This window comes from Falco rusticolus, chromosome 7 (genome assembly GCF_015220075.1).
Source record: "Falco rusticolus isolate bFalRus1 chromosome 7, bFalRus1.pri, whole genome shotgun sequence".
Taxonomy (NCBI): Eukaryota; Metazoa; Chordata; class Aves; order Falconiformes; family Falconidae; genus Falco; species Falco rusticolus.
Window position 1 is genome coordinate 7,223,507 of NC_051193.1, and position 113,412 is coordinate 7,336,918.

Sequence of the window (113,412 nt, forward strand, 5' to 3'; positions counted from 1 at the left end):
ATTATTCTAGACAGCATCAGTCCCACACGCTGCCTGAAGCCTGGGGTGATAGTTTGGTAGCAGCAGCCAAACTTTCACTGGCCCAAATCAAGCCAGTTTGTGGCTCAAGGGGGTCACGCAGCTCAATGGTTCTGGCCACCACTAACGCAGCTTCTTGGAAAGGTAGGGTTGGCTGTTTGCCGTCCTTTCACCAAGAGCCTTTTTGGCCCTGGCACCATTAACAGATGGGCCAAGGAGCAATGCCTCAGCTAAACATTGTCTACAGACTACCCTGGACACTGCCTAGAGCTCCCTGAGAACATCTGAAGGGAACAACATGCGCTGGCAGGGCTTATGTGCTCCAGCAATTGGGAATTGCAAACACATGCTTCAGCTATGCAAGAAATCTTTGACTTGTTCTGAATGTGATTCTGCCTGGGTTTCTTCCCAGGAACATTCCTGCTCTTCACAATTTACCAGTTGCGGGAAGGGAAAAGGGAGGGGGAGGGATTTTAAGAGTAAGGGAGGGGAAAGGGAACAAATCTTACAGTGCTTTCCCTAGCCAAATTCCTCCAGAAGGACAGGGTGTGGCGTATGGACTCCAGAATCTGGCACAATCCCAAGAAAATATGAACTGCAAAATTAAAACCACTTTTAATTAGTCATTTTTTTAAATATAAAAAATAATCCCGTGTTTTTCTGAAGTAATTCAGTGTCTGCTATCACACAAACCAGGCAGCCCCTGCCAAATGGTGCTGTGTGATAGAAGGCAAACACAGAACTAGGTCTCTGAGCAAAGACGCGTTATCTCCTCCAGGAGACGGCAGTGCTATTTAGATCTGCATTCTGGTTCCCAAGATAAAAGTCTCATTCCTAAGAGTCAAAGCATACATGAGAGAGTTGCAAATATGGTCCTCGTAGGTGGGAGTAATTTGATGTCTGAGCTGGAGCTGAATGATGAAGCTGGGTCTTTATTATAACACCTGCTACGTTCCAAACAGGAGAAAAAGCTTGTGAGGGTGGAGGCGAGAGCTGTGCTGCTGCCCTGGAAGAAGTCAGAGCTACAGGGTGCCCAGCACCTCACACCCTGACTCAGAGGGGTGACAAATCCCTCATCTCATTGCCAGCAACAGCAGGGTCCTACCTGGGGAGGGCCACAGGCCACTGTCCGCATGCTGCTGGGCTGGGTGTCACACTGCTACTGGGTGTACCCTTGCATAAGGAAGGTGTAGGCTGTATCCAGGCTGGGTCACCCCTGAGCCAGGGATGTCCCTGCAGTTAAGGTGTGAAGCTGGCTGGCAGCCAGGTCTCGGGGCTGCTCCTGCACAGCAGCACAGGCGCAGGCTTTGTGCTTCTTTCCAGATGCAGCCACCTAAACCATCAGCTTGTTCCTGAGAGTGAATTTCAGCCCAAGATGCTTCCAGGGCGGTCAACGACAGGAGTAGCGCTCCTATGTGGAGTTGCCCATGGCTAAGCTGGGAACCTGCTGAGCTAGACAAGCGCTTCCAACAGGAGAAACCATTAACAGAGGCAAGATGTAACCCAATGCTACCAAACATGCACTCAGAGTAACCTCCATAGCTCAATTAACTATATTATGTATATACCTATAATTAATTTAATTTAACTGAGGTTTTCTTCCCTGTGTTGTATGCCTACTGTATCAACCTCTCAAACTTATTGTTGTGTATATAATTAAATCAAATGTATGTACAGTACCCACATATACTTAGTCACTGCAGACACCAGGGAGAGTATTATTTTGTTGTATTTGGCTCATACTTCTGGCTTAACAGAGGGGGTAACTTCACTGAAATCAGTTATGCTACATTAGTCCAAAACCAGAGTAAAGCCCAGCATTTATAAATTATTTGCAATAGAAGCATGATAATTTCTGTAGTGCCACGTCCTGAAGATGGATGTGATTTGCTACAGCTGCCTTCCCAGTCTCCCACTAGTAAACAATGAAATAAAAATAGGAATACCCTCTTTTTTTTTGGGGGGGGGGGGGCAGGGGGTTGTTTTGTTTTTATAATTCAGCGATATCAGAAATTACAAAAGATTCTTTTGCCTCACAATGCTGTATAGGAGCCTTCCCCTGTATATGCTAAACAGGAATAATTGGTCGATGTTAAGATGCAAACGCTCAAGAGGTATGTCTTTAACTTGTGCTGTACTTAGTGTCAGGATGGTACTTCACTACTTGTGAGGGTCCCCGCCTTCATCTTTTATTGACTGTACATTCTACATTTTTATTGTTAATAGCCCATACGGTGAAAGAAACAGGTGAATGATTTCACTCTGACTTGCTTTTATTAATTCCAAATTATGGATCAAGTCACAATGATGGCCCTGGTGATTTATAAATTGCAATTTTTACTTCTGCTAGTTGGAAACCATCAGATGCCAGCCTGAGCAGCTGTGTAGCCTGAGCATCAGTTAGCACCGGTGAGCAACATGTGCATGGATGTGTGAAACGGCCCATCTCTGGGCAGGTGAGTTAATTGAATACCAGCGCAAGAGATACTGGAGCTGCTTTCTGCGAGTTGCACGTTAAGTTATTAGTTTCCCAGTGGTGGAAAACAGACTATCACTGAGAGATCTGAAATCCAAAGAATAGATTTTATTGCAGAGCTTAGAAGGCTGCTTAAAGAGAAGCAGAGACAGACACAAGGGATATGTGTCTGACAGTTCTGATGCTTCTGAAGTGAGCCTGAAAAAAGAGGAAGAAAACCAAAGTGATGAAGAGAACAGCAATTCAGGATCCAAGCAAGAGCTTACAGCAGTCACAGGGACAGAAGAGGAGAGCCCTCTTCTGGGTTATGCTCTCTTTGGAAAGCCCCAGCCAAGGCCTTCATTCAAGTTTTGATTCTCTATCGCAAACTGATTGCCTCTGACACCCCCCGGGAAGGAGCTTGCATTGATGTGAATGCGGGCTGTTGCCCAGCATCACGGATGCATTGCTACTTTGGATTAAGTGAAAGACTTTCTCGGTTCTGTTGCCCTCTGCATTGACGTGTCAGGGGTAGGAGGATTTCCTCCTGAAATTCAGGGGATGTATGACCCTTATGTTGGTTGTATGTGTATGACGACTGAACCATTCAGCTCTCAGACAGATGTCACTTGTTTGTGGCTTTGCAGCTCTCACAATCTATCTGCTAACAACAAAAATATTCCAATTATTTGGAATGGTGACATCATCCACACAGTTGGCCCAGAGCCAACATCAGCACTCCTACAAAAGAGACAGTTATTTCTTGTTAAGCATTAACATATTCTTCATACTGACCACAGTTTGCATCAGCTGAGCTGCAGCATGGCGAGGCCACTGGGAAGCAGTAACATTTGCAGTAACAAAGCTGCTCAGCAGGCGCATCCCTCAGTTCACTAGGCGGAGTCTGAAATGATGTATCTGCTCACCCTGAAAAAGCCTGGAAAAAGCAGATAGGTATCTAAAACATTCTGAAAAGCCTCCAGTCGTGGTGCGTTTTTCGGTGTAATAAAACCTTGTTGCATTAATTACCTAATAGTGAAATTATCCCACTCTGCTAGAGGCAGATTTCTTGCTGAAGTGAGAACAAGTATAGTATTTCAAGGTAAAATACGATAGTTGAGTGTCTCAGAGGGTAGAAGCGGCAGGGCTGCGCTCAAAACGGACACTAATTCTCTGCCATTTCCCTATTCAGGCCTGGTAAAACCCATCATATCTGTCATTTGAATTTTAGGCCACAATGAAAGGAATCTTGTAAAGCCCTCTAGCTCAAGAACGCTGCGCATTTAAAGCAGTAATTCACACAGGGGCCATGATCCTTTTGCAGCATCAGTTTATTGCAGACAGACTGCTGGGAGGGAAAGCAGTGTCATTACCTGGGACCACAGCAGCAGCAGGTACCTGGGGTCCTGCTCATGCCGGCAAACAGTGCTGCCACACTGCTGAGGTGGTTTATGTCTGTGGGATGCCTTAAGTCAAGAAACCACCAGAGAACGGACTGGGACCAAGTCCTGCTTAAAATGAATTTGTCAAGATCCATCCAAATCCTATGTAGATACCACTAGAGCTGTTTGTCAGGTTCCTTGAAGTAAGCAAGATGAAGGACCTTTCCATGAACTAGTGCGGAGTTGGTCCCTGCAGAATCTTCCATAGAGGGTTAGAAAAGAAATCCTGCACTGTTTTGATTTCCCATAAAAGACAGGAAGCAAACTGGCAATGTAAGTGCCTACGAAGGCAAACAAAGAACTGAAATAGGCCTTTCTTCTGTCCTTTCCACTTGATGATGAAGGCCTGAAAGACTCTAAATTGGTGTGGTTTGTTCTAAGGCTTTAATTCTTTCTCCATTAGGACTGCTGGAAGACTTTCTGGACAGACAGAAAAGGGGTCAGTATGTATCAGAGACAGTAGGAAACCTGCAGATTGGTCTGTGTGGGATGTTTAGATCTCGGTGATAGATAACCTGTTATGTTGTGCTCCGTAGTCTGGACACTGCACACATTTCTTCCAGGACAGGACCACAAGCAAATGTCCAGCTCAGCCTGTACCAATGCACGAATGAGCTTGAATTATTTGCAGTCAATTGACACCAGTTGAATACTTCTGTGTTTCCATGTTTATGACTTGTGTAGACAAATCCAAAAAGGGAAGTGATTTTGAGTCTGATTCTTAAAAGCTTTTTTGCTTGATTTTCTTAACAGCTGTTTCATCCCAACAGTTGGGAGAAACCCACTTTTTCATAGGGAATCTGTAAGGATCTTTCAGTTGGAGGATGAAGCAATTTCCCATCTACATTTCCTGCTGTTTTTCCACGAGATCAGTGAATAGTTCTTCCTGATATTTTAAAAGTTAGGAAAACAAGAAGCAGTAAATGGCAAGTTAAGGACAAGTAAGCCAACCTGGAGTTAGCTTTGTCAGCAAAGTCTGGTTTTTTCCCCCATGTTTCCAGATGAATGTAGCAGTTGGCTGCATTTTGGCACATCTCATCTAGTCCCCACACTTGCAGAGCCCTCTCCAGCACACAGAATCCATCATCCATTGGGTCAGAAAAGGATGTAAGCTGGCTGAGCTTCAAAATCATCTGCTCATGAGACAAGCTGGCCCAGGGATGGAGGGAAGGAAATTCCAATACCTGCTGGGAGATGGGGTGCTGGCTCGCTGCTCGGAGGAGCCGGGCTCAGCTGCAGTCCTGCCTGGCCACTCTCCCACCACCCTTCCAGCCCGGCCGAAACCACTCAGCCCCACAAAGATGTGTGGGCAAGTGAGCCGTGAGGAAGTAATGGCTGTTGCTGAAAAAATATAATGTCGATGCTTGGGGAGCCTTCCTTCCTCTTGACATGTGACGTGTCAACTGATGTTGCATCTAACCTAGCAGTGGCAAGAGCTGGAGGGAAATACTGTCTCCTCTTGCCTTCCCTGTCGGCAGCACCTGTGCTGCGCAAGGGAAGGCAAAGGCGTAGCTGGAAACGGCACTTGGCTTTAATTTAACTGAAAAGTAGGTTTGTCCATCTCCTTCAGAGCCAAGAGCCCTTCATGCCTCCGACCGAACCCAGGGCCGTCCCTCGCACGAGACCGTCACGCCAGCCCTTGGGCAGCGGTGTCTGGCTAACGCCTGCAGCCGGCGATGGGCGATCTCTCCCCTCCGCCCCCAGCCCGTGCAGCTTCGCATGCGGAACTCGTTAGACATCGCCCCGTGCTTGATCTTTAAACATAAGCCATGAGTCAGCATGGGCCATGGAAAACATACCGGTGGGGAGTGCCCTTCATGGGGAGCGGCCAGCGCGGGGCCTGCGCTGCCCAGGGGTGCAGGCCGGGGCCCACAGCGACCCCGCAGCCCCCCGGCAGCGCTCGCTCCTCCGGAACGGGGCCAGGGTTGCGGGAGAAGGGATCTACGTCTGTGTGTGATCGGTATATTGGCAATGCAGTAACTGAAGTTCTGTTGTAACTGTACCTATAGTCAGTACAATGTACGTTGTCACGGTGAGTACAACGAATGTTACCGGCGCACGGGTGCACGCCGCCAGCCCGCCCCTGCGCGTGCTCCGGGCACAGGCCTCGCCCGAGCCGGGGGCGCGGGCCCTTTAAGTGGGGCCCGCCCTCCCGCGACGCCTTCCAGCGCTGACCTCTCAACCAACCTCGCTCCACCGCTCTTGGCCGCCGCCCATTGGTCAGACGGCGCTGAGGATCCCGCCTTTCGCCACTTCTAGCCAATGGGAGGAGAGCTGGGGGAGAGTCGGGGTTAGGTTGGTGCGTGTGGCCGATGGCCGGCGAGCGGCGGGTCAGTGCAGGGGGGCTGGGGACGGGGCCCGCCACGGGGGACAGGCCTCGGCCGCTCCTGGGGGCGCGGGGTCTGAGGGGCGAGGGGCAGGGCCCACTCACCGTGGACCGGGTCCCGTGTTCCTGGGACGCTGAGGGGAGCGGGGTCCCCGGGTGCCTGAGGCGCTGAGGGGAGCGGGGTCCCCCCTGAGGCGCTGAGGGGAGCTGGACGCCGGGTGCCTGAGGCGCTGAGGGGGGCGGCGGGTGCGTGAGGCGCTGGGGGGAGCGGCGCCCTGGCACGGGGTTGATGCGAGCGACGGGCCGACCCCCGGAGGCCGAGTGAGGCTCCGGGCGGGCCGCGGCCTGAGGAGGCCCCCGAGCCCGCAGCCGGGGTGCCCCTCTGCCCTGCCGAAGCGGGGGGGGGGGGCGGGCCCGGGCCGCCCTGTGGTTGCTGGCACCCGGTTCGGTGCGGGGCAGGAGCCAGGCCCTCACCCCGCCTGGCTGACCCCAGGGTGCTAGGGTAGGGGTGGCCAGAGCCGGGCTGGAGAAAAGTGGCCCTCCCTGGGGAGAAGCAGGCAGTGTGTCAGGGGAGCACCTTCTGAGGAGGCCGCCTGGCTTACAGCTTCAAAGGCAGAGGTGTCCCACCGGACTGCCCAGGGAGAAACTAGTCTTAAATTTTAAGCTCTTCTAGCACAGCTGTGAGCCTGCGGTGTGGGGATGATGTGCTCAGTACTAATGAGATGCCATAAAATGGTAGTGGTTTCACCATGAGAATCCTGTATGGGTAAGTTGAGAATACTAGGGTCAATGGAGTTCCCTGACAACGTGGTGGTTTTTTACCTATACCTGACCCTGACAACAGATTGTGGAATTGAGGATTGAAGGGGCTGGGGGGAGGGGGGGGGGGGGGGAAGTAAATTCCAAATGAGTTGCAGCTGTAGGTCTAGCAGTAATTAGAACAAAGTGCTCGGGCAGGTTCTGGTCTCGTTTGTACAAGAGTCATTCAGGTGGACTAGTTGTTCAGGTGGAAGTTAAGTGTAGGTTCACCTGTCCTTTTCTTTTTTTTTTAAAAAAAACCACATTTCCCTGAAATTAAAATGTGGATTCAAAGTGTAGAAAATTAAGTACTTCTGGAAAGGATCATGATATAAAGGACAATTTTGGTCAGTTTTTAATGCATATTGGTAGGAGAGCTGATACGGTCCCATGGATTTTTTTTACCCTAATTAAAGATACTTTGCTCAAGTGACTCTGCTGCCTTTTTTTATGAAATTACAGAAAGTAACATTTAAGATATATAGCAAAGTAGTGTTATGTAGTGGTTTGTCCACAGGTAGACAAAAAAAGGTTTGAAAATAATATACCCATTGTTGAAGTTTGTGTACATAACCTTTTAATATTTCTGTCATTGCTGTTAGAATGGCATCTTTTGGATATGTCCCTGAGAAGGTCTGGGTAGAAGGAGAGTTTTGTGTGTGTGCGCACACATGCAACTACTGTGCTTTTGCCCATTCTCCCAAATCTTACATGCTAAGAAATAAACACTGGTATTAAGGAAATTCAAAATTTTTTGGGTTTTGTTTTCTGATTTTTTTCCAGGTGCTGGTATAAAAGATGAGGCTGAATGAGAGCCGGACAAGATCCTTCCAGGCTCCTGTCACCATCCATAATTACCCAGGCAGGCAGGTGTATGTGTTTCCCAATGGCCAGTCTGATTCGGAAGAGTCAGAGGAGGAACTCAATGTTATGGAATTGCGACCAAGAGGCAAGGAGCAGCAGCGATGCAGCACTTCTCAGGACAGAGCTGGAGATGTGGTACTTCTGGAACGAGAGATTACAGAGGATGATAATCTTAACAAGCTAGCCTTGCAGTATGGTTGTAAAGTAAGAGCTGTCTCTGGTTGGGTTTTATTACTTCAGAGGTGTTTTCTGTGTAGCTTAGCTTCCAGAAGGAAGGCACACTGTTTCCTAATACTTTTGGCACGGACAAGTGTTTGCTCTACGTATTTCGTGAATGGTCAATATCTGGGTAAAACTGAGCTGGAGAAAGGTATAAAAAAAAAAAAAACCCAAAAAGATTTCTTCAGCTGACAGCTTAGGAAGGTGTTGTCAACCTCACACCCTGTGTGACCTGCTTTCCTGCTTAATTTGAGTGACTAAGTGCAGCGTAGCAGTTGTGATTCCTACTTGGTTATTTAAGCGCGGGCAAAAACTAAGAAGCTGAGTACAGAAGTGAGGGTCAGAGCCCTGCTCTCAAGGAGCATGCAGTTTTTGAAACAAGCTGAACAATACAAAGAAGTGTCACTCTGGTGTGGTCTGGTTTGGTTTTGGTTTGTTTTCATTTATTTCTCAAAAGGTATGAGTTTACATATTGCAAGGAAGGCCCGAGTCTTAACGGGTGGACTTGGAGAAGAAGAGGTGCTGAAGTTCAGGTCCCAGACTCCAGGTGCTGTCCGTGCGTATGGGTTTTCATTGTTGCTGTCCTACCCAGAAGCATGTGTGGTTCAGCCGTCTGCAGGCAGAAGGGAGCGCATGTGCACGGTGAATTTTCTCTGGAGCTGGAACATAGTACAAAATATGTTCCCTTTGTTCCAAAGCAGAGTGCTTGATAGAAAAACTGTTGAAAAGTTTAATTACCTGATCTGAATATTAGAAGTACCCCGTCGTTTAGCAGTTAAAGCTGTATTTTTAGAGCCTCCTTTATCTGCAAGCTAGACTGTGATTAAAAAGTTCCGTGATGCAAACAATTGGACAGTGACCTGAATGGGGATAATGATACAGTACTGGCTCAACCGCTGCAATACTATTGCAGTCTGTCTTGCTTAACAACACAACAGCTGTGTGGTGCAGCTGAAGCAAGAGGGCTTAAAGGAATTGCGACAATTCCTCTCCTCCCCTCCCATTCCCTTAGAAACAAAAACAAAACAAAAAAGAAATCCTTCTAGGTTCTGCTGACAAGCCTGATGCGTGTGAAGAAGCAAGTCTGGTAGGTCTTGAATAGGCCTTGATTGGCACCAGCAAAGCCTGAGAACTCGGCTGCAGCGGTTGACTTCATAGTTGTGACTGTATGCACATCTCTAAGCTGCAGCAATTGTGTTGTTCTTGCCACTTATGCAGAATCCCAGCAGTTCAGTGAACTCCAAGGAGGAAGATTCTAAACAACTCCTTTGGTTTATGGCATGAAAAATCCTGCTGTTCCCCCTGTACAGTAACTCAGGAGGACTCGGGCCTGTCCCAGCCGTGGCTGTTCAGCTGCCTTCTCTGCTGCCTGGCTCCTGGAGCCTTTCAGCCCTCGCAGGTACAGGTGGATTTACTCTGCCTGGCCTGCCCAAGGCAGCTGGCCTGCCCAAGGCAGCTGGCCTTGTCTGGTGGGGAAAGCAAACTAATGGGGAAGGACTAGGTAGTCAGTGTTCTCCTCCCACAGGAAAAAAACTGTCCTGCTGCCTCCCTCTCTCCCAGAAGGGGTATTTCTGACCTGCTCTGGTTAAATTGAAGGGGTACAGAAGTCCTTATTGGAGATTCATGTATTTGTCTGTTTACAGACTGGCACTGATCAATTTTCATGTATTGTTATTTTGCTTGCATAAGATTCGTAGCCACAAATACATGCAACTGTGTTTAAAAAAAATCCAGGAAGAGCTTCTTGAAATCAGTAAGAACTTGCTGTTCGTTTTGGAATGGTCAGGGTTGACTTGAGGGTGGGAGTATTGAGACAGTGCAACAAACAGCTTTGTGTGCGCTACAGATAAATTGGCAGAGATGCAAAGCACTTCAAAATTATCATTTTTACTCTTGACCATTTATAGTCCTGGCCTGCTTTTGGCATTGTTCTTAGCTGGGACAAGAGGAGCTCACTGCAGCCAAAAAAATTAGTACAGAAAATAAGCCTAAATGGCTTGTGCAGCTTGCATGCTTCCCATCAGCTTTGTTTGTTGTTTCTGCGTGAGTGCTGCTCCACTTTCTGTTTCTAGAGCCTTAGCACAACATTACCATGTTTCATTGGAGACACTGCAGGGGATATTTACTATCCCGATAATTTGTTTCCATTGGAACAAAACCAAAAATTGAAGCACCACCTCAGTTAGGAGGCTTTGGGTGAGATTGTTATTTCATAACTAAATTATTTTGCAGGGTGTAAGTCCTGACGTTACACTGGGACAAGCTGTGAGGAGTCTGAACCGGCAACTGAGGATTCCTTTTGCCTCAGGGGCACCAGATTAGGAACTTGGTTAAAGGTCCCATTTTCAGATTTCTCAAGCTTTGCAGAGTAAGCGTGAGATTCAGGCATTCATCTCTACCTTTCAGCAGAGTCTGGCTTTCTGGCTGCCATGTGGCAGACTTGCCACCTTTCAGGGACTGCACGGTAGATGAGCTCGATGTGTGGTTCCCTGTCAGCGTGTATGGGCTGGAAGATCTGATGCCAGAGGCAGCTCCTCTCTCCCCTAGGAAGTCCCTGCAGGGCAGCAGGGATGGCTGTTCCCTTGACACCTCTGTGCTGCTGGGGGGTGGCACCCCGCCCTGCTCCTGGCAGCAGCGCAGCCTGCAAGTAGTCCTGAACACGTGTTGGCAATGGGGAGGGAGATGTTCAGGCTCCCTTCTGGTGTATTCATGTGTTGTCCTTTAAAAGGAGATCTTTGCCCTGAACTATCAGTGGTGTTAGCGCTGATGGCACTTACACGCTTGCTTAGGAAGTGCTTTCTTGGTTTCTTATTTTTAGTTCCCCTGTTTCATTGGTAGCCTGAGGCTTGTGAGTGTGCAGTGAATGCAGTTTGTACAGTAATTTACTAGATTTCTAAAAGAACAAATTAAAACTTTCTGCAAAAGTGCAGTCCTCGTTCTGTCTCTCTTGTGTATGATCTGTCAGAGGTGGTTAACCTGTTCATGTTGCCTTTCTCTTTGGTTTGGGGTCTTGCTGTTCTCTTTGGTTTGTGTCCTCCAGCCTTTCCTTCGAGGTTCTTCCATGTCTCTTTGGATGCTTTGGAGAGCTCCTTGCACATGCTGGCAGTCCATTTTATTTGACAGAGGATTCAGGGCAACTGAGAAGTTCATGTACTTACTTATTAGGTGGTTGTGAGTGGACACTGTATTAAGCTGTCTTCTCTTCATTTAACATTAAACAGAGAAACTCTGCCTTGTCTCTGTCTCTTCTTTAATACCAGCTGTCCTTGTGACTTATGCTGTACATATGGTGTGTTCTTTCTTGCTCTTACTGCTATTGGCATCCCCAAGCTGGGTGGGAATACCGGTCACAGATGGGAGCCCTCCACACGAACCACCAAAGATGATCACAGATGCACGGAGATTATTGCCTGAAGCTACCTTCAGCAGGAGCCTGTACCAACTGTGGAGAAATGAGCTGTGGGGAGCTGCTGTCATGCAGGAGAGGGGTGGTGCTTGGGAACAAGAGCGAGGGATGCTCATGCCTGTGTGGGAGAGATGCTCGCCTGCTCTCTTCCAGGCTGTGATCTTGCTTTGCAGGCTGCAGTGTGCTCTGAAGACAGAGCTCTGTTCATTCCAAAATCACTTTCTGAGCAGGGGGGAGGGTTTTGCTTGCTTGTACTGGTGTTGTCCTCTCACCTTAAACACTTGAGTGTTATTCAAGGTATGAAAACTGTTTTAAAAAGGAACATGTTCTGAAGGCTTTTCTTGCCTTAACTTGGATTAGAAAGTAGGTGAGCGAATGGTAAAGAAAGCAAAAGGGAAGAAAAACAGTGCTAAGCAAAATACAGCGTATGAGAGAGACGGGAGCGCTAGAGCAGGTTATAGACGGGTTTAATAGGGGACTGTCTCTATCCTGCAGGACCTGGAAGGTCCCCGCAACAGCCGGGACGTCTCTGCAAAACACTAAACCACTTGCAGCCAGGGCTTGCTTCTGTTTCCTGACGGCTGCTTGCAACACTAGTTCTGTAGCTCCTTCCTGCTTCGGTAGTGGGTTGCCCTACACTAATACTCGTGTCCTTTTTGGGTTCTGTAGGTTGCAGATATCAAACGCGTCAACAACTTCATCCGGGAGCAGGACTTGTATGCACTGAAGTCCATCAAGATCCCCGTGAAGCCCCACGGGCTGTTAACGGAGAACGGCAGAGAGCTAAAGCCGCTCCCAACTGCGCCCTCCCAGACCGGCCTGACGGTTTTGGACTTGCCAGAGCCTGATGACGGTGTGAGCAGCTCTGCTGACGGCAGGCACCTGAGCGACTACTTCAGGGGGATTGACAAGAACATTCAGGACGCAGTGCAGGCGGAGGTCCAGCTAAACACAGAGTACTGCATGGAAGCGCTGGAGAGGCCGCCGCCTGAGTTGGGGAAGCAGGAGACCAGTAATGGTGCGGACTGTGGAATCCAGTGGTGGAACGCAGTTTTTATTATGCTCCTGATAGGAATTGTCCTGCCAGTATTTTATATCATCTATTTTAAAACACAAGGCCTGGTGGCCCATACCTCCAACACTATGCTAACCTCAGATATTTCAACAGATGGATTGGAAGGGAAATTACCACAAAGCTCAGCTGTAGAAAAAAAATCCTAAAGGGGAGCAGCAGCCAAACAGCCTGTCCTCCCAGCACTGAAGCCCGTACGTCAGTGACTGACTCAAGTGCATTCAGGGGCATAACAATACAGAGTATTTTTATAAGTAGCTGATGTTGTAATCCCAAACTTGACTGAAAGTGAGGTGAGGTGATTTTTACAGAAAAATAAGGATGCTTTGTTGCTTGTAAATATCGTCAGGCAGGTGGCTTAACATTCATGAACTCTTGTTGAGGGAAAGTATTTTGTAGCAATTCACTCATCTTGATTGCTTCAGGTATTTATGCCTTGTCTGAAGCAGATCCTTTGCTGCTGAGATGAAGAGTGCAGTATTAATGTGATGGGAAAGCTGGGGGCTGGTGGTGGTTTGAGAAAAATGCTTCATGCTTAGAGTAGAAGCGGGGATTCTTCTTTTTCTCCAAACTGTCATTTTTATCTTTTTCAGACTGTGGCAGTTTTGGCATACTTAAGCCTAAGATGGCGGTGACTTCTAGTGTGTCACACTAAGTGTGCCACGGCAGGAGGATGCTGGCAGCACCTCACCTTTTCGTCCTTTTGGGCAGGTGTTTAAGCTGTGTTTATTAGGGTGCTTCAAGCCCACCACTGTGAAGGGTGAGCCCAGACCTCTTCCCCTCGATGCAGTCTTCAGAGACTTCTCTTGAAATCCAGTGTCTCTGCAGGCAGAGCTCAGTGCAGAATCGTGCTTTCGCCAGGGTGCTGCTTGTCCAGGGCCAATACGTCAGTGCGACCACGGGTGGCCAGAGAGCACTGGAGGAGGAGGTGAGAGTAGGGTTCGGCCTGTGGTATGCGCCTCTGAAAGGCTCGTTTGCTGGGGGGAGGTCTAGCTGGTGTTAAGGTTTTTTTAAAAGTAATAATAATCCATAATGGTGCATCTCAAACACTCGGTTCCAGTCATGGACTTGAGTTTCCTTGTTTGTTGTCTTCACCTGAGAGTGTTGCCAAATGGCGTTTAATTGCAAGGTCCAGGAAGGAATCCTTCAGAGGGTGGGGCTGGGAGGCTGCAGAGCGTTAAACGTTTTGGTGAACTGCTGACGTTTGCGTAGGGAAGTCCAGTGATGCGTCAGTGGCTCGAGGTGTCCTGGGATGTCGGTCAGCCTGAGGCCCGTGTGGTTTGGGCTGAGTCAATCAACGCTACGTGCTAGAAGTGAGCAGAAGCTGAGGCCTGGGGGAGGGAGCTTTGCTGCAGAGAAGAATTTGCCTCTGAAATTTAATTCAGGGACTGCGGGCAGAGGTAATGGCTGTCCTAGAGCCACCTGCCAAGGCGTTTGGGAGCGTGGTGGTGTGAAACTCGGCCAGGGACGGGGTGAGGCCCAATGGCGACAGCAGCCAGCTGAGAGCGGCGTGCCATTGTGGTGAGGGCCCCGGCCCGTTCCTGGGCGCCTGGGGCTCTGCTGCCGCTCAGCCGGCAGCTGCCATCCGCCCCAGGCTGAGGGTAGAGCGCGTGGGCAGGTGGCTGAAGCCATCGCTCGCTCGCACTGCAGTGGCCCTTCTGCCCCACACACTGGCGTCCCCGCTGCCTACAGAAAGCACAGGGCCCTGCCCCACGCAGCCGGCCTGCCCCACCAGCGGGGCCGCAGCCTGGCCAGAGCCGCCTTTTGCGAGGCCAGGGCAGTGCTGCCTCGGGATTTGGGAGGGGCTGGTTTGGTTTCTGGGGGGTCTTGTTGCTTGTGGCTTTGTGAGCGAAGGTGGCGCAGGGCGAGAGCTGTGGCACAAGCTCCTGTCGTACAGCTGCGCCCACCTCCTGGCCTGCGGACGAGCACCCGCATGGGACAGGGAAAAAGGGACTGAGGTGGCTCCAGGGCCGTGAGGCACAGCTGGCCAAGCAGGCGGAGCCAGAGCCAGGCGATGGTGTAATGACACCCTGTGTTTTCTGCACCCATCAAAAATAGTACTCAGGAAAGCCTGGGGGAACCTAATTTTGTAAACGAGGTCTCTAAAGTATCTTGTACTGAACAAAAATTTCTATTTTTCTTCTATGAAGGAAATGTATCTTTGTTTGGGGTGGGGGGGCATTATTACATTTTTAAATAAAGCAAAATTAAATAAAAGCACTAGGAGCACCACCTACCCCCGGCTTGTGCTTTTTTGTTACCACAGGGAGACTCCGCTGTCGCGCAGCTGAGCACTTCCCCTGGAAAGCCGAGCGCCTTGCCGCACGCCCACCCCACACCAGACGGAGCGGAAGCTGGGAACACCTTTCTCTGCAGGGACTTTTCTCAGGTGAAAGATGCTCCGGCGCCCCACAGTACGCGTGGGGGCAGCGCCGGTTCAGTGTGGCCGGTTTCAAAGTGCAGAGCTGTGGCCTCTGAGGCAGAGTGGCACTGGGAGCGGGGCCCTGCCGCTGGGCCCTCAGCCACCTCCCCGCGTCCCTGCACTCATCCCGCTGCCTGGCCTGCTGCAGCGCTTGCGGCAAGCACCAGAAGCCGCGGCAGCAAAGGCAGTGGAGCGGGGCAGGCAGAGAAGGTCTGGCCTTCAGCTGACCCGCTGGATTTACCCGGGGCGTTCTGCAGATGCCTGGAAGTGTTCTGTAGTAAGGTTCTTACAGAGCGTTGGTTCAGAACGGGAACGGAGCCAGTGTATGGAGCCCCCAAAATCCGTGTTGGTTAGAAGAACCGTAAAGCTGGTACTGCACAAGGGAACTCAACGAGTGTTTCAGGTACCTGGCGAGGGGGCAAAAGATGGGCGAACGCAACAGGAACACGGGCCGTGCAAATACGAGAGAGGCTGGAGTACACAGTAAAAGCCAGTATCTTTACTTTAGTGAATGCAGGATACAAATATTTTACAACAACCTCTAGCATTTTCTTAACCATTTGATAAAAAGTTCACTAGAATATTTATTGTATATTGAAGAAAAAACAACACATTCAGGGAAAAAAATTGAGATTAACTTATTTTTTTCTTAAAAGATTCGTCTCAAGGATGGCAACAAAGTCCAGCTTGTGCCGCCAAACGGCTTATCATCATTAAACCGTGAACAGCTTCTTTGTGAACTGTTGACTACAAACATTTACCAAATACATAAATCTCTTTTAAAAAAGCCATTTTAAATATAGCAAAGCAGTGTTCTCTTGCACAGCAAAGTGAAGAAAGTTTCTACTAAGATTTAAATGTTTACATTTGTTAAGTCTTTCTTTCACATTCTAATTTAACTTCTTCCCATGATCAATTGTTAGGAGTTATTTTGTTCCTTATTTACTATGTATTTCTTGTGCGCACAGTAATTCGCAAGTTTCTGATGCATTAGTGTCCTTTAAGTGAAAGGAAAGGCTAAAGCATTTGTCTCTGACGAATCCCTGATAACGTGTATTTTTAAATACTATAGTGAGAGCTCGAAGATGGAGAGGTGATTTGTCACAACAGAGATAAAAATCTTAAATCATTCAGACCTGAATGGGTTCAGACTAGGATTGGATCCACTTGCAACTTCATTCAGTATTGTTAATTTAAAAAAGTATTTTTTTACCTGTTGAAATACCTGTGCTATGTCATTATTTCATTTTTATAAAACATTTTTACAATTCCTAAAAAAGTATGTTCCAAAGTTAGGTGCTTGTTATTAAAAATCAGGATTCCCATTTATTCAACGGCATGAGTCTGGCCCCGATGCCGCAGGGCTGTGGAAAGGCTTGTTCTGCCGAGTCCGCTGGAGGGTCTGGGGCAACGTGAACAGTCCCGTGAGCAGTTCTTAAGAACCCATCATTTATTTGTTGGTCGGTTTTTTTTAGCTCATCGGTGCAATTTCAATACAAACTCTAACCCTTACGTAGCTTTTTTCTTTAAGAAAACAGTAATAGTACTGTTTAAAAACCTGCATAGAAATAAAGACTATTGAGATACAGTCAGCAAAGCCATCTTATAAGGCACACAAGAAAATAGACAGTAAATGTGAATGCAGAACTCCCACTCAGATGTACAGCAAAGTTCATATATGTGCATAAATAATGAAAAAATCACATAGCTTTTCAGAGCATGAACAGGTTCTCTGAGGTGGTAAGTGAATTCGGTCGCTGCGGGAATAGTTGCCATGAGGAGGAGTCGCCCTTCCCTCTGCGGCTGTGACCCAGGAACTGCCCCCAGGAGATGGAGGGCGAGGCTGGAACGGGACCTGCGTGTCTTGTAAAGGCGCCGTGACAGCAGGCGAGGGGGCTGGGCTGGCGGTACGGACTGCAGCAAGGGGCTGAGCAGAGGGCCGTCCCCCCTTGGCTTTCCAATTCTCACACTTCTTGGTTACAGTATCAAGTGATAGTTATTTTTAAATTAAAAAAAAAATTAAAGCCCAAGCAAAAATTTAATAAATACCAGGGATAACTTTAAAGGACTTTGGATAATACAAGAGCAGTGTAGTTTCTTCCCCCAGAACCAGAACCAGCAGTCAGCTGTAGTCATCTCTGTTAATTTAGTCCCCAGCACAAACGCCCGCCGCCGGTGTGTGGGGCGAGCAGAGGGCAGGGCAAGGGCCTGGAGTCTGATCAGGCCAGAGCGCTCCCTCCGCGCCCCCGGCCACCGCGCCGGGCTGGCCTGAGCCGGCTCCGCGTCTGGCTCTGACACCGCTGCTCACACCCGCCTTCTGCCCCAGCACGGGGCTGGCGTGGGCCAGGCCTAGGAGCGACGGTGCTGCCCCACTGCCTTCCTCCTCCTCCTCCTCCTCGCTGGGACACAGCCGGACTGCGCAAGGGACATCACCCACCCAACCGCGTCCACAACCAAACCGTCCCCCAGCCTGCTCGGGCAGCACAAGGGGCTCCGCGTTCCTCGCTGCCTGTGACGGAAGCGGCAAACGCAGGGCCGAGGCTCAGGCTTTTATCCCAAACCACTTACCAACTTAAAAAACCTCCCGTGCTCATCTGATATGTGTTGGTTCCCTATCATGAGAAATTAGGTCAAGTTTTTCCACTTTTTTTTTTTTTTTCCTCCTCAGAAGAGGCAGCTTTAAAATGATGCCTTAAAATGTGTTGTAACAGATTTTTTATATTTATGCAGGATGAACTTAACACCGGATTTTTTTTTTTTGCCACTTTGCTATTTATATACATATATATAAAATGTATAATGAAGCTTAACCATACAGCACAGAGATTACAATTTAACGGCACACATTCACCACCAGTGAGGGGGACGACCCCTTTATACACCCTCTGAAAAATCTGGATAATAATATTAATAATAATTAAAATCCAAAGAAAGTACAGTATATTTAACAAAATAGTAAATATTAAACAGTGAATACTCTACTTAATAAGGACCTCGCCTTTTTTCAAGTTGGCGTCAATCCACAAAAATATACTTTTTAATCTGGTGAACGTACAATACATAGGTACTTACACCAAAGGTGATAATATATTTAGGATGCTATATACACAAAGAGTTTGGCTCAAATTTAAATTTACATATAAGTGTTCATGGCTTATTTTTCCCCCAAGGTTCCGCCTGCAAGTTTTTCCTTTTCATCTTTGAAAGCAAAAACTAGAAAGTCAAAATAAGATAAAACTATACTCTACAAAAAAGCTACAACATACAGCTTTGGCTTATATAAATAATTCATAGCAGAATGTGTTCAAAAGTACTGTATATAACTTTATATATAGTCTTCAATTCATTAGGGTATTGTTTTCTTTAATATAAAATATACATGAGCTAAAATCCGTTTCTATATTTTTCAAAGGTATGAACGTAAAAACAAATTTGTCAAACATATTCCAATTATAACTTAATATATTAATTTTATTTTGTTAACGTTCTATTTTCTAGGCTAATATTTTCTGAATATTTCATGCGAGTTCTCTATGTCTCTCTTTCACTCGTTAAAAAAATCACTTCTTTGACCCAATACACTATTTTTTTTTGCACGTGCAAAACAGGGTTTTTGTTTTTGTGGTTTTTTATTTTATTTATTTCTTATAGCATCAGCCCTTCTCCATGCACCCTCTGCAATAGAGACCCATGCCAGGTTGGGTAATATAAAGGTCATTTTATGTACAGTATTGCTTTCTTCTTCCTGCTTTTCTACTGCTCTGCTGCTACAAAGCATTATTTCTTAACTACAAGTAACCATACAGCTTGAATAAAACACACAGGGACATTACTACAGGCGAGCCCTCTTGGTTTCTGCAATCTAGTGTGGTAGGATTATAATGCGGGTACAACGTTTCTTTGCAAAACAGGTTATATTATTAAAACAACAAGTCCAGGTAAGTGCCAGACTAGATCAATACCTATAGGATTGTTCTGTTACGTTTTACCATGGGACATCTGCAGCTATACAAGAAGTTTGTCATAAGTGCCTGATGATTTTGTGTATGCTACACACACTAGCACATATATATGCATGTGAAGATATATATATGCATGTATGTATATACATATAAATATACTTATGTCCTTATTTATAAATTTAGATATGTCAGGACAGTTCATTTTGAGAACACAAAACTGGAGAGGCAACACTGCGAGTTTATGTCACCCACGTGTCCATCCTCATTCGTTTTACCGACGGACTCTCTCTATCTTCTGCATTCGGCGGCCTTCCCAGCACGACAGGTGAATGGAAATCGCTCCGCGGGTCTTCCCGGTCGCTGCCATCATAGGAGCTGCTGGAGCTGCTGAGGCTGTCAACAGGAGAGCGACCCATCTCCTGCCGCGACTGCTGCTGCTGCTGCTGCTGCTGCTGCTGCGGTGGCTGTGGCTGCGGCTGTGGCTGCTGCTGCGGGAACCCAGAGGGAGTTACACGGTCCCGGGGAGGTGAAATTGGTTCAGATTTTATGTTGATGTTTTGGTTGGTATTAATGGATAAATTTGAACCCTGAGATAGCTGGCTGCCAGTACTGGGAAAAAGAAAACCAAAAGGCAGAAATAAGAAAACACACAAAAGGAAAAGCAAGTGACAATTCACATTTTTGTGGTCTCGTGGTTTGACACCCTCGAAATGAGTATGTAAATAAATGCAACTTACTGAGGTATAGAAACAAAGTTGAAAAAAGCATTAATTAAAAGGCCTGAACTGCATTTAGACGTTAAGAACAAACAGAAACATTTCCCATTCCCAAACATTTCAGGTGCTTCCTCTGTACGCAGCTGGGCGGGCAGGGACACCGCTTGAGCACTGAACCGACAGAAGGGACGCACAACACTAAACACAAACGCTTCCGCAACCGAGGAGCAAACCTGAAAGGCAACGCGCTGTCTCCAGCACACAGAAATTAAAATGGTCCCGTGCTACACGTTCCCTGGTGCCGACCGCGCAGCCTGAAGCGGCAGAAGCTCCCGCGCGGTGCAGCACTGCAGCGCTGCCGGCTGTACTTACACGAGAGAGCTGAGGGCTGCTGGGCCGAGATGGTGCTGTTGCCAGGCGGATACCTGCCCCAAGGACAGCATGCCGGGGGAGTTAAATCCCTGCAAGGCAGACAGGTCTGCACTAGTCAAGGAGTAATCTAAGAGGGAAAAACAAGTAAGCGAGAAAGCAGTTTATAGATTTGTATGTATGTATAAACACATGAAGATGTATGCGATACATGCGCACACACACGCAAATGTAAAGGCCTTCTGCCCAAAACCAGTAAGGGCAAGTGACCCAAAGGAGTCCAGATGTGTAAACTATGAAGCCTGGGTGCAGTCCTCCTAACTTCACAAGGAGCGTAACAGGACTTAAGCCCCCAAATGATTAACTTCCTTTCTCGTTTGGCACTTTCTGCTTTCAATTCCTACACGGTGCCATCTCGTATAGCTTCCCCGAAACCCATTTATGCATCGTGCAAACCCACTGATGCATTTGTGTGTGTATATAATTTTTATATATATATAAATAATACATGCATCTTACAGTAAGACAAGTATTTGCAAAGATTTTTGTCTGTATGGAAATTCCAAAACGAAAGAAAAAGGGAAGAATGCACGCAAGTCACTGAAGGGACTGGTGTTTCTCGCACAGAGTTTATGCCGCTGTCCCGGCTCTGGTTCAGTCCCCGCGTGGGAGCAGCGGCCGGTGGGACAAGGCGCAGGTACCACCTTGCTGGCTCACGGTACGAGGCAGCTCACAGCCCCACGGCCTCTGTGGGGAGCCAGCCCGTGGGGCAGGGGCTGCCTACGGCACCGTGCGAGCCAAGTCACTGCAGCTGGCAGCCCCAGCGACCCCTCTGTCCACTCGTTTGTGCAGTCCTACTGTCACGCTCCGCATTTTCCCTCTCCCCACAATAGTTTCACTCCTTATTTTGTATCTGATTAAAAAATGTCATCTCTGTATCAAATAAACAAAAGAAACCTCTTTGTTTAAGGCAAAAAGTATAATTATTTAGAAATACAACTTACATGGATAATGGAAGACACAATATATTCCTAATCAACAGTCAGCGACTGGCTGTTATTTGGCTCTGCTGTAAAGCTTAGGCAGTTCTCACATCATTCACAGAGGTGCAGTTATTTTCACTTTATCATTATCACTCATGCTTCTCTTTCACGTTTTAAAACAAAGCCACAGACACTTCTCTGCTTTTGATTATCCTGTAGTACAGCTTGCTTAAAATAATTTCTAGTCTCTTGAGAATGCAACATAATGCTAGCAGCCAAACTCATCTCATACTGCCAGCAGGTGAACCAAAAACTGCTTAAGAGGGTTTGTGTTTGGTTGGGGTTTGATCTTCTCCCTTTGGGGAGGGGTGGGTGTGTGGTGGGGGGGGGGTGTGTTCAGCAGGGTTTTTTTAGCATTGTCCTAAAATGACACCACCGTTATGATTTATCACTCTTGAGACCAAACTTTCTTGAACAATTTCCCCATTCCCATCCACCAGCTTGTTTGCTGTGGATCACTCCCAGGCTTCCCTTTCAACAGCCTGCAAGGTCAGGAGAGCCGGTGCCAGCAGCAGCCAGCCCCCCACCCGCACCGCTGCCAGAGCCTTCCCCCAGGCCTGGGGAACCCCAGCTCACCCAGCAGGTGAAGCTACTTCAGCTGCCCTTGGCGTGCTCTTTCATTCCTTCTCCGCTGACACCTACTGGAACTCTAGAATACCCTCACAAGTATTCCTGAACAGATTCCGAAAGATTTCTCCTAAGCTGATGGATCCAAAGCCCTTTTTACAAGACTAAAACAACCCCAAAAACATACAGCCCTCCCCTGACCCGGCCACCGCTCAGCCTTCAAAGCAGCCAGACGCAGGGCAGCCTGCAAGTGCGGTACATGCAAACGCACGCGATGGACGTGCTGTTGTGCCAAGCGGATCTCTGGAAGAGCTGACCTGAAGAAAACACTTACAGGAGTGCAGTTTCCATGTATTTTTTTCTTTGCAATTACAGCTTTTATGATAACAGACAATTAACTTCTTTAGACAGAACACGTCTGATGCCAGGGGGGTGAGGAGATACTTTTCCAAAGAACGCGCATGCCACCACACGATTAGCTGCATTATCGTCCCCCTAAATAATCCCATACCGCGGGCAGTAAAAGCAGGACACCGATTTCTGTACGTGAGTGACCGGATGCGAGATGGAAAAGCCGTACGGACGGAAGAGCAGCTTCCACACGATGGAAGCCGTTACTGCCGGGACCCTGGCAACGGGGTACCTTTGAAGTTTGCGCCTTTGCAAAATAACTGACCTAAAGCCAGCAATAAAATTTATGGCTACATACGCTCTGCTGAAATGCAAGTTAATATTTAACTGATCTCTTGTGGGGTTTTTTCAGTATTTTATAAAAATGCCTAGCCTGTTTTAGAACGAGTAACTGTTTGTTCTGGCCCTTCCTCCAGTAATCTGCAGAAAGAATACTTCTCCAGCAAAACAACCTAGATAATAACATAGTTCTGCAAAACCGGTAGCCAACATTTTAATTAAGGATCTAAGAGCTGAATCTATCCCCTCTAGCCCTGAAAAACAACCCTATCAATCCAGAAAAGCAATTTAGGTATCTAAATTTTATCTTAGTCCTTGAACTGCACAACTGAAATTGCTACGTAAGTGGTGACTACCCTGAGAACACCCAGATGACAATTGGCTTCAACGTCAAATTTCTTTTTGCAACCCCCCTGAAAGGCTCAATCTAATAGAAACGATTTTAAAGTGTCTGAAAAACATTAAAGGCTAAAAGCTTTTCACAAGTTACTGCATTATCACAAGGAAATAGGCTGGTTTTTAAAATAATATCGCAACGATAACAGCACTTGTCCATTGCATAGGACACCAGTTTCAACTGTCTTTGCTGCTTCCTGAGATCTGAGTTGCAGCCACTCATCTTTTTGATGTTTTAAGCTTGTTTTAGCCATCAGCTTGGAGGTTATTTTCTGGATGTGGGACACAGGCAACACTGCTTCCTGAAACGTCAGACTGCGTGAAAGGCTGAAGGGATTTGTTAGGTGACAGGCAAAACGCAACGTTGAGTCCTCTAAGCAGGGCCCAGAACTACCTGTAACAGCCATTACACGCAATATATAAACCATCTTTGTGCCAAGTATCAAACCAACATCCCTGTGCCCAGAAAATTCATATTTAAACTTACAATCCAAGTCACCAAGCTCAATTCTTCACTCCACTCGTGTTCCTGTTACTGCAACCCCATCTTCTCCCTCATTCATTTCTTTAGACTTTAACCCCCCTCAGGGCAGTGATTATTTGCAGAAGTGTTCAGCAATTCAGTTGGGCGCTACCACAGTATAAATATTTACTGTTGCTGATGACTAAATTGTCCCTCCCGAAGTGCGAACCCCACGCCTGCCGTACTGCCCGGGGCAGCGCCTCCCAGGCAAGCCAACCCAGAACGCGGCTGAGGGGCAGTAAAGGGCAGCTGAGCGGCACATTAATACAAAAAGATGCAAATACAAAAAGAGGTGAGTTTTCTGGCTAGAAGACGGCTACAAGTCTAAATTAAAAACTGTAGTGAAGACTTTCAAAGCTAAAAAAAGTGAAGAAATGTATAAAAGCCCATCTTTTTTTGGGGAGGAAATTATGACGGATGGATGGCTGCTCTATCTGTTCCATCTGCCAACATTACAGACACCTGATGGTGTCCTGCCCTGCAGAAAATGAAGATTACAAAACCTCTGTATCACTCGGTTTTGGCCATTTTCTACAAACCTTGAAGGTTTTTAATTTGTCCTGACCTTTGCACAACAGCAAGAACATTAGGTCACTGACAAGAGACCAGCGCAGCATTTTTGACCCTTTCTTTAACACGTTATCACAGAGATGCCACCAGCATCGCTGACGGGCTCAGCTTCGGGCAGCAGCAGCAGATGCAGCTTGAGGCTGGCTGAAACGCGCGCTGACACTGCTCCTGATCCCATCTTAGAGAAGCCACCCCTGCAGCACGCCTGTGTGTCCACCCCGCCACCAAAACCTTGCCACCTTACCCCAACGCAATGGCTCCTTAAGGAAAAGCATTTTATCCCCCCCCCAGTATGCCCTCCACTGCCTTGCAGGGTCTTGAGCACCTTGTGCCTGCCAGCGACCCGCGGAAGACTGTACAGGCTGAGGGAAGAGATGCTCCTGGGGAACCTCCTCTACTGGAAGGAGGCACGGGTCTTCCTAAGCGCCACAGAAAGGAGAGCACACTGCCCCAGGCCCTCCTGCCTGGCCAGGGCTGACCAGCTACACACAGAAGCTCGCTAGTGTAGCTCCGTTCCCGAGAGCGATCACTGCAGAAGGGAGCAACAAGATACATGGGTTTTTTAAAGGATCTGAAAGCCTAAGAATAAGACTTGAACATTGCCAGCAGTGGTCCCCAATTCAGAAATTCCTGTTTTAACAAATTACAGCACTTATATTTCAACGTTTTAACTGGACTTCATCTAAAAAGAACAGCAAACTGGGGAATTACTACCATTGTTTCCCTTTTCAGTTTTAACTAATCGCTATTTCATCTGACTTAGAAAATTTATTGACACTTATCTGCCATGTAGTTTCTCTGCAGGTGCATTTGAAAATTAAACTATGCATCACAGATCAATGGTAATCAAGCTGACGCCATCAAGGTGGCAGCCTTTCGATGAAATGATTACAAAAATTCCTTCACTGATTACATACGGGGTCTGCAACAAATGAAGAACCTTGAGATTGAAGTCAAAATTATCCTTATTGTTAGGGAGATAAAAGTAGGAGGCACCACATCATGAACTACTTTCCAAACCAGCAAATTAATTATCGCTTATATTACCAAATTCCTCGCATCATACCCATCTTGGATAAGATAACAGTCGTAAGGTCCTTCAGGTAACAGGCTCACAATGGCGGAACGCTGGCAGCGCCTTCCTTGGAGTCCCCACCTCGCTCTCGAGGCAGCTACTGACGGGAAGCCCTACCTGCGCTTTTCCGTACATCGGAAGTGCCAGCAGAATCCAATTCCCTCCTGCCGCCGGAGCTGAGCGGGGCGGATCGAAAGGGACAGCATGCTCTGGAGTACCAACTACGGCTTAAATGTGAGGCGTGCCAGTTCTCAGACGGAGAGCTTGAGCACTACTGCTGTAAGCGATGCCTTTCTCTGTGCCTCTGCATTCTGCTGCGTGCAACCTGACTGACTGAAAGCTTCTCCCTGATGTAAGTCTCAACATTTACACATTTTACAAGTCAAAGGCTCATTTTTGATGAATAAGAGCCTTCATTTGAACTGAATAGGAAAATAAAGTGAAGTGTCACAGAAATGCTAATTTTCTGGGCTTACGAATCACAAAAGCCTTGTACACCTGACAAATCAAGCCACTTATTAAAAACAACGCTTACCAGTGTTGTAGGCAGTAGGCATGGCCGAATACACCAGTCCCTGCGGAGGCAAGCTTGGAGTTGTCACAGACACCACAGGGGTAGCAAGAGGCTGTGTAGACTGAGAACTACTTATCCTTTGGGTATTCTAAAATGATTAAAAATAACATGTCTTGTTATATCAGTTAAAATAATGAAAAAAAAAATAATCAAGTGCTAATATTAAAATAGCATTCAATTAACATGTGTTTCTTTGCTTTAGTTACGAATACATTCTTTTTGTCAGGATAGATTTTCTAAACAAGCCAAAACATTTCAAGACAACCAAAATGATCCTGGCAAACTGAAACGAAAATTTAATTAAGACTCACTGATCCACTTCCTGTGCATGCAGATTTCAACGGGGTTAGAGTCGTAGGACATAAAAATAAATGCAGTTTCTTAGGGATATACACTACAATTCTCAGAAGTTCTTAAGTGATTTAAGAGTTTTTAGCCTTAATTTTTAAAGGGGTTTTAGTGCAGATGGTGAGGTGCAGTTCCACCAGAAAAGAGTCTCCCACTTCCCTGTTGTTCATCCAGTTTTCAAAATTTTAGCTGCCAGTTTTGACACTGTGCTGACTACACCTGTCCTGAAAGGAACACAGAGATCTTCTAAATTTGTGTTGATAAGACTTCAGTGATAAAATAATCTTGCTGTTCCCATGGTTCCTGAGAAACCGAGAGAGTACTTGTTATAATGCAGATACGTTTCAAAGCAAATGACATTTGAGCTCACACAGAGCAACTGTGCTTTTTTACAAGAAAAATTGCTAAACTAGATTGTCTCAGATTATCCGACTGTAGGCACAATGTGGCTTTTTAAGCAACAGTCTTTCTTTCCCATACACCAGGACGAACATCTGTAGCAAACCTATCACTCACATTAAGCACTTTACCCAAATTTGATGTTTGGAAAACCTTGTATTAAATGCCGTGGTGAGTACCACCAGACAGCAAAGCTGCTCTGTCACAGAATGTACTGCTCTTCATGAAGGCAACTGAAATCTCTCTTCAAAATATGTAGTTCAACGCCATTTAGCCATGCCAGATACTGTCAAGAACAGGAAACGCCACATTTTTCAGTTTTAAACAACAGATACTTAGTTTTACCTGTAGAAGTCTCAAAAATTCTAGAGGTGTAGAACACTCTACACCCTGCATTTCTACATTCCTACAGAACCATTCTGATTAAGGGAGCTGGATTTCAAACTGCTGAAAATAGGTTTTTAAAGCAAGCCTCTCTCTCTGAAAAAAAAAAAAATATTTGCTACAAAAGTAGCAGGTTTTCATCTCTTTGGTAGAGTTCCATTTCCTAGCTTTAAAAGACTGACGCTACTACCACTTTTTCCGTATTTTGGACAGGTATATAAGTATTTCAGTATCTGCAGCACTTAATTCTTTTTCTCCACTCTGATCTTGAGAGAGCGAGCACTATTAAAAATGCATGATTCCCTTTATAATAATGGGATGAGCAGGTACAGAAACAGGCCTGTAATCAATCTTAAGCTTAAACCTGTGAAGATGAATTGAAGGTTATCAATCTTTGGCTTCCATCTTTCCAATTTAAAGAAAAAAGTATACCACAGCTACCATAATAAAATTAACGACAACCTTCCACAGGCTACCAGCTTCTGATCCCTCTTTTGTCTGGCTGCTGTCGAAAGCCCACCTTTGAGCTTTGCAGGAATTTGGAGGCTCTTTGGCATTTGTTCAGCAGATCAAGTCACAGAGAAAGTCCCACCGATTTTCTGTGTAATTTATCCCTTTAAATCACTTACGTACCTCTGAAAATCTCTGCTAGACCAAGTTTATCTGGCATAAAGATATGTTATTAGAGCAGATTTTTGTGTCTGTCAGGAATTGACCTTTTTCCAAAGCTTTCTTGGATGGCAGCCTATAAAGTTGGGATTACGGTATAATGGAAAAGTTAAGAGGAGTATACTGGGAAACAATCCAGACCAAAGGATTTCCCCATGGGATTTTTATCCCCCCCCCCCCCCCTTTTTTTTTTTAAGTAACTAATAAAGGTGGTTTTCTGAGGTCATTTATTTGTGAATATAATTCCCAAACACTCGGCCACAGTGTCAGTAAGAAATATTTAGACGTGTCCAATATTCATTGTACGTGGAGATTCAGCCAAAGATTCATGACAAATTTCAGAACATTTTTTTTTTTAAAAAAACTGGTACTAATGATAGCAGTAACAGGAATTATTCAGCATCTGTATTTCATGCTATGCTACTTTTCGTATCTTTTTTCCCTATTCAGTCCTCAGCTCCAACCGTGCGGAATCAGCGTTCGCAGCCCTCGCCTGGAGCTGCTTGCTGCCGCTGGAATCAGCACAGCGAGCGACGGAACCCTGCAGGTGTACCTGCTTCGCCGCCTCCGAGGAAGCCACTGCTGCGCTTGTGCGCGCTCCCTGCCCTGCCAGGCCGGGCCCCGCCGCCACTAGATGTCCCACCTCCACACGGGACCCATCACCGCGGCGGCCAGCACTGCCATCTCTAGCAGGTACGGCCACCTTCATTCAAGGGCTTTAGCATTAATTCCGGTTGCAATGATACTTAAGTGTTTTTACGCTCAATTAGTGCTTTATTTCTTGCACTGGAAACCAGACACTTCTCTATTAAGGTGAGAAGAGCATGCATGACAGCTGTTCAGCTGCTCAACTAGCAAGTCATTCCAATAAACCTTCAAAACTTCACTACTGACTTCCAGAAATCACTTCCCCTTACTTCCGTAAATCTATTGCTCACGTTTAAAATAAAAAACAACCCACAGCATGCATTCAACAACAGATTTATCTACATCACTATATTTTCCATGCTTTCATGCAATTAGAGCCTCATATTAGCAACAGGTCCATGTTCAAAAGTGAATCAAGGTATGTAAATAAGCAGACTTCTTTGTGTATCTTTACGGTTGCGCTCTGATGCTGCATCTTCTGCATGGTTTGTGCTACAGCAGCTAAGCAATTTGCAAATTGCTCTAAAAATAAGTTACGAATTATTTTAGCCTTACGTTAATTTTCCAGACAGAATGCCAAACATTAAAACCTTTTGGAAAAAATAGAGAAGACACGAATCCCAAGAGCTTCCTTTCAAATGCAGAGTACCTTTCCACTGGAAAAAGGCAGAAATATTCATTTGCAATTCTCTATTCCTTTTGGTAAACAGGGAACACCCCTGTGGTTTGATAATCTCACACAGGATGAAATAATTCTAGACTCCAAAAAGGTGACCTCACCAGCAATGATGTAATCTCTTTGAAAATAAGAGAAGTAATACAGGGCTTGTATTACAATCTGAAGAACTTCATGAGTGAAGCCACTTTCTAAAAATATTCCAATAATTTAGAACATAAGTGGTTATTTCTATTTTACATAAAAGGCAGTAAATATCCTATACACATGGACAGTTACTCTGTAAGGCTCTTTTCCAATGTTCCCTCCAAGAAAAACAGAAATATTTTCAGGAAAAAAACCCAGAAGTTTACAAATGGAAAGCACTAGACTTTGGATGTGTTTTAAACTTGAATTGGTTGGGTTTTGAGTTTGATAAAAGAAATGTATTTTTGTCTGCTACCAAGGGAACACTGGAATTATTTAAAATATGTAATGAAACTACAGTTAAAAAGCTGTAGTAAAAGACATTTTCAGCATCTTGCACTCTCTCATCAAACAGTAGCCCAAACTCACCAACTCCAATTCATCCTCCTCCGACTGTACTCAGCAAACAAGAGGGATAACACAGTTACTAAAAATAGCATTGCTTTCAAAAATGAAAGAGAAAGTCATGTTTGTGATCAGGATTTCTATTTATTTTAATTAATAATGTGAATTTGCCACCTGATTCTGTAAATAATACTACTAGGAAGTAAAATACTTCATGTAATTCAGGTCAATTAAAAAATACCATACTGAAAGCACACACACTTTGGCAAAATTAGTGCAGGAAGAGGTCTGAAAAAACAAGGACACTGCTACACACTGATGACACACGTAGATATGGAGCACAGCAGTTTCTGGCTGGACCAATCCAGTAAACGTCCAGCTCTGTAAAAAACGTATTTTTTTTCACATACATTTTTCACATACAAAAATATATCATGAAAATGATACTTTTTCACATACAACCATCCTACCATACCAGCATTTCTATGCCAAAAATCTCTTTCCAATTTTCTCAAAAAGATAGACAAAACCTAAACTGAGTATTTAATTGGGTTTTTAACACCACAACAGTAAATAGCTACTGTACACTACTAACATTAGAACCACTGCGTTGAGATCCTCTTCTTGTATCTATTTCCAATTAATTTAAAAGTTTAACTTTCACTTTAACAATAAACCAGTGTATTTCCTAGGTCTTCTACACTTCAGTAGTCTTAGAAAAACCTGAAACTTCAAGAATCATCCCTCTAAGGATAATTACAGCTTTTGTTGCTCGGACTAATTTCGTATTATTCACCATGAATACCAGTAACGAATGTAAGCACTTGTGGCATCTTAAAAAGTAGTAAGAATTATACAGAGAGTACTTGTTATTGTTTATATCCTGCTCCTCTTGGTTACGGTTTGTTCTTCCATACACAGAAACCAGAAAATACACATTGATGTTTTAAAATTTCTACGTGACAGTGAAAGACCAAGACCAAAGGATCTGGCCAACCAAATTAAAGGAGGAACAGAGTAACTCTTCCTGTAAGACCTGTTCTGGTCTCAGTGTTGTGGGTTGCCTCATGCCTGACACGAAACTTGTGTGCTATTCCAAATTCAGGCTGAACAAACATCACTACCCACACGCCAAACTGCACAGTAGTACTGAAAAGTACACAAACAGGGACTGAGCCCAATCCTCATTACTCTTTTATGCCTTCATTGAAGACATGACATCTACCACAGGACACACAAGGTTGCACTCCAGCACACCACATCAAACAAGCGTTTCTCTCAGACCATCATTACCACTGAAGCTACATTTCACATCCCACAACCATTACGACCCAGGAAAAACAGGTACAAAGTGTGCTTTAGGGCACATTAATACAGTTCACATCACCAATAAGATCAGCCATTCCTCCACAGAATAATGCATAACCCTTTTTAAAAGCCACATCCTCCAAAGCAACAAAGTTCTCGGTAGTGAGTCAGTGAGATATCAAATCAAAACAACAAAATCCTACTCTATGCCTCTAGGATTGCACTCAAACAGCATTTGGGTCAGACTGCTATTTTACACTTTTTTTTAGAAAGAAAATTCCTTACAAATTTAACTTCTCCCCAGGCAACAACTTCTAAGTTAGATGTTTGTTAGTCATATTTCAGAATACAGACTTCTATTACTGTAACCTATGGTAAACAGACGAGATAGTTTCTCCTGTATGTGGACAGCACAGTTCATTTTTACAAAGCCAACCAGAGAACCAATGCTTTAACTTACCAATGGTGGCATCATACCCTTGCTGGAGGGTGGGATGACAACACGGAGGTCAGGTTTGCGATTGTTCATTCCAAGACTACCTCCTCCAGGTGGAGGTGGAGACTTTGTAGGCATGACTTTGCCTAAACCATTCCCACCACCAGTAGTTCCGAGCAGACTTGGTGAAGCTCGAGAATTCACAAACCCATTTCCTGAAAGAGGAAAACCAAACGTACCTTAAGACTAAAGAGAAGGAGCAATACAAAATTTTGGTGCACGTGTACAAATTACAGACTTTTTTTTTTTTTAAACTTCCAGTAACAAACTCCTCGCAAGACATGCACTATTGAATAATTGAACAAACAAAAGCCACTTTCACCAGAAGATCAATACGTAAAGGTAATATCACCTCAAGGGCACACTGTGGCAGCTTAAACGCTGAGAAGAGCGTATTGCCGAAGAACCACTTCTAATAACATCTGTTGTGTTTTTTTAATTTTGCCCTTCGAAGTTCCTCCAGGCTGAGCTTGCAAAAAAGTGTGCACTTTTGCACAACCTCACTTCATCCCCACCCCCACAGAACATCAATCATACTGTATTGTTGCCTGTGAAAATCAAAAAAATCAGCTCTTAAAGTCTCTGTTTCTAAAATGTATTCTTCAAATATCTCCAAGATCTGCAGGGCTCTTGTACCTAGCCTCTAATAAAATTAATTTCCATCTCAAAAATATATACTGTCCAATTATTATATTCAGCAACCAGGAGGAACAAATCCTTTCCCTTCAAATTCATTCCAAGCTCTGGACACAGATACACGTGCCATTTATGCCCATCGATTTATGTTACACAGGTCTTTCTCTACCTTACTCCCGATGCTCATTCTAAGTAGAACTAGAAAGCCAAAACCTACAGGCACTGGCTGCAGCACTGAAATCTCCAAAAAGCAGAACACGTTCCCGATACGGGCCTTAGTTTACACTCAACACAGACCGGAAAAAAGTAACAAGACAGTCAAACAGTTAAGCGCCTAGTATTCTGCCTTCCTGTACAGACAACAGCACCAATCATGTTACCCAAAATGTATTTCTCAGAAAAAAATTTAAAGCCACATTCCAACGATTTTAGCATATTTATAGCAACAATTCCCAAAATACAAACACCTTATTCAGCTGCAAATGAAGAAAGGTTGTTAAGCAAGGGGAATTTTGCAACAGGGAACCCTACAGTTCACACTACAGAACTTGTGTGTGTGGATAAATAAATACAATTCATAGCAAGATTATGTTTACACTAACATTGCAGTTCTGAAAGCAGCCTTTATAGTCACAATTCAGGGAAAAAGTCCATTACACAAAGTTCACTGTGTGGGAATATCTCTTCTAATAGCCTGTAGCGCCATGCCGGTATGAATTTGTATTATTATTCTGATTTGAATAGGCCCCTATGCCCAATCCAATTTTATTACATTAAGTACATATTAATCTAAAAGCAATTAAAATAAGAAAGTTGTCAGCGTCACATTCTAGCTTCTTTAGCAAGAATGTTAATGCCTTTTAAAATCTCAGGAAGAACGAAGAACAGTAACATGTATCGGTAACCGCACAACACTTCATGAAGGGGACTGGTACTGCTGGGTGTGAATTCACCGGAATGCCAGTGTGATGGGGTGGGGGAACTGCCAAATGCAATCCTCACCTTTTCCCCGTCCACCATAAACGGCACCCAGCATACCGTTTTATCAAGTTAGAAATGGAAAAAGCAAAGATTAATGTAAAAACTGTAACAAAGCTCTTGTGCTGATCTGAAGATATTCTAGCGAGTTTTATTAAGGTCTTTTGGAAAGAAAGTTACTGTTAAATATTTTAAAAGAAAATAATTTGAAGTAGGTAAAACTTACTGGACTTTGCAACCACAGTATTCTTGTTCTCATATGGATGAGTATGTTATTTCACATTACAGTAAATTCACAACTTTAAAGCCAGGATTTCAAATTCTGGATTTACTGTCTTTGTGGATTTCCTACTATGTCAAAAGCCTGACCATATACGAATGATCTGATATGTCCCTTGAGTTTTTCAAGGTTAACAGAGCGAGGAGGAGTTATTCTAATTTAGTACTTTCCTGAAGCATTTGTATGGGAGGTATGGGAATACGTTTTCTGAGAATTCTATCATTTAATTCAGAAGTTAGGGGGGGGAAAAAGGAACACAGACAGTAGAAAGAAGAAACAGCTTTTTATGTCAGCATTCTTCCTTCTGTATTAAAAACCACAGAAAAACCTCATTTCGCGATTAAAGCTTCTACATTCCTCAGCAGAAAACAGCAGAATTTATTGGATCCTTCTAGGTTGGTGATAAAATGTAAAGTGGCTGAAAAGTTGGGCTGGAGCTGAGAATATATACTAGAGCTAAATATACTCTTGACTGCTAAGGAAAAACTAGCCACAGCTAGGCGACACAGCAAAACTAACCAGCCTTTAACTCTTTAACTAAGAGAAATTAAGTTCTGTACTACCCCTACAGTTCATGAAACTGTGAGACAGTTTTCATAGAAACATGGTTTTGTTAAATACAGTTATAGGTCAATACCTATCCATTATAAATGACTGTAAACATTAGTTAAAGACGGCCTACATAGCACCAGATTGCACGAGAAATCTTGCACAATGGACAGGTGCAAACATTAAGTGGATTTGGAAAGAGATGTAAAGGAAAAAACCATTAGAAAATAGCACAATTTTCACCAAATTCTATCTTAAAATTGTTACGGTATCTTCCATTTTCAGCAAAAATGCCAGAACATTTCAAGAACTTACTGTTATAAAAAAAGTGAAGTCTGGGCTTTAATTTAATAACAAACAGCATTTTATTACTCACTAGGCTGTCAGCGTTACCTTTTATATGCCAAAGCTGCAGTGTTCTCAGTTGAATTTAAACTTCAGAACAATAACACCCTGTATAAACAATGGAGTTCTGTACAGCGTTTTAGTCTATCCTATGATACCATTTCCTGTCCTCTGTTTTCAAGTGTTTCAGTAGCTTATGTGTTAAATCTGGACAGTGTCTTTCTTCCACACCCAATACAGTCATTTCCTGCAGCCCTTATTACAAGGCTCTGCCAATCCTTCAGAAACATTTCATGCTTTCAGTGGTGCTGTCAAAAACAACAAAGTCCTTGCCACTGCCTTCTCTCTGCACAATATCATGTGGCATCAGGGCAGAGTCAAAGCATTTGCTCTGACAAAAGCCTGAGCACTTCTTAAAATGAGGGTTTAGAAAAAATACATTACGAATGGGAGAAACGAAAAATGTCACAAGTGTAATACCATGGGTATTAATCCAGTAGCAGCCCTTTGTTATAAACAGCAAGAACTGAACATTTAGCAAACACTGGAGTATCTATATCGATTATTTGAAGAATCATATGCTGGGGTTGCAATAAGACTGTAGAATATTCATTTTTAATATGAAACGTAAAGCCTTTTTTCCTGTTAATAATCTAATAAGAGAATCAAATTATAAGTTAGGAGTGAAAGGATAACTAAAAGCACAGTATTTCTTAGAGTAAGGTCAGGAGCCAGAAAAAGATAATGCTTACAGGATGATGCAACTATACAGCAGTTTGCCAAGCTGAGGCTTTAATAACCCCATAAATACTACTTACTATTTTGTGTAATACAGAAATTGTATCTACCCCACCCACTACAGATCTTCCCCAAAGACAATTGCTTTATGTTTAAAAATACCATCAAACTGAGAAATGGAAACAGAATACAAAATCTTATGCAAGTGTAAAATAAGACTACTGTTTTTACTTCCATCGGAAGAGTTTTATTTAACTCTAATTCTTTAAAGCAGACTATTAAAGCATGTTCGAAACACTTCTTTGGAAAACAGACACAAATGCAAAGATAACAGGCTCTCAATTATGAATCATAATTTCATTAGATTTTATGATAACAAACACTGCCAACGTACATTAGCCTACTTCTTTGTTAGTCAGAATATGTTTGCTTTTGAAGTAACTTCTTCTCTGAAGCTAAATGTTAAACCCCACCAATTCTAACAACTGTGTGTTCTGCCTTCAGAAACGTCATACAGCTTAATCTCATTTACTGTCCTGCAGCCCAAGACGTAGCATTAAATTACGTGAGCCAGACTCATATTTCACTATATAAATCACATCAGCTGAAACAATGAACACATGTGGCTGGAAAGTACTCCATGTACTTTTTACTACTCAGGGAATAAGTTATAGTCATTGATGCCATTAATCTTTTTTTGTGGTTCACCTTTCAAGAAACTGATCAGTCATACAGTTTTGGAAAAAAATTGTGGTCAAGCAGCTAAGCAATGTAAGATTAAGCAAAAATAAGAATGGCATTAAATAAATATTTATGCCTCAAATGACATCATACAACCCAAGAAGTTTCACTGAAAATTGTGTTTGCAATAAGCCATTGATTCACTATGCATCTAGACAACCAGACAAAATCTATTGAAGAAAAACATTTACATGCAGGACCCTGGGACAGACACACACTCTTATACACACACCATACTGCAAGTAAATACAACAATAGCACTTCTATGTGTATTAGTTGCTCTACTTATTTTTTTTATAGGACAGCTTTAAGTGGAGATTTAAAAAAAAGCAAAACACCACACACAAAACTGCATATGCCATTCATATAATTTTCAGCTTTGCACAGAAATCACTGCTGATATTGCCATCATTTCAAAAAGCCTAAATTCTCTGCTAGCTTTGGAAAGAATTTACTGTGACATCTTGTGGAAGCTAAAGTTAAGTGTATTTCCACTGATCTTTACAAATCAGTGCTTCAGATAGTACTATGATTAGACTTAAAATATACCTCTGACAGTAATATAAGATTTTGAACCATGTCTAATGTGTAAGATTTATACTTCTAAGCCAGTATTTTAGATATCAAAATGCAGCAAAAAGAAATACACATGACTAAGTGTCAAGGGAATGCTTACTCATGTTACAAAATATAAAAAAAAACCTCATTTCCCAGGTTGCTTGACTATTTTTAAATTTTTTTTGCCTAAAGCTACATAAAAGGAGAAACAATTTTCAAGGATATTTAGAATTTAAATGGGCTTTCTTAAAAACCAGGATTATTATTCAGAATGCAGCAACAAACCAAGACATAACCGCTATTGCATCTAAATGTTATTCAACTTCTTGTGAAACATTAGCAGTAGCACTTGGCTGCCTTTTAGGTCTTTTGTCAACTGAACAGTTTTACAGTTAATGAAATCGGAGTTCTGCTTTCTGAACTTGTTGATTTCTGTGTAACTATACAAAGCCAATGTAAAGAACGGTGAAGAACGGATGACAGCAGGGATATGTTTAGAATATCTGAGGATGTGCGATGGTATATCCTGCCAAGGTGACATTATATAAATGTTGAGACTTCACACAAACAGATATGCTGCAATACTTTAATCCAGCTAGGAGATGAATGGTTTGTTACAAAAGTGGCAAATTCTAACTGGAATTGCCTTCTACCTCTTAACAGATCAGGAACTATGGTGAGATAATGAACACACATAACGATATATCAAACTTCAACTAAAACCTATGGGTAGTTCAGGGGCTGAACTGAGTACATCTGAATGGGTGGTTTCCGATGAGAAATTGCTACAGTTTAAAACAAACAAAAAACCCCAAACACAAAAAAACAAACTCAAATGCTTTCCTCCACCACCGTATTTTTCATGCTGATTTCAGCCAGCCACTTCTTGTGAGCTGATCTAATCAGAATATGATTGATGGATCAAACTTTGTTATGTGCTGACAATGTCTGGCAAAGGAAAAGGATTCAGCTTGCACCCTGTGAAACTGCTGGTCTGCAGTGCGCTTTCAGTACTCCTTTCCTTGAGAAGAGCTTGGAAGTTGTAAGAGTAAATAGACTGCTCTCAGTGTTCTTCAAGGATCCTTCAACTTCTTCCCTGGAGAAGGGTGAAACACTGACTGTTGTATTTACCTGCATAATCTTAAAGGTCAAAACAAGGCAATACATTATGCCAACACTGCTGACATTACAGAGGAAGATCCTTTGTTCACTATATTTAGCATCAGTTGAACATACATTCTTTGAGCTGATGCTCAAAACTCACAGGCTGGGGAATCTGAGAGTGGGGGTGGAAGGAGAAGAAAGTCTGTCTTCTTAAGGAAGAGGCTGATAGCACCAACCCAGTTTCAAGAAAAATTCCTGCAAGAGGTATGTTTTTCCAGAGTGTAGTTGGATACTTCTCATTGGGTTGTCTCTCATTTAATAAAGAAAACAACATGAATAAAAAGGTATGCACAGAAAGCTGTTTTGTTATTGAAGCCTTCTGGTGTATTGCAGCGTACTAGCCACTTGACTCAAGACTTGTGAAAGACCAAGCTGAAAGGTTCTTTTATCCTTAGACATGCAGAAAAAGGCTCTCCCAACCAGCCAAGCCCTCAAGACAAAAAGGAACCATTTACAGGTGTGGCCTTTCACAGTTCTTTGTCTTGATCCCTTTCTGGAAACATACAAGCAGTTTACAGATGCATGCAAGCTGTCAGTTGTACCTCTGCATAATCCTTCCTGAGGCCAGGATAAAAGATCACACGTGATCTAGACTGGGTCTTAATAGAGATCCAATAGCTCACAAAACAGTTTTTCAAGCAGGTATATCCTTCAGCTCTATTCCAAAGAAATTCAGTATTCCTAAAGTTACTTTGCATTCTCAGAATCTGAAGATTAGCAAGAATATTAGAGAAAATACAGCTCTAGAACAAAGAGGAGTAATTCAGTACTCAAGAAGTCTAGATCTTTCTTATCCATTCTCTGGATGATAGAACTGTAAAAGTAAAGATAATTTCCCAGAAGATTAAATGTATCCATAATCTGCATTACTGACCAGAAGGGCTACTTCACTGACAAGGACATGCACAGACAGTAACATTGTGTCTTTCTGAGATCCTAAGAGCCTCCTCTTCCTTTTCCAACAACTTCAGAATCACCTAGGACTGGGGAGAACTTGGGGAACTCATCTAACACTAAAGGTCTCAGGGTTGATGGTTTTCATGCAGCCTTGGCAATGAAAGCCAGCTCAGGTCCTTTGCATGGTTTTAGCTCAAAGCCGTATGTGAAAGGTATGGAAGAAAAAGTACAGATTGGGTAACAGTGGTACTTCTTTTGAGCCCTTCTGATTCTCAGAAGTCCCCAAGGACGCGACAACTTCCTTCACGGGAAGTGCAACTTCATTGGCAGCCTCTGGATGATTCAAGGTGTAATGCTGAAATCGCCTGGAATGCAGTGAAGCAGCCCTCCTCGTGACAAATTCGGAAGTGATCCCTCCATCAAGTCCCTTCAGTTCAAAGAAGCTCTCCCCCACATTTGGGTACTCAGGAAGCGAGGCTATACTTTGCCTGATCAGAATGCACGGCCCTTTGAAAGGAGTAACGCAGACACGCAGCACGTGTTCAAGCCATGATGACGCTGACAACAGATAGCAAGTTGGATGCATCCTGGTGATACGAGATTCTTGAAGCATATTAGATACCCACCACAAACTGACCAAGGTTTAACACCGACCAGGGGCAACAGTATCATGACAATTCTAGCTCCAAAACATTTGCTCTAATTAACAGGGGGGTAAAAAAATTAGCTCAAAAGCAAACACTGTTGTAACACTGTACTTCTCCCTCCTCCACCCCAAAAAAAAAAAAACCCTGATATACTTGGCAAGTAAAGATTTTCAGTGATGTTTTTTCTATGGTGGGTATAATGTTAAAAATATTACAAAATAAAAATGCTTTTTCAGAGTTATGACAGCTGCATGTGAAGTAAGCTCTCAGTATTAGAACAGAAAATTTTGCGATCATTTTATAGACATAAAAAACCACCTACCAATCTTTGCTACAACACACAGATATTTTTACTCAAAGTTATTTTCCACAGAAAAACTGTTAAGCTGGCAGATTGACTGCTAAAGCAAATCATTACCTATTCCAATCAAGTTACACAGGACTTGAGAAAAAGACTCATGTGAACTAAATACGAGCCATTTTATGCAACATCTTGCTTTGAACTGGGTCCCAACTATGCAAGATAACCTTTACTTGCTTTTTACCTAGGAGATAAAGATGTACCTTTCAATGAAACGAGAACAAAATCTCCAATGCTCCAAACTCCATAATCTCTAGTAAGATTTGGGTTTTTCCTTTGTCTATGAGAAAATATCTGGGAATATGGGTATGACAGTACTCCACCTTTGACATCTCTCCTATAAATTGTGAGCTGGAAATTTGACACATGACCTTTCACAACTATAGCCAGAGCAGAATTCTCCATTTCTGAGAAGTTTAAAAGACTGAAAGCTAGAAGAAGAATTTTTTTTTAAAGTGAATTCTATAACACATGTAGCAAGAAACTAAAACCATTGCTGTCTGCAGACATAATTAACTTGATATACACACTTCAATGGCAGCTGTCAAGCTCAAATTGACAAGTTAGCAGATTTACTCAATCTGGTTATATATGGTTTTGTGATTCTGGCTGCAATTGAGAAGGTTACTGTGCACCTGACAGTATTCAGAAGCAGCCATACAATATCCTAGTAGAAAGAGGAGCTCTCACAACTTGGGGTGCTCTGTGGCTTAGCATTCTGGCATTAATTAGGTATCTGAGTTTTGCTAGAGGTACTTCTTATCCATGTTCCACTGTTCTTGTATAGCCACAACTCTTACTTGTCTGAAAAATCTTTCTAGAAATGAGTGGGTATAACATTTTGGGTGCGATGTTCTGGAAAGTGAAGAGATAAGTGATGGATTTTGACTTTTCACATAAACTATTAATAAATGCAAGAAGAAGAACATTTTACTGCATTAAATATGTTCACCAAGCTACTGTAACTGGGTATTTTGACAGTTTACTACTCTATAGCAAGTGCTGTAAACAACTGTTTTATTTGCCTATCGAAAGGAGGAGTCTTAAATCTGAGGCTGCTGTTACTAAAGCCTGATTTTGGAAGAGGCCTGAAACGGCGTGATAATAAACTTATTTAGTTTGACTTGAGAAATACTATGGAAATCAACATCTGACCTCCAGAGTTTCTAAAAATAGCCACCTTTTTTTCAGCTGAGGAAGTTTCCTCCATTTAGAATCTTGCTTACCTGATGGAAACCACACTTTAATATTTCATATCTTTGCTGCACATAGCCAAAGAATGGATAAAGAGCGGAAAGTCAATCCTGTGCTTTCAGCCTTGTAGTTGCAGCATTTTTTATTCATAAATTCAATTGCCTGACTATTTTAGAAGAACTTTTTCCCCAGTTGCCACAGTAAGTAGCCAGTGGGCAAATACTTAAAGGTCAACAGTTGCTTCTCTAATTCCTTGCTATGAACACATACCAATGAGAGTTATGTGTATGTGCAAACTTCAGTCACCCAGGCATGGACAGAACATGAAGGAAGTGTGTGAACTGTCATTTGTTTTGTCCTTCTGTGGTGTGATAAATTTCAATGGCTGCTTGCCTTCTATCATAGCACTAAATTTTTAGGGCAGACAAAAATACTATTTAAATGAAAAAGTGCTATCACATCTTTTTACCAAACACCAAAAGATACTGTGAATTTGATTTTTGGCAATATCTCTCTTTTGTTTTTGAAAGAAATTCTGATCATCCTCCAAAATTAAGACTATCAGCTTCCAAGATTTATTGCTTTCTTTGTATAACTGCTAGAAAACCATTAGCAAGATACACATGGCAATACAAACAATACAGTCTGTGTTTTCTTCATTTTGATTGGCACCACAACCAGTATCAAACATCCAGGTCTTGGAATACTAAGGTTGAGAACACAGCCGGGTTGTCTTTAGTGTAATAGTTTAGTTAGCACAGTGAATTTAATTCAAAAGTAAGAAATTTGGCGAACATAAGATCTCTTTAGAGCACTGTAATTATAGCTGTAGAGAAATACAAAAGCAAGAGCAGCAAGCTACTACTGAAAACCACTAAAATAAAAAAATGCAAATATAACTGAAGTCTAAAGGGCATGGCAGAAAAAAAGTTAAATGCCTGGTAAGAATTTACACGACTTGACAATTAGAAAGCAACTAAGAAAATTACAACCTTTGCTCTTCCAGAACCACTTTTGAAAAAGGAGTCAAAATACAAAATTGTTTTTGAATAACTGTGAAACTAAAACCAGAATACTATTTTTCAACAAAGGCATGATACTGCACTTACCAACTGGACTGGTACCAGCTCCATTTGGCACTGTGAGGTCAGTTGTCCCCAGCATTCCACCTAATAAAAGCAAGCCACAGCATTAAACTAACTTGCTCTCCCCCCTTACAGGATCATTATCATTTTGTACTTAAGCCATTAAAAAACAGAAAATGCACTGATACCATTAAGAACTTGTTACTTGGGGTTTTTTTGTTTGTGGGGTTTTTAATTAAAAAAAAAAAAAGAGAATATAAAAAGAAAGCATAACAGTACTGAAATCTTACCTGCATTGCCAGTACTTGGTGGTCTCTGAGGGGCCCCAGGTGATACGTTCCGATGCAGGGTGGTCTGAGGTGGGGAGAGCATGGTCGTGTCCGTTAATGATGAACTGGCTGCCAGTGATGGGGATACGAGGGAACTCCCTGGGTTACTGTAGGTTAGAGTGTTGGGATTGGACACCGGAACTGTAACCGACATCGAGAAGTTCTGAGCAGGCAAGCCAGGCTGGAGAAAAGAAGATGAGGAACACACACAAGACAACAACATTAGCATCAACTATGTTTGCAGTAGCAGCACATTATAAAAATACATATTAAAGTTTGCCAAGAATTACTCAGGTTAAAAAAAAAAAGTTAATTATGTTAGTTTTTAAACTCTATTAAGCATACAATTGTAAAACATGAATTTGTTGCAGAGTATCGTGTTTAACTCTTACACATCATATAAATACAGTTTCAATAGAATTAGTCATGAACTCCTAAAATACTGTAAGTTCAAATACAAAAATTTGAAGATATTCACATGAATTCACAAGCTCAGAAATACAGTTTTACCAGTTAATTTGGATTATTACAAAGCAATGACAAGCTAAACATGTCTACAAATCAATGAACTGTTGCACCCTCAAAATGTAAGCATGAACATGCACATATATAAAATAGTCAGTTATTACACAAAAAAGAAAGTTAGTATAACATTTTCTATTAACCTTGCCAAAATATTGCTGCTAATCTTTTTCAACAGACTAAAAAAGGTAAACAGATCTTTAGAAAATTAAGTTCAGTAATTGAATTTAAACATTTCAGTTGTCATTATTCTGAGCTATGTATAACCATCTTTCTTTTCTGCAAATTTCATTATTTTTTTTAAATTCTAATTTTTACAACATTATTTAAAAGGCAAGTATTTTTCTGAAGTATATACGTTTGTTATTGAACAGCTGTTTGAATCAAAAGCTCAGCTGCCTGCCCATCTATGGTACTCATTTGGTTATGACTAACTTCTTTGGCCTTTGTCTCATTCCTATCCTTTGACAGTGATGAATTTCTGAAACAAAAGGGACTATTTTGTTTCACAACTCTCGTAATTACTGAAAACAAAACAATGACAGGTACAATTTAAGGGTAAAAATTCAGTAGTATTTGTTGACAGAAGACAGAGATAATAGCTTTGATTTAGAGGTCAAATGCATATGACAAACATTCACGACCTTGCAAGTATACATAAAAAGAGGCACTTTTGTCACATGCAGCTTAATATTTACTTAGAATGATACTTGTGGACAACAATTTTGATTAATATTAGAAACATAACAATAACTGTGCTAATTAAAAGAGCAGAATACATTTTCTACAAGAAACAAAATCTCTTACTGGTGAGAGCCAACAACAGTGTCCCTACTGAAGCATTCTAAGAATAATTACCAATTTTTGGCACAGGCAGAAGGAAAAAGTAATGAAGCATAGCAACATAATGCTAGCAAATCATTCACAGTATCTATCTAATGACAAGTTGTACTGGTATTTGTTTTCACGGGAAACTACTTCAAGAAGCTATTAAATATCTACAAAAAAAAAAAAAGGTTTTTAAACAGCATGCTGTCAAGTAATTCAAACTAAACTGGAAATACCTGCAGTATGCTTTAAAACAATGCCAGAAGCTAACAGTTGGAACATTTTTTCTGTAGGTTTCTCAATATAGAACTAATAAATGACAGCTTCCCCCCACACCTTACAATAAATGCTGCCTCTGCCCATCTATGGTACTCATTTGGTTATGACTGAATTCCTCACGCTTTGCCTCATTCCTATCCTTTGACAGTAACGAGTGCACTAGCGCAAAAGAAACTATGTTCATATACAGACCCAGAAGTACTGGAAATATAACCATAACAGGTCCAATTTAAGCTATAATTACAGAACGAAAAAGCAAAAAAAATTATGTGTGGTCTCTCTTATTTACACTGATGTTGGCACAGACAATTTAGGCTGTTCATGAAGTCCACAGAAAATCAAGGCAGAGCAATTCAGCTGTAACTACTGAGAGATGAAGCCTGAAGATGTCTCAACACAGAAATGTTGGGTATCAAAAGCTTCAAAGCAAAGCAAGAACAAAAGATATTGGCTTCATTCAAGCATAAAGAACTTGCTAAAACAAGTGATGCTGGGTGTCATTCGCTGTTAAATCCCCGGAGATGGCCTTACTGCTCTGAACAATGACATAATTTCTAGCATAAGCAAGTCATTCGGGGACGCAGTACTCGATTGCCCCAGGGTCTGTGCCGATTAACCTAGCCAGTCCATTTACTTTAATTGCTACAAGATTTGCAGTGTTAAAAATTCAAAGGCTGTGGTAGAGACCTGTATTAGTTTTCTTTGAAAATACTTCCCCTGCAATACTCAACACTAATTGGGTTTTGTAGATGGGAATTAAATGTCATCATGTACACCTCTGTGAAAACCATGCAAAATCTGCTCTGCTGTTATCCCCAAACTTCTTGGGTTCTGGAGCCAAGTGACTTAATGGCTGCAAATGGGTTAGGCACTTGGGATCTTTTCAAAGATATTTCAGTGTCCAAGGAAGTATCTGTTAGAATTTCAACAGGAGTAAGACACCAATCTTTTCAGGCTCCCATTGTGCACCAGTCTTTATCTTTAAATATCTAAATAGCTTTCTAAATCCAGCCTTCAGCAAAATAAATTCCATTGATTTGTTGACAAAATTAATCCAATTCTATCTGCCTGCTTGTAATGTACTGTAAAACTTATGTTGATCACAGACAGATAAAGAGCTACAAGATTTAAATAAACTATCCTACATCCCACAACAAAAATCTGTCTTTATAAAAATATATCAGGTAGGATTAGGCAATGCAGTTAGGCTCCTGAAATTCAGAAACGTTACCTCATGTTCACAAGTTATGAACAACTGTGAGTGCAAACCAGAAGCTAGAGATAAATCTTCTTATTCTTTAAGATAAAATGTATTTTAACAAGATCAAGTATCAGCATCTCGTTTTCCCTCAAAACTCCATATTCCCTTCTCAAACCGTCACATCCTCTAGTTTTTTCAGTGGTTTTCAGTGGTAAGCAAACACCATGAAAATTCTCATGCATGTAATAGAAGCACAAACCATACTTTAGTACTCACTGCGATTTTATGATTCCGCATCATATTATCAAACTCTTCATTAATTTTTTTATATTTTTCTTCTGTATGTGGCGTGAGCACATATGAAGTGTCAGGGTCCGGGCTGTCGCACCCTCTGTGTTCCTTCTTGTTCAGAGCCTAAATAATGAAGTTAATAAAAAGGATCAACAAATAAAAAGTAGAGATAAAATAAAAGTACTTACAGGGCCTCGCTTGAAAATAAAATCACTATCTTCATTTAGTTTGCTGAATCTGTCCTCCGATAGTGGACTGTGCTCAAAGTAATCGTCAGCATCAGGGCTCTCACAACCATTAAGGCCTTTCTTTCTTAAGGTCTGAAATACAATTGGAAAATTCACATACAAATCATACTAACTTGCCAAGAAGTTCTGTATACTACTGAATCATTCAGAGCCACTGAAACTACATGAAACTTTCACAGACAAAACTCACTGTTCAACAGACAGGCTTAGTCTTTCAAAATAGTGGCATAGTACACAAAGAGAAACGGTTCATTCAGAGGCACAGACTCTCCCAGGTGCCATCTCATGGGTAACTTTAACCTACAACTACTTCATCTCTCCAGTGTCCCATGCAAAACCATTTTCAGACACTGGCTGATGGAGTAAAGTCACCTGATACACAAGGAACATTAAAGCCTATGGCAAAAGAGTTAATGTCATCACTGGTAATTAAAGGCCAATTTAAAAAATCAATTTATTAAAGATCCAATAATGTTCAGGTTTTAAAGAACACAGTTAAACTCTGAGAAACACAGTAGCTAAAATTTTAGATCAACTCCAATAACTGCAGTACATTAATATATGTAACACGGTCTCAGTAGTTTGTAAAGGCAGGATTTTCCTGCGCTTCTGTCATCCTGTATGATAACAAGAACTGCAAAAACGTATAAAAAGGAATTACATAATCCCTCTCTAAAATGCCTTAGTTTGCTAAATATAAGTTTTTTTCAGACTCCTTCAGACTAACTTGAGGCAACTGCTTTATTGGAGTTCCTGTTTTCTGATAGAGAACTCACATCAACATCCCCTGGAAAAAAAAACCTCAACCTTGTCTACAACCTAGGCATTACCCATAAGCTACTGAAAGACAGGATATGAAACTGCAGGTCTCGGGACCAGATTTAAAAGGATATTTGTATTCCTTGTTGGTTTCCCTTTTTCATCCTGTTACACAATCCAAAATCTTTCTTTGCAAGTTCTCATTTATAACAGAACAAGATTAAAAATATTACCCATGGAAAAATCTTCAGTGTTTCGAAAGTTTCAAAACGAAAGCAATATAAATTTTTAAACAGGTACACATTAGCAGTACATAAGGCAGCAGCAGGACTATACAGGCATGAGAGGGGTTGTGTGTTTTGGGTTTTTTTGTGAGGAATTATCTACATTCTGTAATTTTTACACTAAAACCCCTAGAGATTTGAAATCTGCAAGATGACTTTTCTGCACCATCAAGAAATTTCATTTGTTCTACAGAAACTACATTTCCATAACACACTGAATTTCTGATTAAAAAACCCAAACATTTTAGTTTATAGTATTCGGCATTTTTTCTTAAAGCGCTGTCTACTAATTTTCAGCACAATAAAAAGTACACAAGACTTTCCCACTATTCATATACATGAAAAATACTGCCTGCTTCTACTTCAGTTTTAAAGCAGTACTTTGCAAATTCAATTACGCCATCTGAAATTCTTCAATATCACAGATCACCATAAGCTATAATTCCTTCTCAAGTTTCTTGGCTTGCTCCGTGGATCCCACACAGTATCTGGAACTCCCACAAAAATGTAATCACTAAATCAGCATATGGGGAAAACAGGTGTAGCTCCCTCTAACACCTGTCACGGCACTGATCCTGCTCCTCGAACCAATCAGCTGGACACGTATATGGACTTGGCCATACAAGGGCCGGCTGCTCGGCCTCTCAAGGTCGGAGCCTGTTATCCCTCTCCCAGCCCTTCCCAACAAGTCAGCCTGCCAGTCTTCTACACTTTGATATCAGTAGGAAAAATGTTAACACTGTATAATCTGGATTACACTTAACCCCTGCAACCCACGGAATTCTGGAAATAGAATCCAAATATGTCTTTATATGGTGCCCAGTGTCAACAAGCACGCGCAGTGCCCAAGACGTAATTAGACACTGCATTTAGATACTATAAAGAAATATCTTGCAAGAAATACACATACTGCCTAGTTCACCTCCTTTGATAAACACATTAGAGCAATTTTTATTGCAGCGTGAGAGTTTCATTAGCGCTCCTCCTTTCAACATTCTAAAACGATCAAATGAAAGCTTTTAAGCATAATGCTGCCGATTCATCCTCCCGGATCTCTCTGAAAATTAGACTCCAAAGTTCTAATATAAAGGAAGAGATTTAGTTAAACAAAAATGCATCCTTCCTCTTGGCAACTGGTATTTTTTGTTTGGTTTTGCTAACAATGGGGTTAACTCTGCTTTGACTCATGAGGAAGGAAAATGCCTCAGTATCTCCTGTTTCAGATTCTGGAAACCTTCACTCCAGATGGGGTTCCTGTCATTGTGGAAGGATTTAAGCCACGGTTCACTGCTACAGATAATAAGTCTGGGTCTGATATCCAAAGCTCTGTCTCCTTATCACTAAAACATGAACTGTCACTTTGAGGACCTAACCATAAAAAGACTGCCAACTTTATCATTGCCCAGTAACATAATAGTAAAACATTTCTGCTCCATGGCTCGTACTAACAAGGGAATGCTGTAATCTGTTCACACAGCCAGGCGAAGCCTACGCGAAACAGCCCAGCCTCAGCTTTCTCACAGGCTACAGAGCAAGACATGATAACAGGCTCTTGCTCACGGGAAAACAAGGAAGGCCATGACTGCTGGGAATCACTCTGTGGGGATGCAGGAAAGCCAGACTCCATAAACAAGTGCTGACTCCGCCTTCGACATTCTCTATAACTAAAATTTGTTATTTCTCTGATTAACGTAAATAACTTGCCACTTTGAGCTATTTCCAAGATATCACGGAGACTGCAATTTTATTAACTCTGAAGACTGGAGTGGGGGTTGTGGGGGGAGCGTTAACAGAAAAAAAAAGCCAGATCATTTAAGGAAATGTGCAGCCTTTTGAGTTAAACTGTATTACTTTCCACTTCCTCTAAGACTTGGCCAAAATCACTGGAAATTGTTCCAATATGTTTGCCAACGCACTGTATTGTGCCTTCAGTAACTGAGATTGTGTCACTTTGATATTAAGACTGGATTAACTCACCGATGAGGGAAAAGTACTGATTTTTGTCAGAAAATAATGCAAAGGAAAAAAATGAGGAACCTAGATAGGTATGATTTTTTTTGGTTTTTTTTAAAGAATGAAGCAAACACAACAATATAGTTCTGTGATACACAGAGTTACTATTACAAGTGTTTCAGACAGCTGTGGTCATCTTGATATTGCAGAACGACCCAGAAGTTTTAAACTGCTTTTGTTCCATGGTATAAAACTGAAATATGCAAATATTAAAACTATTAGATAAATATTATTTTATTTTTAAAAAATTAAATGGCAGAGTTTAGAAAACAGCTGGACTAACTATGACAGGTTTAAGTATTAAATTCAAGCACATGGTGAAAGAGCCCCAATATTTTTCTGAACTCGCCCACACATCTGCAAACTACTTTTTGAATTGCACTGCATTTTGCTAATTTAAGAAAAGAATCATGCGTTGGCAGGAAGCATCTAAGAAACAGAAGAAGGGCTGCTTGGAAAATAACAAAAAAATTAGCTTCTCGCTACAGTTCAACATAAAATTTTACTGAAACCAATAATACAGATACCAAAGAGTATAAAAATACAATAAAGTTATTTATTGTATGATCCATAAGGAAACAAAGACGATATTCAACCACCACAGTGTAATTATCTTAGCATAAGCTTCCTTCCACAAAATCCAACGGAGAAACATGAAATGCAGGAGCTTTAAGCCTGCTGAGTCTCCACAGCATGAAATCAAGTCACCACCTTCTCCACGGCTCCTTCCAGCCCAGCTGCACACAGCTTCTCTCACACAAAAACTTAAACTGGCTCAATCGACCGGTCAGCAGCAGTTCTGGAAACCAGAAACTCTGAACTAATAAACACAGATTACTGCTACCAGAGATGAAGTTAAGTGACAACCCCCAACTGTCCTCCTCCCCATGAAAGACCCTGGGGTTTATATCCAACTCTGAAAGGACATGTTGCTAATGGTTAAAACAGCACAATCGGCATGTTTTGTGCTCCGATTGAGTGAGTGTGGTTAAAAAGCCAAGACTTCTGATATTAGTGATCTGAGCTCCTTGCCAGCTTTGGCAAAACCATAGAGACCTTGATTATATTCATCGCCACCTCAGGAAATAATATTTTTCTGCCTTAAAACAAAAAAGTAGGATGATCTCATACATGAAGTATTATGTAGTGCAAAAAAAGTGTCAGTTCATTTATAACATTTTCAGTGTTAGGTTTCTTGTAATATTACACAAAAAGGAAATGGTTGTTGCTATCAATGCTACTATGTATCATGTTAACAGCTCTATTTTTTGCACTTACTATTGGAGCCGGCCAAACAGGACTTTTGTTGTGTGTTTCACTCCAAATCACCAGGAAAAACATTTCCAAAATTTGACTAAGATTGAAATGAAAAGTGATTTCCCTTGGAAAAACAAACCTTTGACTTAAAGCCTGTGTCTAGTTCTGCTGTTTCTGCTGTTGCAGTCAGAGCACAGAAAAGCTGTGAAGCAGCCCAAATTTGGAGTAAATACTTTCTAAAAAATTGTGATTTCATTAAGTGTAAGTATTCCTCAGGCTTGAAGTAATGGAAAGGCTGCACCAGTACTGCCAAATATTACTGTTTCTCCAGTAGGCACGTACAGCATGGTTATCAAAAGGATAACCCATTAAACTGTTCCTGATGCTGGAGAGAGCTGCCATGCAATAGCGGACCCTGAGAGGACTCTAGTGCCACTTGCATCAAATTCCAAAGGCTCCTCACCCACAAACACAGCTGCCAAGCACTCACGCAGCTCTGTGCAGGACAGGACTAAACATCACATGGTCATCTGCGATGGGAACAGCGATAAGATCACTGAGGCAAAAGATTGTGAAGTTGCAGTCACACCAATAAAATGCAAAAGCCAGTAGCATTAGCCCAGGCTGCAACAGTGCCTTTCCTATCAGTGTTCAGGAACAAAGAAAACGAACTCCTAAAATAGAGATCCCAGGATAACCACGAGCTATTTAGTGGTACCCACAGCCTTCAGGATCAGTCTCACATTCCATCTCTGTAGATGATTAGAGAGATCTGTGCTTTAAGGTTATTTCTCCATGCTTTAAGGGAACGGCTGAAATCTCTGTGGGAGCAGTTTGACAAGCTGACTGACAGTAACAACTTACTGCCACAGAAAGTGCAGGATCCTAGAGACCATCCCTACGCCAACTCTGATGTTTGCTCCAGCCTGAAATAAGTAATTTTTCTTTTCACTAAAATGACAGAAAATTCTCCTTGACCATTCTTTATTTAACTTATTTTTGCTGGGTTTGTTTTCAGTTGTAGCAGGAATAACATGGTTTTCCAATCTATAGGCTGAGCACCATAGGCAGATACGAAGTAGGCAGAAGGAATGGTCTGGTCCTTTCTGACAGCAGCAAACCATTGCCTCAGCCACCACTGATAATCACATCCTACTTTAAAAGTCACACCTGTTTTCTGAGATAGTCACAAACCAAAGGACAAATACAGTAGTCACAGCACTGGACTCCCACCCAGTTTTTTCATTCTTATAACGTGAAACATCAGTGAGAGAAAACACGGCATATTCCTTTAATGCAGTTCAGCTCCCCTCCCACAGTGGAGAAAAGAGTTCAGCTGGCAAGAACTGCATGGATCACTACAGACTTTACATACAGCAAAAAGTCATGCTGAAAGCATGACAACTGCTTTATTATTTGCTTCCTGTTATACTATTGCCAAGAAGTTGAGCCCAAAATCAGACTGGATTTTTCTTCTTTTATAACACAATATACTTCACTTTGATCACCCTGAACAATACTATGGTGTACCATCCTTTACATACAGTAATTTCTCCGCTATTATATATAAAACATATTCAAGTATCCAAGGAGTATTCTTAGTCACTGAAAGTTGTGTATAGTTTCTGTGCTTCCTGCAGGTCAGTTTGGCTTCTGAAGCACGTAATTTCTTTTCTCTAAAGTAGCAACATAGTTCTGCAAAGTCAGACCTCGACTCTGCACTGCTCGATATACAAATTTTAGCACTGTCTAAAATACAAGCAGGACTGAATCCTACGTGCAGCATAGACATCAAAAGGGAACAGCCAAAGAAAAAACGTATAATTCAATTCAGTAACAGTGGTTTGTGTCTGAAGCTCATCAATATCATTTCTGTAGGCTTCAATTTCTTTTTCCATAGTTAGATGTACTGGATTAATCTATGTAATGTTTACAAATTTTCCTTAGGCTCTATTAATATTCTCAACTTCAACCACTGAAGCATCTGCAAATTTCATTATGAAGCTGTTTTCCTTTCCTTTAAGTTAGGAAGTTACTTAAGTTTAGCCCTAATACTAATCCTTTCAGTACCCCTGACACACTTTCAATTATATTTTGCTATGCTATCAGTTAGAATTTCACGTTCTAAATATAGCCACAAATACATACATCCCAAAACAGCCCAAAGCATAGTGGTGCCCAGCTTTCAAAACTTCAGTTGAAATGCACAGGAGGTCAAATTAGATTATGACAGACATTTCCACGAGCTAAGCAATTTGGAGAGCTAACCTCCTTACAAACAAGACTTCACCAATCTTTCTGATAGGCTCCCCAACCAAAATAATGTGTACTAAGTCAAATCTGAAAAATTCACATACTCTACTTTTAGCTTACTTCAATAGTATTTTCCATTCTTGTGCTCTATTAGTAGTGGCATTTCAAAAGTAAGCAACTGAAATTATGCAAAAATATCTAGACATCAAAAACCCTACAGTAAACCAAAGTACAGTAACAGAAGTTTGCTACAATGACAAGATTTTTTGGCCAAAGGGTTTTACAAACAAAAAAACTGTAGGCCTGCCTAGCATTAGCCCATAAAATAAAAGGAAGAGCCCTTCCAAGTAATGCTCTGCCATGTTCAGTTTTAGGCAAAAGTATTCATCATTTACAGATGAAAAATGTTCATGATCTGAAGTTTTATCAGTGTCCCTGTTATATACCACTCTAAGAAAAGACAGTCTTGTTGCAAATGTTGGAGCACTTCCAGTATCTGGCAAATTTTAACATGTATCCCTGGCTTGCATGAAAGCTAGCTGTCAAATTCCTCCAAGATATGATAAAGATGGCACTCAGGATTCAAACTCTCGTTTATATAAAATAACACATACAAAAGGTTTTTAGACATGATATGGTATGAAGCTTAAATCCTAGCTTGAACCATCTTTGCTGTGAAACATTATTTTAAATAGGTAAACCACAAGCAATTACTAAAGAATAACAGTTTTATGGGCTATAAAATCCACTCCTCTTTTTACCCCCTGAATATTACACAATGCACCGGACTAGAAGGTATAGGCAGGGAATTTACTTGTAATTTTAGAGAAACACTATCTGTAAACTGTAGACTTTACAATGCAGTTGCTGACCTACCAACAAGCTGGATTGCTCATTCCTAAATGAACTTCTTGAGACTTAAAATTATTACTAATCCATGAGCACTGATACTACTGTTTCTACAGTGAAAGCTAAGTCAAGCTCTCAAAATATGATATTTGATGCATTGATTTTTGTTTTACTTTCTATACAACTTACTAGATCATTAAATTTTCTATCGCTGAGCAGGTTTTCATTTTACATGTTTTACAGAAAAGTACCATCAACTAGATTTTTCCAGAGAGAGTACTGAATTGCTAGTCTAAGTTGATCTTAATCTTTTTATTAAAAACAAAAGACAAAGTAGATCAGTGTTCATCTTCAAGAAGAAGAAACTATTCCTTAACATCAAATACTATATATTTTATAGTCCTTTCAGGAAAAGCAGTCTGCAACAAACAAATTTAATGGTAAAACCAAGCAAAACAGTTCTATGTTAAAATGTTCAAAACCATATTTTATGGTACATAAATACTTTTTTCAATCCTTACTCAAGTGACAACACACATATGTACATACACATCCTCCCATATATATCTCTTCACATACTTGCAATAGTTAAAAATATAAATCAGCAACAGCAGTAGTCAACTGAATGCCTCCTTTCAGCAACAGTATACTGCAGATAAGCCATATGGAACATGAAAAGTTTCCAAGCATAGCAACCCATCTGCATAATATCCTTCATAATCGTTTAGAACTTCTGTAGTAAAAATATTATCTCCTACTCATAGTTTGGCAAGAAAAAAATTCTAAACTCCAATTACCATTCAATGATATAAAAAGAATGGGTTTCTTTTGGTCTACCTGCATATACAGTATCGCTATTTCAGACATTTCTCATCCTGAATTTCTCCTTACAGACTGAAAATTAGAAAGGATAACAGAAACTATTTCAAAAGTCTTGGTATTCAAGATAACTTGAAACACCAGCTGAGGTATGTACAACGGGAGGCAGTGAGCCCCTCCAGAAATAAAAAGTAGGGTACAAGCAGACACATCACTATTTTTACTGAACTAAAATAATTAGAATGTAGAACTTCAAGACACAAAGCAGTAATAAGTATGTCACAACCCATGTTTTGAATACTGAACTTCTCAGTTAGGTGTTGAAGGAATACACTTAATATGGTTTTCCTTGCATAACCCTCACTTAAGAGCAAGTCATTCTAAAGCCAAAGCACTTCTTTGAAGACTGTCCTTACCTAACCTGAAAAGGGGGTGGGAAATCAAAGGTGGGATCTAGAGAGTTAGAAAGACTATATGGGAATCAGGGACAGTGAAATATGAGTAAGCTTTAGTCTTATCATGTGTAATTCATGTCAACATTGGACAAAGGCTGGGTCTGGCATGCTTGATTTTTTTCTTTCTAACTAGTCACTACGCTCAGCAAGTACTGAACAGTAAGTTAATGCAAAAACGAGCAGGGCTTTAAATGGCATTAGTTTGTTACAGTTAGAAGAGCTTCCAGTAGGACAACGTGTAAGAGCTTTGATCTAGAAAAAAAATCTTTACAATATTCCCAATGAATCTGGGAGGTTTTAATTAAAAATATATTATTCACTTCCTACTGAAAGTAACAGATAAATAATTCCAGTAAAACAGCATTTAAATATTAATATTCACACTACTGTTAATTTAACTAAGTTAACTAGCATTCCATAGCTACACTACGAATTACAGAAGCTCCCACATGAAATATTACATCACTGATATGACATTAACAAGATCTAATAACTATCACTGGTAACTCACAAAAAGACATTAATGCTATATGGGTATTGATTTATAAATATTATGAAGAACAAGAATGATGTGATATTATAACGACTGTTAGGAGATTCATAGGTCTGTACCACAAGAACTATCACCATAAATGCTTTCTTCAGTCAGGTGATAAAACAGTTACTATGCCAAAACATACCAGGTGAAAGGATCAACATGAAGTCTTTTGTTCACGTGACTGTTGAGAATGTTACTGCCTAGATGGGCCACACTACTTGCAGTAGAACACTGGCAACGAACAAACCACAATCTCCATTTTATGATCAGAAGCATCTCATGTAACCAAGATGTGGGTGTGATGACTGGGAAGTATTATGAGGATCTAGACCATTTTTTCTTGGAGGCTAGAGACTCCCCCAGACCTTTTCTGCTGAAGCACCATCAGTTTAAGGCCCAAACAAGAAGATTATTCAAAAGCAAAGTATTTAAAACCTTCTCAACAGAGACACAGCATGTAAACACGCTGAGGTCCAAAAGGCAAGCAAGAGTGAAGCATCCTATAGATTACACTCTCCCTCCTTTTTAAGTTTATGCTAAAACACTGGCTGGTGAACAGCAATGATCAAGAAGCTAGCACTTCTGCAGTCCCTTCTGCAAGATTGGCAGGGCTGACAGTTGAACCTACCAAACCCATAAGCTTGAAAGTCAAGAGCTGGGTTACATTAACTCTTCACTGAAATCAAGAGTATCATCAGAAAGAACAGTTATTCATCTTACTGTAGTTCCAGGAGACACATTGTTCTGGGGTCTATTCCTCCATGCACAGCTTGGGTAAAGTCACTCACTCTTGGTTAACAGATGCCACGGTCCTCGCTTTGAAATTGTGAAGTAAAAATACACTCTTCTAACTGTCAGTGCAGAATTTCAAAAGCATCGAATTCTGCAGCAACACAAGGGCTTCAGAATATGTGAGACCAGCACAGCTTGAAGAACTTGTTAATACGAGTAAATAATTATGTCTTTGTGTGACTGCCTGCATGAACTCCAGCATTAACAAGCAGTGAGCTGTTACAGATTTTCTTGCAGTCGATTTTCAGTTCTACTTAACAGAACATCTCCACAACAGCTAAATCCAAAACTGGATCTTTGACATGCATTTCGCAAGCAGTGGGTGTGAGAACTGGACTTTGTATGTCTGCCCTATGTATTTCAAAAATAAAAAAAATTCTCCAACCACACTGCAGAATCAGTTGGAAAAACATCACTCGCACCGCTGAGAAACAAATACAGGGTTTTGTAACAGAGGAGAATCACTGGTTTTATGTAGTTGACTGACAGCACCTATCACTAAAAACAGACTCCAAAGAAAATGAGAAGTATGTGTTATTCACCAAGAATACAAGCTATATGCAATATTAGAAAAAAAGCTTCCTTCATTAAGTTTTGATTCTTTGGAATGTGTTACCCAAGTCTGTACTAAAGACAAATATATAAACATGGAGCCTTAATCGCCCTTTGCTTCTAAAGAGGTTGGCAAGTAAGAGGTATAGGATATAGGAATCACTCCAACAAACCCTCATGAGCCAGAGTGCAAGATGGATCCTTGAAGAACTTCTCAAAACACTCATAGTTCCTCCACTTTCAAGTGGATCTTTATTTTACAAATGTCTAGAACGTTTGACACATTCTAGCTTCTACAGTTCAAAATTTATATTTTAATAAAGATTTGTGAGGAAAAATGGAGTAAATATACTACTATTATCAGCTAATTTGCAATGTAAACCAAAGTCAAGGGTAGTTTTCATAGGAAACACATGAGAAATACTTACAATAGCCGTAACCTAAAAAAATGACACAGATTCCACATAACAGAAAGTTTTACATTGTAAGACCTCATTCAAAAGCACAACAGCCTAAGTTTCCTATAATGAAATGAGCAAAAGCGAAAGTTTTCTTTATTCAAACCTCATCCTAGTAACTTAAACAGGTGCAATGAAAACAAGTTTTGCTCATATTGCTTCAGGCTGCCAGATAATTTGATTTATTCTAATTACATCTAGATACTGCACACTGCAAAGGAAAGCACAAAAATCACACAAACTAAAAGCAGTTAAGTAACTTGAATCCAAAATATTCATTATATTCATTAGCACTGTTAGCTATGTCCATCTTTAATGGTTAATATGTCTGGAGTTCAACGAGACAGAAAATTTTACATCATCCAAACTGAAATACTGACAGCCCATGTTACCGCTAGAAACTGAGGAAAGCAGCTTTCAATAGTACTGCTTGCTGGCTAGATGTAGCCTACACTTCAGGGTTACAATGACAGGCTTATACCACGGACTGGCAGGGCAGGACACTAGTCATGTCTGTCACATTCAGAACTGTTCCAAGAACTAAAGCACATCCCTGGGAACTTTACTGGTTAGGAGTACTCTGTAGCTGCACACACAGGTAGCGACGGGAACTGTATCAAGCGATGCTTTAAACTGTTCTAAAGAAAATAGTTATCTGTGCTCAGAAATATTGCTTCCTAAATGCCCCAAAAAGCACCACTCCAGCTCTGCTTAGAACTTACTTCTTCCAGACTATGACTTGTAACAATTCACTTACTAATAGCTACACCTATTTATTGTTATGTTGAGTTTCATGTCAAATTCAGAAAAAAAAGTTAACAGCATTTGATGGAAGCAAGTAGGAGGAGAAGGGAGAAAGTTTAGTATATTAGTTACGTTTTCTCATCAGGTAACTCTAAGAAGCTGGCGGAAAAGAGGGGAAGAAATGATCTCCCGTCCATGAACAGAATTTAAAACACTGGCCAAATATCTAGCTCACAGGACAATTAACCATTTAATTAAGACAACCAGGTCAAACCACTGACAGCTTGTAATGAGGCCTAGAAAGATGCAGCTATTTTCTTTTTACTAATGATATTTGGACCTACATCATTCATTCCCCTCTGAAGAGAGATTAACATAAATGGGGGGGGGGGGGGAATTCTTGAAGAGAAAAGCGTGCTGTTACGACCACCTCCAACTCTTGCTGTCTCTTCTAGATGAAACACGTAGTTATCCTGGCTCCTAAAGTACATCCATGTCACCTATTGCAGGGTTGCTTCTGCAGAGTTTTTGGTAGACAAGTACTGTACAAAGGCCCTCTACAAGTTTTTGACACAGATTTAAGATTCTGGTCCTCTCAGCAGCACAGCCTCCTGGAGAGCCATCTGATGTGATTTGAGATTCTACTGATGTACAGCCAAGTAAGCTGTCATTCATCAGTTAAGTGATGAGCTTTTTCTGTTAGTTTATTAAAAAAATTAGAACATCACAGCAAATTTGATTTCACACCTTTAAGATAATCTCACTAATGTAACTGTCATAGGACACAGAGCAATCTGAACTGGAGCTACATAAAATTACCAGTAGTAATACAACAGCTAAGCACAACCATTATTAGCAAGAGACTTCTGAAACTTTGTATATAAAAGATGCATTCTAGACAAACTTCAAATGAAGCATATGCATGCATATATATATGCACTTTAATTTGCTACTAAAGCTGGAATTCAAAAATTCAGAATACCAGTATAGCACAGTAAATTTGAAACATCAGCATTGTTTTAAGAGGTAGAAGAAATCTAGCATTCTTAACCCTTGTCAAACACTAAATTTAATCACTGGTTTAGATGAGGAAAGTGTAGCTTTATATTATTTGCAGGCAAGGCAAAGCTGTTTAGGAAAAAAAAAAAGTCTATTCTACTTCTGGCAGTTCTTTACATGTATCAGAAATAAAGGAACACAAAATGACAGTAACTAGGAAGAAAAACTTTTTTCTAGCACTGTCAGCTTTCTTCAAGTCACCCAACAATCTGTCATTAAAAAAAAAAAAAAAGACATATCAACATTAGTCACCAGTTTGCCCAAAGCAACTGCAGCACAGCCAAATAATTACAAGAGTATGCTAAAGTAGAACAATATTACCAAATGCAAGATACGGAAAAATTAATGGTAACAGTGAACAGCTCAAATAAAACAACTTCGGGGATAAAGTGCTAGACTTCATCTGACAAATTTTTTAACAAAAAAGGCAGGGAGAAGGGGAAGAGGCAGAGCCAGACACCGTGACTGGTAACTGTTCTGCACAGCACAAAATACACAGGTGTCTTCTGTCACTATATTCTAAATAAATATCTGGTACCTTGACCACATTTTGAACTTTTCAAGGAAGCCATTTCTTCCTGAACCCTGAGTGGGAAAAAGCATAACCTGCTTAGAAGCCCTGTTTATAGTACATACTTTACTAGAAAAAAATAGATTAAAGCTACTGTGCATGTATATACACACACATACATTTTTAGATATCCAAGTTTCTGATTAAACATATTCCAGACCATTAGAGTTTTTATGCATTTTCTCTCTTTTTAAGGTAAGCTAAAAGTGAGGTTTTAGTCCTTAACCATACATAAATCCTCCTCAATCACCTCCTTAAAATATCTCAAAGGCATTTGTGTGCCGTCTCAAATTATTTGAAACGTTATATGCAGTATAATTACATTTACATAATCATTTAGCAAATCAAGTCCAATAATGCCTACATTTTCTCAGCATCATGAGCAGATTGCAGATTACAAAGTCATTTCCTTACTTCACTGAAACCATTTTTAAGCTTCTTCCTTCTTTTAAATGTATACCGCTGATTTCCAGTGTGGTCCATGCTATTTGGAGACCAGCGCAACTGGTCCAAACAACAAAACCACATGACAATGCTATTCATAGTACTCACACATATTCTTTTATCAGCTCAAAGCTTTTTGCTTTTTTTTCTCTCTCCCCCCACCCCCACCCCCCCTAGCCCACAACTGGCAATTCTCCACCTATCAAATACGAAGGCAACACAACAGTAACTAACTGGCATTGTCAACCTTCCTACAGTCTCTAGTGTGTGTCTAACCATCAATATGCATGGTACCGCCTCTCAGTACTAACTCAGTTCTATAAAGCTGTGTTGATATTTCATGTAAATTTGGAGATTTTAGTCACCTACATTAAGCATCGGTTTTCATTTTCAACTGAAGCTGGTTGTAGAGCATTCTCTTCCTTTTTAAAAATATGTTTAAAAACTTACCATATAACTTCTCTTACAGAACATTTCAAAGAAATGTATTTCTGAAGGATGTGATCCGGTTTCCACCATCTTACTTTTTAACTTTCAACAGTAACATATGGAAGCCCAAATTGCTTGCCAAATGCGTATCTAGATCGGCTACACCAGGTATCCACCAAGGAAGGGAACAGGATCAATCAACTGAATGTCTTCCTCATCTGTGTACATCCATGTACAGAGACACAATTCCCAGATCTCCAATTTCATATGAAGTTCACTCAAATTCAAAAAAAGAAACTATGAACCAATTCAAATGCTACCAAAATACCGTAACATCCATGGTTAACAAACTACTGTACTGTATGACATATAAATAACAGTTCAAAATACACGTTGGTAATCCATAGCCTGGAAAAGCAGGAATGCTGGGGAGGTGGACAAAACTGGATAAAAAACAAAACCCAAAAGCTTTTGGTTTATAAACATAGTGTTTCAACACCAACTTTTCTGTTTATGTTCCCCACACTGTTACACTTTTCTCTTGGCGTATGCTCCATCTGGCTGTGGAGATGCATCTGCTTCTTTATGCTACAGGCTCTACATGTGCTGATGAGCTCTACATGCTTACTCAAAGCTATGATCTGACAATCGCATCTCTGATGCTATATATATGTCTATGACTAAAGAACACATATTGCTCCTGTAACAGCTCTTCATTAAAATTTTGTGAAAAGGCAGAGAAATAGAGTGCCCATTTGGTATTTTAATGCCACATGATGCACTGAATACAGCTTCTCTAAGACTAAACTTACTTATTTACACTACTGTAAACAGTAGCAGGTACATTTACCTGCTTTCTGTCTTGTTTCTGTCAAAACTATGACATGACCACCATCACACCAAGCCATCACAAACGTTACTTCCTATCAGAGTCAGCACTTCCCATGTTAAAGAGATTTAACACAAACATCTAAATCACTTGCTGTAACTTACATGAAGAAACAATTACGGTTATTCCAATGCACCAGTCTTTTTACAAGAACGAGTACGTTTACAGTAATTACACGATACAGTTTAGGAGAAAATACTTATATATATATACTTTTTAGTTACGATTTTTATTACAGATTATAGCAAATTTCAAGGACAGCTGTCAATATCTGGGATATAACCTAAGCATTATATGGCACATTACACTACACTGAAAACAGCATTAAACTATACAGCACAAAGAGGCTCATTAACTGACACCTCTGAAATTCTCATGGGCACAGATGCCAACTGGCAAAGTAGGTCACATTTTAGACAGGCTCCTAAAAAAATGAAATCACTTCAGTTTGATGAGGTGATATAATGGAACATGCACAACCCGCCCACGGCCAAGTGTAGGTAAAATAAACCCTGTTTTGCTGTACTCACTCAAGGAACACCAAACCGCAAAAAAGAGATTAAAAAAAAAAACAACAACAATAAAAAAAAAAATATCTGAGCTACACAGGCAAGAAGAGCCTGTCTTCAGCTGTTGACTCCCAGAAAAGGCGAGGCTGGAAGAGAGGGAACAACTAAACAACTGCTGCTTTCTGAGGCCCTCTTGAGGGACAGAAGGACCCAACATTGAAGTGTGACCTTGCAGATAATCTGTAATAATCTTAACACACCCTACACTAAAGAAGATTGAGTGTGACTGCATGTTCATTTCCTTCTTTTCCTTTCAATCAAAAAAGAATGAACACTCAATGTCTCAAACTGCCTTCTACACATTAAAACATTTTGTTGACCATATGGATACAGAATCCTGCTAAAACCTGAAATTCTTCCCACTTTACTCTGCAGAAGTACTCTACTTCTTTCCTCAGGAAAAATAATTACTTGCCAAGAATAATGTGTTACAGAAAAAAGTCCATGAATATTAAAGCATAAAATTCTGTAACACCTACGGCAAGTCCTTCAAATCATAGACAGTGCTTCAGTGTAACAACCTTCAACTGTGCCATTATGGCTTTGTAGAACTGAATACATGATCCTAATATTTCAAGAATTCAAAGCACACACTGAATGAGAGTTACACTTTATTCAATATCCCTACATGGCCCATCTAACCTATGCAAGACCACTAGCTTTCAACTCAACTATAAAAAAAACAAGACGATTTAAACCTGACTCTGCAACAGAACAAAACCTCTCTCATCTGACGTGAAAAGGACCATATTATCCAAGAGGAAAAAACATAAAAGAATCGTTTTGAATTATAATTTATATTTCTGAAATTGTATTAAGAGGTTATTTTGGAATTCTTTTTCCCTTTCATGAGGCTTAAAGGAAATATTACATCTTGAGTAAATGTCTTTTACTAAAAGGTCAGGAGATCAGCCATCATAAGCAAAATTTCACTGTCCTCACCAACATCACCTGTTTTCACCTTTCATATTTCAAAGGGATGCCGAAATTAATCTAAAAAAAAAACCCCATTAGACCAGTTGTGCCTGGTCCTGATCAGCAAGGAAGTTTTTTCACAGACTTATGTATTTCTGAAGATTTTTAAGCATTTCACACAATCATGTTTTACCCTATTTACCTCTTCTTTCCCAATGCTGTAAAACATATTCAGACAGCAAAAAAAGTCACACATCACAGAGGTTAAGCACCAGTGCAAAAATGCCACACAAATTATCCTTTAAAACTGCTTGCAGGCCAGCTATTGCAAGATCTTCTCCCTTAAAAGTACCAAATTTCAGGGAATGGACTGTCTCCAAGTATACTACTGATAGTTAGAAAACTAAAAACTTACGTTAAAATGAAATTCTGTAACTTCCAATTCCAGCTATTCAAAAGTCTATGATTCTGCCAAGATGGCCGAAAAACCATATTCCTTACACCCCTATCAGTTACTAGTTACCAAACAGCTATGAAAGAAAAAAAAAATGTTATGAGAAATACCCATAGCAAGAAATAGGTACAGAAGCCAACGATTTGATAGGTAACCTGTTTAGAAACTGAATGGAGGGGGGGGAAAAAAAAAAGAAGTGGGGGTACAAGGAAATATTAACAGAAATTGAAAAGAAAAAGGGACCACCAAAAACACATAGAAGAGACAAAAGAAATTAGAAAATAATAGGTACAGGACAGCAACAGAGCATTCACATTACAATAACATGTACAGTGAAAGACATAAGGGTAAGTATCAAAAAAATTCCTAGTATTCATTTAAGATGTCAGTGCTCTCCCTCCTACTATGTTTTCACACAAACGTTCCAGCAGCAACAGAAGATACCAAGCTCTGGGCATATAAAAGCAATTCCTATGCCAAAATTGAACAGGAGGCAACTATGAGGGGAAGATGTCTCATCGATTTCACTTAATCAGTTACAACATTGCCATCTATCCAGTACTGAAAATGAGTATCAGTAGATTTGTTTCTTCTCTTATACAGCTTCTGAACTGTGTAGAATTAGCTTTCCTTCTAGTACAGAACAACGCACACAACAACAAAAAACCCCCACAACCCTGCTGTCGAACATATCAGGACTACAGTGGATCAAGACTAGTCTCATGGTGAGCCTACATCACAATACCATTTGTCATATTCAAGGAGGCAAGTGAATTATTAAGATATATACATCAGCTATAACTCCATAAAATACAATTACATATACTAAATCAATTTAGAATAAGTTTGACAGATTTTCAGGTGGTGGGTTTTTTTGTAATGTTTGTTAAAACCATATTTCTACATAGGCACAATAAAGAGAAGCCATTTCATGCTGTTCTTTCAGAACATTTCCAAAAGGCTGGTGCTGTAACCTTACCTCTGTCACACCACAAGCATCCATCAACGGTGACATTACATGAAACAGTGAGCTTTTGGCAGCTTGCTACTGCTTCAATACAGGAGCCTTGCTCTCCCCATCTCGTCTCCCATGTTCCTCCCTACCTACGCTGTACCTGCCACTGCAGCTGCTCCAAAGCACAGCATATTCTCCACTGAACCTATTCAGCTCTGTTGTAAAGCAAAGTAGTAGATAGTTTTCCACTGAGTATGTTTTTCTAAATTAAAGACATAGTTTACTTATAATGGAAAGCAAACCATCCAATCCCAACCACGAATGATACCTCTTAATCGCCTGAAGAACAATAGCTAATATACTACACAGTTACCACACAGGTGGAGCAAATCTGAAGTGCAATCAGTTGCAAAAAATGAAATTGCAGAGTATCTCTCTGAAATACTGCACACATCCTTTTTTTTCCTGCAATCCAACAGAGAGAAAGCATCACGCTACCTTACATATAATGAGCTTGTAAATATTTCATCCTACCAATTTAACTCTATTCACAACATAGCCGTAAGTTTAAAGACCGTATTTTCCTACAAAAAGGTATACACTCCCCCTTTCGGGCTAAGTAACTTCTTCCCAAGAAGAAAGAACAGAAACAAAAACATTTCAGACTGAGGAGTGCACAGAGCTAATATGGAGAGACTCGAAGATGCACTCCTTAATTGTACTATGTTTGAAAAATGAGAGTAGAGTTCCAACTCCCACACTTGTGTAATACAGTAAACCTACAGAGGAAAATTAGAAAGAATCTGCAGAAAAGTCCTTGCATGTTCCCCCAGAACAGAAACCAGATGAGCACTTGCATATGAACGGCACTTTTTTATGTCGTTTCCAGGAATCAAATGCTTGACACTGGTAAAAAAGCCCACCAACAAAAAATTCCAAGAAAAGCTACAAGGCAGCCTTGCATAGAAATTATTTTGGAAGAAGTTCTTAATCTCGTGACATGAGGAAGCACTATTACCACAAGTCTTAACACAAAGAGGCCTTAGATACAGAACAAAAATCAGCCTGGCTGTCTTACCTGCATCCCTATCTCAAATTCACATCTGTCACAATCAAAAGCTCATCTTGAAAGAATGAGGTTTTCCCTTCCTCTACAGTAGCTATCCTTTATACTAAGCCAGTGATGAAGTAATACTGCTTCAACTCTTCACAGTGTCTATTAACCCTCTCACTAGTACTCAATGCTGAAGACACGAGTTGGGCAAGTATTCTTTCTGATCATAAAACGCAGCTGACAAATGAGCAGAGAATCTTCTCAGGAAGAAATAAGGCTTTTGTCTGTTTCTCCGTTTTGTCAATCTGACTTTTGCTTGAAAATTTATTTACAAGATCAGCTAGTATCCTCCCTGTATACTCTGTGGTCCCCTCGGCAATAAACTATTCAGCTATACAAGGTTAATCACTATTTCTAAATCATTCCTAAAAAGCAAGGCATTTGTTCAGAAGACAACTTCAGAATTTAAATGAAACACTTAAGTCAGCCACCTGTTTTGGTCTATTTACAGGACTACTGGAGACATGACTTATCTGAAACGCAGTTACAGTATATAAAGGCTCCAACTGCCAAGAAAATCCTTGATTTCTACTGCATCTAATTTAGAAGTTATGTACTGTAAAGAGTTTCTATTTAAAGCACAATAAAAGCAGATGAAACCAATACCTTCAAGTAAATATATTCATGCTATTCTATTACTGCAGAAACTGAAGTAGTTCTACTGCTATGTTGTAACTGACATACAGAGCGACGGGGCAACAAATTTAATTAAGTTCGCTTGCTCTACACGTTCACTTTTTGGGCCGGGGGGGAAAGGGCCAGGGGCAGGGGGGGTGGCTGAGCAAGGGGCAGCAGAGGCTGTGACTGATTTGATCTGTGTGCAGCGTTTGACCCATGAAGCGGCTACTACCTCAGAAAAGGGGCCAACTGTAACTGTCAGGTGGAGGGCACTCTTCTTACCTCATTCTCCATCCAATCAATTATTTCCATGAAAACCTTGAACACTTCACCCCCTCCCTCCCCTGGAAAAACAACTATCTTCCACACCTCTATTTCCACTGCCAAGTCTGGCTGAAATCAAACATGATTCCCAGAAACCGGCAGGGGGGTGGAGGGCAGATGGGAAAAAACATGGCTGTAAAGATGACATTGCCTTAGAGAAACCAGGCTAAAAGCAGTAGTTTACATTTTATGACAACGTTTTCAAGTTATTAAAACACGTTTGATTAAAGTGTCTTACAATACTCTATATTGCTCTATAATTTAACTATTAAGGAGATAAGAAAACTGACACATCTTTTCAAATTGTTACCTCAACGATATCTGAGTTGGTTCTGCTTTCATGGGGCTCGTTGTATTCTGTGTATTTAAGTAGAACTTTGTCCATATCAGTGCTGGCATACTGAAAAAGTTTGTTAGAGCTGTTAAAAATGATGAGTGCTATTTCACAGTCACAGAGTACACTCAACTCATATGCCTTCTTCATTAATCCAAACTTCCTCTTTGTAAAGGTGACCTGGAGAAGAAAGAATAATGATTTAATTTTTTTTAAAAAAAACACGACCGCCATTTGAAGGACTATAATCCAGCATTCAAGGAATATACCAGTTGAGCCTACACTATTTATTCCTACTAATAAGTAACACAAACATGTATAAGCCTAACATACTATCTAACTGGCCATCATATTTGAGTGTCACTTTTAGGGCTAATACTCTATGTAAGACTAAGTTAAACAACTACACCCTCCCAACTATTCCACTGGTATAGCTATCAAGGAGAATTAACGTTTGTAGGATCCTCTAACCATATTACCTTCTGTTCAACCAACACTGTCTTTCCAGGTATTACATTATTTTCTTTTGTGACAACTGGTTATTCTGTAACTAGTTTACAAGTTACAACCTTAAATCTAATAAACTCAAAAACCCCATCTAATTAGATTCATTTCTAATGTTGAGTTGTTTTCCTGCCACTTGGGAAGATCACGAAACGATTATTCTGTCCAGTCAAAACCACTGTGGGGAAATAAACCCATTACAGACCATCACTGAGGAACATGTGCCCATCAGGGAAGGAGGAAAGACACTTAGTTCTAAAAATCACCATCAATTATGAAAAAATAGTTTAAAAAAAATTATTCCTTTCACAAGATTTCGGTTAGTTAAGGATATAAAATATCAATGTATTCAACATCAAGTTGCATCAAACACAGGTTTGATGCTAGGGTCAACTTCTAAAGGACTGTATTTTTACTAAACATCCTCTTAAGTGTCTCAAAAAGGCACTTAATCTACTACTACAAAGTTAATGTTCTGACACCTTTTAAATAAAGATGCTCTTTTCGGATCTATCATTTCAATCCGAAGTTCAGCATAAAATGGAACACCCCTGCCTATGGCCATATTCACACCCCCATATCACAATTCAAAGTATATGCCTCTGTGACAAGGGAGGGCCCTACATGCTCTGTATGTTTAACAGACAATAATCAGTACACTTTTGCAAGATAGGAATGAAGTAAAAGACAAGAAACAATCAAACCTGTTTTATTGGGGTTTATAGTTTAACATGTTAATTACTTAGGTGTACATCAAGTTTTTGGACAATAGGTGGGAAAATTCTGAGTATACACACCTCAAGGCATTTTTCCAGAGATGAGTATCTCATGCCTATTAACTTTTTTAATACTATCCATAATACAAAACACATACTACCCTTCCCACGATACAGCATCGGAGGGATAGAGACACATATACTAACACCATTGTGTACTCAGCATGCTGACTATAACTGTATTATTAAACCAGTATATGCACTTTGCAAAGTGCCCTGTGAACCTGAGATACCTCTTCAGCTATGAAACAGTATCCATGTCTAAAAAAATAAACCATAAAACCAAAAAAAACACAACACAAAACTGTTTTAGCATGTGCCCCTCCCGCCAAAAACGCACCGTGCCTATGATTTTTGAAAACCTGGATTGTTAAAACTTAGCCACAGTAAGAATGGAGCAGAAGACCTAGAAAGATGAGACATGGAATGTCGGGCATATTATGATAACTATAGTTCCACTCAGTTCCTGTGCAGTGTTTCAACTTTCAAACTTCACAGGGTTTGAAGACCACTAATCACAGAGCCCTTTGTGAGGCATGAATAATCTGTGTTCAGACGAAAAGTGAGTACTTACCATTACTTTTTTTATTCAACCTTTTTGAGGCACATTTGGTGAGAAGCTCCATTAAGATACAGCACTACCTCTGAAACAATTTTATGTAAGACTGCTGTAAGACATTCAAAGTTAAACTAGGGTAAGCAGATCTTTTCACCTACTTATTGTTTAACACTTACAGTACATTAGTGAGACAAAATGCCAAAAAAATCTGAGACTTTACCCCAATGCATCTTCTGTCAGTATTTTCAGTTATCAATTCAACAAGTTGACCAAGTACAAATGTAGGTTTTACTGGGATGTACTTTCCCCAAATGCAGGTGGAAATTTTACAATCCACATATAATACAATACAGCTGCTTTTTTTAAAAAAAAAAAAAAGTCTTGCATAAGTCTCCTAGCAGTTCTGTCACTTTACACATGCCTTCTTTCAGAACACTTGGTATTTATTTATCCTGTCTTGGATGGGAACATAAAGAATTACTTTTTGTCTGGATTCCTCTGTGGATTTGGAGAAAATGTGGTGTTTTTTTCCTAAATAGCTGTTGTTCTTTTGACACTTTAATTAGAAGACACTTAAGAAATTATTACCTGAGTATGAGCAGGTATAGACTGGTACTACTGTTTAGGTTTTATCAGGAAAAAGGCATCATAAACAAAATGTGTGTGTGCACTACATTACTTTCAGAAGTCGTTAAACGAGAAGACTGAAGGCTTAGTTCCACTGAGGACCATATGATCCTGGACAAGAGATCTTAACTACTCTACTGAAACGTTATCTTTCTTGCCTCTTGTAAGGCTGTTTTACTTTTGAGATTCTCAGCTAGCATCAGTTTCTCACTTTGTGTTTGGACAGTGCTTAGCACAAACCCCACTACCACTGGAGACCCAAGCCTTACTTTAACGCACATAGATTATTATAAACTCAGAAAGCAGAATTAGTTCTGCAAATTTCTTTTTTTTTTTCCCCTTGCCATTTAGTGTGCCATTTAGGACCACACTAAAATAAAAAATATATCTCTTTACTGTGGGCCAATGGCATCCTCAGAACTATTCTGATACTGCTTCTCAAAAAATGGGTGAGGAGGAGAGAGAAAAGCAGCAAGACTGAGCTCCTTTGATATCTAATTTACTGTACTTTATTCTTTTCAGCTTAATGAAGACAAAAGTCCTACGGCTCATTCAAGCAGATTAATTAATAATACAATGACAGTCTCATGACAATTGTAATCCCCCAGAGTAACGATCTATATATTCTGTTTTGAGCTCACATATAATCCCATCAAAAATAAGATGCTTCTGATAAAACAATAGCTCTTCTTCCCACATAAGTTATATGAACTTGCTCTGCAGGAAAAGCTCTACACATTCTACTCACATTTTCAAACAAAAAACCCTAACCTTTATACTAAACATCTAAACAGGGCATCATATGCATGTTCATGAATGACCTACTGACCAGCTATGTATGCCACAGAAAAACTGACGAAACACAACTGAACTATACTTCCCATTTTGCATAAAAAAACCCCACCATAACTAAATGCCCTTCTTCTGGGTCAATGATAAAAACTCTCACAAGTAGATTAATACCTAACAAATACTCAATGCACCAGTACGTTTTCATAGGTTAAACCTCTATATACTAGCTACCAAAACCACAGGACACCAGTGGGGTTAAAGAACATAACCAGCACCTCTACACAGACAAAAAAAAAATTTGGCTCCACTAACAAAAGCTATTTAATCTCTTTAAGACCTTTTAAAAACAAGATGCAGTATGTTATCATCTCTAAGTTTCTACAGAAAAAAGGTAGGGCAAGCCTAATTCCACTTTTAAGTTAAAAGTTTAAAGCCTCTTCCTAGTCACTAACTCCCCCCCTCAAAAAAAAATGTTAGCCAAAGGACAGCCAGAAACAAAACTTAGAATTTAATCCCCATATTTTACTTCAGTCACAGCAATGGTACAAGTGGGCTAAAATTTGATAAAAATTCCCTTGGAAAAAACCTAACACCACCATTACAGTATAACAATATTTGTATTTCAAGTGGAACAAAACCAAGGCTGTCCAACTTACTCCAAACAAGTTAAAAAAAGGTGGGAGGTGGGTCATTTTCCACCTCTTCAATGTGCCTGAAGTCCTAGAGCAAGAGTGAAAGAACTTAATTTATTAATTCATCTGCTTTTACTACTTGTACTTAAGACATTTATCTACATCAAACATACAGTCACTGTGTGATTAAAGCTGTTCAAACACAATACTTGGCTTTCTCCCAAACTCCAATAATACTTTTCTTGCTATATATAGTCTTCTCCAAGTTTACACTGCTTTGAAGTGATACAGGGACAAAAACAATCCTGATTTCACAAACAAAACAATGGGCTCTGAGCTGATGTGTCAGCAGCAAGACAGTCCCATGGAATTCTGACACTACACCAACATCAAGCTGGTACTCAGGAGAAATTAAAAAAAGCAAATCAAATACTAGGAGGGGAACGGAGAACAAACATCAGTATACCATTCTGCAAGTCCCCGTTTTGCATGCATCTTGAGCACTGCAGTTCTGGGTCCCTTTGCCACCAAAACCAATGTAGCAACAGTCAAGAAGGTTTAGTAAAAAGTAGCAAGAATGTTCAAAGGTGTGGAATAAACTCTGTATTAAAGCAGCTAAGTAAGCAAGGGTGCTTCAGGGGGACAAAGTTACTTGAAGAGAAAGTGAGAAAAAATGGCAGAGTTCCATAGAATAACAAACAAGATGAACAGACTGGATAGGAAGTGACTGCTGCCTCTTCCATCCAGGGGCTAAACAAGCAGCAGAATCATGACAAAGTGTAAATGAAACTGTGTTTCTTGAAACAACAGATAATAGACCTATAGGAAATCCTACACAAAAGATGTTGTAAATGCTGCAACTTTATAAGGGCTCAAAGGATAACTGAACAAGTTCACTGGCAGGGGATGGGGAAACAAAACAAAGCAAAAAAAAAAAATCCATTAATGGTTACTAAATATACGGAAACCACATCCAGCTCAGGAAATCCCTGAGCTAAGAATAGTTAGAAGCTGGAAGAGGATTACAGGAGTAGTGTAACATGTGTATCTCCATCCTACACTTACTTGCTTATGACCATCATTGGACAAAAGATACTGGCCTAGCAGCATCTTTGGTCTGACCCACTATGACTGTTCTTAAAGATCCTAAGTTATCTACAACACTATTCCTCAAAAATGGTAGCTTCCAGAGACCCCACTCTACATTTCGATAACCTATTAAAATGTTATTTCCTATCTCATGTAGCAATTTTGAAGTTGAGAGGAAACACTACTTCCACAGTGTCCTTGATTTTGTATTTTTCTAGTTCATAGGACACCTCTTTAATAGGGCAAAGAGCAGCCAAGTAAGCAGCTTTCCCCAAAACACTGCAATTCTGAGTACTCTGCCCTTTTGGCTGACCATTTTTAAAGACTTGTAGAAAACAGCTCTTACAAGGAATATAAATCAATGCTTTTAAAAGAGAATCATGTTAACAAAATTCATTACTGTACCTAAAGCACTGTAGATCACTGTCCAAAGCTATGTCAAATGTCTCTCTCAAAGAGGCTGCAGGCAAATACTTTTATTACATCCTTTCTGAATTTCTCATCCTTTCTCTATCTTTATGACTAAATTTTCCTAGTAGGGATCAGATCAAGTAAGGTGTCTCTTTCAACACAATCCTCCAGTCTACTGGAAGTAGATTAGTGTACCATTTAAATAAGAATAGTAGTTTTACAGTTAATTTGATTTAAAGTAGTAATTGATATTATTTTAATTAACAGTTTTCCCTCAAACAGTAGTACAACCATTGAGATGTTATTTCTTATTTGTATTCTGGTAATGCCATCTGTAGATACAGGAAGACAAAGCTTGGCTTTAGAAGAGTGAATTAAGATGAAGATAGTCAAAGTTTGCATTCATTTGCAGGATTACTGATTAACTTGTTCATGCAGGCTCCTCCTTTCTCACCTGTCTGTTCCGTTCATCCATTATTCTTGTAATCTGTATTTTCTTTCTCCCCATTTTCAGCCTCTTCTTTCTTTTGTTTTGCAATCCAGAAATACACTAATCCAAGAAATATCACTCTTCAGTATTCTAACACATGATATAGTTTTCTTTTACTTTGTCTTCAGCTTGAGAAAAGGTTCCTATTTCTTCTTATTAGCACCTAAAAAATAAAATTTTGAAATAAATAATTTCAGTGAAGAACCAAGTATTTTCATTGGTAAAATATTATACTACGTATTTTGTTCCAATTAAACAGACTCCAATTAGTTTGCCAGATTCAATCTACACATTACAGGTTTAAAATGACCAATAATTTCATACACTTCCAAACAGATGCTTTAAAAATTTACCATTTTAAGAGGGGGTGGTGCTCACCACTCTGCACTTTAGGCCTTGAGTTATCTGAGGTTTCAAAAATTTACCCACAAGGTTCTGGTAAACTCCATTATTTTAGGAAACCTTATAGAGAAACCACTTTGTGTTTCCTGTTCCTTTTGTAAAATTATCATCACAATAACAAAACAAAGCCACAAGAATATGGAGTTTCTGTTCCTAAACTAAATTACATCTCATTTGGTAAGACACTGGGAAGCAGCAGGGAGAAAAAAGAGGGAATATCTTTACTTAAAAAGGATGAAGACCACAGAAATATCTTCACGACAGAACTATTTCACAGCTACCAAGACCAATGAATAATAAACACATTCACACAGTTACACTCTCTACAAGAACTAGTAAGTTCCACATTTGCCAATACCCAATTACCAGTCCAGCACTTGTTTTAATTTATTATATTGTTTAGAAAGATAAAGGTGCATGCAACTTGAAAAGCCAATGTGCCGTCTTTGTTTTTTAATCTGGTACTAATGCACCAAAGTGACTTGTAAAACACTGATATTTAGAAAACTTTAAAGTAATTTTTGGTTAAAAAAAATTGTTAAACCATATTCCAAACATACTGCTTAGACTGTAGGATAACATTAATTCAAAAAAACTGGAGAACAATTGAAAATAAATAGCCTCTAAAACATCAGTTGTATACTAGAATGTATAAACATGAAATAGATACACCTTATTCTATTACCACATAATATTCATTAAAATAAAAGGAGTAAAACCAGCCACAATATTAGCTTATAACCTCTCTTAACTTTCCAACCCAAAATGTCTTGTGAAATCAAGCCTTGCATATTTTAATATGGGTGTCACAATGCCATATCCTTGAGGCCATGTGTAGAAAGCAGTGCAACCACATCACCATCAGAGAGTTAATAAGTAGAGACAGCAAGAGGTGATTAGTCACAGGCTATACTTCACAATACATTCAATTTACACTAAGGAAACAACTATGACATTCTGATGCAGCTTGGGAGAAAAAAAAAGAAAAGAGGTGGAAGAATATGACAAAATGAAGGAATGTCATTTTACATTTACCTGATATCAACAAAGGACTGCTTTAGTAAAACATCATAAAATGCCCAACAGTGTTTAGAAATACTGTTCCATAGAGTTTAAGATTAGCCATGGAGTTTAAGATCAAATCAACACCAAGATTATATGATGTCCACTGATCAAAAGAATATGCATCTTGTTTATACGGTAAAACACTTACAAGCATACATCAGCGTCATATTCCTTTTATTTTCTTCAAGAAAAAAAAATTACTTCCAATGTACTCCTAAAAAGGTATTAACAGGTAGCTATGTCCAGATGAATGAGCCTCCAAGATGAACATGGAAAGCAACACTGGCATATGAATTCATACCTTTTTTTGTTAAACAAACAAACAACCAACAAAAAAACGGCCATGCTCTAAGAATATCCACTGGACACTAAGCTTCAATTTATAAAACGTTTAGTCTTAAGTCAGCTGCCCTACACTATTAAAATAATAATAAAAAAAAATATCTCAGCTCATGCTATGATCATACATTACATTTAGTTCCACAAAAATCTGGTTGCATTCCTTGAACATACCAAATATGAGGGTCTCTATAAGGAGCTCTTAAAATCTGTCATCTCCTTCATGTATGGCTTCCTTTTTCACATATACCATACATTATTGAAACAGTTCTCTGAATACAGAATTACCACATTCCTTTCTCTGCTTTTTAAAAGCACTCATCATCATAGCTAGTAGCTACCAATAACCATCACATGTGAGACCAAAGGTCCATCTTGTCCAGCATTTTATCTGTGGTTATTAGCAAATATCACTAGGATGGTAAAGGAGGGACACAGGAATAGAATAAACACGTACCATTTAAAAGCAATATTTATAAGCCATTTTCTCCAGACATTCAGTGATTTTTGAATCGGAACTTCTAGAGTCATATATCAAATCTTGTATTTAAAGCTTTTCAATAGATCTTTTTGAATCTGTATAATGTTTTAGCACCTAGAAGCAAGGAGTTCCACAGCTTAGTTATGCATCAGAGTACAAGATACATCCTTTCATTTAAGCCACATCCTACTAACTGTATTTGGTATCCACAGATTTTTCATTATACAAGGCAGTAAACTGTCATCTTCACCTTTCATGTCAGTCCTGATTTTGATGCCTGCGTTTTATCTTCCTTCCTTCTTTACTCAAAACTAAAGAACCCTAGTCCAATCAACCAGTTCTACACAAAAGCCATTCTCTGGCCAGCCATCCTGTCCTCCTCTCTACCCTTTCCAGTTACACACTGTTCTTTCTGAAACAGAAGGACATCTACGGTGTAAAGTATAAAAGTTATATAAAATTTTATCATAAACTACCACAAATTTGTGCAGCAGCATAACAATACGTTATGTTCCACTACACTAGACTTACACCCAGGTAAACTTAACAGTTCTTAAAATCTACCTAAGGAAACAGACCTGTGTGGGACCACACACTTTCTTCATACAGTCTTTCTCATTAACTCAGCTCTTCTGCAATACCTATTTCAAAAGCAAGTCTATGCAGTGAATAAAGAGGCTCATGGGAGAACAGGGTAGAGAGAAAAAGAAGTATATATATATTGCATAATTTCACATCATATTTAAGGATACCAAATAAGAGATGCACAAATGTTTTCCACGAGCTAATGGAAGAAACAACAGCAGGGGAACACTTATCTGCTCCATGTACCATCACACAAAGGGTAATGGGAAAACTGACAGTTAATTTTCACCAACATTGTTAAAGTTTTGGGGTGTTATTTCAGGTCTTTTTAAATTAGTATGCTCCGTTAGGTATAAATGCTTCAACCCATTTCCCATTTACAACCTCTGCTTTGCCCTCTTTAATCGGTCCACTGCTGCCTCTCAGGTCTGCTACCTTCTTCAACCTCAAGCGTTTTTCTCACTCAGCAAATTCCTATTTGCATGTCTGTCCCCATCTTCGTCCAGCCTCTCCTCCTCTCCCACAGGTTGCTATGGACACCAGAAACCTGGCTTCGAAACACATTTGCCAAAGGCAACCTAGCTCTGAGATACAGCATCTCTTTCAGTTTGAAGTCACATACGAGACAATTTCAAAGCTAAGAGCTGAAACGTAAGTTTGGTATGAGCTTACGGTAGAAAGGTTCTTGACAGTAACTGCAAAATCGGAGTAAATTGGCCAGAAAAAGCCAGTTTTCTTGTGTGCTCAGAACATCCAAATGGGAAGTTACCACCAATGACAAACCCACATTACATTTCTCATGGGAGCAATGACTTTTCCTTTTTCTAATCCTTGATTATGTCAGAGTTGCTGTTTTATTTTCCATTCTGACTAGCAATAAAACTATGCAAGGTAAGATATAAGGCTATGTCCATTACATGGTTACCTAAAAGGTGTAACTAGCAAAGTTTTAATTCTGCTAAGCCCTAGTTGTATTGCAAACATACTTAAGTAAAATTCATAAATTAAAGCCATTTCATCTAGACCATCAACAAACTTGTGCCCAAATAAAAGAAATCTAGCAGACATATGTGAAGCTGAATGCGTATTTATTTCTGAAAGTAAACATGAAACTCATCTGAAGTAACCCTGACAAAGGTAAAGTTCTACTTCCTTAAGTGACAGAATCCTACTACAGCCACCAAAACTGCTTTGCACTACTTGCATGGACACACAGAAGGAATTTTTTTCTTTTTAAGATTACTTCCAGGCATTTATTAAAAAAACAATAAGCAGAGAAAAAGGAAAAAACCCATGAGTTTCATTATCAGCTTCAAACATAAAATAATGGCAGCTTGCAATAATAGCAAGAAAAATTATATTTCTAACTGTCCAAGTAAAGATCTCTACTATTGTATAAAAGTAAAATTTATTCCAAGTTTTCTGGATTTACTCCCTGTCCCAACACGTGAAAACACAATACTAAGTACTGAAAGACAACAGAACCATATGCAAAAATATACCTACATGACTGCATATTTTCAGGAACTCAGATGAGTTCGTTTGTTGTCAAGGTTGCTTATGGTTTCATAAATAGTGAGAGATATGTAACTTTAAAGCAAGAAAACTGTATTTGACCTATTTAAAAAGATTATTTCAAGGGTTCAGTGGAAACACATTATGTCTGTGCAGAACTCCACAAGGTCTGGAAGCCTTCTGGCAGAACAGGTTAGGAAAAACTGTGTCAGAATTAGACTCCTTCCACTTATTTTCCCTTAATTTCCCTCTGCCTCTGTTTCCTTGAGCTTCCATTTCACCATCATGGTTGCAGGTTACACTTGACAGCAAGAGTCTCATCACAGCTCATTTACTGCAATGCACACAAAGAAATCAGTGTCATGACGTCAGATAATTTGCATGATAACTCTCAAAAGCCACAGCTGCATGAAAACACAGATCTGTATAGATGCATCTTACACTGGTAAGCTTTTAGGTAAGGCTCACTAAATAGCAGACAGTAGTTTTTACCAAATCAAAGTTAGTAAGTCTTTTTCTAGTCTTAAAAGGAGCCTGTGCAGGTATTTCTGTAGATTTGGTCCCTAAGCACGAAATGATGGGCATAGACTGCACAACCAAATCATGGCCAAACTGCATACCCACTGCTAATTCTAACACTTCACATGCTTACCATGGATGTGACCAGGATAAAAATATTCCCATATGTATCAAGATGGAGATGAGGCCCATCACCACGTGTCGACTGTTCTATGTTAACAAGGCAGGTAACACAGAATATCTCATTATTCCATAGTACCTACAAACACGTAAGTGTCCTTCCTCCCTGCACTGTAGCACTAAGCGGAAATATTTAGGAAAAAAAATAATTAAGAGTCAAATAATGTCTTCATCAAAATAATTAATCAAAAGGCTGTACGGAGCTGGGTCAAACATGATTCTCAGATTCCATTTCACTGTCCAGAAGTGAAAGATAAGAACATTTCCTTCTTCGTAACCTCAAAAAGAATGCAAACCCATGTAAAGTAAGTATACAACTCCAGACACCTTTTCTTTTTCCTAAATCCCCCACTAATTATACAGAACATATTCACTCAGACTTAAAATCTGCACTGAACCACGTCAAGAGCCATGGGATGTTATTACTGTGCTCTATTCTACCACCCCTGCTCCAAAATTCATTGCTACCACTTCAAAGTTAGATTTTAAAATCAAGATTTCAAGCAAAGGCACCACCTACCTATATGTTTGCACTTTAACAGAGATCACTCTGTGAGATTCTTGCTGGGGATTTTGCAGAGGTGTGCAAAAACAGTAACAAAAACGTCTCCTGCAGCCACATTTCTATAGCCCTGTCATCATACATTGCTGTAAGTAATGCAAATAGCATGGCCTGCCCCTTCAGAACAAGGCTACATGTTGTCATTTATCTCACACTTCTTGCTGTATCACAATATTAGGAAATAAATCTTATTTTCCATCCTCAGTTTAGAAGCCATTCTTCTGCATCCAAGAAGAGTATTACAGTATATGACACTGGCCTCAGAGCTCCAAGGTCCTCAGCTAGCAAGTGATACACACGCATTGTTACAAAACAATAATACAACCCTTAGCCAAAATAACTTTCTTTAAAAAGTGGTACAACATAAAAAGCAGGAAGCCATAAACAATTCTTTATTGATATTCTTTTTTTATGCATCACAAAACACTTGTTTCTTTCAGCTGGGAAGAACAACAAGTATCTTTGATACTAGATCATTTAAGTAAATTGTACTTCTAAGGATGGATTTGTGGAGTTTTGCAACTGAACGTGTACTCATTTTCCACATTAAAATCAAATCTATTTTTTTCTTCTATTTTTTTTTAAGTTATACAGCTTTTCAAATTAAGTTTTGAAGGCATATTAGAAAAAAGACCTCAAAGTACTATCAAAAAATATGGTCTTACTGAAGAACTGCAACTTTCAAATGCTATTTAAATATACTGTTGCTCAAAATGGCCTTTTCTGCCGTTCTTTTCCATGCAGTAAGTCCTAAGATAATGCTGAATAACTGTATTTTCTTGTGAACAGAACTACAGAAATCTAAGCTGTATGAAAAATGAACTAAGATTCAGATGTCTATTTTTAAAACAAGTTTTATTACTCCTAGAATGCACTTTTTTAAGAAAAGATGGATTTTCCCAAGCTGACAGACTATCAGCGCCAGCTATGACAGTACCTGCACTCCTAGATAATATGACAAATGTGGCTTTGTGCAGGATCAGGCACAACCACAAATTCTGCTCTAGTTAATTATTTCAAATTCAGTTGGTTCACATTTCTGTTAAACTCAACACCCAACTATTTTTCACACTGTTGTATTGCAATAAACTTTGTTCTTGGACTACTGTTTAAGTCCAAATTGTCCTATTCCGAGCATTTATACCCTCTCTAGAAGCAAAACAGCCATTATGCTATCTCTAAAAGCGTACATCTTAACCACATATTTTCAAGTGGTATTAAATTCTATTTTATCATTCCCATCCATAAATTTGATATTTTGATATTTTCTAAATCTTGATATTTTCTAAAATAATTTATCTTTGCATTCTCAAATACATGTTAGAATGCAGTTGGAAAATAGGATCTAGAAACTGATGAGCTAACAGTGGAGAAAGAAGACCACAAAAAGAGAACTGAACTTTCAATACTGGATTAAAATCCAAATTTAGATAGAAGCAGAACTTAAAATATTAAGTCATCACAAGAATTCTGTTGCCAGACTTCTACAAACAGATCAAGAAAATAACTACATTACTGAATAGCAGTCTGGAAAACATGCTCCAGAGTGTTTCTGAAGAAACTTGTTCTTTATTTATCATAATTTGTTGAAAGATAGGACTTTTCCATGTTACACAAAAATAGCCACAAAGATGATTCTGGACACTGTTAACAAAAAAAACCCCAATATTTAAAAGCTATGGCTAGAAAGACTAACTTCCTAGTGAATGAAGCACAGCTTTTACAACAACTACATCAGTTTGATCACAATTTTTGATCTTTTGGCAGGATAATCCTCCCTTTTTTGCCATTTACAGATCTTGGAAAATTAATGAATTAGATGCAAAAATCTAAAATTTAAGTTTAGGTATGATTGCTCCATAACAAAATAGAAGAGTACTGGCGGGTATTTAGTTATTTTAAAACTCATTACATGTTTCATAATTTTCAATGACAAGCTAAACTAAAAGCAACTAAAAAGTTTTAGTGCAACTAAAAGCATTTAAGCACAGGTTTTAAACCCACAGAAGGCAGGCTTTCTTTCCTGAAGTTAAATATAGATATAAAATATATTAAACGTTTTTGAAGATCAAAAACATCTGCCTCAAGGTTATTATGAATCCGTAATGGCTGTGGAACTTAACTACCATGTGGCACACAGCCACACACGTCTTCTTATCAAAACTCCTTTCTGCCTCCGAAGAAGGAAGCCACCAGGATGTACCTTTCAAAACGCGGACAGGACCATGTCTACTAGACATAGCTTTAAATTATACACCATTTCACACGCAACAAAAAGCTGCTACGAAAGAGCTCTCCTCTGTTACAGAAGACAAAACAGAACCCTGTGAAACAACCTTTTTACATTGTGGGGGGCGGGGGGCAGGGTGGAAGCAGGCTGGAAATCACCAAAAACCATGCTGCTATTCTCAGCTGGGAAAATAATTTCCCTTCTTTAAAGCCAGCCTAATGACTCAGCAAGAATCAGCTGAAAAGACACCTTCACAAGTACCTTCACTGGTAATTAACTGAACAACACACACCTAACAGTGCGGAAAACTGAAAGGTTCACTTTTAGTGGTTTTCTTCCTCTTACAATAAGAGAAAATAAAATATACACACACAGGACTGTTCAGTTTCCAATTAATACACTTACCAACCAGAAAGGAGCTTTCTTCTGGTTTTCCAACATGTTAAAACTTGATCAATCTTCTTCAGGCTCATTATTGCATCTTTAGATAACACTTAAAACATGTTACATACTGCTAAGTTAAGTCATGGCTCTAAGAAAAAGTATTATCATTGGGAAATCTATTTCCAGAAGTCTTCATATTTCATCAGTTACCGCAGTGACACTCCAGCTTTAATTACTGCTATCTTGGCTCATTACTTTTCCCATCTCAACTTCAGTTTATCAATAGATAGGAGAATACAGATAATCTTACTTTGCATAACAACATGCATCTGGCAAAGGTATAGCTCACTATCTCTGAACTCCCACAGTATCTCTGCCCCACTTGTCACATCTATATTTATCTCTACGGAAATCAGTAGAGCAAATCTGAGTACATACAGTGAGTAAGACTGGGGACTGCAAGTGGACAGAAGATGTTTTCAGTTGCCACAGCTGAATACTGCTCTAAAGCACTAAATTGTTTTGGTCAGATTTCTGTGACATTCTAGACAAGTTCCACCACCTATTTTTTTCATGTATGTGGTCACTCACTGTTTTTATCATTTTCTAGATAATTAAATTGAAAGCTTTGTTCTGATTTTAACATGGCCATGCCAGGCAGAATTCAGTGGGAGCAGCACTTTAAACATAAGCAACAACATATCAAAGTAACCTTAAAAATTCAGGTCCCTGGCATTTCTATTTGGACATCCTTTTCTGTAAGGAGTACTGTCCTTCTTTCTGGCTCTGAGAACTACATGATTTATATAGATTATCCTTTCCAAGTACCACCAAAGTTTTTAGTAAGTGCTTTCTGAGGGAGGCTAATTTTACCGCCATTTAGGACCTCAACAAATAACCTACACGTAAAAACCTGAACATTCACAAACCAAATACTAGACAAAAATATCTCTATATATAAGTTCTGAAGCACCACAACCACATCTCACAGCTAGATTCTTCATCAATAAAATAAACACCTGAAAGCAACATCAGAAAAGTACTACACTCACACACAGTAAACAAAATTAAACAAGGTGCCAACTGAGCTATCTCTAACAGCATTCTGACATAAGATTTAAAATTTATAGAAATGAAGACAGGTAGAAAACATATTCAAAATGCAGCACATACTGTAGGGCAATGTTATGAGATTTATTACTCTGATCTTTCAACTACTCTTTAAAATTGTATTCAAATTTTGCAGGCTGCACGTAAGTTTCCTTGTAGCAAACGCCAAATAAGCAATTCTCTGGTTAAGTGTCTGTTCTCAATATGTTAAAACTGACTGGTGTATTACTGGCACAGTTTCCCAAGGCAAGAGTAGAAACCAAGGCAGGTATTTCTTTTGGAAGTATGTATATAAAAAGCATTTGATTGTCCCTGTTCTTTAGATTCTTCTACTGGAAGAAACAAAGAACGTAAATTATGAGGTAGTCTTATTTAACACTGCATTTAGCTAATATTGAAAACTGTACAAGCTTGGTACTCCAGCACACTGACCTTGTGATTTGCAGCAAGACTTCCAAAACTCAGTGAAATTCTGAACACTCAGCAATGACTAAACTTCTAGTAATTCATTGTTACATTTCACTATGAGGAAACTTATCCACTCCGCTTACAAAGCACAAACTGTTGAGGTAATGCAACAAACAGCCACATGACAGCAACTTCAACACATGTTACTGAACAAACATTACAGCAATCAAAAACATTTACAGCTGACTTCAGGAATGTAATGGGATACAAGGCGAGCCATAGCTTTCACATGGTTCTGCTTACACCTTGTCCTATACAGAGCTTCCTCAAACCAGATTTCAAACTTAAAAATGCCAGATTTTACTGAAGTTGTTAGCAAGGGAGAAATGTGAGTAGATGACGGAATAGAAATATAGAAGGATTATAAACATGATTCTTCCTTGCACATTGTGTTCTTGCAAGACAGGTCTTCATTTCCCAGTTTGGCTTCAGCCAACAGTGGCTCTGTGACACCGAGCACCATACGTTCCCATTTCGTACTTGGGAAACTTCTTCCTGAGGTTTAGCTCATTGTTAACCAACTGCTTCTTGCCAATCCTACATATCGGCTTTTCCTCATGCTCTGCACAAGCTGCAGGCGCCAAGCTTCTTGCTCAACCCCCATTTGTGGTGGGGTTTTTGGTGGGTTTTCTGTTTTTGTTTACCTGCTATGACAGGTAGTCTCCATAACTATTTCCCTCCCCAGCATACTCTCTTACCAAATACACATTTCCAGTCTTCCAGAAGATTCCACATGATACAGGCACACCCTCCCTTTTAAAGGTAACAGGACAGGAAAACCAAGAACAAATAGAAGAAATATCACACACCAAAGAATCCATAAGAAGCTTTAAATCACTCAACAATTATCCAGAAAGCTTTCTTGATAATTTATTCGATGTCTGATTAAACGACAGCATGCAGTCATATTGTTGAAGTGCAATTATAAACCAGACAGACACGACAACATAATGCTTCAAACAGCCTGCATGCCTCAGTAAGACATTCAATAAACCATGAAGACGCCTACACATTTCTAACAAAGATTAGCGGCAAGATTCTTTTTTCTGTGGCTGCCACAGCCTTTGTTCAAAACTCTATCTCTTAATATTCAGATACACCAGTTCAAAGTTCTAAACAAAAATAATAATAATTACCATCATCATCACCACACTGTGCTTCAGAGATATCACAAGCAAATGTCATTGAATTATTCCCTTCCCTGCATCCTTTTAAACAAACAGTCATTTTATAATTAAGTAAAATAAAACACCATTACTGTCGGGGGGTAGGGGGTGGTGCTACAGCAGATCACAGGGCAGGTGCTTTCCAGACATGCATGGAGACTGCTGCTTTATAATCTAAAGATGTCAGAATCTGAGCCAGGCAAGTGACAACTAACTAAAATAACATACAAGTGAGAAGGATTCACTCAGCCACATCACAGGAGTGATATATTGGAAAAAGATTAAATACAGGTGATTAAATAACATCAGTGAACTCAGGAAGATGGCACTAGGCACCCATGACCAAGACACAGTCCAATTCCCACGAACTCTCTAATTTCAACAGCCACTTTTAAAAGCAGCCTGGAATGAAATTCCTTACAACCTAAAACATGTCACTGATCCAAGTCCTTCACAACCCTCTTTCTTCCCCCCACCCTACCTCCAAGGCTGGTGTTACTGCCCTCCATTTTGATGTCTATATTGTTTAAAGCAATCACATGTAAGACTGTCCCAATCAAGCATGGGGTAGGCCACTAAAAACAAAATTAACTACATTACGATACATACCAGAACACCTAAACATACTGTAGTAAACTCAGTTTTTACTACAAAAAGAGGTGACAATATTATTTAGAACATTTTCTGCTCCTGCATATACATTTTTTCCTTTATTGGCAGATGATGTCTGGTAGTCTGGACATTCATGTCATTAACATTAACTAGCCACTTTGATTCACTTGCAAAAGCGTTACCTAAGCTACACAGATTACAGTACACTGCATCTTCAGATAAGAACTGTTTCTGAATATAAACTGTTCTCTAAATAGAAACCTAATTCTAAAACTAACTTTGAACCTATTTTTTCCTTAGCAATGGCAACAAACCAGCGTACAGGCAGTTAATGAGGTTTAGTTGGCAAGTGAAAATTCACGATGCTACAGTAACTGTTACTTGCCATACCTGCAAGGCAGAGCAAATGATAAAATCTATTTATTTCATCTTTCTTGCAGATTGCTGCACATAGAAAACTTAAGTCATTTGACCCTAACTAACATTACTGCTTCATAGTGAAGCTACATGATTCAAGTGGTGGACAGCAAAATGTATTAAAGTATCTGTTTCAATAGCTTCTGGAACGAAATACTCCATGATTATAAACAAGAGAGCGGTCTGATGCATTTGTTCCCATTATTGTATCAAAAACAGAAATCTGCAAAACTTCAAAAAGACCTCAATTTCTGTTTCTGTCAACAAACCCTGACACACATCTTACATGAACAGAGCCACCAAAAAAGTCTTTATGAGAAGATACAGCTGACAAGTTTAAGTGAAGGCCCAGAAAAATTTAATTGAGGCACCAAGCAAGAATCAATTAAGTGATCCATATGTAAATATACAAAGCCCTTCTGATAAACTACTACATCACTGAAGAGTTATGCAAGAGCAAGGAACACTGAGAAAAACAAGGTATCGCAAAAGCTGGATCTTAATGTATTTGAAAGGCAGCTGGCCTATTTTCAATTGCATTAAGTAGCCAGGAATCTGAAGCAGAAGCCCAGACAGGCTCAAATTATCGTAGACTTCCCTCACTGAAAACCTCTTCCATTTAAACAAGTATATTCATTTAACTTTGACATGAAACACCAGATGCAAATGCAAGCTTTTTGAAACTCTAAGGTAGACATCTCTGTCTTTCCTACTTAGTCAGCCAAGCACTATCTGATGCATGACTGCCTGACAATAAGCAGGATCAGTCAGGAACCAGAGATGACCATCCAGACCTGCCATTATTATTAAAAACTTTTAAAAAAACAAAAACAAACAAACAAAACCCCCAGTCACGCACAGCTTACTATCCTGATTTCAGAAAAGGAGAAAATAGTTATCGTCACTATCAAAGAAACTGCCAGAAGAGCCAAGAAGCAGCTCTGAAACCACTTCAGAAGGGAAGACTGCACTACCAGCCTCTGCCTCTTGCACTATTAGATGGTCAAAGTGGACATCTCGGCATTTAATTATTGCATCAATTTTTTAAACCCACTAGGAAAATTACAGAAAACAAATGCTGGAATCCTTCCATCCACACTATCTTTTCATTCACCTCTGACAAAAACCTAGCTAAGAGACCTACAAACTGTATTTCAGTTGTAAAGCAAAGATGCAGCAGTCAGACATGAATGTCTTCTCCTTGAAGGTATTACTTCTACTTGCTGCACTTAATGTTAACAGCAACATCTTATTTTGGTAAGAGCAGTTGCATCCCACTATAAAACTTTGATACTGCCTGTAGTCCTGGTAGATGAAAATGCAATGTGCAAGTTCAGACACATCAGTTGAATGAGTGGTTAAAGCTCCTGTTAAATTCCTTCATGTGAAGTGACAGGCTTACTTAGACACAGAAATTATTTATTTTTTTTTTTATTCTAACAGTATCAGCTAGAGCACTTGAGGAAGACTCTGCAATCTTTTACATTCTTTTCTGGTATGACAATAAAGCATTTTCTCTTCATGACAAACCCTATATACAAATTTCCCTAAGCAAAAAATTCTCACATATTAACTATATTCATGAAAGTGGATTCTGTATACTGGATTCAGATGCTATCTTAATTATTTTACAACACCTCATTTTATTAATTCTAAGTAAATAATCTCTGAACATAACTGCAAGGACTTGTATGAATGAAAAAGTGAACCACAGTGAACTGGCAAGCAGTTTATACACAGCTTTCAAGAACCTGCTTGGAAGTATTCTTGCACCTGCAAGAAATCTTAACTTCTCTTTTTAAAAAGTTATTGTTGAGTACTCTTGGCCTTCAGGACATTAAAACCATCTTCTTTTTACATGTTGACTGGAAGCCTTGCAGCAGCTGAAGCAATAAATATTGACAGCTAGCTGGCAAACAGTAGAGATACCAGCGCTTGTAGTCTCCAATTTCACCTGCATCAGCAAAGACAGAGCCTAGAAGGGACAGTGTAACCAGGGCCTAATGTTGATCTGCATTACTGCTGCTTTTGCCCGGGTTAAAAGCTTGTTTTCCCCTCAATAAGACTGGTGTACCTTTGAGCACACCTGCTTTGGTATACCATGCCAAAACCTTTGATTATCTATTAATTCTCATTGCAACACACAGATACACAGTAACAAAGCTCTAACTCTGGCCACAAATCATATTGCAAGAAAATTCCAGCATCCTGTCCCAGCCTTTCATGCTCTTGCATAGCTTAGCTCCTTCTCCCGTAACTGATGCTTTGCAAGTTTTGCATAGGAGGCCACACATTGCTTAACAAAAACTAGCCAACTCACAGCAAACAGAGGAAAAGCTGCATGCCAAAATATGAGATACTCCTGACAGCACATAACAAATGGAAGAAAGAATTAGTAAAACAGATTTTAATTAAGCAATTGTATTGGTGACTGAGCTCTACTTTTCTCTCAGTTCTTATCTCATACCCTCTGCTTTGAGGCAGGATTACAGAAGCTCTAAGGAAATGCATTCAGACTTAAAAGCAAAGAAAATCAAACCCAAAACAAAACACAATGATTCTATGACTACAAAATTCTATCCCCCTTCCCACTGGAAGAATGGTATCTTTCCAGCAATTTACTCTGCAGTTCTGATAAACTGCAGACTGATAATTGCTCTTTAGCAGACTTCCCCCAGCTGCAAAGCCAACAGATTCTTAAAAGTCAGATTTGAAACAAAGACTTCTCAGTATAACCGAAAATGTTGACCACCGAGTCAGACCTAGTTCTCAAAACTTCAGCTTATGATTTCATCTGAAGCCAACAGATTTCTGCACCTACACAGACACACCTGTGATTATGGTCTATGTTTAGATTTGTAAGAATTCACCAACATACAGTGTCATCATTTTCTCCCGCACACATCTCCACTAAGGGGAGGGGTGGAGACATCCTCCACACTACAAACATTTGCCTGCTTTCAAAAGGAAGATAGGAATCAAAACAAGCTTACCCTGTACTTCTAGCAGCCACTACTCGTAACATGTTATGTCAACCAGTATTTGTAGAGATTCTTCCTTCTAACTTCTTGTAGCTCTTTCCTTCCTCTTTGTCTACCACTGAATCTATTTAATTTTGATGGTAATATCTGAGTAACAACATCAGCAATGGCTTTACAGATGGCAGGCACTCCCCCTTCTATGCATCACTAAAAAAAAATGCAGACCATTTAATATTCCACATCAGAAAAATTACCACATAAAATCTTAAAACTTCCATGAACGCACAGTTCGGTAATAGATAAGCATGCCTGAGCTAGGTTTATTGCATAGGTATGGGGCATCTAGAAAGCAGCAAGGCACTGAGCTTTGGTTTAAACACAGTAAATTAAGATTTCTGCTGTTTCACTTTAAGGCTACCAAGTCAGTCCATTTACATTATTTCCAAGATCTCATTTTGGCCATGGAAAAGCAGTACTTGGTCTAGCTAGCAAATCCTCAGACGCAAAAATCTCATTTTATTCAAATTGTTGTTCTTGCCTAATTATTTCAGTAGGTGGAACTGAAGCCAAAATATTCCTGAACAGCATGGTAATATTCCCTACAATCTTCCCATATAGAGGTGAGATGGCTCTTAAGTCTCACTGTTCTTTTACAGAATGAGTCCAAGTCCACTTCACTGAAGATGCTCACCCCATAGAGCTGGAAGAAAGGCATTAAAGAGAAGGGGAAATCCCCAAAAGCAGAGGAAAAACCATGATAGAGAAAGAGTTAACAATAGGTTTATCTGTAGGGAGTTTTATGTCTGCCTTTTTATCCAATTTGATGCCATGAAGTGTAGAACAAAGACACGAACATGGCTTTTTAAATTCAATAGATTGAAAGAGACATTAAAAAGAAACTGGTTCTCATTCACTTTTAAGGATTTCACCTTAAGGGAAGGTCTTTCAAGGATACACATGGTATTCTTTGGCCTTCTAAAAGCAAAATCAATTAAGCACAAGACTCAGTTCTTGCAATAAAAATTTAGAAGAGACATGAGAAAAACCAAGCTAAATCGTGAAACTGAAATTAATAAGTATTTGTCAACAGCACTGACAAACCCACAACAAAAAAGTCACAGCTTTTGCGAGAGATCTGAGTTTCCACTAGTGGTTCTGCAATGTGTCAGATCCAGGATCCAGGCTGCTAAGGGAAAACAAAATGGGAACTCTAAAGGGACCTTGTTGTTTTCATACACTATTAACTCAGAAGCTTGGGCAAGAGAATTATGGATATTTTGGAACACTTAAATAGACCAACAACAGCTTCCAACACAATAACACTCTGCAGGGCTAAGAAACAGTATGTATGCTAAGGTATGTAACTCTGCGTGCACAGTAACATTATGCTTTATGGAATAATTTTGGTTCTCTATTATGTTTAAGACAATGTAATGCTGCTTTACTATGTGTGCCCTTAAAGAACTCAAAAGAAAATCCACTGAGCTTCCATGTAATTTTTCTGCAAATGCAGCATCTACCAAACCCAGAGAATTTGGCAGAAAGTATCATCAATTTTTGAAGGTGCTTTCTAGTCCATAATGACGGTGTTTCTAGAAATACACTATCAGAAACCAAAATCCAACAACCCATTATCTGGAAGAACGTGCCTACGGAGTCTCCTCAACTGGAAGAGGTGGAAAAAGCTACCATCTGGAAGACCTACAAGTTAAGTCACAGCTGGGGGAGATAGAAGCCTTTGTTCCTCTGCTTTTAGCCAAGCCTCATTGGCATGACATGTGACCAGTGGACCCGAAGAAGAAAAGAACTCCCAAAGCATTCAGAACCCACTTGCATCTTTCAAACTTAAGGAATGCAATCGTGCAAGTCTGAGACTAAGGAAATCCCTTAGCAATGGGTTGTTAGAGAGACACTGTCCCATAATTCAGTATTTAAGCTGCACTCTGGTGCTTTGATCCCACCTAGGACATTTTATTCATTTGGGCCCACAGATGCAGTCCAAGAAGAATCCTGCTACCGCATGCTAAATGGTATTGTGCAACAAGCAGGAGACGGTGAGCAAGCCATGTCACTCTTTCTGCTCAGCACAAGATGTGAAGAAACTTGAAATGGTAAAACAACATCAATATCATTCTTTCTGCAACAAACCAGCAGAGAAAATGTTATTCAACTTTATCAGGATTTTGCATAAGAGAGATTATATTCCATTAAAGAGATTATTCACCTTGTAACATTATCCTGACAGGGGACTTATGCATGCCACTCTTCCCTTCATATCATCTCCCAAATGATGACTTGTTAAATCTGCAGAAGGCATGTGACACATTAGCTTTTAAGCACAGGTGATACCAAGAAATTCTGACAATATCACAGCATTACCAGAATTTACATTTGTAGCTTTTCTTAAAGATTAAGCACCTGAGGCTCAGACTGCTATTTTCAGATTTCATTTACAAATTAATCTTTAAAGCTTAACAGTCTAAAAACCAAAATACTCCAAAAATCATGGTGGATTAAGAAATCCAACTACTTTTGAATTCTCGGTCCTCTCTAACTCTGATATGCAGACACAATGCTGCAGCATTCCAAATTCTGCAGTTGGTTACACCTCAGTTACAAACTAAGCCTCTTCAAATAATTTGATAACATTTTATTTAATTAACAGAACTCTGAAAACATTCAGAGAAATTACAACTTTTGAGAGTCTCACTGTTTTATTAACCTGCATAAGATCACATGGTTACTAGACACATGCATGCTAAATATACTGCATGCTATCATGGCAGCAGGTCAGTTCTGTACAAGCTGCTTGTATTAAATTTCTCCTATAAGTGACATTAGAATTTAGCTTTGCTACTGCAAATACAGGAAGAGGCCTTGCATTCCAAACAACCATCTGAAGGGAAAAGGTATGCCAACAGAGCACTAAGTATGCCAGTGCTACTTTAACCCATTTACTATTTTAAAACACACATGTAAGCCTTACATTTATGTTATCTACATTATGAATTTTTAAGATTCAAAACTCCAAAGCTAACTGGTTTGTCTTACTCTCTTGCTATGAAAATTTAAGGAAAAGGTCACAAGACTATAGTCTAATACGTGACATGTAAGACTGATGAAATTCAAAACAGTACATGTTATTAACTAGGTAGGATATTCAGCTACATTTGAAATATTTTGCTGGTTTATTAAACCAACTGGGTACACAGTAAGTACGAGAACACATTTTAAATAAGTATCATTGCATATTGTGCTAAAAATTTCATAGCAGATGTTCTCTATAAAAGATACTGACATACAAAAAAACCCACACATTGTCTCTACATATATTGACATATACAGAAATATACACACTGGCATATAAAAAGTACAAACAAATATGAGTTGTCAAAATTAATGGAGCGCACACTAGAAATATTTTATCAACCTCTGTCACAATGCTTTCCTATGTCATACTACAAACCAGGATACCGCTACAGAGAATGCCAACCTAATGGGGAAAGGAAGGCAATCTCTTCTGAAAGCTGCCTATAAAACTAACATAGAGGGACATCTCAGACGATGTGTTTCATAGCTTCAGACTGCTGCCTTGGAGAATGCTAAAATAAAAGGGGATAGACCTGATCACAGAGATCACGATTGGTTTAGAAGAGTATCTGTATTCTGCTGGAAGAACACACATTAATCCTTTTCATCATAAGCATAGAGGAAAGTCTAACTCAAGTACTTATCAGTAAGAGTATAATCACAGTAAGCCTCGGCACTGAAGTTGAAGGCAGGGGGAATCATACAGACCTTTGGTCAGTATTTAGGCAGCTGGCTAGCCCACAATCTCAGGCTGTTGCTCCTCTAGTGAAACCATATCCACAGTGGCTAGTTTAAAGTTATCTCATATACCTACTTAAGCTGCAACTGAATGTTTGCTGCTATATGCACATCCTGACGCTGCTGTTCTTAAGTAGAAACTTTGCAAGATTGTTCATATACGACTGATCCTCCCCTCCCACTGGCTGGGGGCCACCTGAAAACCAGACAGAACTATCAACAGTTAACGGAGTTATCCGCAATAAAGATATGCTATGGGCATATCAAGAGAACAAAGAGCCAAAGGTACAAGTATGCTGTAATAAATGGTTGGATTTTGAGTAGATGATACTTTAAACTAGCTCATTACTCAGAGTCATTCCTTAATTAGTCTGCAGAGAACACCAGCATTTATCAAATAATACAGACAGAAAGATACAGAAGACCACATTTTTACAGAAGACATGTATTATAACACTTGCACTTTTAGTCACTCAGAGGTTAAGCACCCAACTATCTGAAGTCTACAGTATGGTCCTGATACATTGACCAGGTTTCATTTTGACATTACAACTTCTGCACTATGGGACTGCATTGGAGGCACCAAATCATCTCTAATATAGAAGAGATTTTTTTTAATGAACCAGGAGAAACATTTATACTAGCTGCACGCAGAATATGTATTCACGTAGTGTCACACAGAAGCACAATTGAGATACTTTATCTGGTCAAATACTGTAGTATTGACTAAGTGCTAATATACAGCAGTACTCTGCCTGAGAGCTTTAACATGAAATCTGGGCCATCTTTGCACTTACAGGTTTCTGTGCAGCTGCTGGTAAGAATTCCCCACCCCCCAACCCATGGGAGCATAGAAGCTGTCACTGCAAAGAAAAAAAAAAAAAAAGAAAGAACCACATGCCACACACTTCCCCAAGAACCATGCTCCACCTCTGCATGACTGTCAAAACGTGAGCCTAGCTGAATTATCATGTTCCAATTGTTTACTTCTGCTAAAATTTGCATTTGTGTCCTGGTTTTGCCTGGGATAGTGTTAATTTCCTTCTTAGTAGCTGACATAGTGCTGTGTTTTGGATTTAGTATGAAAATAATGTTGATAACACACTGATGTTTTAGTTGTTGCTAAGTAGTGCTTACTCTTAAGTCAAGGACTTTTCAGTTTTCCATGCTCTGCCAGTGAGCAGGTGCACAAGAAGCCGGGAGGGAGCAGAGCTAGGATGGCTGACCCGAACAAGCCAAAGGGATATTCCATACCATGGAACTTCACGCTCAGTAACCGGGGGAGGGCTGGCCAGGGCCTTGCTGATCACTGCTCAGGGACTAGCTGGGCATCAGTCAGCAGGCGGCGAGAAGTTGTATTGTGCATCACTTTTTTTTTTTTTTTTTTTGGGGGGTGGGGGTTATTCCCCCCTCTCTCCCTCCCTCTCCTTTTCATTACTACTATTATAACATTTAAACTTATTTCAATTATTAAATTGTTCTTATCTCAAGCCATGAGTTTTACCTTCTTCCAGATTCTCCTCCCCATCCCACTGCCACGGGTAAGGAGTGAGCAAGCAGCTGCGTGGTTAAACCACAACAATTTGACTTGTAACTGCTGAAACATTTAAGCTGTCACTTCCTTACCTGCATCAGATCTAAATGCATTTTTTCATTACATCTTATCTAGAATTTATTTCCATCTTGATGACTTAAGAGTTACATACTATTCTGGCCTGCTATTAGCAGAGTCACAGCATTAAAGAACACACACCAAAAAAAAAAGTACCAGCACATTAGAAGTATACAAAAGTTAACACATTTAGAGCAGTCTTTTATTGGATTCCTTTCACAAAGAAAACAAACTCATGACTAAAACCAAGAGCTACAGATAAATGTACAGAAAAGTAACGACATAACTAAACCAGTAAACTACGACATGAAGACAAAACTAGAAAATGGGATCAACAAATAAAACTTGTCTGCAAAAACACATGGGTTTGACCTAATTAACAGGTTTCTGACTGTACCATTAAAAATACAGCTTCCAAATTTCACTAATATAGTAAAAACTAAAGAAACAGTGTTTCTACTGCAATCAAATATTAGGGTCCTACAGAGAAAAATTATGGTCTTAACAGATCACATGAAACATGTTTTGACTAAGAACAGTAAATAACCTTGGTGAGGACTATCTGCAACTGTTTGATGGGTTACAAGTTACTCTTATTTCAGAAGCAAACAAAAGCACAACAACAGAAATCAAAACCTACCTAACATGATAATAAAAGCATAGCTCCTATAATGTAAAACTATGCAGATGCTCTGTTTTTAAGATCAGATAGTAACTGTTTTGTTTTTCCAAAAGTGTTGGTATACAATTGGTCAGTTCTGGAGGATGTACTTTTCAAGACCCCAAGTGGAAATAAGGAACAAAAATCTCTTCGTGCAACACACCTGGCTGACTGATCTGGAACTTTATTCATGACAGCATTAGAAGACAAACCAAAAATGGAAGGGAAGATATTAAATAAAAAAATAGATACTTACTGAGAGTAGAATATGCAAGATATGCTCTTTCTTCCTCACGAGAAAAACCACTAGCACTTTATGAGTTTTCTGTCAGATCTATCTATTAATCTACCCACTGAGAATGAAAGCTCCAAAAAAATAGCAGAGAGATAGAAGGGGTGGGGGGTGGCAGAAATACTTCTGGTTTCCTTGCAACTCTCTCCAAAAAACCCCAACAAATTATAAACAGCTGAAATCTGACATATTCACTCTTCCCAGATCCTCACACCAAAAATCATATGCAACATAGCTTTAATTGTTCACACCGCTTCATTTCTGCCAAGTGACCCAGCATGCCATACTTCCTCTTCAAAATACTGTTCTGCCCTGTCACACTGACAAAAAACAGGACAAGACATTGCTAAATTGCACCTAGGCAGGGAGACGACGATTAAGGCATTTGCACCAGGGTCAGAAAGCAATCAACCAACTTCAAAGGCAAGGCAAGACACCGAACTTAAATTTCCTCGTCAGCAAAACACTCAAAAGAAGGCAAGGTTTGCCAATAAAAGTAACATTTGCTACTACAGCAATAGATTAGGAGATAAGCTTTGAGGCACAGAAGTCCTCCAGGTCACAATTTGAACTTTTAATTTAACCTACAGGTATCAACTGGAAAACTGAAATCAAACACAAAAATGCAGCACTCTCACTAGAAGATTCTTATTTTTTATCTTTCATATTTGTAAATAGCAAGAGCTAACAGAAGTTACACTGGGCAGAATAAAGTCCGTAGTTAAATCTAAGACTTCTCAGAGCCAGGCATCCAATTGGTCAGGTCAAATCACAACAGTAGAAACTACCACCATCATCATCCAACCATTACCAACAGCACAAGTCCTGTACACGGGACAGTTTAGAAGCCTGTCATACATACAGATCAAAATGAAACAAAATTTTCTGCCTTCCCAGTTTTCCCGATTTATTAAAGGCCACAACTTTCTTCTTAGAATAGAGGCATCAATCTAGACCACAGACAAATTTGGGAACAACAGTTTTTACTGAAAGCCACAAACTTCATTGTAGTCTAATCATCTAAATGAAATACATACACAGATCCAGTATTTTTTCTTTTTTAAGGATGACTGATTTAAGTTTGTCACACAATAATTACAAAGAATTTCAAGCCTACTTTTGAAGGCATTTAATGCAGCAAGGCCTGTTAAATCAAAAACCCTTAATATGTTCTTGCAATATATAAAAAAATGACCAAACCACATTGAATAACGAAACAAATGGAGAAAGAATAGAAGTCGGTGGGTGCTGACTGTCACTTGTGTTACTGGAACATATCAAAATAGTTTCAGTACTCTTCTCCTAAAGATATGAAGAAAAGCTGAAACAGGAATTCACAGCTACAAACCACATCAGACCACGTGACAAGACATACCCACCTCAAAATGCAGGTGCACTGCCATCCACATCTTGCTAGTGAATAGTCATAACTGAACATATTAACCCAGTTTCCCACAGACTTAAGAGGTATCAAATATTACTCCTAAGGTGTGTTCTCCATTAGGAAACAGGTTTGCCCCATTTTAGGCACTACAGTTAAAGAGCATTTTGTGACACCATGGATTTTGAAGTGGTAGGGATAAAAAATAAAAGCCTTCTCTGTGTGGGTATTGTACCATGCTATTGACTTACACAGCTACATTAAATTAATTTAAAGGTAGCCTGCATACATCTACCTACACATATCTATCACAACACAGCTTTCCCCTTGACTTGAGGGGAACTCAGGAAATGCAGCTAAACAGACCCAGAGACTATCTTCCTGAATTTGGTCTCTAATCTAGAAGACAGATCTACTTAGTAACATTTTCCCATCATACGTTGTTTAGTATAGTACCTTAGCCAGTCTTTCTAATGACAGCATTATTAAGATAAGCCAAGGAAGCTGCCATATAGGAAAAATTGGCAAGGTCTATAAGCTTGTAACTTATCTAACCACACTGCACAGACCTATCAGATGCACAGGTCTAAGGTCTGAGTGAAGAATCTCCTGGGTTTAGGAGAGATTTCTTATATAAATTGCCTAGGACAAGCAAAGAGAGCACTATAACCCAGAAACACCTTTTAAAGAAAAATTATGGCAACAGTATGGATGTTGTCTTCCCTCATTATCCAAATGACTCTAAGCATCTCTGGGTGCAGCGCATCTTCCTGCAGGCAGAGTATGAACCCTGGGCAGCAGAAGGGTTGAAACCTCCTGTAACAGGTACAGCAGACAAAGTAGGAGAGAAGGGCTGGCCATGTGCTGACAGGGTTGAGTGGGCAAATGGTGTGTGCCTCTCTCTGCCACTAAACTCCAGCCAGAGCTCCCTTCACCAAAGTCCTGGAATTCCAGGACAGCACCTCGACTCACTAGCATATTCTGGAAATTAAAAGTGGTAATGAAAGTGCAGATCTAAAGCTACATTTATTAGATTGAACAGTGAGACTTCGGTATTTATTGTAGCTCTCAAACACAAATGTACAGTTTCGCAATGAATGATTACAGATCTGTTCTCTAAACAATGATAATCCAATTAGGTATCACTCATTTAGACAGCTACATTACTTTAATTACGCTCAAATTATCTTCTATTGCTAAAATAAAAGTTAAATAATTTAATTTAGTACAGGAATACAGCAGAGGAGAAAGAGACTAAGACTTGGATTAAAAAGCCTAGGTAAATGCCAAAAAGAGAGAAAAGACAGTTTCCTACACACTCAGGAACCATTAGTGGTTTTGGCCAAACATGGGTTTACATTTTTTTGGGGGGGGGGGGGGTTCAGTGTTTCAGAACGTTTTGCTAAGGCAGCTTGCGTACTGACTGTAATACAGCCAACATGCTGTATTATAGACAAGAGCACGACCTAACTATTGTGTGTTAAAACACATTCACTACCATGGGAACCCCATTAGAATTCACCACTATTTCAAGTGGTGTACAGGAAGCTTTTCTGCACTGGACTTCCTCTACTAATAAGACATAAAAGTTAATACTATAATGGGGAACCAGCACACAGGCAATGTTGTCAGCTTACAGCATTTTCATCTAAATAGGTCGAACAGACACAAGGAAACGTGGTGAAAGAATACCAGAATCGGATCTCCACTACTAGCCATCACTACAGCCAAGGATTTAGCTCCAACACTGAAACTAATTCACTGAAAACTCATTGTAAGCACAGTTAATGAGTGTGGGAGAAACAAGAAACAAGGGGGGCAGGGGGAGTCACACACACAGAGAACACAAAAAGCCCAAGCATTACAAGAAATGTACCAAAATCAGTTGAAAGCTGACTTCATCTAACCTGATCTAGAAGTTTACACCAGATGCATTTTGTTGTAGGAAACTGAACAATACTAAAACGACACCTATACCAAGCTTTTGGGATGCATAGCTCTAACAGGAAGAAAAGCAAGTTCCACTTCCCAGTCTTCAGTTATATTGCAATTCTATCTGTATACATAAGATCACCAGCAATACCAGCAAAATAAAACTACGGTTAGTTTAAACATTAAACACCTATTCTACACATAGGACCTGCCAAGTTCCTGCCATTTACAGGAAAGCTCAAGAAGTCTTACAGCCCACGCAAGACATTAACGTACAGTTAAAACTACTTTTCTCACTTCCTGCATGGAGTCAGTATATAAAATCTACTTGGAAATACAACTCAAACATTATCAGGAGAATTTGTTTTTAACTGCATCTTACAGAGTCCAAGTTAAGTCTTTCAATGATGGTCTGTAAAGTCAAACACTACATAATAAAAGCATTTCTTATAAGGGTTTTTTTGCAGGATTTGAGGGATCAAAATACAGGACCTAAAAATGTCAAAATAGAAGTTTTATTAGACTCCAGAACGAACAGAGTTAACAATCCAAACACAGAACAAACTTTCCCTAAAAAGCATTTTACACACTGAAATAACAAAACTACATTTTCTGGTTAAAGTCAAGAGCAGCCAGTATTTGTACACCTAGCATCAGCTACTGAGGATCTGAATATTTCACCAAATGGCCAGTTATATCACACTGAATGCTGAAATCCATTTTTAATCTACAAAGAGCATGGCAACTTGGCACAGAATTTTGGGGTTTTATGAACTTCAGAGAAAGTACTTTTCTACAGAAATCCAAACAAAAAAGACATCTTCCAGAAAATATGGAATAAATCACATCACGAGCAGCATCCAGAACGCACTGTGTATCATGTTATTTCTCCTGTATAGTAACAAGAAACAAGTAGTATTCTACTAGTTATTGTAGTTGCTATGATATTGACAATTGTAGCACAAGCTCTTCCAACAATATGTATTTTAGACATGGAGCTTACCCTTCAGAATCAATACACCTACTACAATCTTTTTCATTAATATATGCAGTTGTTTCCTTGCCCAAATTTGTATTTGTCTAAGGAGATGGAAATGGAAAAAGAGGACAAGACAATTACAGAAAGTAGTCAAACTCAGATACAAAGTCTCAAGTAAGCAATACAACAATGACAGGACATTGTAAGTAATACAACAATGACTTCAAAGTTTAAAGGTATGAGACCAGATATATTCCTAAGTTTCAGGAAAGATGAGGATCACTCGTTCTCAACCAGAAAAGCTGACAAACAAAGCCAGCCATAACTCAAGCTGCAAATACAGAAAACAACATTAGCAAAGGAACACCCCTGGAACTCAATTTTCTATCTTCATTCCACTTGTAACATGGTTGAAACAGAACACAAGCTGCTTTCTAGTCATTTTAACTGGTTATTGTCAAAATCCTGAAGGAAAACATCTGTAAATCCTCACACAGGTGGGCTGAAGCATTCATGTTCAAGATCCAGTTATATTTTCAAAAAATTCCCATCTACTCCTTCGTTCCTCCCCTGTGGCCCAAACACTGACACATCTCTGTGGGTGCACTACATGAAACCCAGTGATTGGGATGGCTGTCCCTTCACTGTTCCAATATTGCTAACAGATCAGACTATTTTAAGATAAGCTAATTATGCCAGTGAAGTATCTTACAAGCCATTAAGATTAGGCAGAAGAGCCCATGAAGAATTAGAAGCAGTGAAGTACAGATAAGACAGAAGCAAGAATTGTGATCTGAACTATTCACAAGAAGAAGCCTGGAGATTCCTCATCAAGATTGTAACTCCCAATTTTAGTGTGTACTTTTTCCTGCTTCTAACAGTTTTAACAAGCACAAAAGAAACTTCACATGAAGGGCTGTTGTTCCTTACACCTTCAAAAATTAGGCATTCAAGCCTTAGAAGAACAATACTTTGCAGCTTGTTTGCTGGCATTATCTACATGCATGCAAGGCAGACAGCTACTGAAACACAGATGCCTTAAAAGAAATAGATCTGAAGAAAAATCCTCAGATTATAAGTGAGTTTGTTGTACAGAAAGTTTTCAAGAATTTTATCACATCATCTCCTCATTAACATTTCATTAAAGGAATGCATGATGGAAAAGCAGGTTGAAACTTCTTCTGCAAACTAGTCAGCCTATATCTTCAGAATATTGTGGTTGGTTTTATCACTGAACAATTCAGCCTTAAAAATACCAAGTTTAAAAAAACAGGATCCTGTATCCTAAAACTTCAATGAAGCCTTGCACAGAGGGGTGGGGAGAGGGATTTTAAAGAAATTATTAGTACCTTAAGAACAAAACAAGGTATTCCCTCCACTCCTCTGTTCTTTTTTTTGCAGGGGGAGAGAGGGTGGAGTGCAGGGGACAAGGTGTTCAAATGGAAACATCTAAATGGTTTCTAGACAAACAGGTCTTCTGACTTACTCTGATGCAAATAAGCTCCTGCTCCCCAACCTCTAGTACATATGCATAAAAGAAGCAAACTGCTGTCCAAAACCATATACTGTTACGGTCCAAAGTCTGGCAGGGGAAAAGCAGAGGACAGATCACTGCAGTAACAACCTACTGAGCTTCTATTCTAGACCACAAGAATCAAATCCCAAGTACAAATGCTGCATAGTTAATTTCCTGCACAAAATCCCCAAACCATTACAGAATTTTGCAAACACCATCCCAACCAGACTCTCTGGGTAGGAGGTAGGAAGAAATCACAAGTGGTCTACAAAACTATCTTTCCATACACTTACAAAGAGGTATCATCAAAATGAAGATCTATTTAACTTTATTCTGCTGACTGAATGAATCACAGCCTAATAGGCCATTTAGATCAAATCAAATACATTAAAAGCAAAGCAAATTAGGAAACTGAATGAAGAGTTTTAGATCATCCTACCTTTAAGTTTATTTTCATAAAATTAAATGAAAACACTTAAGAAAATAACCGTGTTTACTGATATAAGATTAGGGCATTACCAATGATGGCACTAAAATACTGAAGACAGAACTGTCTATTACCCACAGCTTTCTAAACCTACTTTTCTAATAAAATGAGGTTTACACGATCACAGTCTATTGTCCCTCTTTAAGAGCTTCTGATTTAATCGCCCAGTTACAACCAAGTGCAACAACAAAAGTATCAATTATTTTTAAGACTTTATGAGAAGTGCTGCAGAATTTTTGACTTGGTGGTTGCACACAGCCCCCAAGCAAAGCACTGCTCTGCAGTGACCAGAGAGGCAGCAGATTCTGTTGGATCACTCAGGCAGTCAGCAGGCACCTGCACGCACGCTGGCCACAGCTAGCAGGCCATTTAAGATACTTAAAGAACGTAAGAGAAATACACTGTACAGAGTGGATGCTCTGAAAGATCAGGGAATAACAGAAGAGTAAAAAAATAAGGGAAATGGAAGTTACAGATGTTTTATTACTTGCAAAACCACTACTTTACTATCTTTAAATTTATTTCCACCACTCCACCAAGCCGTACTTTAATACTGTAAATAAAATGGGCTATAGTAAACAGGAAAAAAAGAATTTGTACACACATTGTCTTTGTTCTTCCCTCTTCCCCATACCATGCTTCATTTGCTCCTCAGCAACCCAGCCATAAAGCTGGAATCCTTTTATCTCATGCAATCACCCTGGTTATGCTTGAATAGAGCCAATATTAACAGTCTACAGATCCTTCAATGACTTCCATCTCCGCTTAGACAAAAATTAGAAGGTGGAAAGAAAAAAAAAGAAAAAAAGGGCAGCAAAACCAAACATCACCCATCAGTAAGATCAAATTGGTTGTAGCCTAGGCTTGTTCTGAAGTATTTCTTCAGCCCTGTAGCAAGACCTAATGGTTACAGTCATTCAGAAGCTCACCCAGGACCCCAACTGCTGCACAAGCACGTTTGGATCACCAGAGGGTGCTGCAGGGGCTCAGAACGTGACTACAAAGTAGATCGGGGCTTGGATCACAACTTTCTAATATGGGGCAAGTGCTCTTCTCAGTTTTAGTTTAAAAAAGAGGTTTTTACTTTGGTCTTTTAGTAGTCATAACATTTTGATCTCCTCTCCAATCACCTCTTCTGAAGAGAATGACTTATTTTCTGATAGAATCTGGTGCAAATTTTATACAAGCATCTTGTGCTAACACACTACTCATTGTAAATATGCACGTACTTGACAACAACAGTGTTCATGGACTAATTCTAGGGCACCCTCAAAAGACAACTATAAAAACAAGCATGTCACCTCTAGGCTTAACTTGACAGTACAGAAGACCATCTCCTCAGCAAGTACAGAAGACCATCTCCTCAGCAAAAACATATGGAGAATCTACAAATAGAGAAAAAAAATGCTGCAACCCACTGAACTAGAGAAGTCTCCTATATAGGGCATGCTAGAAGTATCCACAGAAATATTTACTGAAAAGTAGCTAGTGGGGTAACTGTGGGCTATCAGGTTACATTTCATCTTACTGTGAATCCAAATCTCCTGGGTAGATAAGCCTGTAAAGAACAATTCAACTAGGATTCACCAGAAGCATCCTTCAGAATGCTAAGACAGTAATAGCAGTTGAAATTGTCAACTCTCCTATAACCCTATTTCAGCTCCTGAACAACTCATTAGTCTTATAAAGTACTTAGCTCCTATTTTGCATAATGCATCTAAATGACTCCAGTATTCAGAAGCATTAATAACTTATGTTTTAAAACTCAGAACTTTCAATCATTTGAACATCGCATTTTACCAGTTCCTTGAAGCTACTGAATTAACAGTGGTGAACAGAAACACTGACCAATAGCTTTTTTTAAAAAAACAAAAAAATCATTTGACAATTATCTTATTATAACTTTTGGTTTCTCCTCCCTCCCCTCAAATTTCAATTTGTATGAAACCCATGACAAAGTCTGGGGAAGTTCTTGAATTTGTGTGTCTTTCACTGAGAACAAGTGTTTTGTATTTCTGTCTGATTTTGTAACACAGATTTGGTGAAATACAATGGTTTTGTAAATTTCAGTTAATTCAGTCAATAGTTTCCCATTACTTTTTTGGACAGTTATCCAGGTTAGCACATTTGTGACCAAGAAAACAACAAGCAGCTACATAAAACTCAGTATTATTCTTTGATATTCTACAATGCTATTACATGTTTTACACAATCCTCGTGAATTCTCAGAGTATTTGTGTTAATAACTAGAAATTCTGCAAATATACCCATATCCCTATCTCCAATATCCAGTGAATACCTGCCTCCACCTACTGACCACACCTCTCTTCAGCCACCCACAATTTTGCCTCCTTTCCTTTCTAATTCAGTGCTTTCTAATGGAAACGATTAATACTTCTACTGCTGGCATTTTTTTCATAGTCTAGCCCAACATCTCTCAAAGCAAAGATCTTCATGTATGTTTCAGTGATAAAAAGTTAAGACACCACCATCTGCAATGCTACAAACAAAGGTAAGGAGAACAAGAAAAGGACAAAACAAAACAAATCAACAACACACAAACCACAAAACCCCTAATGCTCCAAAAGAAACATGGGAGGATATTAAGGAAGTCTCTCAGAGGAAATCCTTCTTCCGCATTCAAAAACTTCAAATCCCAAAAGCCAACTAGCAAGTTAATGTGTGTATTATCAAACTCAGGCTAACAAACATAATTTGACAGCCTATAGGCTCAAAAATTTTAGCAGAAGGCACTTTCCCTTTCTGTACACATGAAGTAGAACAGTTTATCTCTTGTTGTACCTTCTACTTTCCCCTCTTTTACCCTGAAACCAAGGGGCTTCTGAGCATAAGCTTATGACACCTGAATTACGTATCATGTCATTACACACCAATTTTAACAGCTTCAAGGAAAAATAAAAATATTTAGTTACTGAAAAATTTAGTTTGTTACCCTCACTGGATGACAATGTAATACAAGCACAGTGATGATGGAACATCCCGTTTTCTCAAATATTCTCAGAAGACTCTGTGCTTTGAAAGCTCACACTGGAAAAAGCAACATTTTTTAATTGCTATATACACCAACTTATTAGCAGTCATTCTTGTCAGCTTACAGTTTTTAAAACAGGATGCATGCAGTCATATCAGGAAGAGGGCAGTTGCTGTGAAAGGATGATACCAAAAAGAAGTTGTCCTTAATGTTGATAACCTCACACAATGTGTTCTCAGCTATGCTATCCAAGTTTTCCACAACAGTGAGATGGTCAATTAAATACAACTCAAAAGCATTGCAGATTTTGCATGATACAGCAGCGGGGGGCTGGTATAAGGTGTCTTGACATCCTTCAACAGTTTCCTTCACAGACACTGCCAAGGCAAGTCTGTTCTGCCTTTTAAGACCCCTCATCTATTTGCATGCATGTGTACAACTGTTGAGTCTCTCAAGGTTCAACTACTTGCTTACTCTCTTGTACAACTGTTTGTAATGCTTCCATATCCCATCTTTTTACACGTACAGTATCTCCATATACATCTTAAGGGATATTAAAATGATCTCCTCTGAATTCTTTCTCTCAACCCCATATGCCAATATCTTCAAGAAAGAAATGTTTAACAGCAAAGTTACAGCACAGCTCAGTTATAGATGTGTTTATATAATTACATAGCTAAAGGTTTAATAAATTATCCCCCTCGACCTTCCATACACTTTAAGTGATCACAGAAAAGTACAAGATCAGGCTTGTGTACATTGGTGCAGCACTCCATGCTGACACTGACCACAACTTGCCAAGTATTACTGCAGGTATGGTATATCCGCTTTACATAGTCTCACACATCTATGGTTAGCTTTCAAACAATAAAAATAACATTAGTCTAACCCACAAAATCCTAAATTACAGTGTTGGAAGCAATCTGATTTTCAAATGAAGGTAAGTTTCAAAAACACTTGAAAGGATCTAAAGTAAATGGAAGAAGTCATTCTTCCCCTCTATTATCATCGTAAAAGGATCATGGGCACAATCCCACCCGTTCTACACCTCACTTTTAGGTGATCTCCAACCACCACAATGAAGACAAATACATTTTTCTCCCAGTTATTTAGCTCTTTACTTAATTTTTTTTTGGAAAAAAAAAAGAAGTAATAAACGACAGTAAAAGATGCTTTGTCATCAATGTCTGGTACACAGGTACTTAAAGCAAGCACCTTTCCACAACTATGCTTGGCTAGTATTTCCTAACACTTACTTTTTATCTTGGTATACTTAAAATAAGCATGCAACAATACTAAGTAACTACCAGTGAAATCCAGCTGAGCACAAAGCAATACAGAATGCACTTGTAAGTCTCTAGGTTGGCCAATAAGGACTTTGGCAGAATTCGAAAGCCCTTCAGGGACAGAGGCAAATATAACTGGGAGACCTACCTAATTAAGCATCACTAACATTTTGAATATAAAGTAGTTAATTCCCTGAAAAATAATTCAATTAATCACACTCTTATTAGGAAGGCTCTATTTTCTTCTCACCACATAGGCATGCTTGCACTGTTATAACACATGGGGAACAAAAAGCATAGTGCTTTCTGTAGGAAAGGTTCTGTATTCCCCCTGCATCAAGATTTTGAAAAAGGACTAGCCACAAAATTTAGCTGTCCTCACCCAACAGTGATTCCTGCCTAATTCTTCACTACAGCCTCAGATTAAGGATAAAAGGAGAAAGGAATATTACCATATATACCATTTAAAATATTCCAACAACTCAGTGACTGTTCTGGTGAGGAGGAACTGATATCTCAGGAAAAGTTGTCTTGCAAGATCTTAATTCCTCTTTTGTGTCAAATGGAAATAACAGCATACAGTACCAGGGTTTACATTCCTAAAGGAAAAGATAGGAGTTAAAAATAATGTATAAAAAAATCTCTCAGAACCCACTGAAGAGAAGACGAAACAATACAGTTGATAAAGAAAAATAAGGAGTCCCTTAATATGGAAGAAAAAAAATCCCTTCAACTTCATAAGCAGTAACTTGAAAGATCAAGTGTTAAAATAAGAATGCACCATATGAGGGGGCTGGTAAGAGGGAGAAATCTAGATCAGATGCTTACTTCAAAATAAACAAAGCAAAATACACTATTGCAGGCTGCAAACTTAACCGTCCACAGCATTATTTATTAACTGGTACTCTATCACAGAACACATGCTGGGGGAGGGTAGGGTAACTGTCATATTACACAGTTGAAATCTGGTTTTAACTCTTAATCATACTATTTTGTTCATTCACTAGACACTGTATCAATGACCTAAAAAATACTTTGATTAGCTGCCCAAAAAAGTTCCTTAAGTCTTTGACTAGAAGGAAGGTCAACAAAATTAACTTGGGGAAAAAGCACAAAAGGCTGCCTTGCTGTAACCTCACAAACTTCGTAAGACGTCAAAACCACCTTGTTTTGTAATTGTAAACATTCAGAGGAAAAGCCAGCTTCACTCCGTTATTTCAGGATCTGACTGCACCTTTAGAGACACTATTCATTCCACGTGAGAGGAGAAAGAGTTAAACTAAGCCCACATTCAGCACCACTTCAGTAACACAGTGGCAAGTCCATTCAAATAATTATTGCATTAGCCTTTCAGTGCTAGCAGCAAAGCATACAAGAGAGAAAGTGGAATGGTGCATTTATTTTCCCTGGTTAGTTTACCAGAGCTGAAGGAATCAAATCTGAACACAGGACAAGAGGCACCAAAATTCACCTGTATTATCACAGACAGACATTTTGACTTTTGTTCCATTTGATCAATTGAAGAACACATTATTACACACATGAAATAATATTTCAAATACAAGAAATGTGAAAACTTTGATACAGTGACTTTGTGCATTAACGTCCCAGCATATACGTTACCACACGATATTCCAATTAATTCAAAATAAGTTTCATTTTAATGATAAGGAAAAGTACATCCCAGTGTTTTGCATACATGATCAGACTGCTGGCATGACTGAATAGGCCCAAAGCCTAAGTTTTAATGCAGAGTATTTAATCCTGTGGTCTTTAAAAATAAAAATGAAGAATTTGGTGAGGTGAATAAAACATGCTCATACTATTTTTAAAAAAACATTTTTTAAAAAGTGAGCTGAAATACACAGACATCTCTCATGCAAGGCATAGCAAACTACAGCTATTACTAACTCAAGATATTTCTTATTTAGGCAAGAAACTTAGTTCCCAAGCTAATACAGATACGCACACTACACAGCATTAGTCATACGACACTACTTTTATTAATGTTAGAGAATTAATCGGCTATATTCCATTACGCATGCCATGACTGAGCACAGGCAAGGTAGCATGGCATTGTTCACAGACTTGCATGGTGCTTCTACTCTCTCTGAAGCAGCACTTCGGCCCAGAATACTTAGAATGACATCAACAAGTTATCTGAGAAACTTGGCTAACATTCTAAAATAAACCCCGTAAAAGCTCTGCTGCCACATTAACCAGTCTAAGGTAAACCGCACACACTTCAGCTCAAATAAGGTATCTAAATAAGACAGGTCTTCTACCATAATAAGTCATTTTATTGTCCAGAATTATTTCGAGTTTTAATTCAACCATATCTTTCTCATCTTACTAGTCCAACATGACTCAATTCACCTAGCTTCATAAAAGTCAGCGTTCACTCATTTCTTCATCCCTTGTTTCACAAAGAAACTGAAGTTATGTGAAATCGCAGGAATCTAAATCTAGGTATCTACACATAAGCAAAGCATTCTATGGGCCATTTGTAGAGATGAGCTGTAACCACCCGAGTTTAAATTCACACTTCAAAAACGGAACAAAAAAAGCAAATGTAAAAACTAAAGGCTAATATATTTCTACCGTAGTTTACAATCTGCAAACATCTCAGAAATTAGAAATGCTATAATACTAAAACTGGTTTAGACGAGCTGCACTGGCAGAAAGAGAGACTGCCATCTATGCTATAATTGTTCTGAAGTAGATCCTGTCCCTCTCATTGAAGGATTCTTCTCATTTACTGATGATACTCCTCTACTACTACTGGTGGACTACGTCAACTACAGATTCAGAAAAGAACTGTGGAGGAGAAAAATAACTAACCAGGGCACTGGGTTATTTTCCTTCCTAAATTCCAAACTGAATGCCCTCAATCAAAAAACGGCTCATCTTCATCTGTCCAGCACTACTATAATCCCCTACTATCAATGCAAATTGTTTCATGCTCTTGTTTTGGTTTTGCTAGCTAAACAAGTACAGAATTTTAAAATACCGTTTTATAATTACGCCTTTTAGTGACCAAAAGTGTTAACATTACACCCTTTATTGCAATTCTTCCAAATTACATAACTGAAAGACATGTCATTTTGCACATACTCTAGCACCTAAATGAAAAAAACATAGTTTAAGAGAGGAACATCACGCTTCTCCCCCGAATATAAGTCACAAACAAAAAAAACCCCAGATGTCACACTCTGAACTGTAAGAGCCAAACATTTTAAATAATTTAAAAAACAAAAACACCAGAATAGATTATAGGAATATTGCTCTGACACCTTTTGCACATGTTATTTGAACACTACCTAGCAGTAACAAGACAACATAAATATCTACCAAAATATAGATACCTAGCTCCTAAAAATGAAAAAAAGACTTGTATAAGGAACAATCATGCGTAGACAGCTAACATAATGAAGTCTGAAAGCTTAGAGCTTCCCGTATGTTACCTAAAAATCTACCAGACTCTGAAAAAGGTTTAATATAAACACTGTGTATATTACCGTTTCCATACAAACCCATTTTTTTTCTTTTCCTTACTACTGTTTACAAATTGTTCTTTTTTGTAACTCCTTTGTACTTCCCAAAACCTCCTTCCCCCACTGTTCGTAATAAATCTGATCTTTGTATGACTATGGGACACAACAGCTTTATGCTAAGCACAAAAAAAATCCTTCTTAAATTGTCTTTTTTCCCCTGTAGAGCTCCAGGTTCTCAACACTGAAATTAATCACCTGTCAAACAAGTCACCGCGGCTTAGTTTTTCTAAGCAATTCCACCCTCCTCACCACCTAGCATCTCAAAAGCAGGTAAAAATTTATTGGAAAAAACAGCTCCATAAAGTCGTAAAATGCACTGTCTTTACAGCCAGAAACCCAGCAGCTGCTTTTCTTACCCTCATGACTTCTGCACAGAGCTGCCGAACACAAAAACCTACTTGCAGTACAACACTGCTGGACCTTCAGTCTTCTTCCTCTGGACAAAACACCCTCTAGTTTATCCATTAGCGAACAGTTTCTCCTCCCATCCGCCGCACACCTTTATGCGGTGCACAACTACTTTAACAGTCCCTACCTTCACCTCCCGCCCCCCTCCCCCCCGATCGCTAGCGTACAACATGAACGACTCGGAGAAGGATTTGTTTGTTTGTTTGTTTGTTTTTCAACGTGATATCGCTTTCCCAACGTGGCTGCCGAAAAGCAGGACAAAAGGTACTTTTCCTCCCCGCCTCTGCAGCCACGCACACCCCGCGCGGAGAAGTTGGCCACCCAGGCGAAGGCGATCGTGCCTGGGTGCTCCCCGCACGCCAGGGCCCCGCACCCCACCCTCCGGTCCCGGAGCCCCAGCCCCCAGGCAGGCTCCGCTCGCCTGGCCCATAAATGTCCATCCTCTGCCCCCGGCAGCGCTGCAGGACCCTGTGGCGCGGCCCCGGCCGCGGGGAACCTGCCCACCCGCGGGACCCCGCGCCCGCCGCCCCCGCGCCGCCGGCCCGCGCCCCTCCCCCGCCCGCCCCCCGCACCAACTTCCCCGCCGGCGCCCCCCGCCCCGCTCGGCTCGGCGGGAACGGGCGCTGGGGGGACCCTCCTTCCCCACCCCCGCAACCCCGGGCCGCCCCCCGAGGCGACTGCCCCCGCCCGTCACCCGCTGCCCCAGCCCCCGACCCCGCTCGCTCGCTCGCCGCCGCTCCTCGCCACCAGCCCAAGGCGCCGGGCGCGGAGAACGCCCTCACGGTCGCCCCCAAAAGCAGGGACCCCCCTCGCTCACTCACCCGCCCGCGTCCCCTCGCTCCCCGCCGCCGCCGCCGCTCCTGCCTCCTCCCCGCTGAGGCTCCTCAGGAGACACTGACACCGGCGCACGGATACCCGCTGGGCGCTATTTTTGGGAAACAAGGCCCAATCGGGGCCGGAACTACTTCCTCTGTCACACTCTCTCCTCAGGCGCAGCCGTCTCCCAACAATATCCTTCCGCTCTTTTCTCCGGGCGGCTCGTACGTCGCCGCGGGAGCTCAGCCGAGCCAGGCAGGGGCGGGAAGAAGAGAGCAGCGTAGGGAAGCGGGGCGGGAGGCTGCGCCCGGCGGCGGGGCTGGCAACGCCCCGGGTTGGACACCCAACATCGCCGGATTATTTTGTTTTACCATGGGGAGCGGCCGGGTCTACATTCTTCACCGCCGACCCAATCCCGCGGCGCCGCGAGCCGATAGGGCAGCGCGCCGGAGTGACGGGGCGAAGGCGCCAATCGCGGTGCCAGCAAATGAAGGGGGCCGGCCAACCCGAGAGCAGTTGGTGGGCGGGGCGCAGCCAAACGTGGGGGCTTTGAGTGACGGCAGAGCGCTCAACCAGAAAGGCGGAGAGGGACGCAGCAGCCAATCAAAGCCGAGCGTGTGCGGGCCTACCGCCGAGGAAGCCCTTGGCCGTGCCCCCTCCTGCCCAACCTTGGCACGGCGCATGCGTGCAAGGGTGCCGCCGCGCTCCGCGCCGCTCCGTCCCTCGCCTCGCCGCCAGTGACGCACGCGGCCAGGCCCGCCCTAGCGGGGAGCGGCGCATGCGCCAAGGCGCCCGCCCAGGGCAGGGCCGGGCCGGGCCGGGCCCCGCAGCGACGTGCTGAGGGGTTGCCGGGGGCAACGGCAGCGGCCGGGCCGAGGCTCGGCCGGCGCCCGCCGACACGTCGGGGCCCGCGGCCCCCCCGGCGGGGCGGCCTGAAGGGGGAAGGCGGATTCCCCTGCTGTCAGCGAGGCAAAGCTTTGCACCCGGGGGCCAAAGCCCGGCCTAAAGTTAATTAAAACTATCTCAGTAAGCGGTACCCGCTCCTCTTCCAAGGCCTGATCACTAGGTCTCTGGCTACATCCTCCAACACCAGTTGCCACCCACAACCTCTATCACCCTCACAGAACCCACCACCCCCACTATAATTTTCTTCTTTTTTATTTATTTATTTTTTTTTGGCGGACGGGCTGCGTGTGGAAATCACTGCTTTATAAGCACATGAGCTTTGTCTTCACTTTCAGGCAATGGTGGCGGCCCACCTTAGTTCCTCCTCCATCCATCTCCAGCTCACATTATCTTTTGTTAGAGGTCCCATTAATTTTTGCTTTAAGTAGAAAAGACTAGTCGGGAATACATAATAAAAGACATAAAACTGGCATCTTTCTCCTTCACAGAAGGGAGCAGCTGAAGAATGACCCAAAAATAAAATTCGGATGATCAAAAGATACTTGCCAAAAATCATCTGCACTCTACAGCTTCTCTGGATTTATCCTGAAAGATACCCGCAGTCTCGGAGTGAAACAGTGGGAGCCATTGCAGCGCACTGCATCACTGGTGGCACCTGCACGTCTCTGCCTCAGGGCACCAGAACCAAAGGGGCTTTCTCTGGAAAACTGAAAACAGAGGGTGTTTTTTTTTTTTTATATTTGGAAGACTGTTATCATTAACTGAGTACAAAAAAAAAAAAAAAAAAGGTAGCTCCACAAATGGTTAGAAAACAGGATGCAAAAAATGATGACAAGAACACCCAACATGCAGTGTGACAGCCACACGATTGAAAGGCAAAATGTAGATCTATGCACTTCTCACTGTGGATCTGGGAAAAAGGTAGTAAGAGGTGTGGAAGACAAAGAAAAAATCAAATACAAATATTGCCATCTACTATCCTCTTTTCAAGCCGATTGTTACTAAAGTATAATAATCAGGAAGATATTTTAATACATACAGTTTTCTTACAATTCTCAACATGAACAGTCCAGATGTCATTGATTTTTATATGAATATGGCTTATTCTCTTCTTCATCACTATACCTATCATCCATAATATCTGTAAGGTCCACTACTAGAATCTAATAATTAATACTATGAAATCTTCCCGGACAGCAATATGCTGAAAAGATGTTAGATGAAATCCTGAACTCTTTAATTAAATTATAAAAGTCAGTGGGAGACTGAGCAAGACACTGAAGCAAGGCCCGAACAAGGGCTTCTGGATATACTCATTAATTATTTTCAGTACATAACCACATTATTCTAAGATGTCAAAAAAAAAAAAAAAAAAAAAAGGAGGAAAGCAAAGAGATAAATAATTGGTTCTAACCTATCCTTTTCAGTGGCACTACAAGAATAAGCGTAGCATGTGTTGCTCAAGGGATTTCCATATACGCCTTGCAAACAATAGTTAAGGGGTACACAGCAGTGTCCTTCCCACTGAAATGCATTCCTCCCTCAATTGAAACACTGTTCTATGTAACAATTGAGAAAAGGAAGTGCAAAATACAGTATCCAATTGAAAGTACAGATGTTGTTTTCCATATGCGATGATGTGCTGCTACATCTGCTTCTGCAGACCCCTCTTGGGACTGCTAGCGAAAAAGAACGGGTGGCGGGGAGGTCACAGATGTTCTCACATGTCACAACAGCATAAATGAAAAATACCACCCCTTAGGGTGACACAAATAAAACTGTAGAAGAAATTAGGTATCGAAATGACTAAAATCACTGCATGGCTTGGTGGCCACATTCTGCATTAGGTTTGATTTCCAGGACAACTGCAAAGGCCAAACGCACCTGGATAATCCAAAGCTTCTTGGATTAGGAAAAAAATCCAGACTACAGAGAAAAAAAGTTACGATCTTTATAAGACCTTAGAACATAACAAAACCCCAGAGAACATCACACTTGAGTTTCAATATGACGAGTAAAAATTATCACAAGCATCTGCTAGGATCACTCTTGAGATATAAAAGAATAACTGCTGAACACATTCCTGCCCATCTTATGTACAACCCAGAGACAAAGAAGAACCACCTGACATCTCTTCCCTCCACCAAATAATAGACACTGTAACTTCCATGATATGCAAGGAGAAATATGCAACAGAAATATGAAGAAAAATATAGGGGGGGAAAGAGACACCAGTATTCTTAATTGTAACTAAATAGCCTCACAGTCAGAAGCATCATCCAGCAGTTGTTATGGCAATAAAGCTTTCCCTTGCATCTCTATTCCAGTGCATTTCCACCCACTCATTCAAGGTACTTTGGAGGCACTACCACCAAAATCATTATCTCCACTAACTTTTAGCTTACATTTTAGGACCTTCTTACAAAACGCTCCAGAGATGTACCATGGCTGTTCCTCAGGCCTCCTTTCAAATGTTCCTCATAGTCTAGAAATCAGCTTTTTCATCTTATGCCCTGGAGAAAAATTCTTGGCCTCAAGCTTCTAAAGGTGAACTTTGTATAAAAACAAAATGCAGGACTTTTAAAATTATAGGTAAGAGGAATAGGGAATGTCACTTTGCTTTTGTGTATTTACCTAATAATTAAGTTATCCTTCACAGGGAAGGAGGGTCTAAGAACAAGGTTTCTTAAAATCATAGGCCAGATTAATTCCTAACATTGTTTCACTTACAATGGTGGAAATACTCTTATGAATGAAGATTTTGTAAAGCACTACTTATTGCAACAAAACCAAATTGTACTCACAGCATTTCAGGATGGGAACTTGTGTTAGAAACAAAGGATAGGAGCAGGGGGGACTCCCACCTAGGGAGCAGGAAATCAGAGAGGAACAGATAATGGTTTCTTTCCATTAAGGCTTTGGGTAACGCTGTTAACCCCAGAATGACCACTTCAGTACAGACACAGACTTCTCGCGCTCAGAAAGCTGGCCTGGAACAAACTCCCCTGACCTCCCTGTCTGGGCTTCGGAGCACTGCTGTTACACTACTGTTTGGCTCTGATGTTCCACTCAAGACAGATACAATCAAATAAGGATTTTCTTATTTTAGTTAAGTCGAAATTGCCTGACAATGCATGAATTAAATTCACTCAATCCATTTCATAAACTGCTCTCTGTAAACCACTAATATTTCCACATCGTTATACAGTACATTCAGTAATCTGATTGCCTTGGGAATATTTGTTTTTCCAAAACTTGTGGCCAAGGTACATAAGATTAGATCAGACACAGCTTGTCTAAGAATGCTGTAATGTGGGTGTACAGTATATTTGCTCATTTTTAGATACAGGTAAAAGTTCTCTTTCAAACTTTTCCAGCCGGTTCAAGCTCAGTTATCTGAAGTTGTCTGCTGCAGCATTTGGCACTTCTTGTTTTCCTTTGCTGTTGGCCTTCTAATACTGGAGGATCAACACGGGAAATATTTGCACTGCATGTATCACCGACTGCACGCTTGATCCATACCTCAGCAAAACTTGTGGTATTTTATAGGTCCTCACAACGACAGAACACAAGTCTCTCAGGGATTCACGCTCTTCTGCTGGGATTTTCTCACCATCCTGCATGTTAACATGAACCAACAGCTGGGTTTAAGAGTTCTGATATAAATAGTAACATCGTGCTGCGAGCAAGCTTCTTGGAAAGTAAAGAAAATACATTATTTAATGCACTCTGACATTTGCCTTTCCTCCCCTTATTCCTAAGCTGCATTTCTGTAAACACCCATGATGACAAACGCAAAAAAGTTGACTTCTTCACGCAGACATAACAAGTGCTGCCTTGAGCCCAGGAGATGATATCCAGAACAGCTTACCTCTTCCCTTAGCCAGACAGCTGGCAAACTGCACAGTAGGAAAAGGAGTCAGAGCAGGGATGGAAATTCCTGCATCCAACAGCATTCAAGATTACAACCTTTGGTATTTTATTTTCATGGTTGCTCTTTGTTGCCTCAGAAACTTCCTGCTTTTGCCATATCTTTCCATTCATTAAAATTGCAGCTTGCAATTAACCATTCTGACATAACATAGCTGAGATTTTTTGGCAGCAGCCTTAACCAGAGGTTTTCAGAGTTTCCTGCAGACAGCTTTAAATTTTCATATCCTCATGAATGCTTGCCACCTTCTTTTAATAACTTGAAAAAATAAGCCTCCTCTCTTAGGAACTTCATTGTTTCTGTATTTCCCCAGCACTCATTTACTGCTTTTAGAAATGTGTCATGCACATGTATATTTATAGAGAGAGCAAAGTGTACATATGCACAGTATAGTTTGACATCTTATAGAGAACACACAGATTGCTTAGCAGATCTAAAGAAAAATAGTTATGTTCAATATTTTCATTATTAAAATGTACTTTTCTCTTTTGATGGTATCATATTATTTCATCCCTCTAAAAAAACCAATCATATTTACCACATTATTCAAAAACTGCAGGCCTTCATCTGTTAGCAATTTTGTAGCTTAACACATATTATGACTGTCATATATTGTAACACCAAACTATTTTTACACAACAAAATATTTC

The 113,412-nt window shown here is 40.1% G+C and overlaps 2 protein-coding genes across 10 annotated transcripts; one reads left to right on the forward strand and one right to left on the reverse strand.

Annotated features, from left to right (window-relative positions):
- Window positions 1–6,189: 6,189 nt before the first annotated feature.
- On the forward strand, window positions 6,190–14,958 carry LYSMD4 (LysM domain containing 4). 2 transcript variants are annotated; one of them, XR_005105462.1, is made up of 4 exons: window positions 6,190–6,245; window positions 7,823–8,107; window positions 12,198–13,528; window positions 14,867–14,958. XR_005105462.1 is itself a non-coding variant. In XM_037395668.1 (3 exons), the coding sequence occupies exons 2-3, from the start codon at window positions 7,838–7,840 to the stop codon at window positions 12,747–12,749; spliced, it is 822 nt and encodes a 273-aa protein (XP_037251565.1). In that variant the 5' UTR covers window positions 6,190–6,245; window positions 7,823–7,837; the 3' UTR covers window positions 12,750–14,831. The 2 variants fall into 2 exon arrangements, 1 of the variants encoding a protein (XP_037251565.1); XM_037395668.1 differs by lacking the exon at window positions 14,867–14,958 and having other exon boundaries at window positions 12,198–14,831.
- Window positions 14,959–15,499: 541 nt separating this feature from the next.
- On the reverse strand, window positions 15,500–108,331 carry MEF2A (myocyte enhancer factor 2A). Of its 8 annotated transcripts, XM_037395667.1 has the most exons (12): window positions 107,931–108,331; window positions 71,130–71,328; window positions 65,262–65,465; window positions 44,778–44,909; window positions 44,563–44,712; window positions 41,430–41,649; window positions 41,164–41,223; window positions 30,931–31,121; window positions 29,187–29,210; window positions 25,469–25,595; window positions 20,073–20,199; window positions 15,500–19,593 (listed from the first exon to the last, which is right to left on the reverse strand). In XM_037395667.1, exons 2-12 carry the CDS (start codon window positions 71,181–71,183, stop codon window positions 19,224–19,226), a joined length of 1,659 nt encoding a protein of 552 aa, XP_037251564.1. In that variant the 5' UTR covers window positions 71,184–71,328; window positions 107,931–108,331; the 3' UTR covers window positions 15,500–19,223. The 8 variants fall into 8 exon arrangements, with proteins under 8 accessions (XP_037251564.1, XP_037251556.1, XP_037251560.1 ...); XM_037395659.1 differs by lacking the exon at window positions 44,778–44,909 and having other exon boundaries at window positions 107,931–108,330; XM_037395662.1 differs by lacking the exon at window positions 44,563–44,712 and having other exon boundaries at window positions 17,735–19,593; window positions 107,931–108,327.
- Between the last annotated feature and the right edge of the window lie 5,081 nt (window positions 108,332–113,412).

Excerpts from the sequence above, each read along its gene's own strand:
- MEF2A (XM_037395667.1), bottom strand. The coding sequence starts at position 71,183 with ATGGGGAGAAAGAAAATACAGATTACAAGAATAATGGATGAACGGAAC. Across the intron at positions 44,910-65,261 it reads CCAACTCAGATATCGTTGAG|ACCTTAAGAAAGAAAGGCCT; the intron begins GTAACAATTTGA and ends ATTGTATTTCAG. Across the intron at positions 41,650-44,562 it reads AAATCGCAGTGAGTACTAAA|CCTGGCTTGCCTGCTCAGAA; the intron begins GTATGGTTTGTG and ends TCTTTTCTCCAG.
- LYSMD4 (XM_037395668.1), top strand. The coding sequence starts at position 7,838 with ATGAGGCTGAATGAGAGCCGGACAAGATCCTTCCAGGCTCCTGTCACC. Across the intron at positions 8,108-12,197 it reads CCTTGCAGTATGGTTGTAAA|GTTGCAGATATCAAACGCGT; the intron begins GTAAGAGCTGTC and ends TGGGTTCTGTAG.